The sequence below is a fragment of the Melozone crissalis genome, unplaced genomic scaffold (assembly GCF_028551555.1).
Source record: "Melozone crissalis strain CALT ecotype California unplaced genomic scaffold, PUWL_Pcris_2 ptg000061l_1, whole genome shotgun sequence".
Classification (NCBI taxonomy): Eukaryota; Metazoa; Chordata; class Aves; order Passeriformes; family Passerellidae; genus Melozone; species Melozone crissalis.
In genome coordinates, this window is record NW_026535839.1 from 6926091 (window position 1) to 7050450 (window position 124360).

A 124360-nucleotide genomic window follows, 5' to 3' on the forward strand; every position below is an offset into this window, starting at 1 on the left:
CAGGGCAGCCTCAGCTCTGGCACACTCGGTGGAAACTGGTGAGCAGGGAAGGGAGTGAGAGAGGGAAAGATGTTCCAGCTAAAGACTGAGGGGAAATCAGGAGAGAGGTAGACAGCACTTCAGTATGCTGGTGCTCATACCTGCTTTTTTCCCTTGTCTTTGAAATAATTAAAAGAAAAAGCTGTGCTCCCTACCCTTTCCTTGTGGGATGCAGTGACAAGAGCAGGACTCCAGGTGGGATTTTGCTCCTGATGCAGAGCCATGATGCTCTGTAACCCCCAGCTAGTGAGGTCCTGAATTGTTGGCCAAAAACCCTAAATTCACAAGGGTTTTACCTGGTGCTTGCAAAGTGCTTTTTTGGGAAATGAAATCTGGTCACAGAGCCTTTGCAAAGCGCCACTAATTGACACCTTGTTATCTGTCTTTCATTAACCTAGTCTTTTTTAAAAACCTGCAACACTCCCAGACACTCTTATTTCTAATCTCACCCTTTCCACTCCATCAGTTACTATTGGCTTCCTCCTCCTCTGGAGAGCTGGGTGAAGGTCCCTCTTGTGCAGGCACTGCTGTCCACTTGTTCTCCAGCATCTTCTTCATCACTGTGCCATAGCCTCACTGTGCCATCACCATGCCAGCCAGCCCCTCCAAGGGGATGCATCACTCCAAACCAGTCACAGTCTGGGGGAGCCCAGAGGTTCCTGGTGGGCTGTGCTCAGCCAAAGCAGGGTGTGTGGGATCTGGGCTGTTGTTGTGGGATGCTCATTCTCTGGATCACTGAATGGAGCATCCTTTTGCTCTTCTGCCCATTAGCCTCATGAAGATGCTCAGAAATGGATGTGTAGGTTATGCAATAACATCTGAATATTTTTTCTATTTTACTGCAATAATGTCCAGGGTCTCTGGGCTTTGGGGCCCTGTGGTAAAAATTGTTGCCCAAAAATAGTCCTTTTCCTAAGGAGTTAATAATTAAGTATTCATATTCCTACGAATAAGAACTACATGTACCTACATGTACATAAGAACACTACAGTGTTTTATTGAAAGTTGAAGCTGCTTAGAGTGATTTCAATGCCAGGCTGAGGTGTAATATTAGCTGGTGTCATACAGCTGGGACTGGGGGTTTGCAGCCCAGAAATCAGATGGACATGTAAGTGGAGGCTCCCTCTCTCCTGCTGGGCTATTCCTTTCTCCACTTGTATCCAGAAGCCCCTCAGGAGCCAGGAGCTTTTATTCTTTTCCCTGAGCTCAGATGTGTGCATTTATGTGCCATTTGCCCTTTTTTTGTTGTTGTTGTTTGCTGCTTCTCACATACTTCAGGGCTCGCCTTTGCTTGGCTCTGACTTGATCTTCAGCTGCCCAAACCCCTTGGGGGGACAAGAGCCATTAATTCCCAGCAGAGCAGCTCTGCAGGGCTATGTTAAGGCATAGATCATCAGATTTGCTGTGGATCCCCTGTGCATGTGTCTGTAACACCCTTACACTGTCTCGGACAGTAAGAGCTGTAGCTGCCTGCTCCTTACTGGGCTGGTAACCCAGACTGGGTTGCACTGGGAGGGAGGATCATACAGAAAACAGCTCAGCAACCCTCCCATGCTCCAGCACAGGAAAGTCTGGGCGTGAAAGTAAACTTGTTCTTTGCTGCTATTAAGCCAGGCATGTTTAACAGAGTGTTTGGGGCTGTTAAAGCAAAGCTCCTGGTGCAGGTTCATGAGGTCCCAGCACGGCAGCGCCCCAGCCTGTTGCTTTCTGCTTGTGCTGCAAGGCGCTACATGAACAAGAGACTTTCCCTGTGCCACCATATCAGCAGGCAGACTTTCCCCACCCTGTATGTCTAGGCTTAGCTCCCAGCACTGGTAAGGTCTGTTGCACTGCTCCTGTAAAGGGGAATAACCTTTTGGAGCAAAAGGAGTGGTAGCATTGCTCTTCTGCTTGTCCCATCGGCCCTGCTGCAGTTTGCAAGTAGATGTTAAATCCTAAAAGCTTCTCTGGATGACCCGTGCCTGTCCAGGATCACCTGCTTGAGGCCATGGCTAACTATGCACTGACTCCACCAAAACAGGATCATTTTATCTCAGCAGAGAGGGGACCCCTGGGCCTTTGGGCACAGGAGACTGCAGCGAACAACAACAAAAAACCCCAATTTGCGTGCGTGTAAAATAAAGAGTCTGTTTGAACTGGCTTGCTGCCAGGTGGGTCACACCGGTGTGACCAGGTAACCTGAACATGCCAGCAGTGCCAGGGGTCTGGGGACACTGTGGGGACACAGGGACACACAGTGCCCTCCCGGCAGCCAGAGCTCCCCAGCCCCTGTGGTGGTGTAGCTCGGCAGCAGCAGAACTTGTTGACATGTTTTGATGTAAGTATAACACTGTATTGTAGTTACGTGGTATATGCCAGTATGTTCATAGTGTATACCGACTAGTTAGGGTTTGCTAATGTACTACATTTCAATAAAAAGCAGTTTAAAAATACGGAGTTTGTGAGTTTGGTGTCTGAAAATATGGGAGAATTAAAGCACCACTCAGTGACTCCAGTCCCTCCAGCATTTCTTATAAATCTGTCTTAGAGGGTAGTGTGGAATAACATTGTCAATAGATCCATTTTCAGAGAGGATTTTTCCCACTCTGGTGTAAATTTCGGTTTTTGTTTTGCTGTACTACTTCCTAGAAATCCAAGGCCATTGAGGGCCACATGGTTCAAAGTGGCTTATGAATCTGCTGGAGACACAAATCCATCTTCTCACAGTTTTTGTGACCTTTAAGATGGGACAGAGTGAGCAACAACAGCAATAGTTAAATAGGGAAGGATCTTTTCAGCATCTTCTCCCAGTGCTCAAACCCTTCCCACAGGACACCCAGCCTTCAGAAACCTCCCTGCTGCTCCCCAGAAATAGCCATGCCATTGAGGTGAAGGCACAGCCCTGCAGGCTGAGCCAGCCAATAAATATTTATATTAGAGTAGTGTACAAGGGCTCCAGCTGGGATTAGGGCACTGCACTAACGAAGATAGATCATCCAGGGTTAAAGGATTTAAAGCCTAAAAGAACCATGGCATTCCTGCCTTCCTGGGAGCTGGGCAATAAGCACAGAGATGGCAGATGTCAGTGTTTTCTGCTGTGGTAACACTCTCAGAGTTTGCCTGGAGGCTCTCTAATGGTTATTGAAACAAGAATAGTGGTTCACTAAATTACTGGGAAGCTGCTCCGGAGCCAAGGGATGAGAGGGAGCTGCATCTCCCCCTGTCCTGTGTGCTGTGAAGATAATCCCTGGGCTGTGCCACAAGCTTTGAGTGGGCTCCAGAGCTGCAAAGTGAGGACTGAAATGAACCAGCTGCCAGGAGGGGGATGCCAGGACCCCACACTGAATTCACGAGGCTGGGATGCTGGAAGGGCATGTTCTTTACAGCAAAAAGGGCAAATTAATGCCCATCTTAATGTGGGAGATGGAAGCATCGCCAGACTGGGCAGGAGTGCTGGACGGTCTCTGCTGTTCCAGTGCCCCACCATCCCCTGGTGTGGATATTTTTCCAATATCTAACCTAAATACCTCCCTCCCCGTTTGCGACACAACTTCAGGCCGTTCAGTTCAGGTCTCTTCAATGCCACAATGTGCCACCGGAGGCAGAGGAGCTATGCAGGGTGCGGCGGCGACCCTCGGCTGGCACCACGGACCGTCCCGGGAGGCGGCTCTGGGCGCCGTCCGGACTCGGGGCTCGAACCCGCGGCCTCGGCGCTGCGGAGGCAGTGAGGGGGCCGGGCCGCCAGAGGGCGCGGTGGCGGCGGGCGCGGCGTGGGCCCCGTGACCCGGCCCGGCCGCTCCCCCCGCGCCGCTCCCGCCCCGGCCGGGCCGGCCCAGCCCCGCGGGCCGCTCCGCTCCGCAGCCCCGCCGCGATGTGGCTGGGCCCCGAGGAGGTGCTGCTGGCCGGCGCGCTGTGGGTCACCGAGCGCGCCAACCCCTTCTTCCTGCTCCAGCGCCGGCGGGGACACGGCAAAGGGGGCGGCCTCACGGGTGAGGCGCGGCGGGGCCGCGGGGAGGCTCCGGCCCGGAGCGGGGTCCGTGAGCGCGGGGCGGGGGCTGGGAGGCCCCGGCGGGGGGAGAGAGGCGCGGTCCGCCCGTGTGCTCGCTGTGTGTCACCCCGGAGCCCCTCGGGCGCGGTGTCCTCCCGGGGCCCCTGTCCGCCCCCGGCCGGGGCTGTCAGCGGTCAGGCCCGGGGAGCTGCTGCTGGGGAGGACACACAGCTGATGGGATGCCTGGGACCGTCTTCTTCTCTTGTCAAAAATGGCTTCTCAGCCCTGCTCGCGTTGGTTTGAATTATTAAGGTGGTTTATTTGCGTATTTTGTATGTCTGTGTGCCTTTTCAAGATGTAGGGGATGACAGTAAGACGTGGTTTATAATTAGTAGCAGTGTGGAAGTTGTGCTGTACATGGGCCGGGGGTGAAGCTGTGTGGGTGCAGCCCAGTGGAAAATACCGCTGTGTGTGGGGGCCAGCCTTGTTTGTGACATAAACTGCTAAAATAACACGACTGTCACCAAAGCACGATGTTAACAACAACAGCAAATGCCCTCACTTTTAAAAACCCCATTTATGTGCAGAATGCTTTCAATTATGTCCGTTTCAAAGATGTCGATTTCACTTTTGTCAATTATACATAGCAACTGTCGTGTTGTGCCCTTTTAGACAAACTGGTGCAGCTGATAAACATTATTAGCATATTTCACCTTTTCACAGTGTTCAAAATTATTTTGAACTGTTCTGTTTGATGTCACCTAACTTGTGCAGTTTTGCATATAGGCTTATACTTGTATTCTACAATTTTCTAGTTTTTTCCAAAAAGAAACAACGCCTGGTGCTATTTTGGTAACATTTAAACGGATGTGTTCCTGTTTACTTTTTTGAGCTAGTGTGGCTCAGTGAGAGTCTTCTTCAGAGCTCCTGTAGGTTAAAAACCACGTGTCCTTAAGGAGCCGTGCAGCTGCACAGTGACATCCCAGAGTTAGAGTGGGATGTTCAGCTGAGCTGGAAAGGCTTTTGAGTTGCTGTCAGGCTCAAGTTATTAAACATCTCATTACTGGTCTGTGTGTCAATATTTGACACAATCAGTATTGTCACAGGATGGATTCCAAATTAACTTTTAATCCATATCCTGCCTAAAACTACCCAAGAAACCCAGAGCCCAAACAGATCCTGCTGTGCTGGTTCCATACGTGCTTGATTTAGGTTTGTCACATGGGCTTGCTGTGGGTGATGTTTCACTGCAGGGACAATTGGTGGTATGTTCTTAATTTGTTAATTGCTACATAGATAGCCAGGAGAGATAAGGGAGAGGAAGTGGCATGTTTCTTAATAAGGAATGAGATATGGATGAGTACAGTTCAAACAGGCTTACCCAAACCATGAGAGCTGGGAATTGTAATGACTCCCCACAAACTCAGAGCCCAAGGAACAACCATGCTCCCTCTCCACGGTCTAATAATAGAAAACTTTTAATCATGAGTGTGTTGCAAAGTTAATTTGCATTAAAGATGCTCATAATGCATTGTCTAGAACAACAAAGCAAATCATCACCTTAGAGATCTGTTTTATCTAATTGAAATAAAGGCTTCATTGAAGTAAATTGATTTGCTTTACAAAGTCTGGTTCATCAACATTTATTCTGGAAGTGTCTCCTTTCTTATTTAACATCATATAAAAATATTTTGACTTCTTTTTTACCAAATTTTGAGTTGCTGACATCTTTGTTTAATCAAAGTACTTCTGGGAACATCCTTGAAACATCCTGTGAGCACCAGTTTTTCTAGATCTACCTGATTCCATTTGGACAAGTTACCTACTTTTGGCATTGGTGATTCTGAAAAATACAGAGTTGAAAACTCTTCTGTCTTTTAGCTTGGTAGGCTTAAAAACCACCATTAGAAGAAAAAACCCACAGAGAAAAACACATTTCACTTTCATTAGAAAACTCTTCTATGAAGGTGGGAGTCTGTAATGAAGCTTAGTAGGCATTTTAATTGCTATCTAAACTTTGTCCATTACCAGTGGGACAGGCTGCAGTTGGTTTTTAGGGAATTCACCTCCAGTGACTGGAGGTAATTTCTGAATTTTCTGAACCGAGTGCCACAGCTCTTCATCACAACTGTTCACAGGCTGTGAGCATCAGCATTTTCTGCAGTGATCATCCTGTGTTTTTGCTTAACCCAGTTCTTTGTATTGGTATGACACTGCTGTAATTTCTGTCTCTTTGTTCCCTAGGTCTCCTTGTGGGAACTCTAGACGTGGTTTTGGATTCCAGTGCCAGAGTTGCCCCATACCGGATTCTGCACCAGACTCAGGACTCTCAAGTGTACTGGGCAGTGGCCTGTGGTATGTGAGTCTTGTTGGGGACTGGATTTGAGTTATTCTCTTGTCTTTTTGGTTCAGATGACAGGTTATCCCACATAGGAATATCCTATGACTGTTCAGGACACTTCCCAAGAGCTTCCTATGGGGTAGTGGAAGATTCCAAAAATGACAAAACTCAGTGTTGTTTAAACTGTAGTTAGGGAACTTTAAGTTCTGCAAAAGCTTCTGCTTCTGCAGATGTTAGGAATCTTCTTTCTTCCAAGATGTACCTTGTATTTGCAAGGTTGTAGTGAGATTGTGCAGAGAACAGCACATGCTGGTTTTGGTGGGATGATGGGTGTTGTGCTGCTGCTTACCAGGAGCATGGCACAAGATGGGAACATGTAACATTGTTCAAGGTACCAGAGGTACTTTGGGGAATTTCTTGGTCCAGTTTATGGTTTTTTCTATTATTTCTGGCCTGGAATAGATGTGTATATAGATCTGTAAAAAGGACTAGAATAGTATTTTTTTAACATGAAGGATCCTTGGCCTCTTTTACTTGAGAAATGTAACTCCTGTTTTAGAATATCATAATGCAACCATCTGATGCCTGTTGGGGAACTTTGATTAAAGCTTTAGGTCCTAATACTTGCTAAAGAGGAAATATCTCCAGACATATTTGTTAGACCAACTTTGTTTACAATAAGAACCTTCACTTCTCACTTTGTGGTGGAGACATAAAATCTGATGGTGAAGGAATCATTTGCTAGGCCCACAAAAACTGATGTCTTGTTTTTCCTCTTCCCACCTTCTCCCCAGGCAACCAAGACAATATTCTTTCTTGCAGAGCTATTTAAATTCTGCAGAGGAGAGGTTTAGATGTTGCTATGTTTCACAGAAACTCAGGTTCCCCTTTGAGGAGGGTGGAGGCAGAGAATGAAGAAAAGCAGAAAACAAAATGGCAGGTCAGGAACTGCATAGAAAAAAGGAGAATATTTAGTGTAGATCTGTAATTTTATGGTATCTTGATACTCAGTAAGTTATTTTTGTTCAATTTCAGGAGTACTTTAGTTGATATCCTCTGTATCTCAGTTACTTTTAAACAGTGAAGCATGTAGAAGTGGGATGGGCTGGGTAACACCCAAATGGAGTTTGATAAATTATTGTCCTGGAGTAAATATGTTGTCTTCATCCAAAGTATTTTTTTTTAATCATACCTGGTTCTCCTTCTGCTGTCAGAGTACTGGCATTCCTTTAACATTATAAAATATATACTGCTCTGTAGTTGAAAAATGCAAATATTTTATTTACAGTTCACTGTGTATAAATACTAGTGGGCTGCAATTTGGTCACACATGCAGCTTCAGCTTTTCAGCACTTTGTTCTTATAACCCTCCTTGTAGGAATCACAAACTTTTATTCCTTCATGTATGTCATTCTAATATAGTTCTTACAAAGATGTCAGGTAGTGAGGCCAGGCTTATTTTAGCAGTTTGGCTGCTGACACTTGGTAAGAGATGTAGCTCATGAAACAAAACAGGACACAGACTTTGTTCCACTGCTGTTGTTTCTGAACCTGTGGGGTTTTTTCACAGTCAAAGCATCCTATAATTGATAATTCTGTGCCTTGAAGTATCCTTGGTGACAATGGAGATATTTTATTAGAAACATAATGTTGGTGTACATAAAATGTCCTTAACATGTACACAGTTGGTGTGTGTGATTTATCCTAGTCACTGGTTAGTAATTATTAGTTTCCTGCTGTGAACTTGGAGGAAAAAAGGTCATGTTCTAATTTTTTTTTTTCTTTGCTCTTGGCATCATCTTTCTCTCCTTCAATTAGGATCATCTCGTAAAGAGATCACAAAGCATTGGGAATGGCTGGAGAATAACTTACTGCAGACTCTGTCCATCTTTGACAATGAAGAAGATATCACCACCTTTGTCAAGGGCAAGATACATGTAAGTGACATGTTTCCCTGAAGGACTTCCAGATTTTGAGAAAGGACAAGAGAGATGGTTGTAAGAATTTTTTATCCTTTTCAGTCATACATAGGTATGAAAGTGTCATGGAATGCATCCAGCATTGTCAACATCCAGTCAGAACAAATACTGAACAAATATATTGGAAGGGGAAGGGTTAAGAGCAGTAGATCTCAAGGAACAACCCCGCTTAGGATGTTCCTACTAATCCAAATATAATACCTCTTAAAATCATTGCCAATTCTGCCTTTGATGGAGGGAGAATGGTTTAACAAGGGTTCATCTAGCAACAAATGGAGGAGAGAGAATTGTAGTTCACAAGAAATGTACTTGCCCTTGTAAAGGAACTGCACCCCAGCATCCACTGACTTTGGAGTCAGGTGTCTGTTGGCTTTGCAGTTAATACACTTCTGATTCCCAGCCCACAAACCCTCCAGAGCAGAAATTTATAAATGCAGTTCTTTATTGAACTGCAGGAAGTTGCATCTTTTTCAGCTGTCCTGTCAGATTCTTCATGTTTTCCATGTGTGTCTGTGCATGAGAGAGATTGTGGTCATTTGTTTTTCCTTCTGGCCAGTCAAGATCTGGCAGCCTGCAGAGTTCTGCCCTTCCTGGCAGATGATCTTCTTCCAGTTGGAGAAACAGGTGTGCAAGTGCAAAGAGACTTCAGTTCTCCTGCAGGGTGTTCCGAGTGTTCCCAGGCCAGCCATGAGGAACTCAGTCAAACATTAAACATGAGTGCTTGTGGCATGTGTTCAGGAGTGGATCCCAGACTCCCACAGTACCTGACTGCCCTTTCTGCATGTCTTTGCTGTTTCTGATGTGACAGGATAAATTCTGTGTCCTGTTCCTTTGTGCCTTCCGGATTGCTGCTGTGACCCTTTGCTTTGTACGTTATTTCTGTCAGCAGGCACCCTCACTTCTGTTTCTCCTCTCTCCTCCCACATCCTTTCAGGGCATTATTGCTGAGGAGAACAAGAATGAGCAGCCCCAGAGCGAAGAGGATCCAGGTAAATTCAAAGAGGCTGAGCTGAAGATGCGGAAGCAGTTTGGGATGCCCGAGGTGGAGAAGTTGGTCAATTACTATTCCTGCAGCTATTGGAAGGGACGTGTCCCCAGGCAGGGCTGGCTGTACCTCACTGTCAACCACCTCTGTTTCTACTCCTTCCTGCTGGGCAAAGAGGGTGAGTTATGAGCCTAAAAGTTGTGTTTCTGTAATTTCTCATGATCTTTTCGATGCAGTTGATCTTTGTGTGAACTCCTTTTTAAGATGACAGGTTTTTTTACCTTTTAGGAATCCTTGAGCTCTGTCTTGCTCAGCACATAAATCAGTTCTTGCTCTCATAGGCGCTTCAGTGCTGTTTAGACTGAATGCCTGAGTCATTTTTTAAAACATTTCCCAAATTGTACATCTGTTTTACTCAGACTGGGTTACGTTTTACAAGTTAGACTGGGTTAGAGAACCAAGCAGTATTTTTGCCTTGGTAAGTTTTATCTGGAGCACCTGCCAGGACCCAGTATTTGCAAAGCCCCAACTCCTGAGTCCAAAGCTAATTTGATGGAAAGAAAAATGAAAACTTGAGTAATTGTAGTTGAAAGCATTTATTGGATGGGAGATAGTCTTTTTGGAACTGCATTATTTCTAGTCTAGTTAATCCCAAAGGTTATTTCCAAGTATTTTTGGAGAACCCAGTAAAAGTGTGAAGAAAAGAACTGTCCATGTGTAAGAGGGGGAAAATGCTGCTCCACTGAGAGCTTTCAGGCTGCTTGACCTTCATTTCTGTTTGGTTGTTGTTTTGCCTCAATTGTGCTAATAGTATTTTTAATTCTTTTTTCAGTTACACTGGTGATCCAGTGGGTGGATGTAACCCAGCTAGAAAAAAATGCTACACTGCTGTTCCCTGAGTGCATTAAAGTAAGCACAAGGGACAGTGAGCTCTATTTTTCCATGTTTCTCAACATCAATGAGACGTTCAAGCTGATGGAGCAGTTGGCCAACATCGCGATGCGGCAGCTGCTGGATAATGAGAGCTTCCTACAGGACAAGTCTCTCCCAAAGCCCAGGAGGCCTCTTAAGAACATCTCTGCATTAAAAAGGTATCATTTTCCCAGAAGTGAGAAAAGAAGACAGGTAGTAGGGGATTGTAAAAATAAATTTGCATTATTTTGTAGCTCCCAGGTGCTGCTGGGGTTTTCTTGCTCTAGGGCCTGCATCATTTACTTCAGTCATTAGCCTTCTGCTTGTTCTCTCTTTTTCCCCATCCCAAATTGGAGCTGTGTTCATACACATCCTCATGTCTTTCTCATGCTTGCCTGGGCACTGTCAGAAGGAATTTTCAACTAGAAACTGCTGAAATTCATATGTAAAAAAAAAAGTGAAGGAAGAAAATTACACCAGCCCCTTTGTCTGAAGTTAAAGATTTATAAAAAGAAACAGATTTATATTGTAATAAATCCTCCCACTGGGGACTGTTCTCTACAGTTTCAGAATCTCATGTAATATTTCAGTTTTGCAGATGCACTTGCATATTCTATTTTGTATTGCAGAACATACCTTGTCAGAGAGGCATGTCTGAAGGCTGAAAGAGGAGTCAGAGGAGGGGTGGCATCTCAGTTAGAGAAAGGAATACTAAGAATACACAGCACAGTCTGAAGGTTGTGATTGGAATGAACATTTAACATTAGTATTTGAGTGGGTTTTTCAAGTGAGTAAGAAAAGGATACTACCCTTTACTTTTCCCCAGAGACCTGGATGCTCGAGCCAAAAATGAGTGCTACCGTGCCACTTTCCGTTTGCCCAAGGATGAATGCCTGGACGGACACACAGATTGTACCTTATGGACACCATTCAACAAGATGCATATTCCTGGCCAGATGTTTGTTTCCAACAATTACATCTGTTTTGCCAGCAGAGCAGAGGAGGCCTGTCATCTCATCATTCCTCTCAGGGAGGTGGGGATTTCTTAACTGCATGTTAAGACTACAGGCCTCTCTTCTCTTTCGTGTCCTTCTGTCTGTTGTGCTGTGCTTTATGGGTAATGGAAAACATGCCAGATCCAAATAGCCCTTGTCTTTGTGTTCTAGGTGACAATAGTTGAGAAAGCTGATAGTTCCAGCGTCTTGCCCAGCCCTCTGTCCATCAGCACTAAAAGTAAAATGACTTTCTTCTTTGCCAATCTGAAAGACCGGGATTTCTTGGTTCAGAGGATCTCTGACTTCCTGCAGAGAACGCCGTCCAAGAAATCCTGCAGCATCGACAGGGAATGGAAGTGGAATGTGGCTGATGCCAGCAGCGAGGTACTAAGGAAATAGCTGGGAGGAACTTTATCAACTTTCAGAGCAATGCTCCTTACAGTGTGTTTGGAGTGCTTGTCACCAGCCAGTGCTGTCTCTGTCAGGCCATGAGCAGAGGAGGGAGCACGAGCTCAGACATTTTCTGTTCTCTTGTCCAGGAAGTTCCAGAGCTGCCTTCCAGCAGCCCCCTGGCTGTCAGCCCCACGTCTGCTCTCAGCCATCGACCCGTCAGCTTCTGTGCTGGGCAAGTGCCAACAGCCTCACAGGGACTGCTCAAACTCTTCAGGAGGAATTCTGAGGAGCTCTCTGGACCCAAAGGGGTAAGTGATATTTTTATGTAAAGCAATAAAGTATAAGTAGTTTGCAGTAGGCTGCTGATTTCCTCACCTGCTCTGGAATGGAAATGCATTTTATCCCTGCTCAGTATCACTGCTGTATATGTGCCACAGTGGTAGTGCTGCATAGAAGTAATTTGACTGTCAGCTCACACTGTTTGTACTGACATACCTGAGATACTTAACCAGAGGCTAAGTGAGAGATGAGTGTTACCAGTGTTCTGGGATGTGAATTCATGGCTGTGAAGAACAACTTTTCTTCAGAGCAAGAAAGCAGGGATCTTGTATCTCTGCTTGCTGGTTAATCATTGTGATCCATGGTTCTGCTTGCATTTATGTGGAGATTTGCATAGTTGTAAAGACTCGACTTTAAGCAAGGTCATAACAGGGTAGATTAGTATATATACACTCTTTTCTTCAGCAGAAAGAAGAGAGGTTTTAAATGTCACAATGTATTTTTCCTGTTAAGTGCAGGCCTGAGTATACCCAGAAATCATGTGTCCTACAAACATAAAAATGCAATAATCTCCTAAAATAGCCATATTTGTTTCTGTGAAGGCAAAGGAGAAGATGAAGGAAGAGTCTTGGAATATTCATTTCTTTGAATATGGGCGAGGGATGTGTATGTACCGCACTGCCAAGACCAGGGAGCTGGTACAGAAGGGAATCCCGGAGAATCTCCGTGGAGAGCTGTGGCTCCTTTTCTCAGGTAGGATGTTGTGCTGACAGCAGGAATAAACTTTCTGCATATCTCAAAGGAAGGGATGCACAGGAAAGGGTGTGAATCTTAGCCCATTTCAGAAAAAATTAATGACAGGTTAATTTAATCTCAATGATACATTGTGGTGGCTTGCTTTATTATCCTGGTTGCTGTTTGGCTGTGTTTCAGTGTTGGGACCTAAACCTCTAACATGATTTAACAATGAGTTTGTTGCTGTATTTTCACATCTGTTTATAGTTCATGAGTTCATGCAGTGCTTCTTGGCTCCCTTGTCTCTGAAACTGGGAATAAAATCTGTGTTTCAAAGCACCAGAGGTAAAGCACTGTTTGTCATTTCAGGGGCTTGGAATGAGATGGTGACTCACCCTGGTTACTACGCAGATCTTGTGGAAAAGTCAATGGGAAGGTACAATCTTGCTACAGAGGAAATTGAGAGAGATCTGCACCGCTCTATGCCAGAACATCCTGCCTTCCAAAATGAACTGGGAATTGCTGCCCTCCGGAGAGTCTTAACAGCTTATGCATTCAGAAATCCAACAATTGGGTACTGCCAGGTAGGAAAGAAATCTTAGACTTGTTAGTCCTACACAGTGACCATGATTGACTTGGACTTTTTCTGCAGTTTTTTGTTCAGTTTCAAGCTTTTCCTTTATGCTGTCTGTGTAGTGGTGAGAAAATAGGAAAGAAGTTATGGTGCATCATCTCTTAAATATCCTTTGAATATAGTATTTAAAGAAACTTTTCACAGTGCTGTTAGGTGTAATGTTAGTCTTTAATAGTTTCCTGACAGAAGTAACAGTGGCCTTTTAGTCATCATCTCTTTCTACCTAATAGTTCAGCAAAACATCTTCTGGGTTCATTAAAGAAACAGTTATATCAAAAAAGTGATGTTGCATATGGCCAGTATTGAAAATGTAGCCATTTGCTGGTTTGTGAAACAACTTAGTGGAAGTTCAGATTAATTTTGTGTATTGCTGTGATGTTACAGGTTCTTGTTATGGTGTTCTGTTAATGGCCAAATTCTTAAAAATATTTTTATGAAGACTTTGACAATTATTCTTGTTCATGTTGTTTACTGAAAGTGCATGACAAAAGGTCATCAAATTATTTGCTGCCTCATGAACAGAGGAACTGAAAACAGGAAGAAAAATTGGCTTAAGGTCATCTATTGACTCAGATGCCAGTAGAAGCTGGAAATAGATGTGACTCTTAGTGACAGCTTGCTGTATTCATGCTTTTAAGTTTAGCTAATCTGTAATAGCAGAGTTTTCCTGAAGACCTCCATGTTTTTCTCCTGTACCTGTGTGTTTGCTGTGCTGGCTCCTAGGCCATGAACATTGTCACCTCAGTGCTGTTGCTGTACTGCAATGAGGAAGAGGCTTTCTGGCTCCTGGTGGCTTTGTGTGAGCGGATGTTGCCAGATTACTACAACACAAGAGTAGTGGGTGAGTCCTTTTCAGATTCCTGCTGCATTGTGGATTTTCAGCTGCACCAGCATCTCCCAGAAACATTTTGTTTTTCAAAATTAATTAAATGTGATGCGTTTTAAAGATAATGAAGTACAACTCTGTTCCTTTTAAAGTGGTAGGGGTGTGATGGAGGCATAGGAAGAGACACTACAGGCCTCCAAGGTAGTAGTTCTACCTTATAGTAACAAGGAAGATGAAGTCACCAAAAATTGGTGTCAGGAGGGATCATTAGCAGTAAGGAGGAATATCTAGAAGAACATTACTGGGTTTTAGTTTTCCCCATCTGAATGACATGTTAAATCTGTGGAACAGGCTCTCAGGGAAGGTTAGTCAAAGCACCACTTCATGGGCTTTTAAAGTTCATTTGTATAAAAGGCTATAATCTGGTGTAAATACCATAATATCAGTAATCCTCCACCCCTCCATTCAGGGCAAATGCACAAATGGATGAAAGGTTCTGTGTTGAGAGGTTATGTCTGCATGCTCTGCAATGTACAAATAGTCTCATTGGTTTTATTGAGAACAGGATAAAAAATTAATATCTTAATTTTAGTTATGATGTTCAGAGGAAATTTATATGAAATTTGTATGAAATTTAGTGAACTCACACTGTTTTGTTTAATAATTGCTTAGCTTGGTACATGACACCACCATTTGGAGTTCTACCATTGTTTTGTTTGTTTGTTTCAGGTGCATTGGTGGACCAAGGCATCTTTGAAGAACTTACACGAGAGTATCTTCCACAGCTGTCAGAAAAGATGCAGGACCTGGGAGTGATCTCCACCATCTCCCTTTCCTGGTTTCTCACTCTCTTCCTGAGTGTGATGCCCTTTGAGAGTGCCGTGGTCATTGTCGACTGTTTTTTCTACGAGGGAATTAAATTTATCCTGCAGGTGTCATTGGCCATACTTGATGCCAACATGGAGAAGCTACTACAGTGCTGTGATGAAGGTGAAGCCATGACTATTTTGGGCAGGTACCATTCATTGTTCTTATTTAAAACAGAATAGTAACAGTGGCCTTTTAGTCATCATCTCTTTCTACCTAGTAGCAGGTCACAGATAACACTCTAGGATGAACCTTCTGCTCCAGAGAAATTTGCTATTGCTTTCTGCAAGAGCTGAAATTAATTGTTGGCTCAGTTATGGAGGAATCCATACTTCTGGAGCTGATTTGCATCATAATGAATTCCTGCATCTCAGTTTGAATTTGAATTCTTAAAGGTTATTTATTTGAAGTTTGCATATTAATTCTGCTTTACTATTTAGAACAGATTCTGGCAGGAATCACCTTCTAGAAACTTAAAACATTATCAAGCAGATATCTCCCAAGTCTAGTAAATGTAAGATTTTCTTGTTTGAAATGAGAATTTCTTCTATGTCCAGCAAGATTTTCAGCATGTGACTAGAAGCCTACTTTTAAAAGAGCAAACACCCCCAAAATAGGGTGAAAATCAACTTAACTCCAGGTACATTGAGGGTAGCATTGCAGATTAGATGGGAAAAAATAAATTCTCCTTCATGTTTAGATTAGTGACACAAAGTAGTTGGTAGTAATGCATATAGGATATTATTTCTTTTTCTGGACACTAATCCTGGAATCTTGCATCTGTTCTTTTTTTTGTCCACAGATATTTGGACAATGTAGTTAACAGACAGAGTGTCTCTCCCCCTATTCCCCACTTGCATGCACTGTTGACCAGTGGAGATGACCCCCCACTTGAAATTGACATCTTTGAACTCATCAAAACTTCATATGAGGTAAAGTTCTGGCCTGGTATTTTGCCCAGGAGATTTTTTCTCTACTAACATCCCATTTTATGCATTGTGCAGTCAAAATCTGAGCTATGTTCATAGATTGAGATGCTTAAGGAGTGCAGGCTGAAGCCATTGTTCCACCTGCTTGGTATGGGTAGAACCTGACAGTGTTGGCTGCTGCAGATTACAAAGAGTCTGCCCAACACCAGAGGGACTAAAATGAAGAGTGCAGATAAGGAAGAAGTTATGGACTAGAGATTTCTTCCTGCTTTGTCAAAAATGTCTCCATTATTAATTCTAATTGAGGATTTTCAGTGCTAAGAAGTTAAGGAGGGAAATTCAGGGTAAGAATTGTGAAGTTCTCTGCAGAAACATGGAAGAATCTCAGTTCATGTGCATGGGAATCCTGTTCTGTGAACCACATTATCGTAATAGGAATTGACCCCAGAATGGTGCCAATGCTGTTAAAATATCTGCACTGATAGAGGTGTTCCTCACAATTCATACTGAGAACAAACTCATAAGAAAATTGATTCTGAATGATGGAAAGAACACAGCCAAAAGAATGGATGTTTGGCACTTCTCTGCTATTCTCTGCTAAGTGGGGAATCGTTTCCCTCTTTATCTCATTTTTCATCTCATCCCCTTCTTGCTGTTTACAGTCAGGCAGCTGCCATTTCCTGGGTGTTTTGTGTACTTCTTCAAATCTGCCATCTCTGTTTGTTCTTGGTTTCTTTTTATAAAAGAGTGTCACTGAATTCATATTACTTGTCTGACCTAGTCCATAGAAAAGCTTCTTCACTGTAGTGTTTCTGGCTGAATCTCATGGGGGTCCTAGAGGGAAAAAATGACAGGGCTGGAAGGAATGACAGTCTGTCTGTTCTCTTATCTCTGCCACAGTACAGGGCCTGCCTTTCTGTCAGTCCTGACAGATCCTTCTTCAGCTTTTCTGTAGAGACCTCTGATGTTGGATTTCTCATGAACTCTGAATTACTCCTCTTGCAGGACAGGAATGAGTAGGGAATAGAGCTCAAGTTTTTTCTCATCTTGCTGCTTGTAAAAGGCTTCTAGTGGGTGTAGGTCATCTCTGAGGGGATAGTACACTTGTTAAGGAGCGTGTAATTGAAGATGGGTTCTTCTCTCTTCAGGAGATGATGTTGACCTGGATCTTCTTCCTTTCTTGTAGAAATTTGGCAATCTGAAGGCAGATGACATTGAACAAATGCGTTTCAAGCAAAGGCTGAAAGTGATCCAGTCTCTGGAGGATACAGCCAAGAAGAGTGTGGTATGTGACTCCCAGACTGAATGAGCTACCAAATGTCAACTTCTTAGAAAGTGTTTTGCTGTGAGCATTGAGAAACTTCGTGCTGTAGCAGACCAAGTTTTAAGTGACTGAAAGAATGATTGAATGAGATGTTTCGCATGGAGGGAGATAAAAAACACCTGTAGGCTATGACATAACCTCCCATGCCTAGTTCTGTCTGTTTTACTACTTGCCTGGAATCTTTGAGAAGAGCTGGCTAGCAGATAATTATTTTACTGCCATTTAGAGAGTCCATTAGGGAATTTTGCTGAAGGGTTCATGGCCAAAGGGGAGTGTCCATATTTACTGCCATTATCTCCCATGTCCTAGGTGGAGAAACTCATCAGGGTGTTTATTTCACTGTTGCTCATAATGCATCCAAGTCAAACATCTGAAGAAAAAAACAAGAGGGAGAGGTGACACAATCTGCTCAGCCAGGTCTGCACAAACAGGAAATAAGCACAGTAAACTCCTGAAAATGTCAGCAGCTTCTGCTTGACTGCAAAATGCCTTCCTGATTGGTTTCCAGGGGTATTAGAATGGTGATGTTTTTCTTCCCATTCTGTGTGATATCTCCTTGCACTAGTTTTCTTCTCTTCTATGTTGCACATATTTTTCAGTGAGTTGTATTAGATTCTTCTACTTTTGAAATAAATTGTTCACTCTGTTTTATCTGTAACTACAGGTCCGAGCTGTGTCTGGTGACATTGGTTTCACTATGGAAGAGCTAGAAGAGCTGTATGTAGTGTTCAAGGTAAGAAGCCTTCCTTGAGGGCGAGAAGAAATGTTGTCACACACTGTACAAATAGCTAAGTAAGTTGAAAGGCAAGCAGTGACTTTGCTTTAATTCTTAATGTGACATACCAGAAACTGATGTGGCATTCTGTTACACATGATGCCAGTAGGACTGGCCCTGTTACTATGTGATTAATTATTTTTAATCTTTTTTCTCCCAAAGGTGGCCAAACCACATTCACAGTATTTGAATGATACTCAGAAAGAAACTGTAGAGTCAATGGAAGAGAATGTAACAAAGCCCTGAGAATGGGGAGCTAGGGTTGACTGTACCTCAGTTTTTAATCTCAAGTTTCCCATTGACCTCATCTGTAATTGTGACAAGATTACTTAAGGGCTTTGTGTATATTTGTCAGCATACATATTTTTAAAAGAATGGTATTACCCAACTGCATTTGCCAAAGTAGGTTGTGCTCTGTTAGAGACTCAGAAAGAGAGGCTTAGTTCTAAAACCTGCATGTTCCCTTTGCAATAAAGCCTGAGTTATATTTTGTTAAAACCTGAAATCATGTTTTGTACTTTTCACTTCAAGTAATTCCTTGTTTTTCGTGAAATCTGTGTCTCTTCCTTCATTTCATATTATTTTGTAGTGAAGTAACACCAGGAATCACAAGGCAGATAATGTTTCCTGAAATGTCTCTTGTTTGCTTCCTCAATGCTGTTGTTGAGCTGTGACAGCCTCCACTCCTGTGGAGCAGCATCATCTGCCTTGTTAATCCTTTCCCTCCACAGGCCAAGTACCTGATGAGCTGTTACTGGGGGAACAACCGTGCGGCCGCTGCACGCCGGGACCAGAGCCTGCCCTACCTGGAGCAGTATCGCATAGACATGGAGCAGTTCAAGGAGCTCTTCAGCAGCCTCACCCCCTGGGCCTGTGGGGCACACACCCCTGTGCTGGCAGGGCGCCTCTTCCGCCTCCTGGATGAGAACAGGGATTCTCTCATCAACTTCAAGGAGTTCGTCACAGGGATGAGTAAGTGGTGTTTTTGGAGAAAATGGAAAGCTGCAAAAAATGTGTCTGTCCTTTTCCAAGAATAGAACTGAAAGGAGATAGTGGTGTGCTCACTGTCGTGAGGAGGGGGGGAAGCCTCAAGCTGGACAAAATACATCTTTTGGTATGGATTTCACTATTGATTCTGCACAGGACTTTGAGTAGTCATTGTATGGGAATTCATTCTGGCTTGAACCTGTAAGCAGAGGGTGATTCTTTATCATTAAAGTGCTATTTTTCTTAACCTTTTTTTTTCTTTCCAGGTGGGATGTACCATGGTGACCTCACTGAAAAACTCAAAGTACTCTACAAACTGCACCTGCCTCCTGGTGAGTGACTGCTTCTGTGTACTGCTGCTATTGTACACAAGCTGCTCTGACATCAATTGACATGGGGTACCTCAGGAGTTTTGCTAATGAAGTGGGTCATACTGCTGTTCAATTAGAGATTTTAACATTTGTTTCTCTGTGAATACAGCTCTGAATCCAGAGGAGACAGAGTCTGCTTTGGAGGCCACAAGTTATTTCACAGAAGATGTGACAACAGAAGGTAATGCAACACTGCTGCCCTTACCTCTCAGTTAGGCAGGAGTTGCAGCATAGATCCAGGTGCTCTGAACAGTGATGTTGTGTAAGGCATGGTCTCGTGCTGGCATGTGTTAGGATTGCCAGTGTGTTTGAGTTCACTGTCTTTGTTGCATGATGGGGAAGAAGTTTGGAGCTAAAACTCCTCGGTGTCCATTCCATGCAGGATACAGCATGCTCTGAAGGATGGGCACAGACTGCTGAGGAGGAGCAGTGTGCTTTTACCAGCCCCTGTCTCCCATCATGATTTAGGTTTTTCATACAGGTCTCATTGTCTCTCTTCTTGTTTTTGTTTCCTTCTCTGTGTGTCTATGTCTGACCTTTTCTTCTGTTTTATCTGGGATATTGTCCCCTCAACCCTTTTTTCTGCTGCTCAAGTATCTCCTTTTGTCTCAGAGCTGGATATCTGCCTGCACTGTGAGTCTCAAGGTCAGTCCATGGGTTATGTGCATGCATTGAGCATGGCTGTGGTGCTGATACCACCTGCCAGCCCAGTGTGCTGATGTAAATACTCTGAAATTATTGCTGCTCCTTGCTCATGACACTCTCACTATTAATAAAGTGCTATAAGTAATTAAATATCTTTCAGTATAATCTGCCTATTGAGTTTTAGCCTTGGTCAAGATAGGTTTTGTCTGGCTTCTTTCAGTTGAATTCATCTCATCCTAGAAAGTGGTGGTCAAAAAGATGCTCAGAACAGAGCGGGGGGTGCTAGGCTTGCTGGCCTGGGGAGGTGAATCCTGTGCCTACTCCAGAGTCTTCCAGTTTAAAGGAATAAGGATGTATGCCACTGAATTGCTAAACTGTTGGTAGACTAGTTGACTGCATTTCTTAAAATACAACATTAGGAATTGTCAGATAGGAGATCAAAGTATGTCAATCATGCTAAACATTTACCAAAATACAACGATGCCCAAAAAAATCTGAGTAAGTACAAGAGGTAATTGTGCAGTTTGGTGCTAGGTGGCTGATTTAACAATCTAAGTTGAACCAAGACTTCTTATTTTCTCTAGTGACAATATAGGGAATCAGAAGTGCAGTTCATGAAGTTAGACTGCAAATTGCTCCCAAAATGTCAGTCCAGGCAGTGAATAATGAGGAGTGTAGGCATTAGTCACATATGTGCTCTGTAGTGGTTTGGGTTTTTTCCATTCATTATCTTGCTTTGGGTGACTGAACATCCTTGTCTTTAAGCCATCACACTGCTTTTCTATCTTCCTTATCTGTGTTTTCACATTTTCTTTTAAGACCTCTGCCCTCTATCTCAGCTCTTCACCATTCTGTTCTGTTCAATCCTCTAACCATGATCATGGGAATGTGAGATCTAACTTCTATTAAATGTGCTCTTGTATAATTTGAATTTGTGTACTGGGTTGTCTTAAATTCTTTGTGTGCTGTATTACTGAAAATCAGCTAATAATTATTTTATAATTCCATAATTCTTTAGAAACCCAAGAAGATAAAGGAAGAAGAAATGAGAATGGCCCAGAAAAAGGTAATTTCATCATCAATACACCACATTCTAATCTCATCTCTCTCATATTATGACCTGTTCATTGTCTCATGCTGATCAAGGAGACCTTGCAAAGTGTCCCTTGTGGACTGAGGTAAAGCAGAAGGTGAGCTGGGAGATCAGCATCCCTTTATGCTTTAATGCTCCAGCTCTTTTACATACCAAGATCACAGCATTTGTAAATCATGTTGGGTAAACTGTCACCTCACAGAGTTCGTCTGTGAGAAGTCAAGCTGATGCAGCACTGTTAAATTTTTTGCTCTATTGATCTGCATCAGATAAACCACCAGAAAACAATGTAGCCTTCCTGGTAGATGCTTTCCTGGGCTGTCAATAACACCTTCTTCAAGCCTGATTTTTGTTGGCTCAGCATTCACTTTTTAAGTCTGAAACCATAAACCACCTGGCTAGTGGCTTGTTCTTGCCTTGCAGAGGAGAAAGGTACCAGTCCACAAGACTACAGATACTATCTAAGAATGTGGGCCAAGGAAAAAGAGAACAAGAAAGAAACCATTAAAGATCTCCCCAAAATGAGCCAGGTAAGAAAGGAGTAGGAAGGTTTCCAGTTGGATCATTTGCAGCTTAGTAGAATTCTGCAGTATGTGCAGCCATTGTGCCAGTATGTTCAGTCCTTGCCCACAGCATTTCCTGCTGTTCTGGTCTGGTGAACTTTAGGATCTCTAATTCCACACATTTCTGTTGAATTCTGCAGTGGATATGGACAAACTGCTTTGTATCAACCAATCAAATGTAACAGATTCACTCAGCCTCACAGACCAGTTTTTCCTATAAGAACTGCACTCAGTTTTCCCCCCAGAGCAGGATGTTTCAAAAATACCATTAGTCACAGAAACTTGTTCAGCTTTTTTGGTTTTGCATTGCTTCAAGTTACATCTGCTTGGTGGGGAGTGAAGAATGTGGTTACAGAAGAGAGAGTCAGATGACTGGTGTGATCTTTTCTGTCTCTAATTTCCTTGATGGGTGCTACTTAAACCAGTTCAGAAATGCTTAGAAGCTGACCACAGAAGGATAGAAGTAACAATTCAGGTTTTCTTAGCATTAGTGAATATGTGACTATTCTGTTCATCTGTCAGCAGAAAACCCACCACTATTAAATTGCTAGCTGTGTCTCAATTTATCCACATCAGAGAGGGGGGAGTTTGTCTGTGTCAGACTGTTCTGAATCAGTGCACTAAGTTGCCACTTGGTGGGGAGGCAAATAAGCAATGAGTCATTTGAGATGGTGCCTGTTGCTTCATCCGCCACTGACAACTTTTTTCAGCCTGATAACATGATTATTTGGTCTTTGTCTTTTAAAGGAACAGTTCATAGAGTTATGCAAGACCCTTTACAACATGTTCAGTGAGGACCCTGTGGAGCAGGAGCTGTACCATGCCATCGCCACTGTGGCCAGTCTGCTGCTGAGGATTGGGGAAGTTGGAAAAAAATTCTCCAACAGGCCCACGAGGAAGTCTGAGGACTGCAAAGCAAACAGTGGCCAAGATCCTGTGAGTGAAGAGGAGTCACCAACATCTGAACAGAGTCAGAATTCAGCAGTGGAGCAGCAACCCCAAGCTGACCATGAGGACAAAGCCAACGCTGATGCTCAGCCTGAAAAAACCCAGCAGGAAAACCAAACTCTAGGAGATGGGTCAGGGGAAGGACAAGGCTCTCCTTTACAGCTGCTATCAGATGATGAAACCAAAGATGATATGTCCATGTCTTCCTACTCCATGGTCAGCACGGGCTCCCTGCAGTGCGAAGACATCGCGGACGACACGGTACTGGTGGGCTGTGAGGGCAGCAGTGCAGCTGCCAGGTATGGCAGCACCATTGACACTGACTGGTCCATCTCCTTCGAGCAGATCTTGGCCTCCATGCTGACAGAAACAGCCCTTGTTAACTACTTTGAGAAAAAAGTCAACATTCTTCAAAAGATCAAGGATCAGAAGAAGGTAGAGAGGCAGTTCAGTTCATCCAGTGACTATGAACTTTCCTCTGTGTCAGGGTGAACTCAAGAAATCAGGAGTTGTCTTTGGGAGATAAAACAGGAAGATAGTGTGGCAGATGGCAGGATGGTTTGGTATTTTCTGTTTGGGTTTTTTTTGTTTATTCAGAGACCAGTAACTACACAATTACAATAGAATCCAGTTGATAAGGGGCTCCTGACAGTGACTGTGTAGGTGTTTCTTTGGCTTCTCTGGCTGAGAGAATTAGATTTACATTTTTGAGAGCCATTAGAACCTAATAGCCCCTGACATATAGAATTACCATCATAAATTATGCATGTCTGCCTTTTGCTATCTTTTATTTCAATGAAGTTTTATTTCAGACAGTAACTGCTCCTTGCCTGCCCGTGTTTGCTGTAGGTTCCTGGGTAACTTGCACAGCAGATGCAGCCTGGCTTGAAACCATGCTCACCTCTGGCTGCCAGTCCGAGAGCTAATGCAGTGTAGTCAAGTGCTGTAGGACTCTGACCTATAAATAATCCTGTACGTTCTTGTAAGCTGTTCTGTGACTCAGCAGCTGTAAAGCAAATGTGCCCCGCTGCTCCCAGCACCCTGAGATCTAAACACAGACATTGCTCAGACCTGCAGGTTTCTTTCACATGTGATTTGGCATTTTCATAGTGTACGATCACTTACTTTCTCCTTCAGAATTCAGGAATTTTCAGGCAAACCTGGTTTTCTAGCATTTGCTTTTTTGTTTCTTTGAAAGCTATTGTTTTTAGTTTGTCTGGGAAGCCACAAGCTCCTTGACTTCAGTGCAGAAGTGATACTGAGTCAATCAGTGGGCCCATGATGGTTATAATGAGGGAATAAGTTCCTAAAAAAGAAGTCAGTGAATCAGCCTCAGCTTTCCAGGGGAGTGGCACACTGGTCTGCTGGACTTTCCTTGATGATGCATTGGCTATTTAGTGCTGATTCCCTGTTTTTCCTAGCTAGAGATGGGTCCCCTAAGGAGGACCTCCTAGGAGGAGGACCTTAGGGGCCCTCTAGGAGGACCCCTAAGAATTATCTGGTCAATCAGCCCTCACAAATGCTTGGGGCAGAAGTTGTGCAGGAGCACTGTGCCACCCACTGCTGCTCAGTGTCCTTTCTTGAGAGTTTATCAATGACTCTTAGAAACTACTGCACATCGAAGGGCATTTGACCTAAAGGGGAAGAATTCAGAGCAGCGTGGCTCTGCCAGCAGCCCCTTGTGGGAATACCAGAGCTCATTCCAGTTAGAGACACAGTAACTGGGAGACTTAGTGAGTGCTCTTTGAAATTAAACCCAGAGGAAACTATGAGTAGCCCTTCTGGTAGCAGGGTGTGTTCTCCACAGGGGGAGAAGTAATGCTGTTACTGCAGATAAACTCATCTCAGCAGGGAGGCAGTGGCCTTGCCAGGGGCAGGACCAGAGCCTTGCTGCTCGGCCAGAGCAGACCTTGCACTGAAGGCAAGGTGTGATCCAGCTTTTGGCTGGCACTTGGGATCTAAAGGTAGGAAGGACACATGTGGATGTTCCCATTTGACCCTACTTGGTGTGCTACTCAGTGTTAATTCATCCTCATGACATTTTTGGTCTGTATTCACAGCTGGTACATACTTCTTATTTCTCTGCCTCCTCTGTCCTGTATCACTGGAGAGCAGCCATTAGTAAAACTGCTTTTACTAATTATTCAGTAATTTATTGTAATTTTTTTAAGTACAAATAATACATGTGATTTTACACTGTCTGTCTTACCTGTCATGTATTCAATAAATGAATCAGAATCCTATAGACTATTTGGCTGTCTTCTATTTCTCTCTGAGCTTGTGGAATATTGCTGGTTCTGTACCCAGGTATCAGAAAGAATGTGTCACCAAAACTCTGTCACCAAAACCTCCAACAACATTTTTAGTGTTAGAGAATCAAGGCACTACATTTTTCTGTCCAAGGTGTGCAACAGAAATCATTTCAGCCACGCAAAGCCTGGCTGTGCAGAGGAAATTGTTCCATGACACATGGCTCTTATACTTATAGTGTTAAAACCCATAGAAATTCATTTGTTCAATGTTCATTGATCCCAACTTACACAGTTCTCAGTATTTGGTTTCTTTTGGTTATGTATTTCTTCACCTCCAATGCTAATGTGGCCCTCGTTCCTTGGATCTCTTACCGGTCTTTTCTGGACCAGGTGTCGCTGACCATGCCAGGGGTGATGTTTGGAGTTGATGGTCACTAATGGTCGTTTTCTTTTGTGTATCTTATGTGCTACTCCCAGTCTGCTGAGATGTTAAGCTCATCACGCCTTGAGTGATGAAACAATCCTTTGTAAAGAAACTTAAAATTTCTTTCCCTGGAGCAAAGGCGAACGAAACCCCTGACTAAAGTTATATAAAAAATTGTTAACTTGGTATCTTTTCCAACAAGTGGACTAGGTGTGACTGCACTGTGACTTTTCTTTCCTTCCTTTTTTCTTTAATTTTTTCTTCTTTTAAATTTATTTTTATTTTCTTCATATTGTATTTTTTTCTCTTTTCTCCTTTCCTTTTTTCTCCCCTTTACTTTTTTCCTAGTTTATTCCTTTATTTTCTTTCCCCCTTTCCCACCTTTCTTTGCCCTTTTTCCCCCTTTCTTTTTCCTTTTTTTCCCTATTCTTTTTTCCCCTTTTCCTTATTACTCTGTAGATTGACTTTTTACATAATGCAAACTGTTAAAAACGGGAATCACACTCCCGGTCCTAAAAGTGATTTCAGCATTTATTACATTCAGGTCTGAAGCACAGGGACCCGCGGGCCGAGCAGGAGCGTTCCCATCGAGGATGCTGCAGCGCTGACGCTGGGGCTGCTCAGCAGGGATGGCTCCCATGGTCCAGGTGGAGCGGCACAACTTCCCTGGGTCAGATGTCCCTTTTTATCCTGTTTTTTGTCCCTTTGGGTTGGTTTCTGTTTGGATCCTTCATGTGCATGAAGGTTAAAGGCGCTCGATTGGCCCGTTACAGTTCTGTCCAGGCTGGCTGGTTTCGCTCGGAGGTGCTGCACTTTACTGAGGTATAACACGGTACATTGAGTGCCCTATTTCTTATAACGACCCTTTTTTACAATATAACAACCAAACTAACAATGCTTAACAATTATCAACTATTTTACAACAGCTCCTAACCTATTTTTGACACAGACCAACACATCTCCAGGTCGGTGCAAACCTGGCCGGTGCCGATGCGGCTGCAGACACGAAGGTCACGCCCGGGCAGCCGGTCCCTGCAAAACGGGGTCTGGTCCTGTGAAGGGCGCTCGGCCGGTGACCTGATGTATTTGGTTTGTGAGAGCAGAGAGCCAGGTCCCTGCCAGTTGCCGGTGTCGCTGCCCGATGTCGCTGCCCGTTGTCCATGCCTGGTGTCGCTGCCTGGTGTCCCGGTGTCGGTGTCCCTGCCCCGATGCTGCCCGGTGCCGGTGTCGCTGCCCGATGTCGCTGCCCGGTGTCGCTGCCCGTTGTCCCTGCCCGGTGTCCCGGTGCCGGTGTCGCTGCCCGGTGCCGGTGTCACTGCCCGGTGCCGCCGCTGAGGGGCGCCGGCGGCTCGCTATGGGAGTCACGTGACCGCAATGGCGCAGCGGTTCTGGGTTCTGAGGTGTTGCTGCTGCCGCCGCTTCCAGGGGCAGCAGGTGGGGACGGGACGGGATGGGACGGGACGGGGCGGAACGGCGACAGTGGGTCCCGGCGCTGACCGACCTCTCTGTTCCCTCCCAGGCCAAGCGCAGCGGCCGGTGGAGCTGCAGTGTGTGCGGCCAGCGGCAGGCCGTGCAGAAGGTGAGGGCAGCCCTGCACCCTCAGCCGCGTGCGCTGGCCCTCGGTGACACCTGGGCTGTCGCCTCACACCGTGCTGTGCCCCTCTGGCTGCTCCCTCAGCCTTGTCTTCATTCATTCTGTGCAGGTTTATGGGCAGGGCTCGGGCCTGGAGTGCAGGCGCCACGTCCAGAAGCTGAACTTGCTGCAGGGTGAAGCAGAGGAGGCGCTTGGTTGGACATCTCGGTACGGTGTTTAATCTTTACCTGCTCATTGCTTTTGATGTGCTGCAGCTGATTTGCGCCTTCACACACCCAGTCCCTGTTGGCCAACCCGAACGTGTCACAGCCAGGTTTTCTGGCCTGTGGAGAAGCCTTGACCCTGCTGGTTTTGGCCTCATCTCATAGAGCAAGCTCTTTGTTTGGGGTTTAGTGTCCTAGCATGTTTCTTCAAGTAAGGATTTCTCTCAGATAACTATAGGTGATCAATAGCATGTGTTGGTCAGGCCTTTACTCATTAATATGTACACAATAGAGTTTAGGTTTGTTGGTTTTTGATTTTTTTTTTTAATTTGGTCTTTCATATGTACTGTTTGATGAGCTAACTGTGGAGAGGCCCCTTTTACACATTACATCCTCAAAAAACATCCATTTGAAGAAGTTGCTGCCTAACTGTTGGCACTTAGGGGGTTCACAATGGGAATCTGTTGAGTAATCACTGCTGCTAGTGATAAGAGACTTGTTCAGAGCAAACACTTCAGTGTAATTCCTGCTGGGCTGGAAAATCTGAGTAGCACCTTCCTGTTTATTTCATTTCTGAATCTGTTTAAAAATCATGTAATCTTGAAATGGTCTTGAACTCGTCCAGCCTCCTTTTTACTCAAAGTTATTTTCAGAGATCAGTCAAGGGTAGTTATATAACCTCGTTGTGACTACACAGCGCTTCACAGTTAGGCTTGGGGAAGAAAACTCATTGTTCACTTTATCAAAAAGTGTTGCTATTTTTATTCTCAAAGAATTGTGAAATTCAAAACATTATGAAACAACTTCCCTTTTCCTTGCTTTCATGGGATAAAATGAGTGAGTTTAAACTGTTGTAGCAAACAAACACTGTTACATCCCTCATTATGATCAATTAAAAATTATAATTTCATAATTAGTGGCTTTAGATCAAACTTGCAATTTTGTATAGCAACAAGGAGGGCTCTAACTAGAGCCTGTAACTAGATTTAATCAAGTATTTGTGCAATGTATTTTGTAAATCATTCATTTAGCATAAGTTTTTCCATAGATCCTGTTTTTTCTGATATGTCTTCTATCCAGTGTTCCTATCCATGCTTTCTGTTCAATCCCTTGTGCTATGACTGGGTGATTTGAAGCCTATAAATCAACAGACAGGAGTGTGTTCTAGAAATTATAGTTTAAACCTCTATTTTAGGTGTGTAGAAGACTCTGTAAATGACAGCAAGAATAGAGCAGCACAGCATGAGGACAGTTCAGTCCAGCAGGTAAGATCCCTGCAAAGCTGAGATAAATACAAACCCATTCTGTCCTGGGTGAATCCTCCTGAAAACAGTGGCCCCTTTATGTGGTTCAGACAGCTGAAATGGTGTATCAAATCAGATAAATTATTTGATAAATCCTGGGAATGATACAGGAGTGCCATCCTAAACTGATTCATGATTTGAAGCATTCAGCACCTGTAACAATACCAAAAATGAGAACCCCCATGTTTTGCTGGTTTTAGTAACTCTCCAGTGTTGTAGGAGGGAAGGACAGAAGGCAGTCGCTGGAGTAAATATCTGGACCAGGAGAGTGAGGATCAGGAAGATGAGGAGGAGGCAGCTCTGGAAAGGCAACAGTTCTGTTCCCAGAGAAAGAACACTGTGGGAGAGCAAAGGTACAGAGAGAACTTGCTTTTGCAATTCCTGCCCCCGAGTTGTGACACTTGATTTGGAGGTGTGGGAGGGAGCTCAACTCAGATCTGAGCTCGGGTGCAGGTTGCAGTGTATGACCTTAGCTGAGGGATTTGGTATTTGGGGACAAAGAGCCATCCACTTCATGAACCTCTCCTGTGAAAAGAATCTGTGTAAAGAATCACAGTGGATCTAATCTGTCCTCTTTGGGAATGGTTCTCTTGGCCAGGAGACACCCGAAGCGCTTCCTCTCCAGCGATGTTCCGGAGCATGCAGAAGAAAGTGGAGTTTCTCAGTTTATCTCTCAAGCCAAAAAAGTTAAAACCACTGAGGTATTTTAGCTATAGAAGATGCTCCTGACCTCTTTTGTATCATCATGATTTTGAATTTTTGTGAGTCTTTCTCTGTTCTTCTCCAAGCAAGCCAATGAATGACTGGGGAGGAAAAAAAAACATGTTGGGGGTTTCTCTCTGAAAGGTTTTATTTAGGCAAAGCTAATGCCACCTTTAATGCTTCTATGCTGCATTTATAACCAAGTTCTCTCCTTTCTTACAGTGCAAGAAATACTCTGTAGCAGTGCCTGATGGAGATGCTGGTTCTGTGGTTCCTGCTGTCTGTGAGACTGTAGTGCCTGAGGAGAATACACAGCCCCCAACTGCTTGTACCAAACCATCCAAGTGGGGAAAATATCTCTCATCATCTGACAGCTCTAGTGAAAATGCTGCTGCAGTGACCATGGCACTGCAGGAGGGCACTGGAGGTGTGGAGCTGGACAGCACAGCTGCTGGTGGGGCCTGGAGGTGCTCAGGACAGGCTGGAAGAACTCTGCCTCAGGGTACAGGTTTTAAATTTAAAAAGTCTGTTTCTAGCAGTGAGGATCTCACCTCAACACTGCCCAGCAGCAGGTGCTCAGTTGAGGATGGGCTCAGAGAATCTCACAACCAGGTGTTAAGGGTGGGAGCTGCTGCAGAGAACACTGCAGGAAGGTGCTGCTTGGCTACCACAGGGAGGCCAAACACCCTTGTGAAATCTAACCCTGGACCAAAGCTGAGCAGCATTTCTTGTGAGCAACTCTTCTGTACAGGTGAGGAGTTTGATGATGATCTCTGAAGTTCAGGCATCTTTGGCATGTCTTTCTTGATTCTACTGTATTTGAGGTGTTATTTACTGAGACAGTTTTGAACTAAAGGTGGTTTCACTCAAAGCCATAGAGAACTGCACTATTAAAGTTGTTTACTTGCTTGATGGTTGTTTGGGGGGGAAGGGAAGGAAGGAGAAGAGACTGTTGCTCTCAGGTTACAGGGTTGTCTAGCAACCTCAGCAGCTAGAAATAGGAATGGAATTAGGTCAGCCTGGGGAGAGAAAGCTCCCAGGCTTTAAGGATTCGTGGCCTGTACAATTAAATTCTGTGATTAACTCCTCCTTACAAGCTACAGCTCTTTTCCCCCGAACTACAGCTCTGTTGAAATCTCCCATAGCAACCCTTTCCTCCAGAGCTGTAAGCAAGCTCCAGAGCCAGCAGAGCACTGGATTTCTCTTCCTACGTGTAGCCCTCAGTGTACACCAAAGATGTGCAGAAAGCAGTCCTGGGCTGCTTTATGTTGTCATGGTTTGACACTGGCACAAGGCCAGTGCTCTCATGAAAATACTTTTTTTTTCAGCCCCATCCATAAATAATGTAGTTGTGATACTGAAATGTTCCAGACACATGACATGCAGTAGTATTTATTTTTCCTCCATTCTACAAGCACTTAAGAACATGAGACAGAAACCCAGAGTAGGAAGAATGATGAACCAAAATAGCTTGTGCTGCCTTATCTGCTTTCAGCTAGAAAAGTGCTTTTTGTTACTACTACAAGTGAGGTGGCTGCTTAGAATACTGGATGGCATCTAGTGCTGCCCCAATGTCGCAGTTCTTGGTCTGCAGGAGCCGAGTGAGCCATCCCCCCTCATCAGAGAAGCCCATGGAGAGCATCTGGGACAGAGACTCGATGAGGCGAGGGTCAGCTTCTGTGGGGAGAAGAACAGAGTTCAGCTATTTCATGTAACTGGAAAACCAGGCAAGGCTTTAATAGCACTCTTTGAGAGGAGACATGCTCCTCTTTGTCTCCCAGGAGTGCAGATGTTTGAGATAAACAATACATAATCAGAGCTAAGGAAAGTGCTTAGTCAGGCTCAGCTGGCCTTGCTGTGGGACTCTGGTGCTGCTGATGTCAGTTGAGGAGCCTTGGATACTGTTACTGGCTCCCACAGCAAAGTGATGCCCTAAAGCCACAGGATACTGGTCCACATCCTGCATTAAAAGGCTCTCAAGCAGTACACAGCAAGGGCATGATTGAGGACAGCACCTATTTTGTGTGGCTCAAATGGCATAATAGCCCAAGGTCAGACATCTGGCTAAGACTTAGCAGCCCACATTCAAGAGAGGAACCACCTGATCATCTCCAACAGGGTGCAAGAGCTGCCAAACCTGCTCAAGTCAGGGACAGGTTTAGCTCTATCTTACACAACCTTTGTTTTTACCACCTCTAGAACAAGTCTGCTTGTGTCAGGCCAAGTTGGCAGTTCCCAGGCAGAGTTACTCTTAGCTATGAACGCTGCTCCCACTGTCCTACCTGGGGGCAGGTGTGGGTAGAGAGCAGCTTCTCGCAGTCCTGTAGGGCCTGGCTGGGGAGGATCCCGAGGCACAGCCAGGGAGCTGGGACCGTCTGTGTCTGGCATCTGCAGAGACTGCAGTTCACCTGTGGAAGGATCCACTTCTTTGGACGATAAGTGGGTCCAGTCCTCCTCTCCCCCTGATGAACTGCTAGACTCACTGTGTTCCTAGAATGGAAAAAAAAAGGGTCCAGGTGCTGTAGTGCTTTCCAGGCAGTATGCACATTCCTACTATTTGCCTTTAATGTAAAGAATTACATCCACAAGAAGTCCCACCACCTTGGCTGTAAATCTGCAAAGGTGCTGTGTATCACTTAATCTGCTCTCATCTTAACATTCACTCCCACAGTACATTCTAAGTGATTGTATTCAATTACTGTTGTAGTTCATGTACCTGGGAGTGGAAGCTGCCATCTTCCATTTGTGTGGGCACAGGATCTACCACCATGTCTTGCATCTGTTCTGCAATGACATTTACTTGTGCAGCAGACTCTGTGTTATTCCAGTCTGCTTTGGTCTGAACATTCTGGGTTGGAGCACTGCTGGCTGCCTCAGCATTGGTCTTCTCTTGGTTGGCAGAAGTGGGAGTCACTTTGCTTCTCTGTCCTCCGTGTTCCACATCAATATCAACTTCAATACCTAGAAAAGCATTTGAGGTAGACAAAGTCTTAAGAGGTGTTTCCAAAGCACAGTCCTAAATGGATCAATCCTGCTCTACACTCTTAAAGTTTCTGTTGTCCTACAATCTGCCATGTAACATGCAGGAATTAAAATGCAAAGCCTTCTTTAATAATATGTCCACATAAACCAGGCAAAATCCAGAGTCACCACTGACTTGAAGTTAGTGTTACAGTGCTGACAAATAAATGAAATCTCTCCTCATTTTTTCCTCAAAAGAAAAGGTACTGAGTGGCTGTTCTAAGCCTAAGCAATATTAGTATCCAAGTGTACATTAAGCCTTTGAGGCTTAGGACACAGAACGTAGTGTCACAACAACTGACTGCTGCTCCTGCTAAACAGACCTGTAAGCCAGTCTCAGGGACTGGTAACAAACTGTAGGTCACTTACCCAGGGGACTCAGAAAAGCTGCAACACTCTCCCCAACATTCTTTAGGAAGGTGACATTGGGGTCCTGAGGCTGGCTGTTAGTAGAAGCTTCTAGAAAAACAATTTCTGTTAGCACACACAAGCTCTGAGGGAAAGGGCACCTGCAGAGGGTGTGTCCCCACAGGAGCTTAGTGCTCATTCCTGTCACTCACATACATTACAGAACAAAGCGCTACAGAGAAAAACTAACTGAGCTACCTCTGTAACAGAAAGCCAGCATTAGCATTGTTATGGCTCATTACCCATGCTGAAAGGCAGATCTGGAGTAGAATAGTGACATGCTTGACCTAACAGCTCGGCTTGGTTGGGTTCCAGATACTTTATCTGCATCCTCATTGACTGCACAGACCCAAGCACACCTAAAGTAATCACACTTAGTGCTGAAAGGTGCCAATCATTTCAAGCAAATTAGATTCGTTCCTTTGTTTGTCTTCCCACCCAGACTCTACCCTGTCCTGCAGAACCTCAGCTGGTCTGAGGCTCCACCACCACCTTGTCTACCAGGGCATCTCCTCTCACCTTCAGCAGCAGGTGCACTGGGGCCTGCAGTGGTGGCCTCAGCTTGCTCCGTGTTCTGGCAGGGAGCTGCAGGCCCAGGATAGCCCCAGCAGTGCATCCATGGGAAGGGTGGAACTCCATGGCGCATTTTACGGAGCCAGCGTCCTCGGGGAAGCCACTGCAAAGGGTGACACTCATGTGACACTGAGTTCTGAGCAACTGAAACTCCTAACTTGAATTTGGGGAATCCCTCTCTCATCAGTTCCCCCTGAGAGATTTTGCTCACCTCAAATGGATTAAGCAGTGGGCTTTGGAACATCACCATGTTGTGCTCCTTGTGGATGCCCTTCCCCTCACAGGTGCTGCACAGGTCATAGTCTGGACAGACACTGCACTTGAACCTGGTGCCCACCACAGGTCCCTCACAGCCGTCACAGATGACGTTGGGGTGCACCATGTTGCGGGGAGGCTCCTGGCTGCACTGCGAGCGGTGCTCCCGCTTGCACTCCTTTTTCTCTGTTAAGGAAAGGAAACTTCACATCAAGATCAGGTTACTATTTACAGCCTGGAAGTCAGGCAGAGGAGGAAGCACAAACAGCCCATCAGAGCAGTGCTGACTTACTTAGGTCAGTTTATTTTTACTGGCTGTCAAACCTAAGCCAGGCTCATGTAAGAGACCTTAAACCACGTGCAAAGAGGTTTTGCAAAGATACCTTCTCCTGAAACCAAGCATACCTTATCCTAAGTATCTCTTGGCATGCTTATTTTAGATTAGTACTGCACCACCTCATCTGGTTCCTCATCCTACCTTCCCAAGCACTGCAAGAACAAAATGTTTCTGGAGAAGGAGTTAGGAACGCGGATGCCAGGAAGCATTAACATGAGAACGGGGACAACAGGTGTGGCTCATTAGATGGACTGCAGATAAAGCTCTGAGGGCTTCTACCTGAACACAAGGGACTGGGGAGCAACTATGCCCTGGGAAAGTGGAATTAAGGCTAACACGTTGTTGTGAATATTTAGGATACCAATGCCAGTTTAGAGTATCCAGGGAACGAGAATGACAACACAGCTTCGCACTGGGCCAGCTGATAGGGCTAGGAGGAAACCTGTGGCTTGTTTATCCCACCTCAAATTCATGTTCTGTCATACTACACTGCCCTTTATTTAACCTCCCCCGCAGAGGCCGCAGTTTCCACCAGGCCCTCGAGGACACGGGGAAGGGCCAGGGCTGGGCTGGCTCGCCCGCTTTTGGGAGCGCTGCCAGAAGGCCCTCAGCGCTCAGCCGAGCCCCGCCGTGCGCTCCGTACCTTTGATATAAACACGGAATACGCCATCCCGCACGTAGGGCATCGCCAGCTCCAGCTCCTCGTCGGAGGAAAAAGCGATCAGGTCCCCGTCCTCATCTGGAAAGGGCGAAGCGCAGGATGAGGGGCCTGGTCGGGTGTCACGGGGGGTAACGGGGTACCCAGAGCACCGCGCCCCGAGATCTGCCACCCCCGGGACACCCCCGGGCCCGGCCCCAGCAGCGGCCCGAGCCCCGCTCACCCTTGTAGTGCATGCGGAAGGCGGGCGGCGGCCCGGCCCGCAGCAGCCCCTGGAAGAGCTCGGCGACGCGGTCGTAGATGGCCCGGTAGCGAGCGGGCGGCGGCAGGGTGAAGCGGCGGATCTCGCGGGCCGTCTCCTCCTTGCCCAGCAGGTAGGCTTTCACCGTCAGCGCCGCCATGGCTGTGGCGCAGCAGGAATTGCGGCCGGGAGCCGGGACACACACAGACACACAGGGCGGAGTGAGCGGCAGCGACAGCGACTCGGCGGCCGCGGCTTTATAGCGCACGGCGCAGGCCGCGCCCCCAGCAGAGCGCGTCCCCTTCGCTCCGGCCCCGGCTCCGCCCCGGGCCCGATCCCGGTTCGCGTCCTGCTCCGTCACCGTCCAGCGTCGACGGAAAAGCGCTCAAGGCACTTTTTCCTGCAGCCAGGAAAACCTGTGGATACGGCAAATGCTGTGTCTGCTCCCTGCCCTGCTCGGCCCCGGGTTCGCGTTTGGCGGCGCGGGGTTGCTGTGGTCTCCAAAGCACCAGCGGGGCCTGGGCGGGGAGGGGGTGTGACACGGGACCTCCTGGGTGGGCACCGGGACACTCCGGTGGGGCAACACCACACCACGGGCAGCGCTGGGCTGCACTGATCCCGTCACCTCTCGGCAGCGGCCACCAGGATCCACCGGGCCATGTGCCACCACGGCTTGGCCATCCCGGTCCTGCCTGTCCCGGCCATCGTGGCAAGCAGGGCCAGTTCCCCTTGGCCATCCCGGTCCTGTCTGTCCCTGCCATAGTGGCAAGCAGGGCCCAGCTGCCCTTGCCCGTCCTGGTTCTGCCTGTCCCTGTCCCTGCCATCGTGGCAAGCAGGGCCAGTTCCCCTTGGCCATCCCGGCCCTGCCTGTCCCTGCCATCGTGGCAAGCAGGGCACGCTTGGCCAGGGAGCAGAGGTGGCAGCCACGCGCCAGCCCCGCTCGTGCAGCACCCACTGGAGGGGTTTGCATGCCAAGCATGACAGGAATAAATAACTCTTCCCTGAACCCCGTGTTTCAGAACGGGGGCACTAAAAATAAGGTCACTGGTGTAAACACAACTGACATTAAGGAGGATGTGCTGTGGCCTTTCCAAGCTGGTTGGCAGCAGTATTTTTTTGCAGATCAGATACAGTTGACAGGCATCTTAATCCGGCCACGGGAGGGTTCAGCTGGCAGAACACACCGTCTGTGCTGTCCAAGCATAATTAAATAATGATGGATCAATGGTTCCTTGTTGGTGTTAATTTCCTCTCACCCAAGGGCCTGACCACTCTGACTCTTGGTGGTGTATTTCTTAGTTTAAGATATTAAGAACTTAGGAGAAACTGTATCATGATTTATCATCTTCTTTAATCAAGAGAAGCATAAATTTAAATTTCCACAATGGGAAGGTAGTTTATTTCTTGACCTAAAGTATATATATTAAAACACTTGGCCTTTCATGTAGAGACATTTTTGGCATATGTGTGGCAATGTTGAAATTGCAACTCTTTCCTGGAAAATCGTATTTACCATGGAAAAGTTCGCCCCATTTAAGTTAAAATGCATTCTAGAAAATTCAATTTCCAGGTATGACATGGCTAATATTTCCACTGTAAAGCAGTGGGTTAAAGTTTAAACACCAGCAGACTCAGGTGGAAGCATGGATGATGCTGTGTAGAAAATGATTCAGCAGCTTTTACACCAGGAAATACTGAAAAGTTTGGGTAGGCAGCAAAGCCATATGGTGTTCACCTTCCCTTTTGCCTGTTTGCAGTATGTACCCTTATGTCTGAAAACGTCAGTGAAAGCTGATGACTTGACATTGTTTGATTATGTTTTTTCTCCATAAAATCTGATGTGGCGCCAGGAGAAGCAGGACATGCAGTACAGGACACTCTGCCAGTGTTGGATGTGCCTCACCAAGCAGCACCTCCAGCATGCCCACCTCATGTCCTGCTTCTGAGGACCCCGAGGGTCACCTTCATCCATCTATAAAGCCAGAGACTGAATGTTGAGACCCAGCTCCAGCACATCCATTCCTTAGGTTCCAGGCTGTCCCAGACAGCTCCAATTCCTATTCCCTTCTCCATCCCTGCCTGTGTTTGAGGGGTATTTGAGGCACGGGGGGGTTGTCCTCAAGTTGCTTTTTACATCTTTTTACATCAGTTCTGTCTCCAGGCTAATTGATCATTGCATTTATCAAGCAATGCACTAAAGTAAAATCAGAAATGTGAGTTTTCCCTTGTGTCCACTTCAATCCATTCTCCTGGTGGGACATGCTGAGTCACGCTCAGCCTTCAGGGTGTGACATCATGCACTTTTACAAAAAATAAGGCAAACAGGCTTTCACCAGTCTGTTGTTGGCTTACCTCACCGATCACGGGACGGGGGTGACTCAGTGAGTCTCCTCCTCCTCCTCGAGGTCGGGGATTTCCTCCCAGCAAGCCTTTCCCCAGCTCAGACCTGCTCTCCCCATTACCCCCAGCCCCGCCCGGTTCCTCAGCCCCCTGGAGAAGCCATGTGAGGAGCTGTGCTCTGTTCCCACATCCACTTGAGTAGTTTTTCCTTCTGTTTGTAAGGGGATCTGGATTTTGGGATTCTCAGCATGAAGCAGTGGCTGTGTGGATATTTTCTTATGATTCCTTAGGAACCCCACAGCAGCACAGCAACCCCCTGCCCAAAAAAGTGCCTTGTTGGCCCGGGGTGCTGAGCAGTCAGCTTCACAGATGGATGTAGCAAAGGAACAGCAAAGGGAACAGGGAAAAAAGCTGTTGGAGTTTAAAAATTCAAGTTAGAGAGGAAAGGCTTAAAAAGGAGCAATTAGCATTCCTTCAGTGCTCTGCTTTCTCTCTACACCCACTTCTGCTGGGAAATGTTTTAAAAATATTTGGTGAGGTTTTTGTTCTGAGGGCATAACTAGCAGAAATACTCCTTCTGTCCAAACTTCTTATGTTTGCAATAAAGCCTTGGGGGAAGAAGGTGGGGTGGAGGAGGTGGAGGAGGGGAAATGTCCAATCTTTTCCTTGCTAACCACAGCAGAGGCTGATGGGGAAATTTTCCAGAGGAAATTTTCCCCCAAATCATTGCTCCATCCTGAGGCTCCCAGCACTGTCCCAGCGCTCCTGGTGAGGAGGGGAGGGTTTGGCCCCTGTGTCCCCCGGCTCTGGCAGGACAGTGTGTGGGGATGGAGGGACCATGCACAGCTCTCTGGGCTGCATCAATGCCCCATCCACACACAGCAATCCCACACGCTCCTTCCAGAGGCTTCTGGAGAGGTGCAGGACCTTCCAGACACATTGGGTCAGACACTGGTGACTCAGCCCGGTCCCATGACCTCTGCTTTCCTCCTCTAGCCCAGTGAAAAGCCTGTTCATGCCTCGGAAGCAGAACCCTCCTTCCTCATTGGCACAGGCAGAGCAGAAAGCTGAGCAGGGAGTTTTTTGCTGTCTCATTTTTGAGGCTGAGCTTTCCTGAAGTTTGGCTGTGCCACGTCAGGTGTTTACACAGGCTCAGCAGCTCCTCGTTGCTGTGGTGTGGAACTGTTAAAGGCAGAAAACTCTGGCACAGTTTTTTCACTGAGGCACAGGAGCAGAAAGGAAGAATGGGTGGAGAGCAGGCACAAAATACAAGCACACTTAGGGGTGTCATGCAGCTCCATAAGGATTTTATGTTCCTGGGAGTGAGAAAGTTTTTTGCAACCTATGTGAATTGCTTGGGGCAAGTGCTGCTTTGGGAATCTGACTTGTAGCTTTTGCCCTGAGTTAAAGCATCAATATGTCGACTTTGAAGGTAAAGCACCCTGTTGTCATTTTCCTCTCTCATGGTTAAGGAGATTTGGAAACATTTATATTGCAGTGAAGCAAGCCATCATGATGTTAGAACACAGCAGCCTATAAAACACATAGAAAATGAAATTATTTTGTTTCTTGCATAAAGCAGCCTGGGAAGGATCAAGCCTAAAGATGGGCCAAACTCCAGAGCCAAGCTCTTTACAGCACTAGATAAAATCAGCTATAAATCTGGATTACATTTTATTCCTAGACCTAATAAATGTTTTCTCCTTCTAATTTTTGTAACGGCCTCAGGACCTGTGGATTGCTATGGGAGTGTTTCCCATGAAAGCCTCTAATTTCTGCAGCATGCTCAGCATTGCCAACATCAGCTGTACAAAGATCATGAAACACCTTAAAAAAAACAACCCCTTTTCTCTGCATTTGCCATTTGCTGGGGGTTTGGTTCTCTGCAGTTCACATTTTAATCTTTGCACTGCAAAAGGACCAAAGTTCAAAACTTGCTCAAAACTTTAAAAACAGATTAAAAGACAAAACTGGGAAAAGAGGAATGGACGTCAAGAATAAAAGAGACCTTTGCAGATCTGAGAGAAAAATGGCAGGTGCTACAATTTGGCTTAATCCCTCATTTTGTCCAAGAGAACCCAAGGTTTTTGTCATGAGAGGGTGCTATAAAGCTCATTAATTTCTTCAGACTTTTATGAAGACAAAGTATAACAGCAGAAATTAGATTAAACTTTATCCTTGGGAAAGAGTCTAATTAATTGTCTTGGAGAAATTATTAATGTTCCTCTCTTCTCTTCCACTGCAGACAGCTTTCCTGAGTGGTGGGGGCATTTTGCACCTCTGAAACAAAACAACCAACATTTAATGGAGTACAACGTTTCCCCACCAGCAGCTCTTACTTGTCTGCCACCTTTGGGGACGAGGCTGCCATTAATTCCCGTGGAGCTGCTGCTGGCTCACGTTCTGATGGAGGTTGCTTGGGCAACGCTTTGTAAAATCCGGGTCAGGATGCACAGGTCCAGGTCTCGCCCCAAGGGGTTTTTTCAGGTTCCCGACAGTTCTGCTCGGGGTATTTCCCTGCCCAGGGCATTTCCCTGCTCGGGGATGTGGTTCGTGCTCGGCCCTGTAGCTCCTCCCCGGCTCTGGCAGAGGAGGGAGGCAGAAACTTTTGATGCCGTCCAAAGGGCTCCCTCTGCCGATTTCCCTCCCGGATTTTCGAACCGCCGGCAGAGGCCATTTCAAGATTTGAAAAATGTGCTTTAGTTCATGAACTGAAGGATATTCTAAGGATGCATTTAGGCAAGACTGCAATGGGTGACCTGTGCTTTTCCTCCTAAAGGAGGCACCCAGAGCACCTCGAGGCGGCCCCTGCCCCTTCCTGAGTGCTGGGCTCCCTTCACTGCTCACCTTCCCGGAAGGAAACAGAGTGGATGCCTGAGGCCCCATTTGGCAGATTTTCCTCTTCAGGAGAATTCCCATGTCTGCTGCAGTGTTGCTGGGAGCAGCTGCACACCCGGGCACACTCAGGCACACTCTTGCACATCCACACACACCCGGGCACACTCTTGCGCACCCAGGCACACCTGGGCACACTCTTGCTCACCTTCCCGGAAGGAAACAGAGTGGATGCCTGAGGCCCCATTTGGCAGATTTTCCTGTTCAGGAGAATCCCATGTCCGCTGCAGTGTTTCTGGGAGCAGCTGGCTCCCGGCTCCTCCCTGCCTCTCACCCGGGATGGCTCCGGGGTGGTGTCCGAGCATTGCCGAGTGCAGGCACAGCCTCGCTGTACGCTGCACCCTCACTGATCCGGACATTTCAAGCAGCAGACTTTGGTCACTGCAAGCCAGTCCCTCAATGTTTACATGTCAGGGAAATATTTTCTTGCTAAAAGAGCTCTGGGGAATTGGAGATGACAGCTTTCGCTGGTTCAGGAATTATGTACCCATGTACAGGGCACCTGAGCTGCCTGACCTCGTGCCCACTCACCGAAACACGTTCCGATGATGAAGGCAAATAAATGCCTGTGGAGCCTGACCTCGCAGTACAGTCTATAATGAAATAAGCTGGACCTATTAACAGAAGAAAACAGAAGCAAAATTTTGCGATCTGATTTGTTCTGTCCTTCACCCAGGCAAGCAGCTTGAGGTCATAACCCCTGAATGCCAGGTGCTTTGGAAGAGGGATAGCATCCTTCCAGGCAGCAGCTTCCGTTTGTGATCTGTTCTGGCATTGATTTTCTCTCAATACACATTGGATGCTGTTTCCTTCACCAAGATGAAACACTTCGGTGGGAATGGCAGCAAGGATGCTCTGCCAGGATGGCTCCTCATCCTGCACCCCAGCTGAGCACAGCACAGGGGACATCCCTGAGCCCGGGGTGAGCACAGCACAGGGGACATCCCTGAGCCCAGGGTGAGCACACGGGGGCACCACCCGTGACACCGCAGGGACCGGGACACTCCCGGGGTTCACGGGCAGGGCTGTGCGGGGTGTGCAGCACCCTGGCACAGCCACAGGAACGGGCACAGCCCAAACTCTGCAGACAGACGGACCTGGGGGCGTGTGAACAACACAGACAGACATACGGACACACACAGAGCGACATACGGACACACAGAGACACATATGGACACAGAGCGACACATGGACACAGCCATGCACGCACTCACACTCGGGTGCACCCGGCAACACCCATGCACACCCGGCCACACTCACGCACACTCGCGCACAGTCTTGCACACCCGGACACACCCGGGCACACTCACGCACGCCCGGGCGCACCCAGGCACACTCTTGCACACTCACGCACACCCCGGCACAGTCTTGCACGCCCGGGCACACTCGCGCACATCCGGGCACACTCACCTGCGCTCGGTCACACTCAGTCACACTCCCTCCCTCTCCCACTCTCACCCCGCCCCTCTGCAGTCCCACATTCCCCCGCACGAGGGCGCCCTTCACTCGCTGCCGCCCCGCCCTCGGCCCCGCCCTTCGGCCCCGCCCTCGGCCCCGCCCGGCCCCGCCCCGCCCGCCCGGCGGGCCCGGCGCGGGCGCTGCGTGCGGGCGGTGCGGGCGGTGCGCCCCGCTCCGCTCCCGCTCCGCTCCCGCTCTCGGCTCCGCTCCCGCTCCGCTCCGCCGGGGCCGCCGAGGCCGCGCCGCGCCCGGGACATGCGGCCGCCCCCGCCGGCGAGGCGGCGATGAGGCTCCGCAGCGGCACGGCGCTCACGCTGCTGCTCGGCTGCCTGTGCGCGCTGCTCTCGCTCTCCTGGTACGGCGCCTTCGGCGGGCACAAAGGTAAGGGGGGCTCGGCCGCCTCCGCGGGGACCCGGCCGCCGCCCCGCCGCCGGGGAGGGGGCGCGGGGACTCCGCGAGTCGGCCCCGGCTGGACCCGGGGGTGCGTTGGGATCCAGCCCCGGTGAGCATCCTGCGGGAGCTGGTGGATCCCTAAGGGCAGGATCCTGCTGGAGCCCCGCGGGTGCGGACTCGGCGGGATGCTGTGCGCCCCTGGCCCCGCGGTACTCCCTGGTTCCCACGGGACCGTGACCTGTGGAACCCCTGGAGCGACTGCCCGTGCCCAGCTGGGCGGGAGGTGCCCCATCCGGGGGTCTCTGCTCGTCCAGGGCTGCCCACGGACGGTCGGGGGGCTCTGGGGTGATGGGCGGGCTGTTGTCCAAGCCAAGTGCTTGGCTTGGCTTTGGCGATGTGCTTCTTTGCACCCCGTGTTTATGTCCAAAACCTTCATGGGCAATGGGAGGCAGGTGAGTTAAATCTGCGTGGTAGTGCCAGCAACTGCAGGGAGCTCTCAAATGCTGGGGGTTCTTTGGACAAACTGGTAAGGGGAGATCTGAGCATCTCTGCCTTGTCTGCATGCATCTCTTGTGGCTCGATGCTGAGTCTGGTAACTTCAGTGGATGTGGGACAGGTGTGACAGCTGTGGCTTCAGCACATGAGTGTTGGTGCTGGCTTTGCACTGAGGAGGCAGCTGCAGAGCAGAGGTGCAGGGCCCTGTCCCGGCGAGTCTGCGGGGGAATCCTGTGCAGGTGTTACAGAGATGCTTGCTGCTGGTTTTTCCTGACAACACAATAGTTGCTTTTCTCCACCCAGTCTCTCACTCAAACAGTGCACTGGACTTAGTCTAGCCTGGAGGACAATTCTGACAGTCGCTTCTGAATTGTGTCTGTACTGTGTATGAGTGTGTAACCTCCTACACCTGTGGTGGTTGCTCAGCTCTTCCAGTTCCTGCACTCTTAGAGGTCATTAAAGGTGTGTGCTCTGACCAGCCAGGCCTTGACTCTCTCCTCCCATTGCTATGGAAGCATCTCTCCCTGCCACAGGTGAGAAGCAGCTTCTGCTGAGCAGAAGCTGTGACTTGGTGGATTTGCAGTCCTGTGGCACACCATGCACCATCACAAGGTGCAGTTTGCACATAGTGCAAGGCCAGCATCAGGGCTGGGGTAGCTCTTGGGGAAGGTTTTTTGGCTCTGATGAGCAGGATGACATGAACCCACCCAGCCCCTTCCCTGGCAGCAGGCTCGGAGTGCCTGGGATTTTGTCCTGGCAGCTGCAGGTGTCTGACAGGTGGCTGCTTGACTTCCTCTGCCTCATTCATCACTGAAGGCTTTCCTATTGTGCTGCTAAGGTGATTTAAATCCCACCAGAGCTGCCTCCTGCAGAGGTTTGTGTGGTGGGCGTTTGCAATGCCGGGGTGCTGGTTCTGTACCAGTGGATTGCTTTGCTTCTGCTGGTGATATTTTTATCACCACTAGCCAAAACGTTTATTCATCACTGGCCAAAATGTTTGCATAGCCAGGTGTTGCTCTTGTGTGCTGCTTTCAGACAGGTGTACTAGACCACAGTAGTTTTGCAGGGGCAGAGGAATGCTCTGAGAACTGCCCTGTGGTTACCACTGAGCAGAGGCTTTGCTTGCAGCTTCCTCTCATAAATAAAGCAAAAGCGGCGTGCAGTGCTGTGTGGGCTCTGAGCAGCTCCTCCTGCTTCCAGAAGCAGGGTGGCCAACCCCACCAGGCACTCTGTGCTGTCTGGGCTGTGTTGTCCTTTGACACACTTTTATTTTTTTACAAGCAGCTTTTCCCTGTGGCTCGTGCAAGCGGCAGAGCAGCCCCCCGGGTACCCCTGTCCCTCTCTGGGATGCGTGTGTTCCTCTGGCACCAACAGATGGTCAGCTGCCGTGGCCACAGCAGGTCGGGCCAGCACGGGGGGCTGTGTCAGCACAGCAGCTTTCCAGCTATTGTGGACATTTACTTATCAGGCCCTTCTTCAGTACAGAGCTGGAGAAGACCTTGAGAGGTCATTGAGTCCATCTCCTGCCCTCCGCAGCATTGCTGATAACCAACCCCTTCCTGACAGATGTTTGTCTTGTTTGTTCTTAAAAACCTTCACTGACAGGGACTCCTAAGCTCCCCAGACAATCTGTTTGACATTTAGCAGCCCTCATATTAGGTTTTTCTTATGATTTGTACAGAAATGTCTTTTTCTTCAGTTTACTTTCAGGATTGCTCTTCTTTTTTCCGTCTGTTGGGAACAGGCAGAAAAGTTCCTTCTATCCTTCTTTGCAGCAGGCCAGTAGATATTTGGAAGTTGCTACCATTTCCCTTACTAATACAGATTAAACCACACTGGTTCCTTTGATCACTCTTTTTTAGGTCATGTATTCTTGCTCTGCAGTTGCTCTTGTTATTCTCTTCTGGACCATCATCCTTGGTGAGGGGTGATGCTTAACCTGGGATAAAGGGCTGAAGACTAAGTGTTACTTCATACCTTTTACAAACAATGATCCCGTTTATACATCCCACTGTGTGTGCTTTTCACTTTTGCCATAGGTGACTCATGTTTATTTTTTCATCCCATCAACCCTTCAACTATTCCTCTCCAGATGTTGTCCTGCTTTTCATTCCTTATCTTGTGTTTGCCTGGTTAATTATTCTTACCAAATTGCATTACCTCACGCTTGTCCTTCTTGAACTGAGTCTTTTTTTTTTCCAGACTGAACTTCTAAATTATCAGGATTGTTTTGAATTCTGATCTTGTCCTCCTGCATTCCTGCAGTCCCTCTCAGCTTGGTGTAGCCTTACAGGACAGTTAGCCTGTTTTCTCTGCCGTCAGCCAAGTTGTGGATGCAAGCACCAATTGGTGTTGGATCTGGGATGGGTTCCGCTGGAAGATGCTTCAGTAGAGCCCCCCCAGTCAGTGCTCAAAGAGCAGTGCCCCATTCACAGCTGGTCTTCCCAGCAGTGGTGGTCCCACCTTCTGGCAGCTCAGGCCAGTCCCTGCATCCCTGGCTGTGTTATGGGCATGTCCCATCAGACACCATCAGAGATCTCTGAAATCTTTGTTTCTTCTCCCCTTCCTGCAAGTCCTGACACCCTGTCACGGAAAGAAATATGACAGATTTGATGTGATTTGTTCTTGATGAACAAAGGTTATCTCTTGCTGAAGTTCTCCTTGTCTTCTAAGCATTTCAACTGAAGCTAAGCTGATTATTCTATAAATTGCTGCCTCCTTATTCCCATACCTGTATTTTTCAAATATAGGCTTTGTGTTTGCCAGTCCTGTAACATCAGTCATGCCCTGTGAGTGACTGGAGACAGCTCCCAGTGCTCCTGAATTGCTGATGTTGTTGAGTTCTGGGGAAGTCTGGCAAGGTGTCCTCGTTGCCTCTAGTGGGGAATAATATGATATTAAAATGTAAGGCATTGCAGAGTCTGCTTGTCTTCCCACTCTGTGTTGGGAGGACAAAACAATTAATTGAAAGAAAAAAAGCCAGAACAAACCATCTCTAGAGCTGCTTTTCCGAGACCAGCTCAGGGCTTTTTTACCTGCTAATGGTGTTCTGCTGTGCTGTGGTTATTAGTAAAGTTTTGACCTCATGGTCTGCAAAAACAGACACTGCCTCTTTCCAATTATAAATGGGGTTTGAAATAGTCTGCTGGAGTGGGAAGAGAAGGGCAGCCTCAAATAGCACAGCCACTCACCCAGGCAGCAGGTGTCCAGCATCACGCCCTGCTCGGAGGTGGGCCACGTGCTGTGCGTCATGGTGGTGGGTGTCTTGGCCAAAGTCTGATATTCTCTCTTTGCTGATTTTAGATTTCAGCATGGTTTCACTTCCCAAAACCTGCCATGCAGAAAGCTCTTTTGTAACCTGGTGTCAGGTGTTGGATGTGTAGGGCTTAACTGTGGAGGATCAGGCTTCAGGAAGGTGCAGGCAGGTGCGGGTGCCCAGTGTGGGGACTCCAGGGGACTCAGGACTTACTGAGGGATTTGTAAAACCAACAAGGGTTCATGACTTTAGGTGAGTCACAAGTACAAATGGGATGAAGGCAAACAATTTAACCTACCAATTAAATTGATGTGTTTTTTTTCATTTCCAGTGGTGAAAACTGTTCAGTTCTCATCCATAATGTTTGTTTTTATCTTGACTGACTGACCAGCCATGCGCTGTTTATGCAGCCCTTCTCTTTGCCCTTTGCAGCCTATGCCAGAGCCATAAATGCTGCAGGATATTTGGAGTTTAAGTGTTGAGATTTGATTTTTAACTGGACAGGAAATTTTAAATCTCGCAGTGAACCTTTTAGGAGACTCCCATTGGAAATGCTCTGTGTAGAGATTGGCATGATACCTCCTCAGCATGGCTGTGTAGCTCAGGGCAGGCTCTGTACCCATGTTGCCTGTGCAGGTTTCCCCTGGCAAGTTTTTTCTCTGTCAACTTTTAATGATTTCTTGTTACTCACTGCCAGCCAGCTCCTGGCATCCACTGTAAACCCTCAACTGCAGCCAACTCTGTACCTGTAGATTTGCCTGCAAAGTGAGGTTGCTGTTTGCATGGTGGCTTCACACCCCTGAGATCAGTTGTGACTGTGGTATTTTGGATGCTCACCTTGTGGGAGCTGTTTTTCCTGTGGATGCTGTGGAAATGCTTCAGAACACGTGCAGAGCTCCTTGAAGGATTCACCACACGCATCCTGGCTGGGTGTCTTGGTGCAGGTCTGAGCTCCCTTGGTCTGTGGGTGTGGTGAGGAGCAGGATGCTGGGTTTGGTGGCTGTGGGGCCCTGGCTGCAGCGTGGATGTTGCTCTGGAGCAGCAGGGAGGGCTCAGGCAGCGGCTCTCTAAGGAAATATCCCTCGTGCAGTGCCGTGCACGGCGGGATGCTCTGCTCACTGGGGATGTCCTTTGTGGGAAGCAAACTTTGTCCCGGAGGGATGTTCCTCTGAGGGTGTTTGCAAAGTCTTCTTCTATAGTGCATAAAAGCCATGAACACTAATCCGCTCTGGAAGCAGCAGAGTCAAAGCTCGATATTGTTAAATACGAGCCGTGTCCTGCGGCATCCGGGGTTCCCGCTGCTTTTTCATTTCTGTTGCCTGCACCAGCTTGACTTCAGGTTTTTGTAGTTTCTTTGAGGTCTTGGGCGCTGCCTGCAGCGAAATGGATACGAGTGAAAGCCCTGGTTTGAGCTGGGATCACTTCACAGCAGCCCTTGCAAACGTTTCCCAGCAGGAGACCCTGCAAGTGCTTTTGAGGGCTGAGGAGGTGCAGGCAGGGACCTGGCTAGGGAACCATGGAGTTTGGAAATCTGTCATTGAAATGCATGGTGAATAAAAAGGTGTGCAGGAGAATTTCTGAGAGACTTTATGTGTCCTGGGTGGTGCTCAGCAGACGTTGTGTGAAATTGGGGGCTGGAATGCAGCAGCATTTGTAAAATTACCTCACCTGTGACTTGAACAAATTCATCCCAAAAGCGAGAGGCACTGTGCAATCTGTTGAAATGCATTTATTAAAATAAATTGTTCATTGTCTGGAGTCACCTGTATATCTGTTTTGATTTTTTTTGCAGTTTTTTGAAGGCCTTTAAACGGGGCTCTTTGCCTGTATTGTGTGTGCAGGTGCTGTGTCCCATTGCTGCTCCCACACCAAGAGCTGTGGGTGCGTGATGCAGTTGAAGTTACAAGGGCTCTCTCCTAACCTGTGCTCTCCAGCATAGACTTGGATTCATGTCCTTGCTGTGTCCCTCCCAGTCTTGGAACAATCGACTGGCTGGTTTCATGCCTCAGTTCCCATCTGCTCTCTGGGGACAGTGGCATCTCTTGTCACAGGGCTTTGGAGGACACTGCCACGCTTCTGTGACAGCAGGGTCTGTGTCAGTGCACAGGAGAGGAGGAGTCAGAGGAGGTTAACACACACACCCCCAATTACATCAAGTACTTCTCTTGGTTTACTTCTTTTGCAGAACAAAACTCATTTGCGATTCCCTTTGATTCATCTAAAACAAATCATTGATTTGTACTTATATCCTGAATGTTCATTGATTATTCACTTAGTGTTTAATGTAAAACACATCTGAAGCTGGCTAGTTTAAGTGAAGCTGCCACTCATCTCCAGAAAGCCTTGAAGACACTAAGTGCTAGAGAAATTGCTTTAGCAAGGCTGCTGCAGGTAGACTTGGATTATCCATGGTTCTCCCTGTTCACAAAACCCAAACCAGTCACCAAAGGACCAATCTTTCTGTTTGTGGTATAAAGAAACACAAACAAATATCCCTACTGGAGTGTCTGGCTCATCCACAGCCACGAGGACTTTGAAGGAAGCCCTTGAGGCTGAGCCACCTGCCTAAAAATACTTGGGGATGATGCTTAATGTTCTAGGTGAAGATTTTCCATATCATTATTGTGCCAATTCTAATGTTCAAGTTTTCTTTTTCATGAGAGACAGATCAAGAGGTTGGGAGATTGGATGGCTGAAGAGGGCTGCTGTGGTGGCAGAACTCACTGGGCAAATTAAAGGATTGTGGAAAGTATTAAAATAATCAAAGGGCTTCAGCGGAGGCGGGCAGGTTAGCATTGTTAGGAGGAGAGGCTTTTCAGGGAGGGCTGATCAAGTATCTGCTTAGCAGCTTCCTGATACAGGCAGAGGATTGTTGTCTTTGATGGAGGGGAAAAAAAAATTTCTGCCTTTTCCATTTGAATTGCAGCATAGGGGGCTTTTTATTCAGCAGTGCCCTTCTTGGGTTTATTTTCGAGCTTATGTCAGGCTTCGCTTTCAAAGCAGGAAAGTCTGGGAGTGGCAGATTCCTGTATTAAATAATCTCTTTCTGCATTAATTGTGTCACTGGCCAATTCTCCTTCTGTTTTTGTCCCGGTGTCAAGTCACATTGGAGTCTCCAGGATCAGTGCATTAGCATGGATGCATCTCTGATGCGCAGAGACAGCTCTGTAACTGTCTGTCTTCTCTCCTGCCTGCCCCTGCCTTGCCAGTGTTTAAATATTCTATCCCTCCTGTGTTACATACAGGATAAATGCTTACCTAAAGGTTAATCTGTATTTTGAAGTGACTAGACATGCACACAAAATTGTCTTTGATGCAAGATATTTTAATTTCTGCTTATATTAAAGTGGACAGCAGTAGTGTTAAGATGTAAATCATTAGGCTTTAAAGAAGCTCCTGGGCAAAAATTAATCTCTACCTGTCTTTTATGTTCATGATGAGTTTTGTTGCTTTGCAGTGTCCTTTTACTTTTGGCTGTAATTGTCACTCTGTGGTTTAGGAGTTGTTGGTAGTGGGATGGATGCTGAACTGTGGGAAGAGCAAGATATTGGCTTATGTCAGCACTGCTGTCTGGTCCATACCTGTTCATCAATGACTTTTTAGACCATCTTGTTCACATTTTCAAGTCTGCCTTAAAGTACTTAGGTTTCTCTTCTCTCCCTGCAATGGCAAGAGCTTTCTTGGAGGTTCAACCTGGAGACCCTTTTTTGTCACTCACTGCTTGTTCTTACGTGGCAGCACATCCTCTGTGTATTGTCAGCGTTCTGAGGAATGTCATGGCTTAGGGAGGAGGCCTGTGGTACTAAAAGGCTGTGTAGCCTTTAGAAGCTCTTGTAGATAATCAAAGAAACACTTCCAGTTCTGAGAAATTAGCTCCTTGAAGATCTCTGTGTATATATTTGGAAATTGAAAACATGTAGTGGTTTAGTCAAAGTGTAGTAGTGAGGCCAGCCCTGCCAGTACCAAGACCTTCATACAGAAGTGGAGAAGATTTCTGAGGGAGGACTAAACTAAATTTCTTTATTCCTCCCCAAAAGACAGTCAGGAGAGCAGAGCTGCTGCACAGTGTCTCCAAGGTGTGTCTCCACATGGAAAAACAACAGCAGTGTTTGTTTGTGTCCTTTGCTGGGTGAATGGATGGATCTGGTGGTGGTTGAGCTCTCTCAGACTCAACCACAGACAAGTACCTGTCAGATGAATTATTCAGTTAATGCTGGCAGAAGTGTTGGGGTGGTCTCCCCTCCCTTTGCTCTGTGCCCAGACTGTGATCTTTTACTTCTATTTGATCTTGCCTTTCATGTTTTAACTATTCCTTTTTCGTGCCATCTCTCATTGCGCTCTCTGGAGCTGGCTTTGATATCATTTCTCTTTGTCTTCTATTTCCCTCAGTTTCCTCCCTTTCTTCTTCCTTTGATATAGTAGAAAATGACCAGGATGGAGATCTTCCCATGTCTTCTCTCTCTTAATCCTGACCAGTTCAAGTTACCCACTTTTTGAAGAACTTTACCAGGTACTTACCTGATAGCGTGGCTTCGTTAACACCAAGCAATGATTTTGGGTAGAAGCTGGTTTAGGCTCCTGGAAAGAAGATGGTGCTGGTCCTTGTACTGAGTTTCAGGGGCTGTTCTGAGTCCATCTGGGTCCCTGGAGTGCTGGTGAGGCCAGGCACAGCTCCCAGGACAAACCATCCTGACCCCAGAGTGAGGATATGGCGTGGGGATGTTTCCACAGGTGTCACACCTGGGGTGGCTGGTGCTGATGGGCAGCAGGAGCTCATCCTGCACTTCACATACAGAGCTTCAACTAAATGGAAGGAAAAGTGAAAATTGTGTTTAAAAGGAGATTAAGTTGCTAACTTTGAGGAACGAGAAGTATTTAGGAAAAAAACTGGAAATGCAAATTCTGGCTGAGTACAAGATTTGTCATTTGATGGCTGAAATTCTCCACTTTGTTGTGCCAGTGAATCCACATTAAACATGTATTTTCCCTGAGCTAAGGAGCTGACCTGGGTGGGGGAGGTAAGTACTCAGAGTGGTGGATGAGCATAATTAGGACATGGATTGTGGGTTGGCTCAGTATAGATCAGTTTGTGTTTCGTTAATGTCTGGTTCCACCCTGTCTGTCTGTTTTATTGGATTAATTTATTAGTTTCTGAAAGTGTCTCTCCAGTGAGCTAAAATATCTATTTACTGTAAGTATTTGGTTACCATGAAAAAGTGTATTTGGCATGTGTTTGGCAAATATTAAGTACTTTCTTCTGTTTCTTTTGCAATTTAATCTTCTATTTATCTTGGGTATTGATTTCTGAAGGCCTTGGTAATTATTTGCTGATCTTGAAAACAATGATTTTAGAGGCTCGAATTGCTTTTGTAATATTAAGAATTACCTTGGTGTGTTTGCTTAAAAGGACGGGGTCCCTCTGACAGCTCCAGGGTGGACATTTACTGTCTGAAACGATGCTGCCATCTTAAAATAACAAAATCATTAGTGGTGTTTTGTTCCCAAAACTAAACAGATACTTGCAGAGATGCAAACCTGGCAGTTGCAGTCAGCTCATTAATTCACTGCTCCTCTTGATGAGAGGAGAGGCCAGACTCTAAAGTCAAAAATATGGTTTTATTCAGTTTCCAAATTAATTTTGTGGTGTGTTGGTCCCAGCTCCGGTGCAGGGCTGGTGGGACAAGGGGCAGCCCCACTCTGGTGTAGTGGAGCTCTGCTGGGGGGGAGAGAAGCCACACTCTAAAGGGTCTCACTCTTGCAAGTGAATGTGGTGCCATACAGAGGCACATCTTGCTTTGGGGGAAGGTGAGAAATTGAAAAGTCTCTGCTGGGAGCTGAGTAATTGGCACCTGCTATTATTGTGTCCCTCCTCCCCCTTTTAATAACTTGTTTATAGAGATACCTCTCCTACAGATCTCATTACACAGCCATAAAGCACGATTCTTTAAAAAATACATGCATTCCTATTCATGTCAGGTCTGAATACCTACCCCATTCACGTCCCTTAAGGAAAGGGGTGGTTTTTGTGGTCTCCAGGCATCTTTCCTCACTGCTGCTCAGAGCCACAGCTGCCCTGAGGAGATGAGCTGTGTCCTTGCCATACCTGGATGGAGATGTAATTCTTCCATTAATACAAAACCTGGCAGGCAGTTAGAGTGGCTGGGAGGGGAATTTTGTCTTCTTGTTATTTTAGGCCTTGAAGCAAGGGGCTGTGTTGGCTGTTTGAGTGACGTTGGCCTGATCTCCAGCAGAGCTTGCACAGTGACACAGATTGCTGGAGAGCACGAGAGGCGACGTTTGGCATGCGCCCCTGGGAGCTCCAGTGCACTGAATCCCACTTCCTGCTCATGCATCAAGTGATATGTTTAATTGGTTTTAACAGTTTCATCCTTGTTCTTTTATTAGTGGATCGTGGTGCAAAAGGAAGCTGGGAGCGTTTTTGGATCCTGTCCTGGGTAATTTGATGAGTAAGTCTTGCTGAGCTTCATCTCTCTGCAGGTGCAGTGATGCATCTCCTGCAGGGGATGCAACGGGAAGAACGTCTCCCACTCCTCCTCCCAAACACATATGTGGGGAAAGAAGAGGAGGAGAGGGCAAAATCATGTCCATGGCAATTATTTTCTTATTCTTTTCATCACCCTATAGAACAAGAATGATAAGGGGAGCCTCAGAAAAGAGGCCATTCCAGCAAGCCCTGGCAGGGATGTAATGTCTTTTCTTTGTACCGAGGTATAAAGATAATTCCAATCGGGTTTGAAACAGCGGATGGCAAATAATTCTTGAGCAATCCGCTTATGGTGTTCCAGGATGCGAATGAAAACCACTAATGGGATAAAGAAGGATCTAGATAATTATCTCGACTGCATTAAATCCCATCCTTTCAGGAGAATACTCTTGTGTGGACACCGATTTCATGTGTATCAAATGCTAAAGCTGACTAGACATTTTCAGAAGCTGGTTGATTCCAACACAGCCATCCTCTCTTGGTGATCATCTATCTTTTATCTACCTGGTTGGTCATAATAAATCTGATTTCTGGTCTCTGCTGCCCTGTTTCCTTTTTTCCCCCTCCCTGCAGCAAGTTAAAGCTGTGACACACATTCTCTCCAGGGCAGATTTGAAACCCCCTTCATCTTTTTCTCCTTTCATTTGGTCTGATGTTTTGAGAGACTTCCTGGGGGATTTTTTTCCTGTTTTACAGATGATAATGCTGTTGTTTTAAGTCCGACAGAAGAGCTGCATGTAACATTTAGGTGTGTGAGATATTTTTTAAATTGATCCATTTCCCCCCCCCCCAAGAACTCTGCCTTGCAATGTGGGCGATGGCACTGTGCTGCAAAACAAATCCAGTTGTACAGTCAGCTAATGACGCTCTTTTGGTGGGCTCTTTGTGTTTGAATCTAATGGACACCCCATGGATGGAATGGAGGATGGCAGAAAGAGAAAGGAACAGTTTTGTAGTGACTGAGACCATAGCATTAAATGGGGTTGGCTCAGTTAACAGCGTTCAAAGCTTTGTGTTACAGAAACTGTTCTCTGAGACCCCATGGTTAGAAGAAAGGGTGACACAAACGCACCTCTAATAATGTGGGTGACAGAAAAGCACCTCTAGGAAGTGGCTGATTCTTAATTATCCCCCAGCAGCTTATGCAACTGCATTTTCCAGCTGCCAGAGAGCCATTTCTCTCCAGCCTCGCATCAAGTGTTCCCCAATGAACTGAGGCCTGTCTGAGCTGGCTGCAGTCTCTCTTGGTGAGCCAGGCTGTGTGTCCCACAATGGGAGCAATCTGGAGGCTCTCAGCTGAAGATGGCTGCCCACGAGCTGTCCTCCAGCTGGAAGAGGAGGATTGGCAGTTGGCACCATTCCTTTGCACTCCAGAGGACAGATGCTGTTCGTGGCTCTTTTGTCAGGGAAAGAGTCCCATCATTCCTTTGGAGAGTGCCCAAATGCAGCTTCTCAGTAGCAGACCCTCTGAAACCACAAGGTTCCCATCTTTACTTGCTGGCATGGCAGCCTTGTTAAGGCTCAGTTGTGTTTAGAAGTACAGAAGGGCTTTCTTGTTCTTAGTGAGAAGCCAAAGAAGAAATTCTGTCCTGTCCAAGGTGGTCTTGTGTTTCCAATCTCCCTCATGTGGCAGAGACAGGTTACAGGGCCAGTTTTGTGCTGAAATCCAAGGGGTTTGTGTGTCTCTTTTTACTGTGAGCTGTAAGTTGCTGACACAGAAGAGTCAGTATCAAGAGTCAGTATCACAGTTGTGTGTCCTGTGGCTCTAGAAACAGGGCTGAACTTGACAGTGATGCCTGGTGCAGGCTTTTGTCTAAAAATACTGACATTCTGCAAGAGGAGTCTGGCAAAGTCCAATAGCTGATTCCTTAAAATCAATTGATTGCTGTTTAAAATAAGATATCCATCCTACACACCCATGACTTGCACAGAGATCTTGATGAGCATTTTCACCTGGGTCTTGCTATCACTGCACACCCTTCAGATGAACCACTCATTAAGAAATCTCATTACTTGCTCCGTTAAAGGTGTCTGGTTAGCTGAGTTGCTAATTGAAGTGTCCTTTCTTCAACCCAGTGTTGTGATGGAGCTGATCCTGGGGCTGTTATGCCAAGTGTTACCTCCACAGAGCATTATAAATGATCTCCTGCCATCTCCTGCTTGGGTGAGCACTACCCAGAGAGAGACTGTGGGTTTTTCCGGATGTCTGCACAGCTCTCAAGTGACTTGCACGATGCACACACACAGAAAGGCAGATATTTCATGTCTCTTTGGAAATCTGTCAAGACAGTGGCGGATTGCTTAGCCTGAGTTGTGCTGTCTGTTCATAACTTCTAAAATGCAGGTCAAGGAATATTGCTGTAATAGTTAAAGGTCAGGCAGAATTACAGCCTTTAGCCCTTTGTAGCAGCTGTGGTCATCAAAGGAGGTGTTTTCCTCCTGGGATTGAAACCTTCAGCACTTTTCTGTTGTTCCAGAGTGCTGGTTAGTTGTTCTGCAAGCCTGCAAGCCAAAGGTGGCCATTTCTGCAGGTACCCCTGATGGTGACCTGATGGTGCTCAGAGGCCCCAGCTGAGACCAGGATCCTCTCCAGTGTGCCCTGGATGTCCTGGGTGCGCTGGGAACCCTCTCAGAGAGCTTCACCATGAAAGGCTGGTCCAGGAGGAGTGGGTCCCTGTGGGTGAGGTGCTTGTCCGTGGCAGAATTTGAAATCCATTGACTCATCAGCATTGTTTGGTTACCAAGGTCACTGCAGTGCTGAGATGTACATGAGGATCATTTGCATCAGACTTCAGGATTTCATGGAGAGGAGGAAAGGGAAGATGACAAGAGAGCTTGTAGGTGGGTAGAATTCAGATCACTGCCAGCCAGTGCAGAAAAGGTCAAGAAATTCTTTAGTCTGCTGGTGTGTGGTGCAGCACACCGCCAAGGAGGTGTGGGTTTTGTACACACACTCGTGTTTAGTTTGGCTTCGGGAGAAGTCCTTATCTCTCCTCCTGCTGCCTGCTCCTTTGGAGCTGCCCTCCTTCCCTCTGCTCTGCCTACATTTCTTGCTGTGATTTCAATTATTTATACCATTTCTCTTCCCCTTAAACTGCTCCACTGGCTGTGCACTATGGAAGCAGCTGTCGCTCCCCAAGCCTGTTCCGCTGATGTGTGAAGAGCTGATCCCTGAGCACACAACTCGTTAAGAGCATTTCAGGGCTCTTCAGTGTGGGCAACTATGTGGATGTAAAATTGCAATTGGATCTCACCTTACAGAAGGTTTTAAGTGCTGCTGGTGAAGTAATGATCTACTTCTTGATGTCGAATAGCAGGAAGGAGCTGCTCAGGGTAATCAGGGGAGAGGAGGAAGAGTTTGCAGAGGAATATGTCCCCTTCTGATAGAAATGAAGCAGCTTAAAACTAGAGGTTATTCTTCTCTTGCTTCCACCACCAGTGTGCATTCAGCAGAACCTTATTAAAATAATTTAATTTCTTTTTGACACAGGCTGATGTCACAGAGGTGACAGGGAGGCACAGCCTCACCTGGCTAATCTGGATCCAGAGCTGAGGCTGAGAGAGCAAATTCAGCCATTCAATTTAGTCCTCCCTCATTTTTACCTCTGCAGCATTAAGCTTGGAGAATGAGCAGAAAATGTTTAAATCCTTTTCTTCATTGCTGCCATGTTCAAACTGAATTAAATCTCATCCAAAGGCAGCCTGTGCTGTAGGAAACATCTGCCATGGTCCAAATTATGTTTTGAGGTCAGAATTAAAATGTATGTAACTGTTGAGCAGTGAGTAATGAATACTCAAATCCTGCTCTTTGCCAACAGTTGTTTTGCAAGATGTGATTTGTACACATGCTTTGTACCTGTGCAGGTACTTGAATGTGTTATTAGAATAGGAACCAGCACAATGTGTCACAGGAAAGAATGGTTATAAGGTGAAGTGGCTTGCTAGAAATTTAAATAATTTTTTATTTCAAACTTACATTTATTTATTTGACTTCTACAAATGTAGCTTCTGGAGTGTAATTGATGTGAGGATGCAATTGTATTCACAGCACATGTGTGTCAGGGACAATATTTATGTGCAATGTCTGCTCCATGAAATATCTGTTCTCTCCTCTTGGCTCCTCCATCCAATAAGTAGATGTGAGGTCTCAGGGAAAGTACAAACAATTTTTAGAGCTGTTCTAGATATAGTCCTTAAGGAATATTTTGATTGTGTAACTGGAAGAGCTTTTGAAAAGATAGACTAAGTCTCAACTAGAGAATGGCCAGGGAGAGGGTGGTACCCTACTGTTTTTGGTGGGCTTTCAGTCTGCTGATGAAGAAAAACTAAAGCTCCCACTTCTAAGCATATCTGAGGACTGAGACTCTTGGGGTGTGTTTGAGTGCATGGCTTCCTTTGGGTAGACACCATTCAAGTTTGAAAAAAATCACTCAAGTTCCTTAAATTGTGTCCTGTCTTTCAGTGGGAATTGCAGAGATAATTGCAAAGTAGACTGAGGAGAGACTGACGAAAATGAATGAGGCAGAAGTTTGGGCAGGTGTGCTCAGTCATACTTGTGGTGCACAGTGCCCAAGGTTGGTACCATGTGTTTCAGAGGTTCTTACGTGGTCCTGCCAGATTCCCAGTGGATGAATGGATGTCTCTGTTCAGAGTGAGGGCTCCTGGGGCCCCACAGCAGTAGGGTGAGGGTGGAGGAGGTGAGAGTAGGAGTCACCTGACTCCTGGAGAGGAAAGTGGATTGATGAAAAGCAAAGCCCTCTACAAGGCTGGCTGGGTGTCATTCAGCCCATTCCACAGGTGGGCAGTCAGGGCACAGGAGAGGTTCCCAACCTGCTGAGTGCATAAATCCCTTTGGAACCTCCCTCTGAGCATCCTTCCTGCAGCCCTTCAAACACAAAAGCCATGTCTGCAGAAGGATGGGTTTGCATTTCTCTTGCTACTGGAGGAATGGCATTTATTGGGTTTTTTCTGGGAGATCTACCCTTGTTCTGGGCTGTGAAGTCTGTGGGACTCAGGGCAGGAACCTTGAGATGTGCCAGGAGGAGACACAGAGAGCATCCTCTCTGCAGCATCTCACCCTGCTCAGTGCTGTGTTCTCCAGCAAGGCTCCAGTGCCAGACAAAATGCACATCTGGGGAGGCAGCTGGTGCCAAAGCTGCTCGAGGAGAACAGCATTAGTGTGCTCAGAGCTTGGGTGGATTGATTGTGCTGCCGTGGAAACCCAGGGCCGGGGGACGGGGTGGAAGGTCACACCACAGGCTGCTGTCGGCGCAGAAGAATGAAGGAGATTTTTATGTTTTGTGGCGCCTCTTTTCCTACTTTGGAAAAAGCTTTTATTTTATGTGTCTGTGTAAATGCTTTATAACCCGAGTGCTGTGAGTACTTTGAGTAATTGCTCAAAAATTGATGGTGAATTTTGACCATGTACAGACAGTGCCTTCGAGTTCCGAGGATTCTTCTCTCAGATTGTGATGCATTTTTTTACTGCATTTAAATGAGTTATTTTATATAAATTCTGAGTGCTGGCAGGCTTACAACAACTGGGGTTTTTTTAAAGCTTGTTTTTTCTAAGGGACTAAAACAATGTCCTTCTTCCCAACAGCTTTCAAAATCTTAGTCTCACTTCAGCCCAGTTAGGCCATGGTATGGAAACCCCAGAGGTGATCTAAAGTCCTCTGGGTATTTTGAAGGTAGCCAGGAGGGCAGAAAAGAATCTCTTGATGGTTCTGTCAGGCGTGGGTGAATCTGTACAGAAAGTGTTACCGTCATAGACCAAGCCTCAAGCAGTTCTTTAATCAAAGCTTTTGGTTGGGTACAGGATGCCCAGATGTTGGGTTCCCCCCAGGGATGGGGTGTGTTGGGGTGGCTGTACCAGCAACATTCTCTGTGCCTGGTCAGCAGCTCAGCCCTTCCCTCATTAAGTCCTGCCAATGCTGAAAATAAACAAGATGAAGTTTTTTGTGCTTTCTCACACTTCTAGCAAGAGTTAGAAGTAATCACAGAAAGAAAATATTTGGGGGGGGGGGGGGGGGGGGAAGGGGAGCAGCGTTAATGGGCCTATCTATTTCAGTATTCCTACCTATGGCCAGAGCCTCATTCTCTAATTTTTGTTGCTCTGGCTGCTTTGTTTTTCCTTCATTGCAATCAAGATAATGCAGTACAATAGTGCACTAAGAATTCCAGCTATTCAATTACCTTTCAGAAGTTGACTTAATTGGCTCTTTAAGTGATAGCTCTCTATTGTGTGCAATCAGCACCACTCAAGGAGGGAGCAGGAAGAGAAGGACTTTTTTTCTAATCAATAAACAGAGGTCTTTGAAATAATGCTGCTTGCAATTTGTATCGCTGGTTAAATTACAATGAAGATGATCATCTGCACCTTCCTGGAGGAGCCTGGCTCTGGCAGAGTAATAAAGCTTTGCTATCCACAAACATGGACTATTTTACCCTGTGTTTTAAAATTAATCCAGTATTCTCCCCTTCAACTTTTATTTCCCCCCCAAGTATTAAAGAAAACCAAAACCAAGCTGCTTCAGAGCCTGGCACAGATGGTTTAGGAAAGTCTAATATGGAATGACTAATCATTTGGTTTGCACCTCATAAAGTATGCAAATGAATGTGATACCTGATGATAAATAATTCAAAGTTGAGATGCAAGGCAAGGGGAGATTATAGAAGGAATAAAATATATGTAAACTGACCTTAAGAAAAATAAGCAATCTCAAAAGCTTAAGCTCATCTTCCAAGCTGGCCCATAGAAACAGCTGCCTCTTGGTGCAGGTTTGCTTCCAATTCCTGAATCCAGGGGATTTTAGGCCAGCAGAATTTCCAGTTTGTAGTCAGAGTTTGGCCAAAACTACAAATCTAAGGAGCTGCTCCCCTTGCACAGCTCTGTTGCACTTCTGGTCATCACTAATCCTGGTTTAGGCAGCAGGTAAGCTTTGCCAAGCAGACCAGATTTCTTTTAAATATGTGGGTTTTGGTTTATTTTTGCTGGTTATTAGGTTAAAAATTATTATGTGCTTCATAGTTCCATTAAAGCTAAAATTACTAGTCGTAATTAACTATTTAGTCTTAATTTAAAATATTTTGAATGCAGAAGGGTCTTCATGAGATTGCAAGAGGCACAAGACTGGAAGTAATACTCAGACCCCTGCTGCCACCACTGCCCAGGGTAATTCCAGCTCCCATTCCCTAATCCATCCTCTCCCATGGGGTAGGTGAGAACTGCAGATGCAGCCCTGTCTGGAACCACAGGTTTTAATGATTAAGCACCCAGCACACTCCTGGGTAGGGTGCATGTCTCTCTGCCCTCCCTTTTCAACACCTCCTATAGGGAATATCCTATAGGGAATTTCATTTGCTTTGTGGGATGTTCTTTGCAGGGATTGGCTTGCTCAGACCAAGCTGGGATTTAATTGATTAAAGATGCTTCTTCCTCAGCTCCCAGCCCCATCCTGGTAAGAGATGGATATTCACCCTTCAGTGCAATGATCCTGCAGCAGGAGGGAAGGTGGTGCTGATCCAGAGTTACAATCCTGCACCAGAGAGCAGCTTTAAGATCATTTCACATGCCAGCTTTGTAGGAGTTTTCACTAAACTGTGGAGGTAGCTTGATTTTGCCCTTTGATCAGCCAGAAATAGCGATGCTACAGTGTCCTGCTCCAGCTCAGCTTTTGGCAGCGATCCTGCAATTGCCAGCAGCCTTGTCCTGGCCGGTGCCAGGCGCCCTCGTGCCCGGCCACCCCGACAAGGCCGCGTTTGTTCCCAGGCTTGGTGCGGCCCTGCCTCGCTGGGGCAGTGGGGCTGAGTGGTCACTTTGTGATGACAGCAATTACACAGCCCTGCAGCTCCACCCTCCAGGTGTTTCACTGGTGATCCCAAGGGTTGGTCCCATCCTGACTTTGTGCCGTGGTGCAGGAGAGTGTGTGGCCTCTGTTACCAGATGGAGGAACTTGATTTGCTCGTAATTCTGTCTGTGTTGAGTTAAGCAATATAGGCCAAGGAGGGAAAGGAAGCAAATTTTTTGTTGCAAATTTACTCTGTGGCTTCTTCAGCTTCTGGGAGGGGCTGTTATGATAAAGTCTGATATATTTTCACATCTGCCTACGAAAAATGTAGGATTTATCTTTCAGATGAAATTTGCTCTGCTACGCTGCCAGCAGGGTTTTTTTTGAGTAGCTATTTTTGTGAAATATAACCCGACAATTTGTATTGGCTTAACACTTAAAATGTAGCCAAGGGAAGATGGAATATTCATCTTTATTGTATTTGTTTCTCCTGTAATGAGACGTTACTGTCTGTCGTAAAGGAAGTGGTTCTCCAGCCCAGGGAGCATGCCCAGTGATTTTCTGTTTGCTCCATTAGCTCGTGTGCAGACCTCCTGATTTTTTATGTGCATGTGCTTTTCTACTTGTTTAATCCTGCCAACTGCTCTTCTGGTTGGAAATCCATTTCTATAATGCTGGGTATTACACAAATTTGTTGAAGCTCTTAATGCAGATAACAGGGAAGGGGGGTGAGCCTGCTTTACCCGGTCAGCCTGAGTCAACTTTCTCCTTCCCATCAGTCACACAGAGCTTTTGCTGCAGCTCACTGAGGGCACAAAATGCATGCAGCAAAGAAAAATAAAGTTTAAGGAACAGCTAGAGTGCTGTAAATGTCGCTTGGATTTTGATTTACGAAGTCCAAGCACAGCACAAATTGGATGGCTCGCTGTGCCCTGTGGAAATCTCTTTGTCTGCCTTTTTATGAAATATTTCCATAACTAGTAATCATGGCATTGTAGCAGAGAGCCCTTCTATAAAGAGCTTTTTGGTCACTGCTGCTGTTTGCTGTGACTCTGTACTGCGTGTTAATTGCAGCTCCTCATTCGGAATGTTCATCAGGAATTGCAGAGTGGCTGCCAGCAGTGATGCTCTGGATTTTGGGGTTCTTGTGTGCATGATGCTTTCAGGACCAGAGTTGGAGCAGTGAGAGGCATCCTCCCTCTGTGTGTGATTTGCAATGTTTGTGGAGCTGTTTGCAGCAGGACTGAGCACATCCCTGCCTGTTGTACTGTTCTGGTTGTTTTAATCTGTTGAATTCATCCGTGGCACTTTGCCTGGTGGAAATGTTGGTGGAAATGTTGTCAGCAGTGGCAGAGAAGGATGCCAGGCTGCTTTTTTGTATTATTATTTGTAGTAAAGCCATACAAAGTCCATCCAGGGGCTCATGACAATGGTTTGAGTGGCTGTCAAGCATGCATGTACTTTTTGTTTCAGCAATGGAGCAGGCAACCTTCTCAAAGTTTAGTGTGAGTTTATATCCTGGTGTTAACTTCTGACTTAACTACCCAGTTCTATTAAAAATAAAAGGAGTAAAATCATTCTGGCACACTTTGGTAGCTACAGCATTTGGAAACTCTTCAGCTTCTCTCTCTTCTCTTTCCTGATTTCTTCCCAAGAATAGTCGCAACACTTTCTTTTTTAGGACTTTGCTCTAATAATTACATCTGCAAAGATCCGCTGGGATGGGCTATCCCACAAGCAGGATTATGCCCTTAAATGGAAAATAAGCCACCACAACAGCCAAAGTTTGGGGAAGAAATATTATTGTGGGAAAACAAGGTTGCTAAATGTGTTATTCCATGTTGTGTAGCTGTACAGTCAGGAAATGCTTGTTTGTGCAGAGGGGAAATGCTCCTGTCTTCTAAATGCTTCTTGCATTCCTTTTTAATTGTTGTTATAGTAGGAAAACATGGCTCTAATAAAATACCAACTTACTATCCCCTCTGTAAAGGGACAGGAGGTGTGAGAAATTGGAGGGAGACAGAGAGGCCAGTCTTGCTTTATGAACTCTTTATTTGCTGGCTTCTGCTCCTCCCTTTCCCCCCAAGCCCAGGGGGGTGCAGCTCCTCTCCAGGCTGCCTGTCCAGCTCTGCAGCCCAGCTGCCTCTTGGCCAAAGATTTGGGCTAAATAATCCAATTAAGCTTTGCAGCTTATATAACTCTCTTGGCTTGAGGCAGCAGCCGGACTGACGGGAGAGAGACACATCTGGAAATCGTGTTCTAAACACGCTGCCACGGCCCGGCCAGAACGTTTTGGACAAATTTGCTCATACGCACAAGATGTCCTTTGAGCAGCAAGATGAGTGTGCACGGGCTCCTTGCTGCAGAAGTTGAAGCAAATGCTCCTACCCATAAATTGTTTCCCTGGCTGGGAATCTTAAGTGGCTTTTTTCCTTCCTCTCCCTTCTCCTTTGGAAGATCATCCAGCTTTTCCTTTTCAGCTCCAGAGGATCAGCCCTGTAGTACGCTGATCATAAATAACACATATGGTTTTTTTTATTTCAAAGGTGGGAAGGACCTCCAGCATTATTTAGTCTGACTTCTTATCTGCTACTCATCATTGCTTTTTATTTCATCTGAAATACAGCTTGGTGTATAACTGGAACACAGCTCTGAAGACACAAGTATTTTTTCTGAGAATTCATTATAAACCTGGTAATTTATCCTAATGTTTAATGACAGTATTAAAACATGGGCATTTTATGTCAGCTTGAGGGTTGAGGAGAAAATAGAATTCAGCTATTCTGTATTTCAAGCAGCATGCCCAATACAAGCTTAGGGAAAAAAAAACCAGCGAGTGTTTTGGCACTCTTGGATGTCTCTTCTTTTGCTGGCATCCATTACTGTCAGTAGGGAAGGTATGGGCATTAACAGCAGGATGCATTTTCCTTCATGTGCAGTGATATGTGCTTATAGCTTCGTTTTATAGTCTGCTGTCTAACCTTAAAGAATTTATTTGTCAGGTGTGCAGGGTTGGCTTAGCACACATCCTGCCTGTTTCTGGGGGCTTGGATGGCTGCTTGTCCAACACCTTCCAAATCTGTGCTGGGGAAAGGGTTTAGAAACATCACCTCCCTGAAATCTGATATCAAACACACACACACACACACATGGAGTTCCTGTCCTCAGTAAAACATGCCCAGGGAATTGGCTGCAGAGTGTGCACTGGCCAGGCTGCCAATGAGCAGTGCCAGAGCTGCAGAGGTACTGGGGGTGGTTTGGCAGAGGATGTGTTTTGGTCCCAAGAGGGGACATTGCTGGGGCACAGCAGTGCTGAGGCAGCTCTCTGTGGCATCCTGACCCCACTGTGGCTTTTGAAGTGGTTTAGCCACTTCTGGGTGGTGCAGAAGGATATGTACCTTGGCAAAACCCTCCAAGCCAGGGAGGTGGTGCAGAGCACTGGGTGGCTCTGCTGGGGCTGCTCCAGTCTGCAACAATGTAGGGCTAATATGATATTTCTTCCAGTGTATGGATTTATAAGGCTGTCAGAATGCCCCTGCTCTCACCAGGCTTGCAGGATTGTCTTTATAATCATGAATACCTACATGCAAAGTCGTGATGTTATAGTTTACACATTTTGGGGTTTTCCATGGTCATAAAACTAAATGATGAGTTCCCCAAAAGAGGCTGTGTGTTGAACCACTCCTCCCAGCCCATGCCAGCACTGAAGCTCCCCCATCTCCACTGCTCCCTCAGCCATGGGTTTGCTGGCAATGATAACACAGCTGTGCTGCCACACTTCCACATTGCTGCTGTATCTGACTGACTGCCCGCACTTGATGTTTTATTCCTAAAGAAGAAAGAAATTGGATTAGATTTTTCTCAGCCATGCACAGCAGTGATCCCGGGTAACAAAGCTCATCTGTGGGCAGGAAGCTTTGGGAAGCTGGGTGTGAGGATAGGTTATTAACTGGGGACTCACCCAGGGTGATTTGCTTGATGGATTTACCAGCAGGGCATTCCAGGAGGTGCTGAGCAGCCTCCATGGCCCTTGAGAGACCCTTTTGAGTGCATCAGGGGTACCTAAAGCACTTCAGTACAGAAATTACCTCCCTGGACACTGAACTCCAATAAACCTCTTTGTAGAGAGGGAGCAAGGCTGGGATGCTGCTCTCCATGGTGGTGCTGCAGGTGCCACCAGGGCAGGTTCTGTGTGGATTTTCACTGCTGTTTTCCCTGTGCCTGCTGAGTCTGGCTCCCCTTGGTGGGATTTTCCTGAGTTTTGACCTCCTGGCACCCCTGGCACAGGCAGATTGCAGCAGGTCAGCCCCTGCAGTCCCTCCTGGTGTAGCTTGCTGTGATTTCTGCACTTTAACTCCTTCAGTACCAACTGTGGCTTTGCTCAGCTGTGCTTGGGGTGATTCTTGTGCAAAATCCCTCTCCCTCCTGTGCCTTTGCTGGGCAGCCGTGGCCTCTCCAGCCCTTTCCCTCACACCTCCTTGAGCTGGCAGCCTGATCGATGTCATTTTTGACCTGCTGCTGGGAGGATGTGCGGCTGCGCTGCTGCTTTCTGGGCTGTGTGAGATGCAACTGTTTCATCATGGAAAACTCTCCCTGTGGGCTCTCAGCGCTGTTTGCTGGGCACAGCTCCTGGCAGCCCATCTTGCATTCTCTTGCAGCACCTAAACATGTCAAATTTCTGTAACAAAGTTTCCCTCAGAGTGGAAGGTCTGGAAAACTGATCCACAGCAGCCCATGGCAATTAGGTAACCTCATATGTGGCACCAGTGAAGGTAACGGTGTGTGAAATACTGAAAAGCCAAATCCATTTAGATAGACGTGTTCAAAGGGAATGTGAGGTGCGAACAGCGTGCCTTTGCTCACAGGGAGTGTGAAGGATCTTCTGCCAGGACTCAGCAGCACTTTAAGAATAGCTGTGAAATTAAGCATAAGTACCATGGTCCTGTGGTCCAGGCTCCCGGAATCACACCTATTTTTGGAGGTGGTGAGCAGCAGGCTGTAAGGCTCAGTCCGCTGCCTTTAAGCCTTTAGGTAAACCTGACATTGCAAGAAAGCAAAACCTCCAGGGATGTGGTTTCACAGACATTTAAACTGTTCTCCTTTTGGGCTGTTGTCCAAAAGGGCATCCTGGTTCCCCTGTGCTTCCTGTGTATCACTGGCTCGGTCAGCAGGATGATCTGACCCAAAATCAAGCCTGCAGCAAGGATGTTAAATTTTCCATCTGGATGAGGCCATGGGACTGTGGGGCTGACTGGGTTTTGGTGCCCTCTGAGGAGGTTCAGGGAGCTCCCTGTGCATTTTGGCACTCCTGGCTCACCGAAAGCCTCTCGTGACACCTTGCCTGGAGCTCGGCACAAGGGAGAGGGAGATGCCAGTTACATTTCAGAGCAGCAGCTTGTTGAGAAGCTTTCAGGCATCATTTAATAAGCAACCAAAGGTCTTAGCAGTAGGACACCCATGTAGTCAGCATCCTCCTCCCCTCCAGCTGTTTATTTTCTACCCTTGAAATGTCCTGCAACCCCCACCTTGTGCTGTGCCATCACCAGCATCTGTGTTGCCTCTCAGCAGAGCTGATCTGCTGGAATAATGCTGCTGCTGCTGCTGCTGCTGCTGCTGCTGGCACGGGCTGGCAGGCAGCTCTGCAGCTGGGCTCTTGTGGGGTGTGGAACCAAGGCTGCCTGCTTCTGGGTTAGTCCCTGCACTTTGAAATAGTGAAAAGTTAATTTACTTCAGGCTGCTATTGGGGGGATTCTGTCTTTGTACTTCCAGTGATGTGTTTTCTGCAAGAGGAAGAAATAAGGGTGGGTTTTATGCATTCTAAAACAGCTGGTCTGGCTTTGTGGGAGAGGGTGTCGACATTATTTGATAACCCTCTCTCATGTTTTCATGACTGGTGAATGACAAAAGGGAGAAATGGGTCTTCCCACCCTTTTAGTGATATGTTTTTCTTCCCAGGAACTATCCTAGCATATAAAATGAAACAAGAGCCCTCAGATAGCATCAATAGCTATAGCTGGCCTAAGTGTGCTATTTTATGGCAATGTCTTGTTTTTTCTCTGGAGAAAAGAAAATGTACCCCATTAAGTGCTCATGTTACAAGTCTGCTCCCCAGGGGATAAATATTTCAAATATTAATGCTGAGTAATTTTTAAAAGGTTCTGCATGCATTTTATTTTGAGCATTCTGCAAATTATTTAAGACTACTCAAACAAAATGCAATTTAGATCAGCTCATCCTGTGATCAGTATGTGGTGATTTTAAAATCTGCTCTACCCAACAGCATGGTCGTGCAGCTGATCAGGCGTTGGTACAGTCGGGAAATTGGAATCTGGTAGTGGCTGTGGATCTGCAGGTAGACAAGATGTACAATTTACATAAACAGCGGAGTGAGGGGAGTGCTCTCAATATCCTTTCACTCCAATACAGTCACATGCATTGCAAATGAGTTACTCTTTTGGAAAAAGAGCTCAAACCTGACTTGCATTGAAGTTCTCAGCTATTAACATCAGCGGAGCCAGGGACTCCAGCCAGAACTTCTGTGATTTCCTTGATATCCCTCTTAGTACATCACTCTAACTTTTCCATATGTGTTCTCTGATTTATAACACAGCAATACTTTATTTCACTGTTGTAAAATTTTTTCATACACTCAGCCCTGCCAAAAGCTTCATATGTTATTGATTAAACAAATTCCCACTGTTCCAGGATCTCAGCTGCTCTGAGTCTGGTGGTAACTTTAGTGGAATGATGAGTGCACTGGTCGATTGTACAGGAGGTGGGGAGATACAAGGCACCAGCACTTACTGCTGCTGATCAATAAACTCACCTTCAATTCGCAAAGTGGAGCTGCTTTTTCCACCGGTCAGTGCCACATCTCTCCTGAGATGGGCTGAGCTTGTCCATCAGCTGCAAAGTGCTGGTGGCTCAGGGTCATTTGTGGGGGAGATAATGATGATGTTTGATTTTGGTAATGTTGGGAGAAGGATTAACAAGAGCTTCATTTCGACTCCTTCACAGGCAATTACCAACAGCTGCTGCTAGAGAAGGGGTGTGATGATTAACACAGTGACCTTTGCAAGGATTGACTTCCCTTCTTGGAGGGATTCCTTTTGGATGGACTTGTGAGCCATTAGCACTAAGCACAGAGCAGGATCCGTGGGAGCTATGGGTTTTTGTGGAACAAGGTCTCTGTTTCACTATTAACTTAATTAGGTTATAATAGAAAGGGTTTTCCTGTTGGACTGTGAAGTATTTGCTCTGCTTCAGGGTTTTCTGCTTCTGTAAAGCTCCAGAGCTGGAGACATGGTCCTGCAGCTCCAGCCATCAGCTGTTCCTTTGGGGTTGTTTTGGTTCATGAGATTTTACTCACTGGCTTTGCTGCTTGTTGTGAGAATGTGGTGAAAGGGAGAGCAATGCAGTTCTGAGGGTATGGTGAGAGCCAAGCAAATCCAATTTGGGCTTTTCCTGCATTGTGATGGCTCACAGTTCAGCATGACAAGTGACAAGTGGCATGGCCCATGGCATGGTGAGTGCCCAGAGCTGTGCCTGGGCCCCAGGGATGCACAGAGGAGGCTGCTGCAGGTTCCTGCATGTTCATGTTCAGAGCAGGAGAACAACACCCTCTCCATTGCCAGGCTGTGCCTGCTGCCCTTTGGTGCATCCAAGAGCATTTTCCATGCCCATGCCATGTAAGGAAAGTGCACTGGTTTGCTTGGTAGGACTGACCACATGTACAAGCTCCCAGCTTTTCCCATTCCCCTTTTCCCCCCTTCCTTTCCACCCCTTGTCCAGGTTTGGCTGTGTAATGTCCTTACTTAGAAATCCTGTCGAGCTGCAATTATTTCGAGGTTTAATGACTCATGATTTCTATAATGTTTTATTTTGTTCACTTTCAGCATGTTTTTATTCCCCAGTCAAATAAAGGCTATTAAAAAACTCACCAAGTACAAAGCCTTCACTTCCCATTTGAGAGAAAAATGCTTCGAAAGCTGTATTGGTGCTACACAGGTAAATAATTAGATTGCTAATGAATTAGCTTTGCTTTGAAGACAAAAGCTTCAGTGCTCCTAATTAGGTTGTGAGGAGAGACATAGAAATGCATGATCTTTCTCCCAAGGAAAAGGGGAGAAAAGGGGGTTTCCAACCCAGCTGAGACCAGGGACCACTGGTGGGACAGTGTTTCACCTGACCTTGGGCTCAGCACCTTCCAGCTCTTTGATGTTGTTTAAATTCCTCAGTGAATTCATAGAAATAATACACTTTGTCTGTGCAACACATTTCCTTTTCAGTTTCAAATTAATATTTGAATGGAGTGGTTACTTAGTGCTATGTTTTGAAACAGGGAGAGTGGAAGCCTGTGGTATATTTTCATTATATCACTCTATTATTTATACTTTCCATCATAAGCCCTATTACCATGTCCATCCTAAGATGAATTATGTCATGTATTTTTTCTTTCCTCACAGAGCAGGATTTTTTCCCCAGGCCTTTGATCATTCTTATCACCCTCTCAAAAGCCCCTTTTAAGTCTGTATTAATACTCTTTTTCAGATGAGGTGAAAACTATTGTGGGATTAGGCAGCATCATTTTAATAATGTTATAATCTTCATACTATTATTCCCCATCCTGTTCACTAACCACACTAACATCTTGTTTGCCTCCCTCCCTATCCCCCCTTTTCCTTGGATTGCTGCAGATTGGGCTGCAGACATCAATGCTGTGGTTTCCTCCCTAGTTAATATTGCTAATTAAGAACCATGTGAAAAATACCTTGATTCTCCCCCAGTTAAAGTGCATGTATCAGTTTTGGTGTCACATTTGGTTGACTTCTCCTGATGATTTGCTCCTTTTCTGGCTTTGATGAGCTTATCTCCATGTCCACTCTGTATTTGGCTACTTCACAAATTCATCTTCTTCCCCAGATCCTCACTAAATCTATTAGCTAGTGAGTTTAATACAAATCCTTATGGCTTCCTCTGGATAGTTAACCTTTTGTTATGATGAAAATTCACTGTTTAATCCCATCTCTTTTCTCTTTAGATCAATGGCAGCATTTGCCCTCTTCCCCTTTCCTCCTTAGCTTTTTTGCAGCAAAATGAATTGCCATCTGATTTCTTCATCTCATAAATCCCTTGAATGGGTTGATAAAACCCCAGGACAAATCAGAAGGACTGGTTCCTTTGTGAGAAGCTGATGGTGATTTATACCTGCAGGGAATTTCCTCTCCTGACAGTGCTTTTGTTTGGCAGGTGAAGCCCAGGGGATTCAGGAGCCCTTTGTATCCTTCACTGTGATTCACCCACAGAGCAGCGCTGCAGAAAGAGATCCCAAACCTGCTCTGCAGGTACCCAAGAGCAGTCTGACAGCTTCTGCTGCCTCCTCTGCCCTGATCCAAGGCATTTTAGGCAGAGGTAGTGGGCATTGCTGTTTACATTTCTGAGTTTCTACATCTGTGCTTTGGTGCCTGCATCCCCCCTGGGGAGCCTTTGGATTTGGGCACAGGCACCCCTGTGACTTGCTCTCCTCCTTGGAATGGGGAATTGGAATGTTCACCATCTGTGTTGTGTTTCAGCATCCCCATAATGGGAAATTACTCCTCCCCATCTCTCAAAACTTACAATTTAGGACTTTAGAAGCAAAACCAAAAGCTTACTTTTTGAAATATCTGTGTGCATGTTGTCTGAACTGACTCTCCAATGCAAACAGTAGCTCATACTTTGCAATAACAAGGCACAGGGGATATGAATTTTCCTCTCTCCTTCTGATGACGTATGTGCTGAGACAACATTAAACTCCAGCAAGATGTGCACCAGAAATATGATCAACACCTACTGCTGCAAAAAGAAATAGTGACTTAAAGGTGCCTGTGTTCCCTGGGGAGGGACCGGCGGTGGAGAGATGCATTGCATTTCTATCTCATTACTCGGAGCTGCTGAAGGTTGAAATGCTGTTAAATATACCACAGGCTCTTATTAAATGGCCATATTAAAGAAAACAACACCAGACTGGAGCTGGGGAAAGCTCTTGCTTTATTTGAGGATCATTTTTTCAGACAGGCTGACTTTTAATAAGCCTCTTGCCCTGGCTGACGAGTTCTCTCAGTGTGACGCTGATGCTGTGGGATGCCCAGACCCAGCAGCCAACCCAGGGGCAGCACAGGAGCCTCCACTGACTGTGGTGGGTCTTTCCTGCTGCCATCACCCACCTGGGCAGCCAGTGCCTTTAGCTGGGTGTGGAGGGTGGGTACTGGTTTTTCTGAGATGCTCCAGAACAGCTCTGCATCCACTCGGGACAGTTCTTGAGCACAGGCTCCAAGCTGGAGCATAGTGGTGGCACTGAGGGGTGCATTGGGGTGGTATAATCAAAATACATTATTCAGCCCCATGCTGTAGGTACTGACTGAACTGTAAGGAAGAGTAAATAAAGGGCACAGGATGAACACAAGGAGCTAATCCATAGCTGGTTTTTGACAGCTCTTTTGACCACCAGTGCCCATTATTATGCCCCATCCCTGGCAGTGTCTTAGGCCAGGCTGGATTGGCCTTGGAGCAGCCTGGCCTAGTCGAAAGTGCCCTTGCCCATGGCAGGGGAGTGGGATGAGATGAGCTTTCAAGTTCCTTCCAACCCAAACTATTCCATGACTCTGTTGACTCGGCATCCCTGTAAGTGCCAGTGCCAGCAGCACCTAACCCAGCCCCATTGCTTTGAGCTGGGAACCCCACATGCCACCCCTCTCCTTCCCTGGTCCCTGTCCTGCCTGGAGCTCTTCACACCTGTAGCTATTTTCCCAATAATCATCAGCTTTCTAGTGGTACTAAAGATTCTACTTTCCATGTTACTTTTTGCCTTGGTGGTAACCACAAATTACAACATAATGTAATTTTATAAACTTGAAAAAGCTTCTTTAAAAACTCTTTTTGCTTTAAAATCTTTTTCTTTAAAAAATGATGTAAAAACTTTATAATTAAGAATCTTGGGATGTACCTATAATCAGCAGCTAGAAAATGTCTGCTTTGGCTGAGTATCGAGGTGGTTTGGGACACAGTGGAGAATTAAATGTCGCATAATGTTTACTGAATAGAGCATCCGTGTTTGCTGTGTGGTGATGGCACTGCTGAAACACACTTTCTGTGCAGATGAATCAGCCCCTAACAGGGTAATTGCAACTGCTGGAACCTTTTGGGAGCCCCCTCTGCCAGATACCACCCACTCCCCAAACTCTACCCTTGACAGTGTTTGAATTGTTGCTCAGTGTGTCTTGGTGCTCAGTTCCTTAATGCAAATCAGGTTCTCAGTGGCTGCATACATCCCACTCTGCCAAAATATTTATGATTTTAAAAGATGAGTCTGAAACTGGGAGCAGTGACCTGCTGGCTCACAGAAGGGAAGGTGATGTGTCTCTGAGCTTTCTCATCTCACAGGAGCACTGTTCGTGTTTCTTTAGATCTGAAGGAAAAGACCTCAATCATCATCCTGCCTTTGGTGGGGGGGTGGGGAGGGGCTGATATTTGGGGATTTTGGATGCTAAACTATCCTTTCTTACTGCTGCTTAGGAGTCCTTTGCAGGGGTTTTTTGAGGGATGATTTGGGGATTTGTTTATGGTGAGTCTCTAGAGCTGGTTTGTACTTTTTAAAGCCAGATAAGCAAAGGGCAACATTTTGTTTTTAATGGCATAAATAGGTTATTGTGGAGTTGCTGCAATCTCTGTGTACCTGTGTGCAAAGTGCCTCACACCTGTGTGCTGCACCAGCCACCAGATTTCCATGTAAAGCAGGACTGCTCCTTTTGTGCCTCTCACAGGCAGAATTTAATTCACCGACATGGCACAGTAACTCCTTCTATCCATTTTAATAGTCCAGTGAAATTCTGTTAGCAAAAGACCTAATGAATGTTGCGATTCAATCAGGGCAATCTAGAGTGTAATGCGTGGAGCCGTGCCAGCATTATATAAATCATTAAACATCAAAATGCAAAAAAAAAAAAAAAATTCCCTAATCATCATCTAACTCCAGGAGCTGCTGGGAATGGCTGGGGCTGGAGGCAGCTGGGGCCAGCATGGGTGCCTGGCTGAGGTGGGACAGTGGCTCACCAGCCTGGTTCCTGTCCTTGCCTGTTGGCATTTTTGGACACACAGATGCTCCAGCATGGAGAGGGTTGTTTGTGTGCTCTGCAGTCCCCCCAGGCCCTTGCAAGTCCTAGAGGGGGAAGCATTTATTTCTTAAAGGGGTGCTTTAAATAAAATGAGGGAGAGCAGTCATTACAGAGACGTTTTCTGTAGGCAGATGAATTTTCTGCTCCAGCTTCATTTACATTGTAAGGGAACTGCACTTCTTCTTGCTCTTTTGGCTTTGGGAGTTCGTGCAACAGCGGTCAAAAGGTGCAGTTATGCTCTAGAAGCCAAGATTTTGTACAGATAAACAGTTTAGAGGTTTGAGGGTTGTTTTTAGTTTTTAAACCAAGTCTCTTGAAAGTCTTCCTAATGAGAAGCAAGTCCAGCTAGCAAAGACTGTGTGTTTGCTTTTGAAAAGATTGAAATGGAGGGAAATCTCTGGCGTTAGCCGTGGGTCCACTCTGCTGGGAGAGGTTATCAGCAGAGAACAAAACCAAAAGTAATTGGAACTGAAATATGGACGTGCTTAAAATGCACTGCAGACTCTCTGGGAGGTTGGAGTGTGATTGGAAAGACGAATGCTAAATACAGAATTATAACATTCCTGACTCTGTGTGTGATAGTATGTATGTGTGTGTCTGTATATATATATATGTGTGTGTGTGTGTGTGCGTATGGATGACTGTGTGAGATTTCAGGGTGGGGTTTTTATTGGCACTGGTCTGATTTTATTTCTGTCTCCTGGTTTAGGATCAGATTATTTTGCTTTCACACTGAAAGCAAATGAAAATGGATGTGGATGCAGTTGTCCCAGCCCTCACCTCTGCTAGCAAACATAGTTTGCACTTAAGAGTCACTTGAATAAGAATGAAGACACAGAATTCTCCATAGTGGAGAAATACTTTTTATTGAGAGGTTGCTGTCTTAGGTGGGTAAATCCTTTGGGGAGGCTGCAGGAGCTCAGCTCTGTGGGACACCCAGCAGCCCACAACCCCCTCCAGCCTGTGCCCATCCCTTGCACGGTGCTGCATCCCAGCTGCTGAGCAGTCACAGGATGTTCTGGCTTGGAAGGCACCCACTAAGATCACCAAAGTCCAGCTCCTGAAAGGGCCTGTTCAGGCCATCCCTGCCTTTTGCTTCCCCAGTGGTTTGTGCTCAGCAAACCCAGCCCAGGTTTCTCAGCTAAATCACAAAGCCTGGCAGCTGTGTCCGGGCACAGCCGTGCAGGAGAGGGGTGTGGGGAGACATTGGTCAGTGAGTGATGCTCAGCTGGACACTCCTGTGGCCACTGTCCCTCAGCCTGGGGCTGCTCCCCCTCCAGGATCCCCTCTGAGAGCTCTGCAGTGGGCATGGCATGGACAGATGGTGGCTGGCACTCAGCTGTGCCCAGCGCTGCCTCCCTGCCCTGCTGAGCACTGGCTTGTATGAGGATGCCTGATTCCCACTTGGAGCCTCACAGCCAGCCTGCTTCTAAAAACAGATTGTGAGAAACCATTGTGTGCAGATATGAGCCCTGGCAAGGTGAGAAATGAGTTCTTTGCTCATGTGTGCTGCAAGTTTGAGAGGGTTTTGGTCTCCCAGGTCAGTCCTGCAGCCTGTCACCTAAGGCTGACTTTCTTTCTTTCTTAAACAAGTATATTTTAAGCCCAAAGCAATGTGTTATCTCTCAAGAAAAAAATAAGCTAAATATTTATTTTTTTTAGATATAGCTAGGAGTTTTTGTCCTGCAGTGCTTGAGTCTAGGGATATTTTAAGAGCTCTGTTATCTTGTGCTGGGAGGGAATACAATAAATATGTAGATAGGGAGTACTGCTGGTTTGAAAGGTATGTAAAGGGTCTGTGCTGAACTGACACTAGCTGAAAAATTTGTTCAGCCTAATTAGCAGCAAATCACTTCTATGTCCAACCTTGCTTGTGGAGATGGGAGCCAATCCCCCCCTGCTTATCCTCTGCTGCCCTTCGTGGGTTTTCAGAGCCCTCCCTGGTTCAGAGGTGAAGGTTTTTGTGAGGACACAGATCTGCAGCCACATGTCATTGCAGGCCAACAAGTGCAAAATTACTGGAAATTCATGGCAAACTGTACACCCATCTCAGGCTTTGTCTAGGATTGCTCAGGCTGTCATCAGAAGCAGTCACGATCGATCAGCTTTTAAATTTAATGAAATTTTAATTAAAGAATGGAAAGCCTACGAAGACATCATATGACAAGAGAGCTGGAAGCAAATACAATTTCACTTCCAACCATTAACCAGAAAAGCAGCAAATGGTTGACTGCACATCACCATTGCAGTCTAAGGAAAGTACAGCTCTTGGCTTCGGCGGGCAGGTCATTAGTGACTGAATAATCAGTGACATTTCCCTTCTAAATCTGACACAAATGAAGTGCAGTGCTCTGGAAAAAGCCATTAAGTGCAAAGCCTCGCCTTTACTCTGCTCCAGGTATTGCAGAACAAGATCTAATGGCAGCCTTTAGCTGTGATTTGGCTTTGATAGCATCCACAGGATAGGAACCCCCAGGATGCCAAGAGCCAAATGCTTCCAGCCTTGCATGAGCCATCATGTTGTGCAAAAACAGCAAGTGAGACTTGTTCTTTGCTGGTGTTTCCAGATGCAGCCAGTAAAAGATACAATAGGAAAATCTATAATGTGGAGTATTGGGAAGCTGAATGTAGCTGTATTCTTATGTCTGAGAGGCAGCAGCAGGTAAAGGTCTCACTCATCGTGGGAGGAGTTTTTAGAGCCTGACATCCTCCTGAGAATTCCTGTGGCAGCTCTCAAAGCTGGGTGTTAACTTGTTTTTCTGCATATTTGAAAATGTTTTTTCGATGGGAGTGGAAAGCGAGCAGCACCGCACAGGAAAAAGGAAGGACTGGTCTTGTTTATGTCTCTGCCTTGAATTTCTCTGAATAACGTGTTGTCAGATGGACCAGTCATCAAATGGGTGTGACTTCCTCTGCTCCCTCCCCGTGTGCCATGGCTTTGAAAATAATGTCAAAAGGTTAATAGGAGCCAGACTGCCTTGGGGGGGGTCCCTTGTGCTGAAGGAGTGAGTGTTTAAGGAGGTTTTTCTTGGGGGAAAGACTGAATAGGGGAAACTTTTTCTAGGCAAAAGCATTACCAGTACCTGGACTGGGAAGCACTGTTGTCTTGGAAACTCTGCACTGAAGCTGGATATGTCTGATTTTCAAAATTCCTTTTACTTTTTCTTCATGGAACCCGAAATAGAAGATTTTTTTATGCAGTCAATGTATCTTTTTCAATTGCTTTGATTTATATTTAGCCCTGTGTTGTGAAGTTCCAGTGCAGTATTTTTGATCATTAACTCTCCTAGTCGTGTTTGGGTTAAGAGTCTACTATTCAGTGGACAAATCTGCTTTGGGTATAGTCTTGTGAGTTATAATCTTACTGAAAACAAATGAATAACCACAGATAAAAGTATTTATAATGAGTAGTTTCATTAATAATGGGAAAAAATGTCCCGGGAAGGTTCATTGGTGGCTCACTGATTCCACTCCCAGCTGTTGTATAGTTAGTTCTGAATGAAAGCTCTTGATAGTTTTATTGCTCTGTTTACAGAGCATGGGATAAGATGTTGTTTCAAAACAAAAAGCTGCGTTACCCTACCAGAAGAGGTTTTTTATACATTTATGGTGCATCCTAAAGGTGTGTGCCCAAACACTCAAATTCATATAAGCATCCAGGCAGTTGTTGCTATGTGATTTTCTTTATCCTGATGTGTTTTGGAGAGGTTAGAGTCCCGAAATCTCTTTTGGCTGTTAAAATTTGGGGTTCTCTTCCAAATCTGGAGGAGGTGCTGTCTGCACCCTCGTCTCACTGCAGGGCAGCATCCCCCCTTGCCAACATCTCTCTTTCCATCACTCGGGATCTTCCAGGAGGTGGTTGTATTTGTGTGTCCAAAGAAGGGAAAACAAGCTGGGGAAGGTTCAACCTGTAGAAAAAGATAGATTGGATATTGGGAAAAAATCCTTCAGGTGAAACCAGCCAATCATTCACACAAGGTGCCCAGGGAAGTGGTGGAATCACCATCCCTGAAGAGATGTAAAAGATGTGTAGATGTGGCACTTGGGAACGTGGTTTAATGGTGGTCATGGCATTGCTGGGTTAATGGTTGGACTCAATGATCTTAGAGGTTTTTTCCAGCCCAAACTGTTCTATGATTCTATTTCTACATGACCCAGAAACCCAAGCTGAAAGAGATAAAATGGAAGTAGCTTTATTATTGAAGTTCTGAACTTAAACTCCCCTCCCCGTGACCCTTTCACCAATGGGTGCGTGCTGGGTCACAGCTCCCTAAATCCATAGTTGAAGGACTGGGGAGGCAAGGGAGGTATGAGTGAAACCCTTCTGAGCACAGAGGACTGAGCTTCTCCCTCTGCTCCATCCTCAGGCGACGTTGTGGACATCTACCAGCGGGAGTTCCTGGCGCTCAGGGACCGGCTGCACACGGCCGAGCAGGAGAGCCTGAAGCGCTCCAAGGAGCTCAACCTGGTCCTGGAGGAGATCAAGAGAGCCCTGTCAGAGAAGCAGGCCCTGAGGGACATAAACCGGACCTGGAGCAGCTTATCTGGTGAATAAACAGGCCTTGAGCATCTGGGGCTGTGTTGGAGCTGTTTCTGATGAGGAGGTAGAGAGGTGTGTGTGCGCAGGGCTGCGGACAGGACCTGCTCTTCTCTCCCCCAGCACGAGCAAATTGTGGAGTTCAGAGAGACTTGGGAGCTCTTAAACTCCTGTTTAATTAGAGGTGCATAAGCATCATTAAACACGGATTTGCCTCTGCCGAGGATATTTGCCAATTTGCTTGCTTACAAGCTTTTTTTTCTCCCTTGCAAGTCATACACTCTGTTTCCTATGGCTGTATTCAACCCATATGGAAAATGGGTATCCAAAGAGAGGGGGGAGGAAGGAGTTAGGCTGGCTGACCACCCCTCACCAATTTATTTGTTCTTTTTTTTTTTTAAGTTGCTCGGTTGAAGAAAATTGGATCTCACAGAAAGATCTGATTTGACCTTCATTTTATCTTCATTCTCCCCTCTCCTTCCCAAATATTTTGGGACTTCTTTAAGGCCCTCCTGGCTCCTGCTGAACTTTAATTGGGTTTGTGGTAGCATGTTAAAGGTTGGCCTGATTTTTTATAACCCAGCAGTAGTCTCGGGTGGCCAGGCTGCTGTAAAAAGGCTTTTTGCCTTGCAGTCTCTTCCTACCTACCGTGCCTTGCAATTGATTCCCTTTTCCTTTTTAAGACGAAACCAAGTTAAAACTGTGGAATATCACCAACAAGAATGTGCTGCACCTTCCCACCATCTTCCATCATTTGCCACATTTGCTGTCAAAGGAGAACAGTCTGCAGCCAGCCGTGCATGTGGGACAGGGGCGCACTGGAGGTAAATGGGAATTAGTGCTGCTTCTGGTGCTCTTCCTCACCTTGGTGCCTGTCCCTCCCCTTTCCTCCTGGCCTGCCTGTGGCACAGAGACCAGCAGGACTGGAGGAAGGGCTGCATGCATCATGCAAGCTTCCTTGGTTATGGTGACATGTGGGGTGGGTGAGCCATGTCACGCCTGCAAGTCTGCAGGGGAGTGCTGTCTGTGCTCTTGACTGGACCTAAAATGTTCTTGATGCTTCTGCCAGATGTTGTTTGCTGCTTTCCATATCCAGAGTGCTCTAGACTTTGCCTGGAAGGGCTTCAGATGAAAGCATAGTTTGTAGGGTGCTTCATGGAGACTGTAATCAAACTAAGGAGACAAATCCCATTGGTAACAGGACTTTGGTTACTTGATGATTCCTCCTGCTCCCAACGCCAAAGACCTGACTTGCACCTGCTAAACTGGAGTGCTTTTGGCCATGGGAGGGGTTTGGCAAACAAGAGGTGGTCTTCAAGTTGCTGTTCACAAGTTGAAAAGGCCTCTGGGAGGGGGAGGGATTTGTGGGGTTTCCTTAGAGATCATTCTTTCAGGGACAAAGAGCAGAGATTATCTGAGTGCCTGTGGCTGCCCTGCCAGCCCAGCACGATGGGTGCTGCTGGCACTGGGCTGAGGACAGGAGTGTGGGAGCCCTGCATAGCCCAGGAACCCACCAACCTGCTGCTCACTGCTGGTTTTTAATGGCAGAGCCTGGCACCGACCAGGTGACTGTCATGGGAGCAGAGCAAAGTGTCCAACACAGCCCCTCTCTAAAATCTCTCCGTGGCCCTGGACAGTGTCTGTCGTGATGGGAATCCCCAGCGTGAAGCGGGAGGTGCATTCCTACCTCACTGACACCCTCAACTCCCTCATCTCAGAGCTAACTCAGCAGGAGAAGGAGGATTCTGTCATCGTTGTCCTCATTGCTGAGGTAAGACAGAGCTTTGCCAGTTTGCCCCCTTTCCCGGCCCCCATCCCACTGTCTGCCAGACTTTGTGCCAAACAGGGTGCTGCCCACCCAGACACCAGCTCTGCCACTTGCTGGGTAGATAAGCCTGGCCTTGGGCTGCCATCCAGTGGGATTGGCAGGTGTGTCTTGCCCAAAATGAGATGCTGGTTGGGCCAGAGAGGATCAGGATGTGAACAGGCAAACATGTCCTGTTAGCAGCTACAGGTGTGGCACAGCTCACCTGAACCATGATGCCTCCTGCAGGGCAATTGAATGGATATCCACAAAATGAGCAGGAGAGCTCTCAGACCTGCTCCTGCAGCAGCTCTGTTTCTCCACATACCTGTAACACAGCACTAAACCCCTCTTGAAACCCAAGAGTTGGTAATTTGGGGTTGAGACTGATATGCCTCTTGGTATTGGTGCCTGGAGCCCGGAGTCAGTTGCTGAATCCAAGGGCTAAAAAGCCTTGATACATTAATCCACAAGAGCTGCTTTTATCTATGGGTTTAGGTGGTTATTTTTCTCCATGGCTTTCCTCTCAGGATTATTTTCTTGAGCCTGAAGTGCATTTGTCTTAATTTCCAGAAATCTGGTGAGAAAGATAAACCTCAGTAGCCTGTTACTGGGAGCGGAACAAAGATGAATGTCTGGGTTTGCTGCCTGTTTGCCCATAATTTGACATTTTGAGTAGCATTTGGCCCTCAGGGCTCTGGCTGGTATTTTGTACAGAGAGAAGGTGTGCACAGGTGGGTGCAGCCCAAGGGCCCAGGACAGAGTTTGGTCCTGGCTGTCATTTGTCTCCCTTGGAGCCAGGACAAGTTTGGTGACTGTTTTTGCAGTGGGTAAATTGAAGCCTGAGAGGTTTTGAGACCCAGACCAGCTCCTGTTTTGTACTACAGTAATACTACTTTAGTTGACTTAAAAATGAGGTGCATGCTGTGATGGCAGCTCCTGATTTTCAGGATGTAGCTATGATAAAGAAAGTGAGCAACAAATAAAGTTGTTGCAGATTCCTTTGGCCAGGTTTGGTCTTGGAGCTGCACAACATCCTTCTGTGGAAGTGTCTGCCACTGCTGTGCCTGCTCTGCCTCTTCCCAAAGTGTTTCTCCATGTACCTGCACTTGAAAGAGCTCCTTGGGCTGGGATAAAGAGTGAATAGTTGAGAGGGTGGAACCTGAAGCAAATGCTGAGTAATTTGGAGACACTACACAAGTGCAGCAACTGAGTGTCCATTCTGGGATAGGGACTTCTCATTCCCAAGTGTCACTGCTGGCCACTGCAGGTGTCACCCACAGTGGCTGGGCTGCCTGGGGGAGCAGGGGCTTCCTTGGCTGCCTGGGGGGAGCCCTGGGGTGAGATGGCTGGCTTGGCTGTCACCAACCCACTGCTTCAGACACTTGGAGTGGAGCTGCATGGTTCCTGCCAAGGCCAGGAGCATCTTTCCTGCTTTTGTTTTTCCCAGTGCTGTTTTCTTGGCACACTGAGGTAAGAAATCAGTCCAGCACTGGGACTCCAAGCCCTGTTTAGGAAAGGGACCTTTTCCTCTCGAGAAAACCCTCCCTTGTCTGTGTGCCAGCACAGAAGCGCTGTGCTCAGCCTGTGACACACATCCCGGTGTCTCATTCTCACCTCGCCTGGCAGCAGCTGCTCCCGGCTTCTGTGGTGCTGCACTGGCAGATCCCCCCAGGACGTGCAGCCTCATGGTCCCTATGGCTGCTCAAACCAGTGCCTCCACCAGCAAAAGGAACAGATTCTGCTCCTGGGTCCCTGCCCTTGTTCAGGGGTTTTGTTTCCCTGTCACTGTGCAGGTGGTTTCTGTCCAGTGCCTGTCCCTGTACCTCACCCGCAGACAGCAGCGAGCAGCTCTGGCCACCTTTGTCTCCCAGATCTTGTGGGTTGCCACACTGATTGTGGGAACAAACTGGGGCTTTAGGGAGAAAAGTGTCAAAATTAACCTGAAATGAAAAAGTTATAAATAGACCCCTCTTTTTCACCAAAGGGTACAGAGGATTCTCTGCCAAAAATATTCTCTTGGATGCAAGCCAGTGTGTGTAGGGAAAAAATAAATAACCCAGAGGTTAAAACTTGTGCAAACACTTGGTGCTGGCAGGGACAGAAGTGCCAGTAGAGCACATGGGAAAGATGTGCAGGTTCTTGTGTCCTTTGGGATGGATTTTGGTGTGTGATGCCTTTGGTTAACACTGACCACAGAGGAGGGCTCCTGGGAGCCTGCCAGCATGTGAGAGCAGTAAAGCTGGATAAAAAGAGACATGAAGGTGAATAAAGATGATGCAGATGTGCTGACAGTACCCTGGGGTGTGTTGAAGAAGATTTCTGAGCCATGGGGGACACAGGCTGAGGCTGAGGGGTCTAACACTGCTTTTCTTTTGTTTTCAGACGGATCCACAGTACACAGCCGGAGTGGCAGAAAATATCAAAAACTTGTAAGCACTTCCAAGTAGCTTCAGTGTACAGCCTGTGCCTGCAGCAAGGCCAGGGAACGGCTTCATTAAGGAGAAACACACTTTTCTGCTTCCCTTTTGTATTTTGTTGTTGTTGCTTAGGGTTGTTTCCTCTTTTTAGACTTTGTGCTGTCTTTGCTAATGCTGCTTCCATTTTCTGCTTGTTCTAAAATGCATCCCGTATGTAGCTTCCACGAGGCTGCTTTGTGCTCGAAGTATTTAAAACACGTGGTCATTTCGCTCTATTTTGCTCCTTCTGCCCTGGGGCATTGTGAGGAGATGGATTGTTTAGATTTACAGCCATCCTGGCAGTTTTTCAGAGTCTGCTGCAGCCCTGTACTTGCTCTGTGCAGTCTGGGCAGTGTAGTAAGCACACACGAATGCTCCTGCCTTACTTTGCTTTAAAATCCGTGATCCATCTTTCTTCCCTCTCCAGCCTGTTTGTTTTCCCCTTGTTCCAGGCTCTAGTTACATTTGTCTCTGGTGCTGGCTGCTATTTATGTCCTGCAGCCTCAGTGGCTTTTGCAGCTTGGGCTGTGCCTGTTTGAGCAGAAGCTGGTGATGGATTATTAACAATTATTAACAATTATTAACCGTGAGCCGCTCCAGGCGCTCACGGCACCAGAGCTGGGAGGCAAAGGGAGAGGAAAGGTGGTGGGGAAGGGGCGGTGACTCCGGTCCGGCTCCTGCGGCTGCTCCTTGCCAAGGGATCGCAGCGGCCGCACGGAGGAGAAGAGAAAGGGCAGCGAGCGCATCCCGGCAGCGCCCCTTGTCCCCGAGCCAATGGTGGCAGCCGGGGGCTGGGACCTGCCCTGTGCTCCCGGGCACTGGCAGGAGAGCTGGAGCAGAGCCCTCCATCTTGCAGTGCGGGAGCTGGCAGGGCTCCCCTCCTGAGCCTGCGGGCAGCAGGACGCGCTCGCCGCGGGATAATGGACTGATTGTCCGATGGCTCCTGATGAAATTACCGGGCGCTGCTGCGGAGAGTGCCTCTGCCTACAAGTCCTGAAACTTTAATTGGCTTAATGACTTGATTTCTCATCATCCCCCTCTCCGGTGCCTCCTGCCCCTCCCTGAGCCGCTGAAATTATTTTTCTTCCTAATAGAATTGAGGTGGTGTGGGGCCAGGGCAGGCTGGGCTTCTCTCGCAGGAGGGAGGAAGCTGCTGCTGCTTTGCTGCGATGTTTTGTCAGCTCAGTGAGAAGCTGCTCTTTCACTGCTGCCTGGAGAAGGGAAGGTTTGAAAATGTTAGCTGAAAGACCTGCCAGTCCCAAGGAAGGAGTAAGGAAGGGAAAAAGGAGTGAGAAGTTTTTGGCAGTGTCGCTGCTTTGTCTCCCTTTGCCCCATCTCCCGTCCTCCAGGCTCTGCACAAACAAAGGAAATCAGCCTTGCACCAAATGTTCTCGAAAAGGCAGGGTAAAAATAACTGGTTTTCCTGCTTATCTCTCACAGTTAGAGCAGTCCCAGGGTATTGCTTGCAAGGCTGATGTAGGTGCCTGCTTCTCAGATGGGTGACATTATTTTCTGTTGGAGTTTGACTCTTTAAAGGTTTCTTAGCCACATTATAAGAAAAGTAGATGCTGATTTTATCAGCATAAGAGAGCTAGGTAGACTTCCTGCTGGCTCTCTGAACTACAGCACAGCAGTGTTTTAAGGAACTTAGCAGAAATGTATAGCACAACCTGGGCAAAATTAATTTTAATTACTGATGCATTTGGAAAATCTCTAAATGCCTGTAGTGCCAAGTCCTTTCTTTGCTGTACCAGTTTGGAGGTCATTTAATCCTGTAAAGAGTACATGGTGCTCAGGGCTGGTCTTTAAAGCTGACCTGTGTGTGTGTGCAGGAGGGAGGAGGATGCTGGTGGGGAGCATATGCACATGGGGTTATTAGAGACTGTGGGAGGTAGAAGACAACTTAAATAGTCCATGTCAAGCCCTGCTGATGTCTTCTGATGAGGCCTGAAAGTGCACTAGACACCAGGGAAGTTATACCTTAGAAGCTGTGTTTTTTGTTAGGTTCTGTGGCTCAGTGATTTGGTCTAAGAGATGTTGTGTCCGACGTGGAGGTATTTGTTTACTGTTGCTTTTCTCCCTCAGATTCCCAAAGGAAATACACTCAGGTCTCCTGGAGGTAATTTCCCCATCTCCACATTTCTATCCCGATTTCTCCCACCTGCGGGAATCCTTTGGAGACCCCAAGGAAAGAGTCAGGTAAGAATGAGTGACCTTACAAACAATCAAGCCCTGAATTAAGGAACTGTAGCAAGCTCCTCACTGACTCCAGCAGGGAAAGCTCTTCTGCAGGGCCAGACAAGGACTTTAAACTTGAATTATCCAAGATCTGGAAGGACACAATTTGGTGACAGGGGGATGAACTGGCACCAGCTTTGTCAGGCTTGGCAAAAGCCTTGTGCTGTTTCCATCACGAAGTGAGGAGCTCATTTTAACCCAAATTATCTTCATTTCAGAAGTCCTTGAGATTTCCAGTGACTCTTAGCTGACCAGGGACCAAAGGCAGAGGCCATCCCCTCTGCCTCCCAGGGCTGTGCCACCTTCCCATCTCCAGCCCAGCCTGGGCAGGCTCCTGGAGCAGCCACCATCCCAGCAGAGACTGATGCTCCCATTGTCTTTGTCTTTGCAGGTGGAGGACAAAGCAGAACCTGGACTACTGCTTTTTAATGATGTATGCCCAGTCCAAAGGCATTTATTATGTGCAGGTGGGTTTGGTGCTGGTGCTGGAGGGAAGATGGATGTACCTGTGAGTTCACTGTACTGGCTTGTACCAGCTGAGAGAGAGCAAAGAGCATATCCAATTCTGTGATGCAGCAGAGTGGGAGAAGGTTTTAACCACATAGGTTCAAAAGCTGGGTTTTTAAAATACTTTTAGACTTGGAAACCTCCCACTAAGGAAAGGCAGAAGTCCTTGTTTTTATTACCTGTTAGATTGAGTGAAAAAAAAGTGCTTGGAGCACCTTCCAGAATAAACTGTGTCTGTGCCAAAGCTCTGGTCTGTGGTGTGATTGCTCTGCATAGAGAGAGGTTGCTGGGACCTGGATGGGACATTGGCACTGTGCCCTTTTGTCTTGCAGCTGGAGGATGACATTGTGGCCAAACCAAACTATCTCAGCACGATGAAGAACTTTGCCTTGCAGCAGCCCTCTGAAGAGTGGATGATCCTGGAGTTCTCTCAGCTGGGGTTCATTGGTAACGTCCTCCCCCACTCACCCCAGTCCTATCAGGCACAAGGCACAAGAGCCTGCTTGCTCTTGCCAGCACTACATTCTTGGCCCAAGAAATTGTCCCCACAAGATGGTAAAATACTTGGACTTGATGGCCTCCTATTTTTGCAGTGACCCTTGTGTTTGCACAGGGGAGAAAGATCCTCACAGCTGGTACTGCTGATGCTCACTTTAAGTAAAAATAAACCTGGTGAGTGGCCCAGCCGACAGCCAAACAGCTTAGATAGGGCCAGTAGCTTTTAGTCTGGATGGGATCTGGATTTGCCTAAGAGTGTGCAAAAGGAAGTTTGCATCAGCCCAGAACTATTTTGGGAACAGCAGTACATGGTTGCAGTAGCAGCTTGATCTGTTATTTTGGATACTGGTTTGATTGGCTTAAAACTTGTAGTTCTCAGGGCAGGAAATGGTCTGTCCTGCAGCTGGCTGCATTTTTCATCCTTGTTTCTCTTTAGTGAATGGGAGAGTTTTAGACCTTTTGATACTGTTGTGACCTGTGAGACTCTAATGCGTTCTAATTCTGCAACAAATATTAAATCCGGAACTGTATTAGCAATGTCAGCAGTGCTGGTACATAAACAGGAGCCACGTGTTGTTTCCTTTACACAGATAGACACAGCTAACCCCCACAGCCCAGTCTCCCATTTTTTACTCTCTCTGCTCTGATTCTAGACCATTTCATACCATAGCTTCTCTCTCTTTCTTTGTGCTCTAGGAAAAATGTTCAAGTCTCTGGATCTGAGCTTGATTGTGGAGTTCATCCTGATGTTCTATAAGGACAAACCCATTGACTGGCTGCTGGATCACATCCTCTGGGTGAAAGTCTGCAACCCTGAGAAAGATGCAGTACGTAAACAGCCTCTGTGGAAGGGAAATGTTCTGTTGTGTGTGGGCAAATGTACACTTGGCTGTGCCTCCAGAGGATCTTTTCTGTGAGCTCTGGTGCTAACTGACTTTGCACCATCCCTGTGGAGTGTGCTGCAGGGTGTCCTTGTGGATTGTGAAAGTGGAGACCTGGGAGTTCAGGCTTTTGTAGCTGCAGCTGCCAGGAAAAGCATTATTTCTGCATCTAAGCACTAATAGGGTATTCCTCCTGCAGCCCTCGAGGACAGAAGTCATTCCCCATTCTTCTGTGTTGTTTTGCATTCTGTGCTTCTCTCCCTCAAACCATTTCCCACTCACTGACTGCAACCCCAGAGTGACCCTTTGACTCTGGATCCCTGGGCTGTACCTGCCTGGAGCACACAGGGGGACTGCCCAGAGAGCTCACCCCAGAGCAAACCCTCTTTGCACAGTGTGCCAGAATGAAGGCAGATCACACAAAGCTCTTGTCAGGATTTCCAGGAGGGTGCAGAGAGGTGAAATGGGCTCTGCTTTTGTGCTGCCATTCCTTTTGCAGAGCCATAAACCCCTGTGCCCTGTGGAGGTTGTGTTTGAACTCCAGCAGCAAGGGGCTAAAGTGAGTGGGAAGGGCAGAGGAGGAGCGTCTGTGGCAGCAGATGTAAGATGAGCTCAGCGCCAGATACTCTCCTGTCTTCTCTCTGAACATACTGTATTTACAAATGCTTGCTTGCCCTCCTCCCCAGTAGAGAACAAGCAGCAGAGTCGCTGTGCAGAGCTCAGAGCCAGTGGCTTAGAACAGACTTCATGGTGACAACCATGTTGTGGTGATAAATGCCAGAGCAAGTGGTCACTCTGGAAATTAGTGTTGTATTTATGTGCTGGGGGGATGGACCATCCTCAGAGCTCTGCAGAACTGGGGCAAGGGTGTGGTTTAATTTGGCCTGATCCCTGGCACAGGACATGGCATTGGCTCCAGTGCCCCTTGTGCAGCCGGACCAGTCTCAGATGATGTCCCCTGAATCCTCCTGGCAGTTCAGGCCATGTGCTCAGCTGGGACAGAGCACTCCCCAGGACTGACTGGCAACCCCACAGTCTGCACAGCTGTGGGTAAAGCTGGATGGGTGGGGTGCTGGGATGGAGCTGGGAATGATGCTGCTCTCTGTGCCCCCACCTTCAAAATCCTCAGCTTGAGCACTGATTAAATGCAGATCCTGCTGCGCTGGATCATCTTCTCCTTAACTCATCTGTGCTCATCTTTTCCTACCTGATGGAACCAAGGTTTTCTCAGGGGAAATCGCAAACCTCTTAAACATGTTGCCTTTTTAAAAATTAACCTACTTTCCATGTGGATTTCTGGCTCCTTTCCCCCACTGTTTGCATGATTAACTCTGCACAGCGCCCTTTCAAACATGACTTTCTCTTGTAAATCCCACTGTGCAAAATCAAATTGGTAGCAGGGAGGATTTGTCTTTTTGATTGAAAGTTTGTTTGACCTGAGCTTTTGGTAAGTGCTTTGCCTGCTCTGGGTATATTCTGCTCTTTCTTTTTTAACTAATTTTAGATTTACCTGGGGTAGACCTGTATGAAAGGATGACCTTCTTACCACCAACTGAGCTGTTCCCCCTCCTGGCTTGTCTGTGACAAGGCTGCTTTCAGGAAACATTTCTTTAGGAGTGCAGGAAAAGGGGAGAAAGATAAATCAGGAGATGCTGTAGCTGCCTCCATTCCCCTTCCTCCTCCTCTCCCCATCCAGAGTAAGATAGCCATGATGGAGTTGCATCCACAGTTGCTGGCAGTGAGTAGGTCTGTCCCATTAGCAGGGCTAGTTTTAATTTTCTAATGTGACGTGAGCTGGATTAGGGGATTATCTCTTTTGCAGCTCGCAGGGGTCATGCCTGGAATTTCCCAGCTCCTGGCCCGTGGTGGGGCCTGGTGTGGCACCCTGTCTGTTCCAGGCAGCCACTGCCAGGTGGGAGGCTGCAAGAGCAGATGGCATTAGGGATGTGCATGCATTTCTTTTCTTGGAAAAAGCCAAAGTTGGAGAACAAATACCCTATCCATACAGCTTTTAACCTGTATTTTTGTCCTGCTCCCCCAAACTGAGAGAAATGAGCTATTTTAAAATGTGAGTTCTCATCTCCCCACGCTCTCAGTGATTTTCCCTTTTGTCCTGTATTCCCTCTCCATCGTCTCTCTCCCTCCACTTCATGGTAAATCACTGCCAGGATCACAGTTGCATCTCCAAGTTTATTTATGTGGTGGATAGGCGTGAAACAGCCCAGCAGCTCTGACGATGGCACGTGCTGTACATCTGCTCACAACTCCTGCCAGCAAGCTGGGAACTGCCCATCCAGAGAGAGCCCACACTTGGTACCTGTTCACTCTGAGGCATCCCAGGATTGTTTTACCTTCAGACATCAGGGATTCCAGGCTCTGAGTTGTAGGAAAAAGGCTTTCCCAATAAGCCAAGGGGCAAAGGAAACTCAGTTCTCTGGCTGTTCCTCCCTGACAGCACAGAGGGGATTTGCTCAGCGTTCTTAGCTGTGCTTGGCAAGCAGAAATTTGGCATTTAAACCTGGACCCTGCCCAGCAGAGCCTGGGGGTTGAGGGGCTGAGACTCACAGTCTGGTTTCTCCAGAGCGTGGTTAAAAGCCCTCTTGCCAGATTAGGGCCTAAATACCACAGAAGGGCATAGAGATGGAGGACTTGGCTGTCCCTCCTTGTGCCCTTGTCCATGGCTCTGTGGGGCACAGTGGCCTGCAGAGGTTGGAGCCTGGGGCACTGTCTCATTTCAGAAACACTGCGACAGGCAGAAGGCAAACCTGAGGATCCGCTTCAAGCCCTCGCTCTTCCAGCACGTGGGAACCCACTCCTCCTTGGCTGGGAAGATACAGAAGCTGAAGGTGGGTACCAGCTCTCTGTCCAAGGTGCAGGTGGCCTGGCCTGCAGACACCCAAGAACAGGCTGCTTTTGGGTGGGGACATCTGTGACAGCAGCTGTTGGCAGCTGGATTTCTGTGAAGTGGTTGTGTTTTATTCTGAATTACAGTGAGCTCAGGTAGCTGCTGCTCCTCAGAATGGCAGTGACATGCACCAAGAGTCACTGCAAGATTATAAGCCTTGGTACCAGTCCTGGCCACCCATCCTGAGTGCCAGGCCATGGTCCAGGCAAGTGACTTCGAAGAATCTACTAAAAAACCTTAGAGAGATGGCTCCTGGGTTGGTCTGACTTCCTTCTCACTCCACTTCATATTCCTGGGATTTGGTGATAGGCAAATTAAAACTCACTGTATAAGAGCTGGAATTGTTGAGGTGTATTTAAACATGAACAAAATGCAGCTTCCCACAAGTACAAGTGCAGAATCCATGGACAGACATCCCTGGGCTGTGCTGTCTGTGTGATCCCCAGGGAAATGGATGGTATAATCCAGTTTGTATCACAGTGCAGTGCTGTCAGGCCATGTAATCCAGTCATTTTATGCTATTGTCAGCCTCCCAGCTGCTTTCTCCTCAAGTGTAGAGACTGTTTCCAGAGCTTCTGGGGCATGGACAGGCGTTCAGGGACATTTGGACATTGAAAGGCTCCTTGGTGTGCTGGATCAGAGCACAGAGCAGGGGTGTTTCTCTGAGCTGCCTCTCCTGAAGCAGTGTCTGGGATCCAGTCACACATTTCCCTGCCTGGTGCCTTGCCAAAATTACTTCCATCTTTCATCCTTTCACAAAATTTTAATTTGCAGTGCCTTGTAGCTGGGGCCCTGGTTCCTCACGGGCCAGAGCAGCTCATGGCCCTTCTCTGCCCTTTTACTTTGTGCCCTTTCAAGGACAAGGACTTTGGAAAACATGCACTGCGGAAAGAGCACATCAACCCTCCTGCTGAGGTGAGCACCAGCCTGAAAACCTACCAGCACTTCACCCTGGAGAAGGCTTACCTGCGGGAGGACTTCTTCTGGGCCTTCACTCCCACTGCCGGCGACTTCATCCGCTTCAGATTCTTCAAACCACTCCGAATTGAAAGGCCAGTGCTCGAGGGGTCAGCGGGGTGTGGGGGCAGCCCAGAGCATGTGGAGACACTTGACTTTGGCTCTTCTGGCAATTTGAATCAAATTTCTTGCCCGTCTCCTGCTTGGCTGCCCAGGAGGAGGGAGCAGTGCTCTTCCAGGGGAAGGATAATTTGACCCTTTCTTAGTGGGGCCACCTTTACCAGAGTCCTTTGCTTTCCTGCACTGGTGAGCAGTCCATGGTTTAGCTGATCTGGCACAGAAGGTCTCCTGCCAAATCATGCTGTGGGCTCTTTGGGAAGGTGCCTGTTAGGTTGAGCTGTTTGATGATTCAGGGGGGGTGAAAGCCATCGTGTGCCCCCTGGCTCAGTGTGCCTTTCTGTGGGTTTTCTCTGTCACAGGTTCTTCTTCCGCAGCGGGAACATCGAGCACCCAGAAGACAAACTCTTCAACACGACCGTGGAGGTGCTGCCGTTTGACGTAAGTGTTTGATTGAGATTTGAGGTGAGGGTGGAGTGGGAAGCAAAAGGGCTTTGAGAGGAGGGAACTGCTTAAAGCCATCAGGAAAATCTTAACGAGATTCGAGTGCCTCTTACAGGTGCTGGCAGGGAGCCAGAGGGTCATGCCTGGTGTGATGCCACCTCGGGAGCTGGGTGCTGTGCTGAGCACGGCTGAGTGAGCCATCCCTGCCTGGAGATGCTCCAGTGGGTGGGATGAAGCCAGAATGGTGCAGTGGAAAGAGCAGCGTGAGGACTGCAAATGTCCTCTTGTTTTGGGCATGTGTCTCTGGGTGCCAGGTGTGGGATGAGATGCCAGGGTTTGCTGGCAAGGACAGCTCTGGGGTTGCTGCTTTTCCTTGGGGCTTTTGGGTGACTCTTGCCTCTGGTCTGCACAAAACTCTTCTCCTTCTGCAGAGTCTGCAGTCAGATAAGGAAGCCTTGCAGGAGGGAAGAGGCACAGCTGTCAAATACCGCAGGACAGCAGATGGCTACGTCCAGATAGGTACAGGGGGAGTGGGGTGGGAAAGGGCCTGCTGGCTTTGATAACACAGCCCCTGTCCTCACCTGCATGTCTGTCAAGAATCTTAGAGCTGTTTGCTTGGCAGAGAGTAATTTCTGCTTGCCAGGAGCCGAGATTTATCATTGTCTCCTCTCCTCCACTGCCCTTGCTCTCAGGCCAGGTTGTCCCCCTCAGATCATTTTCAGTCCTGCATTTCTGCCAGTCCTGCTCAGAGCAGGGACCAAATGATGCTGATTATTTGTTTGCTTACCCTGGGGTTAAAAACCTCCACCATGGGCAGTTTTGCCATCTCTGTACTCACACCACTTGCAGGTCAGACCTCGTCTCTTGCCACCTGAGCTTGTTTTAGTGCTTGCCCTTGGACAAGAACAAGCAGTTGCAGCCTCCAGAGAGCTGCCAGTGTGTGATAGCCCTGGTGTCCCTGCTAAGATTTCAGGGTTTTTTTAATAGACAAATAAGAGAAAAATTTCCTTACACATGCAGTGTTTTGCCATTTTCTCATTCCTCTGCATGCTGGCTGGTTTCTCCCAGTTGCATTTTCAAAAAAAAAAATAATCAAAACCAAAAAGCATGTCAGGCCGCTCTGTCCCCTTTTGCACAGCAATGATATGTTATTTGATATATATGATATTTGCAGATACTCCCAATACATTTTGTTTTGTTTACCTGATTTGTGTTCCCCAAAGTGTGGCATTTTTCCCTGTATTCCATCCACACTGCTGGTTTTTAGCCCGTTTGGTGTTGGGTGCTGCAGGCAGGGGCTGCTGGGGCTGTTGGTGGTGCCCTGTGGGAGAGGGGAGGTGGAGGGGCAATGCCAGAGGACCATCCCTGTGGCAGCCACGTGCTCTCCCCACCAGGCTCGTTCTCCAAGGGCGTCGCAGAGGGTGAGGTGGACCCATCCTTTGGGCCCCTGGAGGCCATCAGGCTGTCCATCCAGACCGACTCCCCGGTGTGGATCATCCTGAGCGAGGTAAGCCAAGCTCCCCCAGCACCTCCCCAGCCCTGCCCTGCTCATTGCTCTGATCCCATCCCGCTCTTCTTTCAGATTTTTATCAAAAAAGCAGAGTGAAACAGGCATGGGGCAGAACGGAACCCTCGTGGATCCCTGGTCCTGCTCCCCCCCTCCCGCTCCCTCCTCCCCACGGCGCCTCGCCCGGACCAGGACAGCGCAGGGCCAGCAGAGCCGCTGCTGCTGTGCATCCCCAGCGGGGCCAGGGCGGGCATTGACTCCTCCTGAAGAGGAGCAGAAAGCAGAACCCAACCCCCTGTGCAGAGGGGGGGCTTTGCTCCGCTCCCTCGGGGTGCTGCTGCTGCTCGGACACACGGACACACGGACAGTTTGGGGTCGGGATGAGCTTTGGCCAGCGTGGGGACAAAGAGCACCTTCAGCCCCAGACAGGGCTCAAACCTTTGGCTGTGTTTGGGGACAGAGCAGGTCACACCGAGTCCTGCCAGCTGACCCCGCTGGCGCGCTGGGATGGAGGCGGCAGGGCCCGAGGTCTGCCTTGCCCTCTCCCAGGCAGCAGTCCTGGCCACGGCCGAGGATTAAGTGAGGGCAAAGACTGACCCTCCTTCAGCAGAGGAGGAACGAATCCAAAGGGGTTGGAGCTATGATTATGGCAGGGAAAACAAAAAAATAAAATATGCCACACTGTGCCTGCCAGCATTGAACACAGCCCCTTAACTCACAGTGAAGTCTCCAGTGTCTTCATGCCTTGAGATTGAGTGCAGAAACTGTCTTTTAAATAACTAATTCAGTTATTGATTGATGTGGGTTTTTTGGGGACGGAAAAAAAAAAGCAGAGGTAGCCCAGTTCAAAAATAGTAGGGATTAGTGTAAATCCCAATGTCCTTTCAGCTATACACTGGAATGCATTATACTACTTTAATGTTCTGTATTTTTTATTATTGGATACATTTGATTTTTCAAGTACATCTCTCTATATAAATATATAAAACAATGTGCACTGTAATAAAAGCTAAATTTAAACCTTTGGTGCGGTAGTGAGAGTCACTTGCAGCTGGGCTGCTTTAGGCACCTGTGAACCCCAAGTTCACAGTGGAGGGTGAAATCTAGGGAGGGCAAAGTCCTTTTGCAGAGTTGGTGATAAGTGAAGCTGGGTTAAAGTAAAGGTCATTTAATCAATGCCAAACAGACTTTAGTACTGGGCTAGGGTCAGGCTTTTCTCCCAATATTTGGATGTGGTTTTAGGCAAGCTTACCCATCATTTTCATTTAATCACAGCAGCTTTTCCTATGAAACCCAGTCCCCAACTCAGATGTTCTCACACCAGTCTCTGAGTGCCTTTGACAATCACAGGTGATTTCTAGTGAGAAAAAGAATTTATTTTTTTATATCCATGGTGTGATTCTTCAACATAGATCATTACAGCAGTAAGGAGGAGAGACGACAGCATGTGGGTCAATCTGTGCTCCGTGAGGCAGAGCCAGAGGCATTTTAGAGCAGACAGTGCTACAAAGCCCAGCAGTGAAGCTCCTCAGCAGGGGCAGGGGCTGGAAAGCATTTGCTTTCTAGAAGGGAAATTATCTCTGAAGAGCAGAGGAGTGCCAGCATTCCTTCTGCAGGGAACGCAGAGCCAGGGAAATATTCTCTCTCAGATGGTGCCACATGACTGGTTCCCCTGTGCTGGGGGCAAACAGTGGGTTTGGGGGAGCTGTGGCCCCTCTCACCAGGCCCCATGGAGCTGGAGAGGCCGCACCAGTGCTGCCATCCATGTGGAGGAGCTGGGCCTCAGGAAGTGTGCCAGGAGCCCAGCCAGTGCCAGCCCCAGCAGCACCCAGAGCAGCCAGGCACTGGCATACAGTGGTCCCAACCTGGGGGGGAGAAAACACCATCAGGCACTGCCAGCCTGGCCAGGGCACTGTGGCAGGGCTGTCCCCACCCCAGTTTGGGACAGTCAGAGGTGACACAGCCACGAGCACATGGGGCAGGAGGGGAGGAGGGGGAGGAGGTGACAATCTGCCCGCAGTCCCAGCCACAGGGAGGGAGCCTGTTCCAGCTCCTGCCCCCACCCCAGGCTCCCTGGGCAGGTTTGGGGTTCCTGTGGTCCTGTCAGGTCCTTACCGTCCCCGTGCAGCCCCGGCGTAGCCCTGGAAGTACCTGAGGCGGGTGTAGAGGTAGAGCAGCCCACACACTGCAGTCACACCTGGGACAGGGACAAGGGAGCTGAGCTCTGCTGGGCTCAGGGTCCCTGACACTGCATTCCAGCACAGCCCCCCAGCAGATGGGGCATCACCAGAAAACCAGAGTGATTTGGCTTTAAACCACTGTGGGAGTTTAAATGAGTTTTCTTCCTTCCCTTTTTGTGAGGGATGAACTCCTCTGCCCCACAGAGTTGGCAGTGCTCCCTTACGTGGTTTCTCCTCACAACTAAATGGTTGCAGCAACCAAATCCCCTGAGCTCACTTGGTTGGGATGGACAGTGGATGAGTAAATGTTTGGGTTATGGTTTCTTGTTGTGACATAGCTCTGCCTCAGCTGCTGCCACCCTGGGACAGCCTGACCTTGTCCAGGAGAAGCAGCACGAGGGGACAGCCAGGCTCCAGCAGAGGAGCAAGGGCTGCCAGAGCTTCCTCCTCCAGGCAGGAGTGGGCTCAGCTGCTCCCAGCTGGAGCTGAGGCACTTCTTGGTCAATCCAGCTAAAAGGGAAATTTGCTTTCCATGAACAAGAGCCTCACAGGCACAGAGAGAATGCCTGAGTCACAATGGGATTTAAATTGGGGCTGAGGTTTTTTGGTTTGTTCACATGGTTTGGGTTGGAGTTGCCCCCCACATCTCTCTTACCTTGATGGAAGAAGATTCCAGCAACCCAGAGGAGGGAAATGAAGATTGGGAAATACTCTGAGCAGTTTGCCCTGGTGAGAACCAGAGATGAGAGTTAAAACTGCCTCCTTGAACAGCAGAGCCTGGCTAACCAAGGCTGGAGAAGGGAATTGGAAACTCACATTGGAGCAAACTAAAAGAGCTGATGAGAACCATCACTGTGCTGTGGGAAAGGAGCCTTTTCTGTGATCAAGCACACCCAATATCTGTATTATAGAGAAAAAAGCAGCCAAACAACACATAGCATTCACCTCTCCTGCATTCACATGGCCCTGGAACGACAAGCTGTGGCTGAGATGGAGATTTGTCCCTGCTGGACCCTCAAACAGCACCATCCCAGAGAGTTGCTGGGGAGAGCCTTGTCAGCATTTAAGGAACTTTCTCTTCCCCTTGGGTGAACACAGCCCAAATTTGGGTCACACAAGTCACACACCAAGAAGGAGCCTTCTCTCAGATAAAATTCAGCAGGAGGTGATCAGATCTACAGCCAGGTTTTCCTTCTTTTTCCTTTAGTGACAAACATACAGATTTTCTGCAAGAGTAGGAGCTGTGCTATTAAAGACATTGGTTTTGCTTCTCCCACATTTTACCATTCCCTAGGCAATTTAATCTTAATGTTGGCCAAAAATATACAAACCTTTGGAGAATGGAGCCAGACTGGGAGCTGGAAAAAGTCTGAAGAACCTTATTCTGTAAATGCAGTTTGAGCCTCAGTGAGGGGAGGCTGCCAGGTTTCAAGTGAGTAATGCATCAATACCACTTTTTCCCATGTATATTTTTCTCAATATATCAAATTATTCATTTGTATACTCCTCCACAGGGAAAAGAGAAGACAAACCCACAAAGAAGCAACATTTCAAGTCCAAACTCCCCGAGGTCACCTTCCCTGCCACAGCCTATGGCATGACTTGGTTAACACACATTTAATAGTTAAGTATTTAATTAAAAGCCACATCAGCAGCTCCCCAGCTCGCAGAGGCTGACGTCTCCAGGCAGGCTGGCCCTCCATGGTCCCACAGAAGGACTGGAGCTGGTGTTTTTGTCACTCCACAAACGTTTCCTGTGTGCTGGCAGGGAATGCAGCTGCTTTGTTCGGGATTTAGTGCCGGGCTGGAATTACCCTTCACACCAGCTCCAGCCAATTCCTTTCAATGGCTCACAAAACAGAACGACTGAGATGAAAGATGGAATCTGGTGCTTGCTGGAAGCTGAAGGGATCTGTGAACGTTTCCAGTTTAGCTCCAGCATTGCTCTCTCCATAGGAACAGAGCAAAAAGAAACAGCCCTCAGCAGGGGCCCACGAGTGCTGATTCTCACAGTACAATGGCTTCTGAAAGGGAAAAAATTAAAATGCCCTTGTAGCTGGTTCTGTCAGCAAGGCCCTTTGCTTCAATTCAACAGCAAAACATTACAAGAAAATATCAGGTTATTAATAAAGCTTTGGCTGCTCTCACCATTTGGAGCCAATGGTAATATTAAATTTAATGATTCTAATTGTGAATGCTCTGCACCTCCTCCATACGGCCACTAATTTGTAATTTGGCTGCCTCACAATGCCAGAAGGAGAATTATCATGGATGGACAGAAACACCCCAGTCAAAGTGCTCCAAATCAAAACGCAGACCTTTGCACACAAAGCATTGAAAAATAATAATAACAGTAGCAGTAAGTGGAAAGGTGATTGAGGGAGATCAGTCTCTCCCAACAGTGACAGCTGACTCAAGTCTTATCTAGACAAAGTCACCACAAAAACTCAAAATCTTACTGAGCTCTGAAGGTCCGCTCAAATTCAGGGTGCCCTGTGGTGTCGGGAGGGGAAACCTTGTACTTCCGACGGGCGTAGATCACCTGCATTGCAAAATAGGCTGAAAACAGAACACAGGAGTGGTAACAGAGCAGCAGTGTTTATTTAGCCAAGTGTTACCTGGCTTGGAATCAAACAAGTGGTTAGAATGAAAGAGCTGATATGATCTAGGTCCCCAGTCCAGGGCTGTCACACGTGACCTGTAATAAATGTGCCATTTATTTCACTCTCATGCTTTAAATTCAGGTTTGGTTATCCCAGCTGAGTGCCAGTGCTGGATGACACTTTGCATCATCTCACACCCAGCAGAGCCCTCAGTGCTGCTCCCTGGCAGATCAAACACACAATAAAACCTTACCACATCCACACTGAGTCACAGAATTACCTCTTAATCTTGCACTTTGTGTTTAGAGTACTTGTGCACCCTCAGCCAGCCTGGTGGGAATGATGTGCAACACCTTCTGCTATTCCCAGTGGGTGCAAAGTACAGCCCATGTCACAGGGCAGCATCCACACTGTCAAGCACTGGGACAGTCAATTAGAGATGCTCTTAATTATGGCAATAAAAGGAAATGGGGAAGAGGGTGATTATTTCTTGCTCTTCACTCCTGCAGGACAGCCCCAAGGCTGTCAAGGAGCAGAGGTGCTGCCCATGCCTGCTATCAGCCTGTGCCACATTTGAGCCAAGGCACTGACTCAGTGTCTGCTACATCAGTCCTTTGTACATTTGTAAAGGACATGGAAAGTCACTTCAAAACAATGAAAACTTGCTAACATGAAGATTTGGAGTGTTTCACTATTTATTGAAAGCTCCTACTCCCACAGGCAATTGCTGATGCTCTGTTTTATTTGGGTGCAATACTACACTGCTGCCTTCATTGAAAACTCCTATTTTCATATAGGAGAAAACTAAATTATAAAAACAATTACTTTGGTGGCTGTGGTGTGTCACTGAGACACTTGAGTGAGCAAAGTCCTCACATAGCAACATTTCCAGAGCATCCCAGAGACACAAGGAGCCAGGGTGCAAGGCCTGCCTTGGGGACTGTCCTATTGTAACAAAGATAAAAGCAGAACAGCAGGACAGAGAAGGGGAAGTAGGGACAGATGTTCCAAGATTAAAGACAAGACATGTGCCTGCAGAAAAGCATTAGAACATATGTAGAAGGGAATTAGAAATGTAAATAATCTGATGCTATGTGACTTGTGTATCACAAGGTTTTACTAACAAAAATAAGTAATTCCTTTCAGAACACATATAAGAACAATTAAGCATGTTCTAGTACCTTCCACAGACACCCAACCCTAAACAAGAGGTGCTGACAGAGCAAAGGGGGGGGAACATTCTTGTTTCCCACTCTTTGATTCATTTGTAGCAGGTTGATCATGGGTGAGGGTGTCACCCTTCTGCAGAGGTCCAGCAGGATCCAGTGTTCCCTCTGTGAATCCAGAGGGGTGTAACGCACAACTGGAACTCAGCAGCTGCTGGAGAGCTCTGGGAATAAAATGAAACCACGACCCATCCTGTTACCTCCCCTCCTCCTGATGCTCTCAGGGTTTCATCCCAGTCTCCTCTCCAGAAATGGACTGAGCTGAAGTTACAGCATCATGAGCACATCTGGCTTGTGGCATTAGCCCAACTGCACTGGGCAATGCTCTTCATCCTGCTTTGTGTCATCTGCACCTTTCCCAAGGTAGGATTCTTGTGACTGATGGGTGAGGTAAGGGTCATTTCAAACCTCTCCATCAGCTCTGCACTTAGCACCTTGCTTCTACACAGGGCCTAATATTCAGACAAGTCCTACACAGATTCTTGACCCTTAAGGATGGGTGACATACAAAATAGCCACCCAAGAGGAGCAGGAGCCTTTTGGAGAACAGCTGGCTGTTCCCCAAACCCGGTGTAAGGGTGAAGAACCAGTCCACAAAAGCACTTCCCAGAATGAGGTGTTGGAAAACCCACACTGCATGAGCCTTCTCAGCACAGACTCTTAGAGAAAAAGAGTTCAATCTACCCTGCAGAACCTTTCAAAGCATTGTTTCTTGTGATTCATGTCTCGAGGCTAATCACCTGTGTGGATTCCCACGTGGCTTAGGGGCTCAGCTCTCCCTGAACTTTGCTCTTCAGTGGAAATATTCTTCATTCTCTATTTGATTATGTCTACAAACTTGTCAAATCATATCACAGTTGCTATCTGCCACATTTGAGTGAACCTGGCAAACAAGCCCTCTGGGGCCTGACAGTGACATTGCATGAGTTTTCTTTCCCTTGAAGCTGTAAAATAAGGGACTGGAGGAAAAAACTGGAGTAGAATAATTTTGCTCTGTGGTACAATGTTCACCACAAGGCTGGGGCACACATCTACAGAGTGCTAAACTCAGGGTTTCACTAAACTGAGAATCACTAAATTGAAAAGGGGAAAGTTACTTGAAAGAACCCAGAAACTGCAGGCTCCCAGAAAATTCAAAAGGAAACATAAAAATCAACCAACCCTGCACCAAGGTCAGCCATTAAATTACATCTCCTGCACCAGGATGTGATGGAGGAGTGTCTGTAGGGATAGCCCATGTCTGTGCTTCAGTGCTCCCCTGCTCAGAGTGAATCCCAGACCTCTAACTCACCCACAGAAAGTCCTTTCAAAACATGCAGAGAAAGCCACTGCACAGCTCTGAACCCGTGACATGGGCACACAGATTTCATAGGACTAGATGGAAAGGAAACACACAGTATTTTGCAATTTGCTCCTTGGCTTCCCACACAGAGATCATAAACCAGGATACTTCAGGTGATCGAACAGATAGGAGGGTGCCAATGCCAGCTATTTATCTGCTGGCTTCATACCTGGCTTGTATGCCATCAAAGTAAAATGCTTCATGCTGCAACCTTTAAAAAGTACTTGAAATTCTCATTAAACAAAAATATTTGAGACAAAACTGCTATCTAGGGATTTGCTACTGAGGGTTTCCTAAAGGAAAAGGGCTCAGCAGCATTTCTGTAACTCAATTTCAAGTTTTCTTCATGTCCTGTCTTTCCACGCTAAACACTCGCTCCACCTCCACTTAGTTTAACAACAAAAAAATTCATAGTACAAAAGTTTCTTCTGTTTGTAGCTGTATGTCTGTAAATTGAGTGGAAATTACTGAAAATTCAGCGTCTTGAGCTCTATTTTTAAAGTGGCATATTTTGTTTTAAATAATGTTTATATTAGGAGATTTATCACCTGACAGCTAAAAGCACATGATGCTGCTCAGGGATTCACATCCATTTGTAAGCAGAGGTGTGATAGCTGTATGGTGAATTAATATAGCAATAACAAACCCCACAAACCTTTCCTTATGGAACAGTGAAGATTTTAATAAAATGGGGGCTCTGTCCCCATCCCAGGCAAGGGAGAGACTGTCCTGAAGATCAAGGGGGAGAAACTTTGCCCAAACGACCCACAAATAAACAAAGCTTGTTAACAATGCTGCTCCTTCTAAATGGTCTAAACACAATGCATCTATTTAAATTAGAAGTCACTGAGTTCCTTTGAAGAGCTCTGTGTCTGTATCTGACCAGAACTTGCATTAGTTTCCAAATTACTGTGCTTTCGGTGCATCTTGTCATCTGCTCTGTGCATTATGAACGTGGATATTGTCACAGAGAAACACCCACGTGCATGAGGCTCTTTCCTACATCCACACCAGGTCTGTCTGTACACTGACCTCCTCACCAGCACATTTACTAACCTGCCTTTATTTTGGCTACATCCAGCTACTGCAAGTAACAAATTACCTGCTAAAATTCAATCACAAACTAGTTTACTTTAATAACATCACGTTGAAATTGCTTTAAGTCTAAAAGTTTACTTGCTGGCTTTGAGGATCATTTTAGTCCCTGCTAAATAGTGACCACCCTCAGGCATGACACATGCCATTAACAGCCAAAAATTTCTATCATTTTACCATGTTGGAAAACAGTGACATTCACTCCACAGATGCTCCAAGAAAAACACAGGAACCACATCCCACAAAGTTTAACATGATTAGCTGAATACCGGCATTGTACAAAGGGCATTTACCTTGCTCCAGGACGCCCAGAACTGTGACTGTGGCCAGCAGGTCTATTTGATCTCTCATGCTGCTGACTGTGGAGCAAAGCCCAGCTGATGTGCTGGGTACAGCTGTCCCAACACTCTCTCCCAGCACCACCCACTCCCACAGAGCTGCCTCTGAGCACAGGTGTTTCCTCCACCACACCTTAACCCACCTTAACTCTCTCCACACCACGTGGTTTTCCAAAGCAGAAAATCTCTATTCCATTCAGCCAATTGCTTTTTGCTGAACAATAGAGCAGGGAAGAATTTTACATGAGCAAACTGTGAAATTCTTCTAATTACATTTACAGACTATGCCATTATTGAATTAAATGCTGCCAGCAATGGAAAGATGATGGAATTCTTTCCAGCCCTTTTGTTGCTAGTTTTAATGAGCTCTGAAGCATCTCAATTATGTGCAAGGTTGTAAAAATTATTAACAAGCATTTACAAATTAATGACTTGACCTTCTGCTCTTATTTCAAGTAGTGGAGTTGACCACATGAAGGATTTGATACACTCCAGCTGGAATAACTTAATTCTGTTACCAGATTCTGTGATTTAACAGAACATTCAGATACTTCGTCCTACTGATTACTACTCTTCAGTTTACCAAAGAGGAGTACAGTTCTTTTCTAGCACTCACTCACCCTTAGTAGTTTTCTGAAGTTTTTAAGCAATACAAACCTTTCCCTGGGTAACATTCAAAATAAAAGTTCTCAGTTCTGAAGGCAGCAGAGGATGTAGAAACATAGACCCTGAGAAATGTTACACTGACATCAGAGTCATAATTGTAAAATGTAAAATCTGAAAACCAGCAATGTTTTAGCCCTGAATGACTTTTCTCCCCACTTCACAAATGTAAAATTGGCATCAGTTCGAAAAGCTACCTTATGTTCTTGAGCAACTTTATATGGATGACTGCTCTGACTTTAAAATTTTTTAAATCAAAGAGGAGGAAGGTTTTCCCTTAATGTTGGTGGTTGAGCCATTGCATTTCTCTCTGTTGAGTCACACACACAAACCCTCACTACAGAATTTGTGCATGTACCAGACCTGCAGTTTCTCCCAAGAGCAACACAGCAAGATTTTTTTCTAGTTTGGCTCTTCATTGCTTCAAAACCCCATTGTGACAGCTCATCAAGCTGAAAATTCAGTTAATCAATCAAATATCCAATGTTACACTTTTTATATATAACCACCCATGTAGAATAGCAAAACCACTCCCTCTCTCTAAAAAAGACTCATATGATGTGACTTCAGACCCTCCAAGGTACAGCAGACTCAGACTAAATAGAACTAAAACCTAAAAGTTAACCTTAACTGAACCTATTGGTGACCAAAGATTTAATGTGTGGTGTCCAATGTAAAAGTCAGAGGGGAAATGGCACCAGGGTCTCCTTACAACCTATTTCAACAAACAATGCAGGCTTGAGAAAACTTTCATTACAGATTTCCATTACTCTCAGGAAAAACACTGGCATCAAGAAAATAAAAATCAGTTTCTGAGTAAATATTTGTGACAAGCTGCCACTGACTCCTTAAAATCTTTTGAAAACCACATATGTCATTTCAGTGGGGGATGGCTTGGGAAATTTCTGTTTCACTGAACAATAACCAAAACGCAGCATTTTTAATGAGACAATAAAGCAAAAATTAATGTAACCTCATGGTTCCCCATGGGCTGAAAGCAGCTGATTCTGGTACTGCTGCTGATTGTTACATTTGGCTCTTTATAAACTTCTGAGGTTTCCTCCTCTCCCAAACTGAACACAAAACTTGTAGACTAGGAATACATGAAAAATACACTGTGGTAAGCCAGGGGCTGCAAACACATCTGCACAATGACACCAAAGCTTGCAGAATGACCATCAATGTCTGAAGCTGGGCAGGGGCTATAGGACTTAAGCAGCCTTAAGCCAAGACCTCCACACAACACACACTGCTGGCAGAACTTTGTTCCTGGTTCAGAAACATCAGTTCCTGCTTGCAGCACGTGTCCCACATCTCAGCTGGATTCCTGTGTGTGCCATGTGCCTCCATCAGACAAGTCTTGAGGAAATCAGTTTGAACCTATAAAGGCTGTTATTCTGAGGGAATTGGCATATTTTGGAACTCTACAATTTTGCACATGTGAGGTTGTTATTAACATCTTTTTCACTATTAACAACCACCTCTGCAGCTGAATTTCCCAGCTTAAGGCCTACAATGCATTCCAGAAAAAAAAAAACCACCAAAGCCCAGAAGCAGTGGGAGTAGCATAAAGCCTGATTTTCAAAGTTACATTTTCTAAGGCCCCTTTATCCAGTTCTGGCCTGTTTAAATGGACTTTCTGAAGCCATAAGAACTGTTAAGACACAGCAGCAGAATTTTAGCCTTGGTAATAAATAGGCTGAGCAAAAACTGTATGTTGAGATGAGGGGAAGAAACCAGCTCACTAGGAATGACAATGCTGAACTCTGCTAGGCTCATGCAAATGTATAAAGTCACACCATGTATATTTAATACACTAGCAAAATATTTATTTTATAATGATAAAACAGAAGTGAAGGATTTCTTTTTGGTGTGCACCAGTAATTGTAGTAAAAGAATAAGGGGATTAATGGACTCTTTATACATTTCAATGACAAAAAATTCATAAAGGTTAGCATCAAATTCAACTGTTCTCCATTTACAAGCATAAAACTTACCATAATACCCCCCAAACACATATATAAAGAATTATAGTTTTAAAATCTATAAAAAGTAAAAAATATACAGTCAGAAGATCTAACTCTTATTCAAATCTTTAATATAAAATTGTAAACATTTATTTACACAAAGGAAATGTGTATAACAAAATTTTGAGCACCCTTTTCAATTGGATCGTGGTTTTTGGAAGGCAGTGGATGTTGCACAGTGACACTCTCACCTTGCCTGCCCAACCAAAACCGCAGTTTATAAATAAAGCCATGGGCGGCCGGCTGGGTTCAGTTCAGGGGAGATTGGTTTTATTGCTCTGAAGCTGCAGCAAATGGAAAGCCCGAGTGCAGACACAGCCACTGACACATTACAGGGCACCAGGGCAGAGCCCAGCCCTGCCCATGCACCCATGTACATCAAAACCATATTTTCATTTCCATTGAACTGTTCCAACCTTGTTCTGTGGCACTGTGTTGTGTGCACAGGGACTGCTTGGATCCTGTTCACACACGGAGACCAATGGGCATTATAAGCCAGTTTGTCTGGAATCACACCTAATTTTACTCCAACAGTACCAAGAAAAGGCCCTGTCATCAAACCCAGATACCTTCCTGAACAAACCCTCTGGTCAAGCAGAGCAATATCCACCTTAGCTTCCAGAAACAGTGGAGGAAAGAGCACATCTGCCTTTTCCTGGACATTTTGCTGGATTGCCTTTTTGGTAGTAACAATGCAAACAGCAGATGTTCTTTTCCTCCAATTAAGAAATCACAACTGGATGGATTGTATTTTAACTTATTCAGAACCAAGTCTGTGTGCAAAATCTACTGGAAAACAGAGCAGATTTCACCACAACCTAAACAGGGAGAAAGAAAAGCTGAATCCCACTACCCTGTTATTTCTGTTAAGTGTTTGTAAGAGGGAGGAAAAAACAGTGACACGGAAGGATGTCACTTGAAATTGAGGTCCCAAGCACCCCCGACAGGTAGGGAAGGCACACTGGTGCAAAGTTAACCCTTAAAATTAAAAATACAGCAAACACTCCTTCCCCTGACATTGCTAGTTTATATCTATACTCTTCTAATGACACTTACCTTGGACCAGTTTTTGGTTTAACTTAACAGTAAACCAAGCTCACTAGCTCTTTTCTTAGATTGCCAGTATGAGAAAACTAGCATCAGTTATTTGCATCTCAACTACTTATTCTAGAATATATCTAGAAAATAACCACAGTCACCAACATCTTTATCTTCCCATCCAAAGACAATCTTTCTGTTATCTTTTCAAAAGCTCTATGAGGGATTAAGCCTGCTTCAGTGAAGTTTTATTCACTGTTCAAAGGTGGGATCCACTGATCAATGTACATCTTTCATCAACAGTTCAACATGATAAAATAGCAAATCTGATCAACAGAGTGGAATTCATCCACACTAGCTAAGTGTGCTGGACAAACCATGTTCCATGCATATTTGGAAAGGGTTAAAGTATTAGTGTTAAAAAAGCAGTTTTCAAAAGTGCAAATTGTCTCATAAAGGAGCTGCAGATACAGTAAAATATTTTCCTTCTTTGAAACCAATGATATCTTTACCTTCCCTTCACCCCCTCTGGAAAAAACCCTCTCTCACAATTCTGCAATGCAGAAAACTCCTGGTGAAGCCAGTCTGTGTTGAAGGAAATTGCTTTTAAATCACAATGCTGGGTTTGGTTAGAAAGTTTAGAGGAGTTTTCCAAGAAACTGGATTTAGAAAGGGAAGAGGTATTTGTGCATTTAAAACAAAAGCTTTCAACTTTATTTTCATTTTAAAATAAACGTTAAGGCAAGGTGGTTTGTTGGTGGATAAAAGATTTTTTTGGTAGAGAGTAAGGACTTTGGAACATTGACTGTTCCCATTGTGGTTTTTGTCCTTTCTGGGACCAACCCCAACATATGGATAAGAGGTCTCCTTGGGCTGAGCTGAAGAACAGCATCTGCTTCAAGGGATATTAAAATAGTAAATCCACCAGTCTATAGAAAGATTATCAAACTTGTAAGCCAGTATTAAAAAAAACAAAGCATTTAAAGGGGGAGACTTCCACATTGGAGCAGCCCTGACACAAGTATTCTCCCAGGCTGCCTGTGCTATTATTGCTAATAAGGACTTTCCACCTCCCAACCAACTTCTTTTTTCCTCATTTTTATCCTGAAGTGACAAAGTCTTGTGCTCATTGCGAATTCCGGGGGATGAACTGTTCTCAAAGGTTAGTTTTACTTTTTACAACAAAGAAAACTAGATGAGCTGTCATGAAGCAAAGCCTTCATTTAAATACAACTACCTTTGGAAATAAGTTATGAAGAAACAGGTGCAAAGTAAATGGCTTTACAATTCATGTTAAACCTACTATAGTTTAAAAGTTCTCCCATAAGAAATTCCCCCTTTAAACACAGCAAGGTACAAGCCAAGAACTGTGCCTCTCTACAACAGAGTGCAAACTGCAGCTTAAAAGACTACAATCTATGAAGATGACTATCTAGACTAACTGGCCAGGTTTTAATACTTTTTCTCATCTATTACCAGCATCTAGAAATATTTACTGTGAAGTATCACTTGCTTACTGAGAGTACAGGCACATGCTTCAGCAATGGGGAAAAGAAACAATTCCAAACATTTTGCAAGCATACTCAGGTGCATACAGCCTCTTCTCAAACAAAAATCAGAAGTTTGATGGACAGTACTATAACAGCATGTCAAGCTATGAACAAATAATTATTGCAAGTAATAGCTGCAGACTAAGCCCTACACACAATTTGTGCAACTATTTGCGTTCTTTCTGCACTAGTTCTGTGGAATTTTTGTTTTGTTTTTAAATAATTAATATATTTAGTTTTAGAACACTGCAAGTGAGATTTCTGGAAGGCTGGCCAGGACACAGCATTTTTTGACCTGTTCAAGTGTGCGACTCCTCAGAGACCGCGGCCAAAGCGCACTCCTCCTGCAGACCTGCTTGGTGCGCCGTGACCACGAGTCAATGCTCAGTGAGAAGCAGCTCCAGTCTTTTTCCCAACCATTTACCTCTAATGCCTGCAAGTCTCCTCAATGCCACAGGTTTTTTGGTCCAAGAGTTGTTTATATCTCATGAAATAATTAAAAAAAAAGTTGAACCCCCGCCCCCGGCCCCATTTTAATGAGTTCCTAACAACTCATCCAAATCGTTCATCCACTCCTCTGAAGTCCTGTTTTTCAGCAAAGAGTCTATCAGATCTGTGTCACCAGTTAAGTTCTGAAGTCCATTATTGCCTGACTGGCCGCTGTAGGCGAAAGGCAGCTCCTGACTGGTCGTCCTCACAGGGTACCCTTGGCTACAGTGCAGGTTTCCTCTGTTGGGAATTTGCTGATTTGGGTTCTGGTTGAAAGCATTCAGGTCTGGAACAGTCTGGTTGATGCCAGGCAGGACTTGCTGTGAGGGTACCTGCTGCTGCGCGGGCGCATTTGTCCGCGGCTGCGCTCCCAAAGAGGACGACAGCATCTGCCCAGAGACGGCAGCGTTCATCGAGGTCATGGGCCTGCTGGTGCTTAGGCTTACCTGAGGCATTCCCTGGGCAAACTGCTGGTTGGACATCTTTAGATGTGTCTGCTGCATGTGGAAAGAGGAGTTGGCAGTAAATGGTCCTAAGCCACTGTTTGCTTGTGTCTGGTTGTTAATATTAGGGATACCTTGGTGTTGCCAAGATGGATTTTGAGCCCCCATAGCAGCTGGTACTCTTGCCATCTGTGGCTTAGATAAGGTAGCATTCAGTGCACCTTTATTGTGCTGCTGAGAAATATTTGAGTTTGGTAAGGTGTTCTGCCCGTAGGCAGCGGGAACGGCAGCGCCCTGGCCCAAGCTGCCCTGTCTCTGCATGGGGGTCTGTCCGTTGGCACTCGGGGCCGTGTGCTGGGGAACCATCTGGCTCATGCCAGGTGCCAGGTTGTACAACCCCCCACGCTGCATGTTCTGCATGCCGGGGTACTGAGACACCCCCCGCTCCTGCTGGCTGGAGCCCGACTGCAGTGGAGCAACAGGAGCGTGTCCAGGTCCCATCTGAATCATGTTCTGGCTCTGAGGAAACAGCCGAGGGCTGCCGGAGCTGGACTGTCCCAAATTACTGACCCCAGGCATGGCTGAAGATGACCCTGAAATACAAAGAAATATTTTGTTCATTAAATACCTCAGGTTCAACCAGAGCTGAGCCAGGCTTGCAGGCACAATAACCCACAAGAGAGATGCAGCTGCATTTGTATAAATTGACCTCTGCAAGCAACACACAGAGAGCAGGAGTTTAATTAAGGAGTGTCAACTACAGCTCCAGTTAGCACCTCCACCTTGATCTCAAACACAGATATGCCAATGTCCTAAAAAAATCTGAATACCACTTCTAAGAGTTCAGCATCACTAATTTGAAAAAAATTATGACTTTAAAGGCAGGACTCTGATATTTCTTTGTGAACAAAGGTAAACACATATACTTTGAAGTGCATGCTCAATTTACTAAGCTGTTAAAAAATACCTCTTACTGCACACACACACACACTGTCAGTCATTCCATGCATACACAAGAGTGCATCTCTTATCATACAACTGTAGGGTTGCCAGTTCTGCATTTTCCCAATTCTAGGAATATCTTCTATTTATCTAAGATAGAAATATCTAATTCAGAAATTTTTGGTCAAGTATCTTTTGGATTTTCACAGTCAAGTATTCAGTATGTTAATATGCAGTGCTGACAGCCAAGCAAGGTGATTTGGAAAAATGTTTTCTCATCAAACCAAATATGATCCTTTGCTAGTGCAAATTCTGAGTTCAAAATTTCTTCTTGTAGAAGAAGCGGCCCCCGATTTGAGGCAAAAAAAGCAGAAAAGCTCTGTAAAGTGTAGTGCTTGTAACACCCCCCACACTCCTTGCAGTCGACCAGGGGAAACCTACCTACACTAATAATTTCTCTACTTTCAAAACTGAAAGTAAGCTGCAGAATTTTTTCACATTTTATGATAGCTGAGAAATACTGGATCTCCATTATTACTAACATTCTATCTGAATAAAACCAGAATTATCAAGAATAAATTCAAATTATATTGAATTAATTATCAACAAAGTACATAATGAAAACATCAGTGTCGAGGGAATGATGGGTGTGGGAAGAGTCTTACTGTGACAATATTTACAGTGAAGAGACAGCACACATATCAGGATTTAAGATGCAAAAAATAGTTGCAATCATCATCACAAAGAAAAGTATTTTTAATAGTACTGATGTTCATGATAACAAAACCTATTCTATTTCTAACAGCTGTATGCCTGTCTTTCTGTAGAAAGGTGGCAACATAAAAAATATTTCAGTGCAATAGTTGAAGGATGCTACTGATGCCTATGTTAGCACACAATCCTTTTGCATTGGCATTGAGTTTTTTCAGTTAAGTAACAAAACCCAATTGTAGCTGCAGAGGCACAAACACTCTCAGGGTGAGGGTATTACATTTCCATTTGCATCTTACCCCTCCAGTATTTACTTCTGCAGGAACATGGAGAGTAAGAAAACAAAATGAAAGGAAATTTAACAGAATTAATACACTACAGACATACTAAGCTGTTTCTCATACAAAAAAAACCACATAGGACACTTCACATATAATGAAGAGAATTTAAATTGCATTCTCTTTTAAATGTAGCAGGGATAAAAATGTTAGAGACTTTTAAACTCATCCTAGAGATGAGAGAAATAACACACCACTTATCTTTCTTTAATGAGGGCCTGTGATAGATACAGGCAGTAGTGATGTCAGGCTTCAGAAAAAAAATCCCTCTGAATCTTAATATATCAAAGACAGAGAGAATTTCCAACCTGCATAATGAAATAGAAGTATAAAAAAGGCCTGTAGAACAATGAAGGTACTTAAAAATTTTACTCATTTCCCAAACAGCATTAAGAACAGAAGCTTAAGTTGTCCCAGATACCTGCAACCAGGGAAGCTGTTAATTTGCAACTGAATCAGAGTATAGGTCAAGAGCTTTTAAGGCACAGTGACATGTAATAAATTAATTAAAAGCTATCCAATCCAGGAAACTTAAAGACACCTTGTTTTTCACTGCTGGTATTTTTTCTGCTATTGTTGGAACTGCCATGTTTACTCACCTGTGAACTGTCCAACCTGCTGCTGGTAGGGGTTCTGTGCCTGATCCTGGTACTGGGGCGGGGGCCGCGTCAGGTGCCGCTGCAGCTGCTGCTCCTGCTGCTGCCGCTGCTTCTCCTGAAAAATGCCCCATGCAAGATATTTTACACACAGATCAAGCTGTTTCCAAGGGCTGTCTTGGAGAAAAACAAGTTGTCTGCATACTTTTACGCACAGCTGGTAATCAAAGGGGCTTCTGCAGCCCTACAGTCACTTCAGAGCTTGTTCTCAAGGCTCAAACACAGTCAGTTTAATCTGATGAGGGACAAGACCAGGATCTCAAAATCAACAGCATGTACTACATGTAGCAAGAGTTCTACAAGTAACAAGAGTTACTGCAGTGCATGTCTGAAGCCTTTCACAGATGACAGTCTCCTAATCAGTAATGTAATCAACAGGCATTTTTAGCAATACTGTAAAGACAAAAAGAGCAGAAGTGCGTGTATTAAAAAAACCACATTTACTTTTTTGGTCTTTATTTCCAAATGAATATATTTTAGACCTCTCTTTAAAAATCAATAAAAGTTCAAGTCAGAAACATCAAAAAATGAACATGTAAATACTTTCTAGTCCTTGTCTGCAAACATGAAAAGAGACACACAAATCCATATTCTCATATATCACAGGTTTTCTCAGAGGATTATGAAAAACTGCAGAACTAAGTCCATAATAGAAGTCTACAAGTTTTGCAGCCTTTGTTTCAAACCACTTTCTTAGCAACGCACTGATCAACTGAAACAAACCCTACTCATGACAGAAAATAATTGTACCTCTTCAAAATAAAAGCAGATTCAACCCATACCTATTTTATGATCAAACCATTTGAAAAATAAACCAAGCAAATTTTCTATTAGGAAACTTTGGGGGAAAATGAAATTTAAACTCTTGAGGGGAATATAGATGTGGTGTCAGTAGGCTCCGATTTTGACAGTGTTAACAGCCATCTGGGTGCTTCCACAATATGAAATGTATCAGGCACAGCATTTCTGTCTCTTCTTCCACAGATACCTTCAGCCAGACTGAAATTCTGACATAACCAAGTAGTGATACAATGCACAACTACATACTTAACCAAAAAGTTACACAGAGCACAGCAGGGGACAAAAATTCTCCTCCAAGAGAATTGGGGTAAAGACACAAGGCAGAAGCCTTTAGAGAAAAGACTGGTGCAATGTAACAAACAGCAGATACACATCAATACCATCCCTCCCAAATGTCTCCAGCTGAGAAGCTGTTGAGACACGCACAGGAATGAAGAGGGCAGGCAGCTTGACAGAGGACCTGCTGCTTGCAGGACCAGTCAGACCTGAAAGAGGCTGACCACAGAAGCCAACAGGAGATGCCATAGCTCTGAAAAAAACCAAGAACTGTAGAACCTGGCCTGGAGAAGAAAATTAAAAAATACACAGAAGGCCAAGTGAAAAGACAAATGTATAGTGGCAGGGAATGGCACTGGAGCTACCTGAAACTACAAGTTTCCTGCAAAGCAGACATCAGTAGATTCAGAAATCTTTTTGTAAAACTATATGCAGTATCATGTGTATCCAAAGGAACAAATATCAAATCAGAATGCTAACAAGACCTAGCTTGACTAGGCAGCACAAGGCCAGTAAATGTGGCAAATGCAATGTCTAAAGCTGTTCAGCTCCAAGGCAAAGCCACTCCTTATCTGGGACCAGAGTCTCAGTATCACTATAGAAAAATGGAAATTACACAAGTTAACTGTAGTTACCACAAGTAGGACATGAATGAAGTATTTTCATAATATTGATATTTACTGCAGCAACATGTGCTGGCAAAGCAGAAGCAAATAGATAGGAAAATACTATTTTAATACTATTTTTGAGATATGCTACTTATCACCTCCCCAGTGTTCAGAGAAGTCTGACACCTGTTCTGTCCATTATTGTCCTAAGGAAACGTCCTCGGCCACAGCTCTAAGAGCTCTAACAAAGCTCTAACAGAGCTCTAACAATCACCATCCATCACACATGCAAAAGCACCAACAAGAGGTCACACCCCATACTTCCTTTTTCCCCACCTGCTCTCAAATAATACCTGTTTGTTAACATTCTGGAGAGTAATGATTATTCATCTTTGATATTTTATATTAATATACAAGTCACCAAAGACTGATTGATTTACTAAAGCATTCTAAGCTTACAGATCACATAACTCATAGAGAAGATGTGATTTTATTGATGATTTGGGCATTTTCTTTCAGTCTTTAATAATATAATTCCCCCACAGTATTCCCTTAGTCCAAATTGTTTTAACCAAAATATCAAAAACATATCTTTACCAACACTCATACACTGTCAACCACATTTATATGTTTTGTCCACACTGGCTTCAGAACTGAGGGGGTTTTTCTGTCCCCTCTATTGACACCTCAATTTCATCAGGATGTCTCCAAGTGATAAAACAACCATTGGCTAGGACTTGGCACAGCCATAGCTCCACAATCCTGCATATTCTACTACAACCTTCCCCACAAAATGGGCTGTTATTCATTTTCAGTTCAGAGGAGACTATAATTTCCTCCTTTCATAAAGCTTCTGATGGGCAGATGATTCAGGGAGACCTTAGAGCACTTTTCAGTACCTAAAGGAGGCTTATAAGAAGGCTGGAGGGGGAAGTTGTCTCAAAAGGGCATGAAGTGATAGAGCAAGGGGGATTCCAAGACCTCCATCTGAAGGAGGTTAGGTTCAGATTCGATATTAGGAAGAAATTATTTACTGTGAGTGTGGTGAGGCATTGGAACAGGCTGTCCAGAGAAGCTGTGGCTGCCCCATCCCTGGAAATGTTTCAAGGCCAGGTTGGATGGAGCTTGGAGCAAGCTGGTCTAGTGGAAAGTGTCCCTGCCCTTGGCAGAGGAGCTGGAACTGAGATGATTTTTAAGGTCCTTCCCAACCAAACTATTCTCTGATTCTAAAACATCAAATGCTATTTCATGCACCTAAGCAAAGCAGCACAAATTAAAAAACAGAGAGCTGGCCCCTCTCACCTGTTCTGCCAGCAAATGCTGCTGCCTCTGTTCCATCAGGAATTGCTGCTTCTGCTGCTCCATGAGCAGATGCTTCTGTTGCTGCTCTCTCTGCTTCTGCTGGTCCATCAGCATTTGGTGTTGCTTCATCACTGCTGCTTGCTGCTGATAAGCTGAGCTGCTGTGGTTACCTGCCATGGTGACATTTGGAGCCTGGGCACCCACCCCAGGGCCCGGGACAGAAACAGGAACACGAGGAACAGCAGGAGCAGGGTTCTGATCCTGCAGAACACAGGAAAAGTAATAGAAATTACAGAAATGCACTACCTTCTTCACATCTATACAGCACCAGACACAGAACTGCCAGTTTGGAGTTAGGGTCAGAAGCTCCCCAACATTTAGGAATAGAGGCTTTAACTCCAGTCTTGAAGTTCCTCCCAATTTCCAGCTCAAACAGGTCAGTAAAGCTCTATGTGCTTTTTTTCAGGCACTTACAAACTGCTCGTCAAACACCCCAGCTTCTGTTTATTTTAGCAGCAATTTTTCAAACACTACATTTGATATTTTTGTTATACAAAGCATTTATTGAAATCCTGCCTCTTCTGTCAACATTTCATCCTGCAAGTGTTTATGTCTCTCATCCTAAAGCTGCCTTTTTTTTTAATATCAGAGAATTTACTATTTGCAGGTGAAGGGGAGAAGGCTTCCACTGGTCAAAATGGCTCTTAAAGTATTTTTCCAGCAACCCAACCATCACCACACACTACAGACAAAAATACTACTAGAGATAAGTCTGATATTATTAGTTTTTTTTAAGTCTGCATTTTTTGTCCTTTTTTTCTGAGACTGGAACATGGGATAAGCAAAAATAACATGGAACATTCAAAAGCCCTCCTAGTACCAGCAAATCCCTTTGAAATTTGACAGTTTTCATCATTTTAAAGCACAGTTCAGCCTCATCTCTAATTACACAAACAAATATTACGTTTAATTTAAGCAGTCAGCTAATGGGTTTGGCTGTTGGTTCTCACTCTGCAGTTTCATAGGGAATCACAAGCCAAATACAAGGAATGCTGCACTAAGTTGCTCTGTGTGCAAGTTTTGAGAAATTCTCTCAAAGCTTTCATCAGTATTTCTGTTAGTTCAGTGCAAGTGTGGCAGTGTAGACACAAGGTCACCCTCACATTTTTCAGTGAGGGGGAGATGTGACACACACAATCATCTCTACCCTTCTTCCATCAAAATGTTGTTAGACTGTTACTTCTGCCAGCTTTCAAAGAGATCCTTTTTGTTTTTATGAAGCACACATTGATCTCAAATTTCTATTTGTACACTGGTGTGGTCTTTATCACAGACAAATCAGAGCTTTTTCGCAGGTTTTCTGTTTTGTTGAGGGAACATATGACTAGAGTTGGATCTCAAACAGTTTTTGCTGGAGGAACTTTAATCAAATACCTTTTCTTTTCAACAAGTCCTCTTGTATGTGCATTGCAGGTACATGTTATAGAATCCAATGAGTTTAAACTTCCACCCACTACTACAGAAATTTTCACCTGCAGCATACCTGTAGTAACAGTTCTATACAAGGCAAAGGAGCACCATCTGGAATTTTCTGTTAAAAACCTGAAGCATATGCTTCAAGCAAACAAACACTGCCATTATTCATTCTTAATGATATATTTCTCTCCTATGCCATGCTTCCCCAGTGCCCAGAGACTTAACCAATAAAAATCCATAGAACTGAAAGGCTCCATGGAACACCCAAGAAATCAGGAATGCAGCCCCTACTTCCACCTCTCTGCAAAAGTAGGTCTTTTAATAGTAAGCCAACTCAGACACAAGTAGGGACTAAAAACAAGGTAAAGAAATCAAAGCTTCTTTGAGAACACTGTGTAACACTACAGTTTTATACAAGTTATTTTAGTCAAAAGTTTACAAAGCATCTATTTATCTTTGTAAGTAGAAGCTTCTGTGAAGCACAACATAATTTGTTGCCCACAAAGTATATTAAGCTGGAAATCACACGTTACATGACCTAGAACCCAGTATTAAAAACTGTCCCCAGTGGAAAAAAGACCTCATCATTCTTGTTTAAGGGTCTTGTATATAAGATTTTTCTCTTTAAAATCAATGGAAACATTTGAAACTATACCAAGGAATCTGCACTCCAGCCTTACCTACCCAACACCCTTAAATCTGCTACAGAGCAAAGGTAACTCAGGACATTCACCTGACCATGTGGCAGTCGGTAGGCCATGTTTCCAGGCTTGGGTTTCAGCAGGATCATCCCATTTTGGTCGTCACCTACATGGGACAGTGGTGGCTGCTGGCGCTGCTGGATGTATGCCAGCATGGGAGCCTTGTTCTGCCCAGGCACTGCCACCCCCTGCTCACACTCTGCTTTGTAATGGGAAAGAGGTTTGGTGTTCCCATAGTCCAGCATAGAGCTTTGACTGTTCACAGGGTTCTGGTTCAAGCTGTTTTGCTGATGGCCCAAAATGTTCACATGATAATTGCCTCCAGCTCTTGGTGAGCTCTTATTTCCCAAACTAGGCATCATGAGTTTCTGATTGTTGAAGTCTGGCTGATAAACCGACGGGCTAGTAGGATTTTCCATGGTATATGGGACAGCCAGTGGACTATGGGAAGGCCCAGGCTGTTGCCACGTTGACATCTGATTTGCTTGGTGGACCTGTGAAGCTTGTTGCTGGTTCTGCAACATCTGATCTCTCTTCTGCTTGGCTGCAATCTGCTGAAGTTGATGAGCAGAAGACATTTCTTTGGCACTTCCTGCACACTTCCCAGGTAACAATACAGGCCTCTGGATGTTCTGAGAGTGGTTTGATGCCTGCATCATGGGCTGATTAGGATTTTCAGTCATTGACTGACTGGAAGGCTGGAACATAGCCTGAGAAGTAACAACCGTTGTAGAAGCGGCACTTACAGGTACAGAAGCAGCACCAATAAATGCTGAACCTGAAGAAGTTGGTCTAACCTGGGGAGATCCCAGCTGCTCTTGTTCAAAGGGTGCTGGGGAAAACTCAGTCTTTATGTTAATATCTTGTGGTAATGGAGTCTGTGCAGCTGAATTTGAAGAATCTGCATCTTTTTTGTCTTCAAAGTCATCATTAAAGAGATCCTTCATGTCTTCATCGGGCACTGATCTATTGAGCTCCTCAATAAGTTCCTTCCATTCTTGCTCATTTAGGTTAAGATCAGGCATCAGGTTATTCTGAGATATAGAACCCCCTGCTACAGGATTCATACAGGGAAGCTCATCTACAGGCTCCTGCTTCAGCTCTTTGTTCAAACTCAGAGGAAATGAATCATCAGCATCACCACCTCCATTCAGCTGCAGGCTGGAATCTGGAAGACACTTCTTGCTGATGCCATCGAGCCCCATTGGATGCTTCCCATTAAGTTGTAAGGTATCACCAGTACCAGATTTCTTGTCCAGATGATGGAGTGGAGACACAGGGGGCATTCCATTGGAAGAACCACTCACTCCCAGACCATCCTCACGACGCAGTTTCTTGGACACAGAGAACACATCACCAAAGCCATTCTGCTGGTCTCCATTCTGAGGGGAAGCAGCACTATCAAGCTTTCTTTTCACAGTCTCATGGAGCTGCTGAAAAAGAAAAGGAATATTTTAGTTATGTAGTTCTATGTTACACAAATCTGGATTTTTATTTCTTACCAGAACATTGTCTCGCTCTGAACAAAACATTTCAGGAAAAAAAAAATCAAAGATTGCATCTTTGTTTTGGTAACATTTTGTTTTACAAGTCAGCACATGAGATTACTTCCTCACTATAATCTCTCACAGAAATTTTTCAAAAAACATGTACTACTTTAAACAGACACCCCCTCCTTCAGACAAAACTAGAAGCTGCCAAGTACTCTGACAACAAAAAGTTGAAAAATGGCTGTGAACTGGAATATGTTATGATTTTTCCTATTCAAAAGGAGAAAAACATTAAATAATGTTAAGAATCAAATTTCAGATGAGAATAAAAACCTGTATTCTATTTGAACTATGTACACATACAGTCTAATTGTTCCATGAGACTCTTCCATAAGTCTCACATTTAAATATTTATAAAGCAGTCCCACATTTAAATATTTAGAAAAAACAAGTAATTCTCTTGTGATAATATCTTTTAGAGAAGAACTGTGTATATAAATTTTGTACACAATCACACTTTTGGCACTGAAGCAAAACCAATTTGTCACTTAGCGACCACTGCTTCACACTTGTGGAAAATGCAATTCAGAGTTCAGCCAGTTCTATCACAGCAGAGCAAGTTCATTCCTTTTCTCTTTTCTCCTGAAGTATTTGCCAGCTGCTCTGACCACCAGAGCCCCAAGCAGCTCCACAGTTGGCCTCTCCCAGATGGTGAAGGCACAGATTCTCTTTCTCGTGGTGCCACCTAGAAGCGACCAGCGGCTACAGCAGCAGCTTCACAGCCAGAGCCTGAGCACCTTTGTTCAACTTCTCCTTCTTGCCAGCATTCTTGCAAATATAATGTTCTTTCTATTGACCTCAAAAGCATCTGAAAACAGAATTCCTGCACACATCAAAGGTGACTATAAACTTTTCCTTCCCTCAGGTGCATTCTGTAAAAAAATCTGAGCTTTGCTGGTGCTGGAACGCTCCACCAACGCAGACAAAGCTGCAGGGCAGAGCCGCTGCTCCAGCAGCGTGGGGAGCTGGGAGAGGGAGCTGCCATCAGCTCCCAGCCTGGGTCAGACACCCTGGGACATCCCAGCAGGACCCTCGACAGGAATCTCCACCAAAAGCCACCATCTGAGGTGTGGGGTCACTGAACAACAGCCCTCTCAGAGGGCAGGAAAGCAGCTCATCAAACAAACCTCAAGACAAGCATGGTTCTTTTCATATTACCTGCAGTGTTCACTGGGCAGTCCACTAACCCCTGGGGAAAACTCATCCAGGGAAAAATGGGAAACCTCAAGATCTCAGCATTCAAGCAAGAGGCTGGATGTAGGGCCAGCATAAATTATCAGAAGAATTTTACACACTTGCCTGAGCAACAGCATTCTTTGATTTACAGACAGAAGGACTGGTTCACAGTTAATTGTTCCTATTTTTTTTTAACTGCCTACAGTGAGCTGATCTTTGGGGGCAAAGAAACCCCAGACCATCTGTTTAATTCCTGCACAGGTAACAGCAAAAAAACCCCACTATTTGTTTAATGCTTGCATAGGTAACAGCAAAGACTTATTTTTATCTGTGGGACAGACTCCAGCTTCCCTGGAGACTGTGATCTTCTAGATGGCTCATGGAAACAGCAGCAGAATAGCAAGATCAGCAGAAGACTGAGTAGGATGAGGTGAGGTGTACATCTGGAGAGGAGGCTGGAACTTGAAATCTCTTAATTTGAACATCAGGTCCTTAGCTTGGAGTAGCAGCTCCCTAGTGCATTTTTCAAATACCAACTCAAAAGAATAACGGAAATTTACTTTTTTGTAAAAAGACAAAACAACAGAGAGCAAAAAACCTCAACTCCATCACAACATTTGGCTTTCAGCATTTCCCATTGTTTACTTCATACTCCCACCAGGAAAACTGAAGCTCAAGGTGGATGAGTAACTTGCCCAAGGTTATATGATGAGTCAAATTACTCAAAGTTTGGGAATGGGTCCTCCTTAATTCTAAATAGTTAGGGAAAAACCCCACTCCCTGAAAACTTACATCAAAATATAACTTGGTTTTGTGAGCTACACTCACTGCAGTCTAGAAAAAGACACAGAGCCCTAATATCCAGCTCAGGAACTCTCAGATCTCTATGGATTTTAACAGTCATAACACTCAGATATCTGATCCTTGGAGACATTTTGACTGTAAGTTGCTTGGGACAAAATCCTCCTTTCACCTAAAACTGTACTCCTTTGGAGAAAAAAGGGAGATTAAGTTCCTCCCCAGTTTGTCTGTGTCTATCCAAATAATCTGGTCTGAGGGGAAAAATAACAAACTGCATATGAGATACAAGTCAGACTGCAAGCTATCTACATATCAAGCTGCTCCAACAGAGTTCTCAAGGCAAGAAAAACCTGTTCTCTTCTGCCAAAACTCATGAAAAAACCAACCAACACATGGATGAAGTAAAGCATAGCTTGCTACTCGCTAAGAAACCCCCTTCAGCTTTAATTTTTTTGTTCACTACCATCCTGTAAGGCACAGTGTTCCTCCAGTATGCTGTCCATAATTTCCTCAGCAGAATCAATCAATTTTATTTGTAACACTGAGCCGATCATTTCCACTGTCACAAGATCAGGTACAGAAGTGTCCTCTCAGTTTCTCAGCCTATTCAATTTTCCAACAAAAGATGGAACTTCCTAGATCACTGCTATCTAGCTATGCCTAAAAATATTACCCCAAAAGCATTTATCTGAAGTATTTATACTGATATAGGACGAGTGCAAGGCAGGGGATGTGAGCTGGCCTCATCCTTTGCCCAGGACAGGTCAGAGAGTGTCAAAGAGCCACTGAGGGGCCACAGGCTGCACCTCCTCCATCACCTGAGCTGCATTTTATTCACGTGAGCAGAACACACAGTCCTCAACGTGGCCATAAACACTTCCTTGGCAGGAGCACACATGCTCCACTGTGCATTCCTCATGCACAGAACACAAGCTGACAAAGCCCAGGTGGCATCCATGACAACAAAAGGTGTCCAACACAGCAGCCTCTGGCCATGGAACTCACACACTGACAAGGAGACAGGCCTGCAATGCCAGAGATGGATGTGTGCCCAGGCAAATGACAAAGCTTCCAGCAGAAACAGAGAGCACACAAAGCATTTTGATAGATTCAATCTCTGTCTTAAACCCACCAGCTTTACCACAATGGTGCTCAGCCCTACTGTGGTCTCACTGCAGGGGCAAATTGACTGACTTCATAAAAGCTGTCCAAGAACTACAACAGAAGCCCAACAAGAAACCAGAAAAGCTTGAAAACTTAATCTATTGCTTGCCTATTAGCACTGGCAGAATTCAAAACTTCAGAGGCCAGGGCAGTGCTCTCTTACTGCCTTGGTGGGAAGGGGCATGAATCACTGATCAAAACAGTGGTACAAAGTTGTTCTGATTGGTTTTGTTGGGTTTTTTGTTTGTTTGTTTGGTGTTCACTATTTTGGTGTGGACTTTATACCTGAAACTACATTTAGATAACAATCTGAAACCAATGACATTGCAATGCATTAGAACTTAACAGGCATGAAAGTTTAGATCACATTATTTGTTTGAAAGCAAAAAATCCTTTAGCATTCAGAACAGCTAAACTGAGGACAGTCAGCTAAAGTCCTCTTGCAAAAATCCAATACTTTTTTACACTTTGAGACCTAAACTGAAGATGGCAGATACATATATATAGATATATATATACAAACGGTATGCAGTTTTCATTTAAAAAAAAAAACAAACAAACAAACCACCTCATGAACATGGCAGAAAAGAAAATTCTTAAAAATCTGGTACCCATACTGTGTCTCTCAGGCTCTATAATGTTCTTATTTAGCTTTTAAAAGCATCTGTTACAGAGATTTAAATATTCTTACAGGATTTAGTAGAGTTTTAATCTTTTGTATTTCATTTCAAATTAGTTTACCATTTCAATATCAGAATTAAGTCTACAAGAATTTGTTTTGATATAGGAGCAAGAGAAACATAATGCTGGACATTTTCAAAGAAGAAGTGCTGTATTAGACTACAAGCATAATAAAAAACTAGCTCCAATATGGCTCCTAGCATTCTGAAACAGAAGGGGAAACCAAATCAGAATACATTCATTTTTCTGCCATGGGAGTGCCAGTATTGCAGCACAGATAAGCCCCCATGTACCAGAGTTCACAGTAGGTGCTCCACAGACACTGATTCTCCTCTCCTGCCTCACTAAGGACAACAGCAACAAAGATGACAACTTCTTAAGCTGGAATAACAATGCAAATACCAGACACTGCAGTGTATGAATTTTGGATAGAAAACATAACATTCTGACTACACCCCACAGCAAGAACCCCCCCTTTACTGTGCATCTACCCTCAGCTTCCAAAGCTGCACTCCCTCTGCAAGGAAAGCATTTTATTACCCAATGTGTTCCTGCATTCCACTGTGCTTTCAGAACCAAACTGCTGGACTCTTTTTTAATTTTTACTTTAATTCCAGCAGACTTTTGTATTTGGGTGTCTGCCTGCTGGAGTGAAGAAGGGCTGTGGATAGGCATGTCTATAAATATCCCAAGCCTGCATTAGTCACAAGGGGCAGCTTCTGCTACAGGAATTGTTCTGCTGAATCAAAAAAACTCCTGTGCCTTCAGCTGCAATGCCGGATTCTCCACCTCACTTGAACTTCAACAGCAGCAGCAGCTCAGTCACTCCCAGATCCTTACAACTTAGGAAACATCACTGCATATCTAACTAATCTGGCAAGGGAAATGTTTCAAACATAAAACAATACCTCACAGAGAATTAAAAGGAGACAAAGAAAAACCTGTCTGAGTTGTTGGGCAACAAACTATCAGACTTGTCAGCAAAAACAAACAATGGTGGCAAGACTACACTGCACCATGGCTATATATAAATAACATGTAAATAATTTGCTATCTTTGTGGTAAAACATAATTTCACAATTTAACACCCCTATACCACAGCTTACACAAAAATGAGGTCTTCTGAACTGTTAGAGTACCAGCCTGAGCTTTTGTTAGAGGAACATCATTAACACTTGTCAGTACACTATGGACAATCTATTCCCTTTAATTTATTACTTTAGGTCTTTCAACCAAGAAACACTGCATTGCCCTCCTTGGACTTCAATTTTATTTAAAACTGTTTACTTGGTGCCTTTGCTTAATTTAGTGTTTAACTAATATTAATGCAAAACATCTATCACTCCCAAATAAATGTTAAAAGCTGCTCTTCAGCTTTAACACAAAGCCTTCTCAAGACAGGCCACTGACTCGACTTCTGTGCTCATTCCAGAAATACTGTTTGTGGTTTTGTGGCAGTCCTAGACAAAGCAAGCTCTCTGCACAACAACTGCTCTCAGGTGGGGGAAAAAACCCAGTAAGAAACAGGGAGCAGCTCTCCTTCCAAGACACCACATCATAAAACAAGGAGTGGAGATGAAAATCCAGATCTCTGCCATTCTCCTCATTCACATGTCAATGAAACAGCTTCTGTTCAGCTCAGCCATCCACTGCCTTTTTGTCTACCACAGAAATGTAAGGAAGCCAACCTTTCTCTTGCACAGAATTTAAACACCATTATTCCATGAACTTTCATCTATCAGAAGCTGGCAGAGAAAAAAATGTTCTAGGAGACAAGCTCCATCTCTTCCCAACTTCCCTGTTTCTCAAAAATGGAAGATTACCACTGCAAACATTATCCAAATATCAAGCATCTTCTACTTTGAACACAGCCCTAATAATGTCACGTTAAAGAACAGAAATGGGAAGAAGATGTCACCATTTGGATTTCCCATTAAATAATGGCCTGGAAGTTTTTTAGAAGTAGGAAGCTAGAAGGTTTTTCAACATTTTTCTCAAATGAAGGACAGGCCTACGTGATGCACAGATAATCCAAAGTATTTCTGTATCAATGCTGTATGCTCTCAGTCTCTGTAGCTCAAATTTTACAGCTGCTAAGTAAGAAAACAAGGAAGAATCTATCCCTTACTTCTGCCTGTAAGCAAGATCCATCTAACTTCAGGATCTAAACCAGAGCAAAGACTAATGGAAGAGAAAATATCTGATTTTGTCCACGTGACAAATCATACAAGACTAAGGAGGAAGTGCTGGTGCCACCCTGTTCCCTGTGACTATTGTGGATTTACAGAAGGTGCTCAGCAGCACAGCACCTGGCAGTGCCCACACTGCCCACACCTGGGGCAATGCAGCTTCATGTCCTACTGCTACAAGACCTCACAAAAGCCTTCACCTTTACATGAACTGCTCTCTCCTTCAGGGACCAAAATAAATGCTTCATTAACAGTCAACATAAAGTACTAATTTCCAAGAGCAGATTCATATGCAGCTTCACAGAAAAATCTGGACTGCTACAGCAGCAACAGCTGATATAATGCATGCTGCACTGAGCTAGCAGCATTCTTTGGAAAGGATGTGTCCAGGACGTTTTAAAAGACAGTTCTGGTGTTCATCCAAACTTTACTGAACGCTGGAAATCAAGCCCATATCCTTCCCATTCAAAGCACATGCTTGGTCTTGATAATGGCAACACGATAGGTAGAGGTAAAACACCAACCCAGAGAGGGACCTTCTGGGCCAGAGGAATTAAATCAGCAGCAGAGGTGCTGTTGTTGTTATGTTTTTTTCCAAGACTTGAATTACTAAGCAAACCAACTTTATACCCCAGTAACGAGGTGATGAATCAGCAGCTGCAATTAAGCTCACAGTCATGGATGCTAGGAAGGAAACAGCAGGCCAGCCCGAGGAAGAGTCATTCATCCACTAAACCCCTCTTCTGTTGTGTAAATTGGCCACTGGCAGCAGCTTCCTGTACAAGGGCTTCCCCCAAGATGTGCAGTGCACTTCAGAACCGACTGCTGTTGAGAGCCCTCATTATAATGGATGTTAATTAGATCAAATCCACATCCAAAGTGATTGAAGAGAAACAACACCAATGAATTAGAGACATCTTTCTTTCAGAAGATCAATATGAAGTCGTGTGGTGGCAGTTTAAGCAACAGGATTTGACATGCTAAAGAGCCCTGAGTGAAATGAAAACACACATTATTAAGGGGTAGAGCCCCATATGCAAAAAGCCCAAGAGCTCAGCAGGAAATAAACAGAACCTCCACCAAGGTTTTAGATAATAAACCCCAAGTTTGAGTCATTTTTGTTTTGACACAAGTTTACATTCAAGATTAGTCTACTAAACAACAGCTAACCGTAAAGTTTTGTAGAATCAGTGTCAGGAATGCACAAGGTTTCCTCTCTTCCTCAAGTACCCTTCTGCAGCAGCCCTCTGAAGTGCTCTAACTGTGTCACAAGGACCTCAGTCTTCTCAACAGTCAGCAAGTCCTCGAGTCTCATAGGTGTTTTAGCAAGAACAGAAACAATTCAGTCAAGTAACACTTTCAGTTCATCTTGTAAATACTACAAACTGCACCCAGGCTGCCTAGTGCTGGTCACAGTAAAGATGACATAGATAAACCCCCTTCAGTATTTCACATTATGTCCTGAACACTCAAGCATACATAAAAGCTCTATTGTGATTCTATTTTAAAAACAGTAAATGAGGTCCAAGACAGAGAGAAATATATCCTCCTTCCTTTCTAATCCAATCAAATACACAGAGCACCCTAAAAATATTATTTATTCTATTTATTAACCTGGGAATATCTTTGTTTAACCCAATGTCCCCTTTTAAAGACACTCAGAGTGCTACTGAATCATTTTCATGCAGGCCACCATTTAAAAATACTTGATTTTAAGGCAGACAGGTATTAGGACAGGCAGCCTTTAAGAGGTTATCCTACTAACCTACATTACTGACACATTAGCACACAGCAGTATATTTAAAGGGCCCAGAATAAGTTAAGCAATAGCTATCTTGATATACAAACAGGGCTATGTGAATATGTCCCGACAACCAGAAATGCTAGAGAAGCCAGAGAAACATTAAGATTTTGAGCTAAGCCAGTTTTTAATGGGTGGAGTGGGATTCTCATAGTGTTCACACCCACTAGAGTGAGCGGCAAACAAGCAGCTGCCTTTCCACTGAAATTCTTTCCAATATGAACCAGAATTAACAGACACATTGTCTTAAAACTCCCCCCCCCCAGTAAGAAGCATATCCTTATCAAATGACTCCACAAAACCGGGACACCCCAAACTGAAAACTTAAGCAAGCAAACAAAAATCCAAAGGCACCGCAGTATTAATACCCCTCTGACAGTTTCTGCAGGGGCATTTTAGGTGAATTAGCCAGAAATATGATTCACAAAATAATCTGAATGATTTAAGCATCACAGAAATCCTGTCTCTACCCCATCATGCCACAGTTTTTCTATACTCTTCCAGCGTGCAGAGGTGACGAGCGCAAACAAAACAGCCCTTATCGTTTGCGAAGTTGTAACACAGCAGAGAGGGCACTCGGCAGAGCAGCCCCAAGCCCAGCCCTCGCACCGCAGGCCACCACAGCAGCAGCGAGAGCTCCTTTTCCTTCCCCCATCCCGCTCCAGACGAGAGGTGCCGGTGCCAGCCGGGCACGACCGCCGGTCCCTCCCGGCCCCAGCAGCCGGCCCCGGGGGCGCTTACCGCGATCAGGGCGCTGCTGCGGCCGTGCTGCTGCTCCCCGCTCGCCGCCTCGCCGTCCAGCCCGTTGGCTCCGCTCCTCTCGGCGCTCCCCGCGGCGGCGGCGGGCGGAGGGGGCGCGGGCGGCGGCGGCGCCGGGGGCGGCTGCCGGTGTTTGCCGGCCCGCTTGGCCTTGGCCTGCAGGCAGCGCTGGTGCAGGGCGAAGGTTTGCTGGCGCTCCAGCTCCAGGCGCTCCGGGGACACGGCCTGGTAGCGGGACTCGCAGGCGCTGTGGTGCCGCCGGCAGAGCTCGATGCGCCGGCGGAGCCGTTCCATCACCGCGCTGTGCCGCGGCACCACGAACTCCGCCATGGGGCAGGGGGGCAGCACCATGGGCCGGGCGGCGAAGGGGCGGCCGCCGCCGCTCACCGGCTCCTCGCTCCGGCGCCCGCCATGGCGGGGCCTCCGCCGCCCCTCCCGCCGGCCTTACCTGCGCTCCCCGCCGGGATCGTCCCGGGTCTTTCCCCCCGCCCGGCCCGGCGCCCGCTCCTCTCTCCCCCGCCCCACTTCCTCCTTCTGCCCCGAGCCCGGCGCCGCGCCGCTGCCCCGCTCGCCCTCAGCCCTGCCCGCCTCTCGGGGCCTGGCGGAGCCCGCCGCGCTCCCTCCGCCGCCGCCCTCAGGCGCGGGCCGGCCCGGACCCCCGGCCCCCCATTGTTGTCCGCGCCGCCGCCATCTTGAAATTGTTTTTCCCCTCCAGAGCCGAGTTGAGAATAAATGGG

The 124360-nt window shown here is 46.0% G+C and overlaps 6 protein-coding genes across 8 annotated transcripts; 3 read left to right on the forward strand and 3 right to left on the reverse strand.

Moving 5' to 3' along the window:
* Positions 1–3858: 3858 nt before the first annotated feature.
* TBC1D9B (TBC1 domain family member 9B) lies at positions 3859–24832 on the forward strand. 2 transcript variants are annotated; one of them, XM_054287847.1, is made up of 22 exons: positions 3859–4007; positions 6251–6361; positions 8166–8284; positions 9261–9489; positions 10144–10402; positions 11050–11257; positions 11390–11602; positions 11758–11919; positions 12493–12643; positions 12995–13209; positions 13983–14100; positions 14815–15100; positions 15755–15884; positions 17068–17166; positions 17870–17938; positions 18712–18952; positions 19234–19299; positions 19448–19519; positions 19933–19983; positions 21002–21049; positions 21500–21606; positions 22387–24832. In XM_054287847.1, the coding sequence occupies exons 1-22, from the start codon at positions 3890–3892 to the stop codon at positions 23077–23079; spliced, it is 3765 nt and encodes a 1254-aa protein (XP_054143822.1). In that variant the 5' UTR covers positions 3859–3889; the 3' UTR covers positions 23080–24832. The 2 variants fall into 2 exon arrangements, with proteins under 2 accessions (XP_054143822.1, XP_054143823.1); XM_054287848.1 differs by lacking the exon at positions 19933–19983.
* A 1802-nt stretch (positions 24833–26634) lies between these two features.
* On the forward strand, positions 26635–30113 carry MRNIP (MRN complex interacting protein). Its single transcript, XM_054288011.1, has 7 exons — positions 26635–26697; positions 26783–26842; positions 26967–27064; positions 28256–28325; positions 28584–28717; positions 28963–29065; positions 29289–30113. The coding sequence occupies exons 1-7, from the start codon at positions 26638–26640 to the stop codon at positions 29841–29843; spliced, it is 1080 nt and encodes a 359-aa protein (XP_054143986.1). The 5' UTR covers positions 26635–26637; the 3' UTR covers positions 29844–30113.
* A 313-nt stretch (positions 30114–30426) lies between these two features.
* On the reverse strand, positions 30427–34800 carry SQSTM1 (sequestosome 1). Of its 2 annotated transcripts, XM_054287855.1 has the most exons (8): positions 34542–34800; positions 34304–34399; positions 33280–33509; positions 33015–33171; positions 32457–32546; positions 31783–32027; positions 31349–31556; positions 30427–30743 (listed from the first exon to the last, which is right to left on the reverse strand). In XM_054287855.1, the coding sequence occupies exons 1-8, from the start codon at positions 34717–34719 to the stop codon at positions 30586–30588; spliced, it is 1362 nt and encodes a 453-aa protein (XP_054143830.1). In that variant the 5' UTR covers positions 34720–34800; the 3' UTR covers positions 30427–30585. The 2 variants fall into 2 exon arrangements, with proteins under 2 accessions (XP_054143830.1, XP_054143829.1); XM_054287854.1 differs by lacking the exon at positions 32457–32546 and having other exon boundaries at positions 34542–34798.
* Positions 34801–41491: 6691 nt separating this feature from the next.
* On the forward strand, positions 41492–91717 carry MGAT4B (alpha-1,3-mannosyl-glycoprotein 4-beta-N-acetylglucosaminyltransferase B). The gene is made up of 15 exons (XM_054287818.1): positions 41492–41633; positions 76211–76390; positions 77064–77204; positions 78018–78151; positions 80570–80616; positions 82729–82842; positions 83273–83348; positions 83721–83835; positions 84583–84713; positions 87506–87613; positions 88531–88724; positions 89109–89187; positions 89622–89709; positions 90585–90697; positions 90773–91717. The coding sequence occupies exons 1-15, from the start codon at positions 41537–41539 to the stop codon at positions 90794–90796; spliced, it is 1641 nt and encodes a 546-aa protein (XP_054143793.1). The 5' UTR covers positions 41492–41536; the 3' UTR covers positions 90797–91717.
* A 697-nt stretch (positions 91718–92414) lies between these two features.
* LOC128944737 (leukotriene C4 synthase-like) lies at positions 92415–99494 on the reverse strand. The gene is made up of 5 exons (XM_054288155.1): positions 99437–99494; positions 95337–95436; positions 93533–93603; positions 92813–92894; positions 92415–92562 (listed from the first exon to the last, which is right to left on the reverse strand). The coding sequence occupies exons 1-5, from the start codon at positions 99492–99494 to the stop codon at positions 92415–92417; spliced, it is 459 nt and encodes a 152-aa protein (XP_054144130.1).
* Positions 99495–103361: 3867 nt separating this feature from the next.
* On the reverse strand, positions 103362–123984 carry MAML1 (mastermind like transcriptional coactivator 1). The gene is made up of 5 exons (XM_054287734.1): positions 123606–123984; positions 113535–114935; positions 111326–111586; positions 108282–108396; positions 103362–106284 (listed from the first exon to the last, which is right to left on the reverse strand). Exons 1-5 carry the CDS (start codon positions 123972–123974, stop codon positions 105293–105295), a joined length of 3138 nt encoding a protein of 1045 aa, XP_054143709.1. The 5' UTR covers positions 123975–123984; the 3' UTR covers positions 103362–105292.
* Between the last annotated feature and the right edge of the window lie 376 nt (positions 123985–124360).

What these genes read in the sequence shown, in the direction of transcription:
- TBC1D9B (XM_054287847.1), top strand. Translation starts at nt 3,890, where the DNA reads ATGTGGCTGGGCCCCGAGGAGGTGCTGCTGGCCGGCGCGCTGTGGGTC. An exon ending in GCTGTGGCTCCTTTTCTCAG is followed by an intron (nt 12,644 to 12,994) that starts GTAGGATGTTGT and finishes TTGTCATTTCAG; the next exon opens with GGGCTTGGAATGAGATGGTG. An exon ending in CTACAACACAAGAGTAGTGG is followed by an intron (nt 14,101 to 14,814) that starts GTGAGTCCTTTT and finishes TGTTTGTTTCAG; the next exon opens with GTGCATTGGTGGACCAAGGC.
- MRNIP (XM_054288011.1), top strand. Translation starts at nt 26,638, where the DNA reads ATGGCGCAGCGGTTCTGGGTTCTGAGGTGTTGCTGCTGCCGCCGCTTC. An exon ending in AGGACAGTTCAGTCCAGCAG is followed by an intron (nt 28,326 to 28,583) that starts GTAAGATCCCTG and finishes CCAGTGTTGTAG; the next exon opens with GAGGGAAGGACAGAAGGCAG. An exon ending in AACACTGTGGGAGAGCAAAG is followed by an intron (nt 28,718 to 28,962) that starts GTACAGAGAGAA and finishes TCTCTTGGCCAG; the next exon opens with GAGACACCCGAAGCGCTTCC.
- SQSTM1 (XM_054287855.1), bottom strand. Translation starts at nt 34,719, where the DNA reads ATGGCGGCGCTGACGGTGAAAGCCTACCTGCTGGGCAAGGAGGAGACG. An exon ending in CACTGCTTAATCCATTTGAG is followed by an intron (nt 33,172 to 33,279) that starts GTGAGCAAAATC and finishes CACCCTTTGCAG; the next exon opens with TGGCTTCCCCGAGGACGCTG. An exon ending in CAGTGCACCTGCTGCTGAAG is followed by an intron (nt 32,547 to 33,014) that starts GTGAGAGGAGAT and finishes TTGTTTTTCTAG; the next exon opens with AAGCTTCTACTAACAGCCAG.
- MGAT4B (XM_054287818.1), top strand. Translation starts at nt 41,537, where the DNA reads ATGAGGCTCCGCAGCGGCACGGCGCTCACGCTGCTGCTCGGCTGCCTG. An exon ending in CGCCTTCGGCGGGCACAAAG is followed by an intron (nt 41,634 to 76,210) that starts GTAAGGGGGGCT and finishes CTCCATCCTCAG; the next exon opens with GCGACGTTGTGGACATCTAC. An exon ending in TCGTTGTCCTCATTGCTGAG is followed by an intron (nt 78,152 to 80,569) that starts GTAAGACAGAGC and finishes TTTTGTTTTCAG; the next exon opens with ACGGATCCACAGTACACAGC.
- LOC128944737 (XM_054288155.1), bottom strand. Translation starts at nt 99,494, where the DNA reads ATGAGAGATCAAATAGACCTGCTGGCCACAGTCACAGTTCTGGGCGTC. An exon ending in TCTGGGCGTCCTGGAGCAAG is followed by an intron (nt 95,437 to 99,436) that starts GTAAATGCCCTT and finishes TTCTGTTTTCAG; the next exon opens with CCTATTTTGCAATGCAGGTG. An exon ending in GCCGGGGCTGCACGGGGACG is followed by an intron (nt 92,563 to 92,812) that starts GTAAGGACCTGA and finishes TCTCCCCCCCAG; the next exon opens with GTTGGGACCACTGTATGCCA.
- MAML1 (XM_054287734.1), bottom strand. Translation starts at nt 123,974, where the DNA reads ATGGTGCTGCCCCCCTGCCCCATGGCGGAGTTCGTGGTGCCGCGGCAC. An exon ending in GCAGCAGCGCCCTGATCGCG is followed by an intron (nt 114,936 to 123,605) that starts GTAAGCGCCCCC and finishes TTTCTTTTTCAG; the next exon opens with CAGCTCCATGAGACTGTGAA. An exon ending in GCAGGTTGGACAGTTCACAG is followed by an intron (nt 106,285 to 108,281) that starts GTGAGTAAACAT and finishes TTTGTATTTCAG; the next exon opens with GGTCATCTTCAGCCATGCCT.